Raw genomic sequence first — 144,179 nt, forward strand, 5'->3', positions numbered from 1 at the left:
AATTTTGATGCACGTATGAATGTGGTACACGATAATCCATATATGAATTTGATATTTGATGCCGCAGGAACAAAATTGGGTTATGTTATGAGTCCTAGTGATGTAAAAACTGCAGTAGATAAAGAATCACCAAACGATGCAGCTAGTAGATTGTATGATTTACTTAAAGATGCTGATGAGCTACTTTGAAACGGTTGCGAGAGTCACACTATCTTGTCTGCAGTTCTTCAACTAATGAATTTGAAGTTCGAGTATAATTTGAGTAATGCTTTCTGCAAAATAAAGGAATGATTTACACTGAGGAATTTTTGAGAGAAATTGAGATGATGCAAGAGATGTCTAAGGACTCGGAAAGAGACAGAAATCTGGTAGACCTAAAGAAAAGAAGTTTGATAAGATTTGAACATAAAAATTACAGGCAAGATCAAAATAAGGTTGGAAATTCGAGGTCCAGAGGAAAGGTAGGAAAATGGAAATCGCCTGGATTTTTTGAGGAAAAATATGATGTTTTGAAAATCATCCAGGGTTTTGATAAAATTGTTGAAGAAAAATAAATGAAGTTTGGAAAATGATGTAAAAGGAAAATAAAATAGAATTGAGAAATAAAAGAAGAATGCATTCAATCACATACTGCACAAACAATTATGCACATACATCATTCCCTAAGAAGCTGACTCTAAATGCATTGATTTTGAAAGAGCTTTAGGATCCTAATCCTGACTCTAAGTTCAGATCAGCTGTGTCCAATCATGATATGCCGATATACTCGAGCCGAGGCTCAATGTACATGGCATAAAATTCATCTTCGATTCTAGGCTTGTGTTTTCCCAACATCCTTGAGCGTCTGTCGATATACGTTGGACTATGGCCCTTGGTACGTGGCAGGGGGGCGTTAGCCCAAATAAGTGGCCTAGTTGTGAGGCTCTGTCCCGAACTATGGTTCTGGAAGAGAGCCCAACAACGTGAAAGCTGGGTAGACATACGTGGGGTGATTTTTGAAAACATGATCACATGTAGGCAAACAGAGGGCTCTAAAACCTAAAGAGATAGAGATTTTGAAATTTTTTGAAGAAGCAAGCATTGTTTTCATACAATTCCTAGATTGAGGAGTGTTGTATTTCAGACCTAAGTCTAAGTAAGCATGAATAATTCTCCTTAATTGGTCCTACCAAATCATTCCTAGTCTACATGCAATTCATGTCAGTTGGGTTCAAGTCTAGGCTCCTAGGTTCACATAATATCAGAAAATAAAAGCTGACATTCCATAGAACATGATTCAGAAAATTGAACTAAGTCAAGCACACGATTGATCAGACGAAGACAGGTCCCATCACGATCTCCAAACCTGTTATTATCGCAAAATTTTTCCCCCTCTCTTATGAGAGATAAACGATCCTGCCAGTCAAACTTGACCAAAGTTTTGAAAATTGGTTTTGAAAATTACTCGCCTCCGTTTTGAAAATTTGCGGGAAAATTCCGTGGAATGGGATCCGCCTGTCGGTACGAGGTTCAACCGTTTCTGACACCTTTACCAGGGGTAATTGAACCAAGGATCAATTATGTGCTTTAACTTGATTCCAATATCTAAATTATGCTCTATTTTTCCTAAAATGCACAAAGAATCAGGCTTGTGCTATAAAGTTTTGAAAAGATGCAAGTTTGAGAAACATGATGTTTGCTTTGGAAAATTAAAATATGCTCAAAAAATGGTTGGAAAAGTGTCTGAAAATGGAAATCCTGAGAAAATCATTGAATTTCATTGAAGATCAGAAATTGTATTGGAAAATGAATTCTCAGGAAAACTTGAATCTTGGGAAAATCGATTTTTGAGATTTGGAATTGCTTTCTTGAGAAAAATGGATTTGAGAATCTCGAGAAAGTCAGGAGGTTCATTGGAAAATGATTTTTTGAAATGGAAAACAGATTCTCAGGAAAACTTGATCCTTTGAGAAAATCGATTTATGAAAACTTGGGATTTTGAAATTTGAGAATTTTAAAACATTGAAAAATCTTGATTTAAACTTGGGAAATGCTTTGAAATGTCATTTGAAAACTTAGGATTCTGAGAAAATCTAATCCTGAGAAAGACTTAGGAAATCCTTGAGAAAATTGATTTTTTTTTAAATTGAAATTGGAAAATGAATTTGAAAATAATGCAATTTGAATGATATGAATGAATGAATATGAATTTAAAAAGGGAATTTCATTGAGGAATTGGGAAACTCTTTTAAAACTTTGAGAAATGCAGTGCATTTTTGAAGTTAGCCTAAGAGTGTAGGCTGAATGTGGCTAATATGAAGATCATAAATCTTGGTTTTCTTCGTATTCTGACTATGGCCATAAATATGAATCCCACCGAGTTTATAAACTCCATAAGAGCTTGTGCACGTGCCATTCGTGTCAACCATAGTGAATTTGAAATAAATGCACATGAATCATACATCAAATATTGAAATTTGCAGAAATTAAACTATATGCAATGCAGTCCTATTCTAAGCAGAAAATATAACTCTTATTCTAAATTATTACATTGTTTTTTACATTGAATTGAATAAAACAAAGAAATAAAATAACTAAGTCTTCTTGAATATTCCTGCAAAACTAGCAAACAAGGTTAACAAAAAAATATAGGTTTTTTCTGAATTTATCCAAAAATATGGGAAATTATCGGATATTATTCAGATATAAACCCAGAATCATATCCCCTTTGATATAAACATGATAAATAATGAATAAATTTCGAAAATAAACTTGAAAATTCGAAATTGGAGTCAAAATGACCAAAATGCCCCTGATGACCTTGAAATCAGGGTTTTCTGAAAGAATTTTCGTAAATTTTGGAATTTTGAAAATCAAATGAAATAAATCAAACACAATATGATAAAATATGATGATATGCATGAAAATTTATGGAATTAGAAATTGAAATTTCGAAATTTAGGTCAAAATGACCAAAATACCCTTGATAACAAGACTATGGCCTTGAAACCAGAGTTTTCTGAAATAAATTTTGCAGAAATGGAAAATTGAAATGCAAATGAGATTGAAATTAACCCTAATATGATTCTATATGCTTATTTATCTGAATAAAACCCTAAAATGGCGGAAATATCATAAAATATCGAATTTAACTTGATTTTCACTTGATTTTCGCTTCTGAATTTAAAGATAAACTAACATATAAAGCAAATGAACTTAGAATTGAGCCAAATTTGGCATAGACACCTAAACTAACCCTAGGAACAGAATGGAGCTTGAAAATCTAATTTTTTTTGTATGTTCTTAATATGGAAAATAGCTAAAATCCTAAAAAAATCAAAATTTTGCCTAAAATGCTGATTTTAAAGGCGATTTTGGATATCAAACTTTCATAAAAATTTCCCAAATTTTATGGGGTGATAGAGGACAGTAAGGCAAGGATTTGTGACTTTTATACTTTCTGGTTTTGACCTATTGTCGGAGTTGTACAGCTCCGAAAAGTCGGATCGGAATCCGCCGACTCTAGGATTTGGGGGAAACAGAGAGGTTTTGGGAGAAAATGTGGGACAAATAGCAGACATATGGGAAAATGGATGGAATTTTGGGAAAATGTCTCTGACAAACATATAAATTTTTTATCTGTTTACATCATTGGGATTTGGGTTACGGTCTGGAAATGGACACACTGTTATCAGAGACCCGAATCTCTGGAATTTCTGGATATTGGAATCTGTCAGACAAAAAAGAAATTTCAGTAAAATTACTGAGACAATTTCAAAAATCCCCAAATTTTCGAAAATGACTGGAAAAGGAGTTAGGAACAACTTTTGTGTTGAAAGTTTTTGCAGACAGGCTACGGGTTGAGCGAACTTAGTGCTTTAGGGTCTGTCTACACCCTGACAAAGGAAAATCAAGATTTTCCCAGGGGTCTAAGAAAAATGATTTTTGACAGAGAGTAAATCTGCTTGTACAGATCTCAAAAATTCCAGATCATGATTAGATTCCATTGTGAATCTAATGTGATTTTTAGGGAAAAATCCGGATCTCCCACGAGGGTGATTTCGGAGGTTAAAGTCTGCTAAAGCAGAAATTGAAATTTCTGGAGGGTTCGAAACCTGATTTGAGGTTTTATGTTTTTAATGGAGTTATAGAACTTGATTTGATTTGGATTTTTTGCCAAATGTCAATAACAAGCACATGCATTTATCAGAAAAAAAAACAGGATTTATGACAAAAAAATTAAACATGAAATAATCATTGGACTTCATGCCTGGATTAACACTTGTAAACTAATAAGCAAGTACTAATGAAACAAAACAAAACATCTATGAAGCATTAAAATAAATCAAATATAACGCCTATAGTATAAATTTTTTATGAAAACAAGAATAAAATCAGGAATACTCAGGGAGATATGATCTTGAGCTTAATGTTGGCTATTGGGAGAAAGGATCTGATCCATTGATTGGACGGATCTTTTCCTCTCTATAGTAAAGCATGCAAAAAGGAAAACAAACAGAAAAGAAAAAAACATGATTGGAAGGGTTGCTGCTAATAGGGATGGAGATGCTGCTATGCTGCTGGAGATATTCCAAGGTTGAGGTGGTGCCTTGGAAGAGATGGCTGCGGTGAAGATAGTGCCGCTGCTGTGCTGCCAAGGGGCGTGGCTGGAGCCGTTATGGAGATGGCGTTGAACCAACTACAATGGAGGTTAAGAGCAGCAGCTGAAAGTTGGTTGTAAGTAGGAGCTTTGATGGTTAAAGGTGATGGCAGCAACAGTGGTTGTGATGGCTGTAGCTAGAGCCAAAGGGGAACCAAGAGAGTGGAGAGAGAGAGAGAGAGAGAGAGAGAGAGAGAGGGCAGCCATGTAGCCTTTTTTTTCTTTTTTTTCCTTTTGGTTTTTTTAACTTAGGTTTTAATTGCCTTCTACCTAGGGTTTAATGAATCCATCAAGAAGGGAGAGAAGACCTTTACGTGAATGGCTGGGCAAGAGGGAAAGAAGGAAGAAAGGGAAGGGAAGAAGGAAAGAAAAGAAAGAAAAGAAAGGAAAGAAAAGGAAGAGAAGAAAGGAAAGGGGAAGGAAAAGAGAAAAGAAAAGAAAAGGGAAGAAAGGAGAGGGAAAGAAGAAGAAGGAGGATGGCCTGGAGGTTTGGGCAACCACCTTGTGGGTCCCTCCTTTCTGAAATAAAATAAATAAATAAAAATCAATAAAAAACAAACAAATAAAAAGAAACACCTTTTTTTTTAATAAAATAGAAATGTAAATGAATAGGCCATCTCAGAGCGGGTCCAAATTTCACTTTTGAAATTCATTTTGATGATTAGAGGGGTAAAATAATCTTTTCAGAAAATTTCCAGACAACACGAGCTATTTTTGGCAGTTTTTGAAACGAGCTCAGACTTTGAAGTTCAATACTCCGTTGCGAAGCAAATCCAACATAGATTTTAAAAATTTGAGTTTGAAATAAATCCAGATTGTTTTTCTCGAGAAAATATTTCCAAATTTAGAATCCTGGGGGTAAAAATATCAATTTTGGAAACCCAGGGTTTGAAATTGATTTCTTAAAGCTTTTAAAACTCGATCTAGATTGAAATTTATAAAACTGGAGTTCTGGACTTCGAAAATGAAATGAAATGTTATGAAATGCTGAGAAATGATATGAAATTATGAGAAATGACATGCAAAATGCAGACCCTGAATGTAGAATTTTGGATGTTAGACCCCGATTGGCAGTTGTACCAGTTTAAAAAGCATTAAAACTGATAAAATTTGCAAAATGGTTGAAGAAATGGTTTTCGAGCTCTATCAAGCTAGAGTGACATTGAAAATCAGGGTTTGAGCTGAATTGAACTGAAATAAGCTGGATTGAGCTGAGTTTTAGAGTTTCAGAACTCAAATGAACTAATCAGACACTGACTCAACTGACCTTTCCGACTAAATTTTCAAGAAAAGCTGTCATTTTTAGAGAAATGGTACGGAATGGTCACTAGAGTGAAGTGAATTACGAATCTGAACTGGGTTTTAGCTGGGTTAAAGGTTAGTAATACTGACATGAACTAAAATCGAAGCTCGAACACTAGCTCAATTGACTGGATTCAGCTCAATTTCAGCTGAATGAGCTGAAATAGGCTAAAATGGGCTCCTAGACACTTGGAAATGGTTTTGAACTAAAATTGGAGCACTTAAACTTCTGATGAGCTCAAGTTAGACTCTGGGAAACATGACTGACTGGGAATGACTAACTCAGAGACAATTGGCTTAGATTTGAGTGAGAAATGAGCTCATTTATGAAGAAATGATCCCATTTTGGCAGGAATTGTCAGAAATAAAAATGGTCTGTTCATTGTGAGCTCAGATGAACTTGAAATGACTGATATTTTAACTATTCTGAACTGACCAGTGGGCTTTGTTGACTCTGACTGACTGGGGTTTGGGATGACCTAATAGTAAAATAGTAATTTTCCTAATGAAAGTGGGTAAAGTGGTGATTTTCTGAAACTGACTCAGGGTTTGACTCCTACACTGACCTAATAGGGTTGGCACTGCATGAGAAGGGTTGTCTGAAATGAGTGCGGAAAATTTGGGGTGTTTACAATCCCTTGATCTCACAAATACAGAACCATGTGTTGACTGCATAAAAGCTAAGCAGTCTAACACATATAAGAAAGATATCAAATACAACAATAAAAAATTAAAAATCATGGATATAAATGTTTGCAAGCCTTTTTCTTTGCATTATATGGGTGAAAAATATTTTGTTACTTTTATATATGATTACTTATGACATATGTATCTCTACTTATTATTTGAAAAATCAGAAGTCTTTAAGGCTTTTAAAGACGTCAAGAAATAAGCAGAGAAACAAACCAGTGAAATTATTAAAGTGGTTAGGTCTGATAAATGTGACAAATATTATGGTTGTTTCATTGAGTTGAGACAAAAGGAACATCCATTAGCGTATTTTCTAAAAGATGAAGGTATTGTACCTAACATACTATGTTTGGTGGTGCTCACCAGAATGATGCAGTTGAAAAAAGAAACTATATACTTAAAAAAATTGTTCGAGGGATGTTAAAACACTCAAACCTTTTCATGACCTTGTGGGGTGAAGCTCTTAGGACAACAGTTCATATTTTGAATAAGGTTCCTACAAAGGCCTTTTTAAAGACTCCTTACGAGCTATGGACTGGTAGAAAACCTTCTTTGTCATATATGAATATAGGGATGTCCAACTAAAGCTGAATTATATAACTCATGTATCAAAGCCTTTCATCCTAGAATAACTAGTAGATTTTTTATTGGTTATCTGTAAAAATCAAAGGGTTTTATGTTTTATTGTTCATCTCATATACTATAGATAGTGGAAACAGATAAAATAAGATTTTTTTAAAGTAGTTCTACTGGGATAGATGCATCTCAAAGTTTTAAATTTGAGAAAATGCAGGATTCATGTTTCATACCTGTAACGAAAAAAGACTTAGTTTTTCTTATCATTATCCCTTTTGATAATGCTAGAAAAAATCTAATCAATCTCAAATAGAACAAGTTGTTGATAATGATATACAACAATAAGATGCAGAGGTTTATTTTGAACCACCGGTGATACCTATATGGAGGTCTACGATAACTAGAAAATCCGCCATCCATCCATACTATGTGGTGTATTTGCAAGAGCCTAATGATTTCATAGACATTGATAATGATCCCTTCTCCTTTGCACAAGTCATTGAAAGTGAAAGATTAAAACATTAGATCAATGCCACGAAAGAAAAGCTTGACTTTATGGCAAATAACCAAGTGTAAGATCTTGTACCTTAACCTGATGGAGTAAGACTTGTTAGTTGTAAGTGGGTCTGTAAGGCTAAGATAGACTTCAAAAGTCAAGTGAAGAGGTACAAGGCTAGACTCGTTGCAAAGGGTTTCAGATAGATTGAAGGCATTGATTATAATGAGACAAACATTTTTTCCTGTCTCAACTAAAGAATCGTTGAGGATAATCATAGCCCTCATAGCTCATTTTGATTTAGAGCTATATCAAATGGATGTGAAAACTATTTTCATGAATAGGGATTTGGAAGAGGAGGTATATATATAAAAACCACCCGGTTTCAGTGTAGATGACTTGAATCATTTAGTTTACAAATTAAAGAAGTCAATTTATAGACTTAAATAAGCCTTCCACCAGTGGTATAAAAAGTTCAATAAGGTAATTCACTAAAAACATTGTTAATGAGTGCATATACCTTAAGGCTAGTAAGAGTAAGTTTATAATTTTGGTTTTATATGTTGATAATATCCTTCATGCAACTAATGATTTGAGCATACTACATGAGATAAAAGATTTTTTCCCTCTCATTTTGACATAAATGACATGTGTAAGGTCGTATATGTTAGTGGAATTGAAATTCGTCATGATAGAACTAAGAGTATCTTTGGTCTCTCTCATAAATCCTATATCCTTAAAGTTCTTAAAAATATGAGATGAAAAATTATTGTCTTGGTTCGATACCCATAGTAAAATGGGATAAAATTGAGCATAAAGAAATGTCCTCAAGATGAAAATGAAAAGGCTCAGATGACAATTGTCCCATATGCTTCGGTGGTTGGGAGTTTACAGTACGTACAGATCTACACATGACTAGATATAATATTTTCCATGAGAATTCTTGGTAAATATCAGTCTAATTCAGGCATCGCACACTAGAAGACAATGAAGAAGGTCATGCGTTATTTGCAAAGAATGAAGGACTATATGTTGACCTAAAGAAAGATTGACCACCTAGAGGTCATTGGATACTTTAATGCAGACTTGGGAGGATGTCTCGATAGTAGAAAGTTTACTACTGGATACATCTTCTTACTGTCAGGTGGTGTCATCTCATGTTGAAACGAAAAATAGTTTACAATTGTTGCTAATACTATAGAGGTGAAATTCATTGATCTATACGAAACTTTATCTCAGGTCATTTAGATAAAAAACTTCATTATATGTTTTGGGATTGTAGACTCTATTGAGAGACCATTAAAGATCTTTTACGATAATGAAGTTATTGTGTGCTTCTCGAATAATAGCAATAGCTCAAACTCGTGTTGATACATAGAGTTAAAGTATTTTGTTGTTAAAGAAAGAACTGAGAATCATTTGATGCATATTGATACAATCAGTACGAAAGAAATGATTGTAGATCCCCTTACTAAAGGGCTAGTACCAAGATTATATTTTCAACATGTAAAGGGGATGAGTCTATTTGATTCCTTCTGATGTATGACAATACATTATGGTTATATGTGATCACATTTGTAAAATTAAATTGATTCTCTATGACTTTGTACATTATTGATTCTACATAAGGGATCTCTTATTCGGGTAGAGAAAATAGCATAATAACAATATTAAAGGGCCAGTAGAATGAGTTAGAGTAATCTTAAGATGCTAAAACACCGAAAATGAATTATATTGTAGTGCATGAAAATATAACATTTTATAAAGAGGTGTTCATCTCCATGACTTATATGATTCTTTCTTGTGATACCACATAGCATGTTAACCCACATGAAAAATTAAGTAGAGATAATGCTATGAACCTCAATTTTGTGTCTTTTTGTATCAATGGGTCAAGTGGGAGAATATTGGACATTTCAGATCGGGTTCAACCCTTAAGCGTGACCAGTTTGACACAAGACACTATTGAAGGCTTTAGTGAGGTATTAGTGGGGAGGGGGTTGCGTGAATATGAAGGGTTCACATTTAATATAACATGTGAAGGGTTCACATACATGAATGCCATGTATGTAACCTCCACTCACTAAGGCATGATTGCTTGATGAGAGCAACCAAGGTGTCTTCTTTTTCATTTGGGTTCAAGGTCCTGCTCACCAATGACTTGATCGTGGGCATCGATAAGTAACGCTATGCAATGCCAACGATCATTTCATCCTTGACATCTACCGGCATATATTCTTGTTTTTTACATTTCCGTTTTGGCTTCTATGAACTTCAATAGTTCAATCAAAGGAGATGGGTAAATCCATGGGTCCAACCAAAAAAAAATGTGATGCCCATTTCCCACACGCCATTTGACTCCTCGAATACTATGCAGGCCGTGAGTTAAGATCTTCACCCACATGAACTTTTAGCAACAAACTTGGGAAACCATAAAGATATCCGGAGGTACTTGCTTTGGATTAAATGGGAGAACAAACGCTCTTCGCTTCGATTCTCTATTTCATTCTTTTATTAATTCGTCAGGGACTTCCAAGAGAAACAAAGGCCGAACTGCAAGAGGTATGATTCGAACGCCAAGCATAGGAGCCACACGGAGCAGCATTGTTTTACCATATATATCCACCTTTGAAACGGGAACTATGGACTGCCGCTCAAAACTTTCTTCAAGAAAAACATCATTTTATTCGCAGCAGAATCCAGCACAAACGATCATATAAAACATATCCAGAGTTAAAAGATAACTCTCCAAATCACACAATCATGAGAAAGCATACGTCCAGAGTTGAAACATATCTATAGAATAATAAGCATCACAAGTTAAAAGTCTAAATCACACAAATCATGAGCATGCGTCCAGAGTTTGCCCTTTATTATGTTTACACTCTACGATTGGATCGATCAGTTGACGCATAAAATCAATGCTTTAATTATCTTCTTGAAAACCACAGTAAATATAGTGACGACTGCTACGAGGAACAAATGCGAATTTCCTGGCGAGTAACGCTTATCTTCATCAGCAGTCTCAGAACTTTTGAAGAGTTTTGCCACATAATCTAACCAGAAGTTTATCTTATTTATCACCTTTATCAATCCAACTCTTAGAAGGCGACGGAAATACGATTCCTTGGAAGAAACTTGATTGCTTCTAGTTGCTGTTTCATTCCCCAGGGGTAGATATCGTCCGGTTGTTGTGGAGGATTCACCGAATTGGAGAGTCCCATTTCCTGAGAAGAAAATGACCACATTGGTAAAAAGTTAAACTGCAGGATAGATTGCGCAGTTCATCAACTTCACGTGCATATAGTGATGAAAGAGCATGAAAGGGAGGTTTTATACCTTTGATAATATCATTCACTTCAAAAGCGAACAATTGGCAGCATTCCTTAAACTCAAGGCAACTCGTTACCAAACCAAAAACTTTATGAATAACTGCACCAAGTTTATCCTGCAAACAAAGATCAATGTACAATTTTAGATAGCAAGAACTCATAACCTATATCCTTTTGGTGTTTCGAAACATGAAGTGGTAAATTATATCTCACGTCAGCTGTTGTACCTTTCTGTTTTTTTTTATAACTCAAAGAAACCTCACTCGGCACGAAGACCCGGTCACAGTGGCCTAGCCTGCCATACCTACGGTTGTCGTGACAGCAGCGTAAAACTCCGAGGCTAGGACCCCTGCCCCCGGGGCTTAAGTTACACATTGGTTTGTGCAGAGGGAAGACACCCATGAGAATCGAACCTTGACTGCCTGTCTAGCAGCAAAGACCCCCACCCCACTATGCCAACCCCCTTGGGTCAATACCATTTTCTGCTTAGAAGTATAAATCTCAACTTAAAACATTTTAAGACAAGAATATGAAATATCATAGAGGATCACCCCCTAAGCTCGTGCGTTTGCTTGATCTCAACCATACCGATCCTATCTCGAAGCTCCAGAAACTTGGCACGACCAAGCGCCTTGGTCAGGATATCCGCTAGCTGTTTTTCCGTCGCCACAAACTCCACTTCTACCTTGCCATCCTCAATACATTCACGGATAAAATGATACCTCGTCTCGATATGCTTGCTCCTATCATGAAACACCGGGTTCTTGCACAAAGCAATCACGGACTTGTTGTCAATTTTAAGTGTGAATGCCTCGGGCTCCTTGCCGACCAAATTGCCAAGTAAACGAGACAACCACACCCCCTGACATGCCGCTGATGTAGCTGCAATATACTCTGCCTCACAAGAAGAAAGAGCTACCACTCTCTGTTTCTGGCTTTGCCAAGTGACAGGAGCACTACCATAGAAGAACAACACCCCCGTAGTGCTTTTCCAGTCTCCCAAATCTCCAGCCATATCACTGTCACTAAACTCGGTTAAAACAGCTCGGCTTTCTTCATTCTTTCTCCCATAAAAACATCCAAGAAAACACGTCCCCGCGATGTAACGGAGAATTCGTTTCACCGCAGCAAAATTTTCCTCGTGAGGTTCCTGCATGAATCGGCTCACATAGCCGACAGAAAAAGCCAAGTCAGGGCGAGTGTGAGTTAAGTACCGAAGGCACCCAACTATACTCCGGTACTTGGTGGCATCTACGAGTGGCGTAGCACTGGTCTTGGACAACTTGAGACGATTCTCTATAGGTACATGACATGGATTGCACCCTGCCATACCACTTTTTTCTAGTAATTTTTTCGCATAAGCAGATTGCCTTAAACCAATGCCGTCCGCACCTTGAACTACCTCAATGCCGAGGTAATAAGATAGAAGTCCCAGATCACTCATGCAAAACAAACTCTTCATCTCAAGCTTGAACTTTTCAATCCCATCCTTGTCCTCTCCCGTGATAATGAGATCGTCGACATAGACTCCCACCAACAACATTCTTTCGCCGGACCCACGCGAATATAAGCCATATTCCACTGTACTCCTTCCGAAACCCAGGGACACCAAACTCGCATCCAACTTGGTGTTCCATGCTCTTGGAGCTTGCCGCAACCCATACAACGCCTTCCGTAACCGAAGTACCTTGTGTTCCTGTCCAGCGATAATGAACCCGGGAGGTTGCGCCACATAGACTTCTTCGTTTAGTTCTCCATTGAGGAAGGCGGACTTCACGTCCATGTGATGCAAAACCCACCCCTCATGTGCTGCCATCGCAACGAAGAGCCGTACGGACTCAAGACGGGCCACGGGCGCAAAAACCTCTTCAAAATCAATGCCTTGTTTTTTAACATATCCTTTTGCAACCAACCGTGCCTTGTGCTTGACAATCGTACCCTGCTCATCTCGCTTCACCTTGAAAACCCACTTGAGACCAATTGGGCGATGTCCCGCCGGTGGATCCACCATCTCCCATGTATTGTTCTTGATGATGGAGTCCATCTCCTCCAACATCGCCTTGCGCCACCACTCTTCTTGCTCTGCTTCCGCGAAACTTGATGGTTCTTCTGCCGAAGTGAGAAGTAGCTCCTCAAGATCCTTCGGTTCCATTGGCGCTGTTGAATTATAGATATCACTAAGCTTTCGATATCTCTGTGGTTGAGCCGGATCAATGGCGGCATCGAGTTGAGAACTTGGAGATTCATGTGACACCGGAGCACTCCCCAAGCCCTGCTCAATCGAACCCGAAACCAGTGGACTTTGAAATGGACTCACGGCTTTAGTCGAACCAAGCTCAGGTGAATCTGGAGACGACATTTGCTGCTGCTGTGCCGGACTGTTCGCAACTGTTCCCGGTCCAAGCCCCGCGGCCTCTACCTCACCTCCGATACACCACACGGCTCCATTTCCTTTTTCTTCATGGAACTCAACTGACTCCCACAAACTTGTGCCATCATCCCACTGCCATTTCACGTTCTCTTCAAACAACACATCACAGCTAACAATTATTCTACCCCGACGAGGATCGAGCAAGCGATGTGCTTTGCATCCATCCTCAACACCGAGATAAACCAACTGTTGACTCCGGTCGTCGAGCTTTTTCAAATGTGAAGTCGCCACCTTCGCATGTGCCAAACAGCCGAACACTCGCAAGTGTCCCAAGTGAGGCTTCTTCCCCGTCCAAGCTTCAAATGGAGTTCTCTCCCCCATTGCCTTCGTTGGCAAACGGTTCAAAAGATAAACCGCATGCCTAACTGCTTCTCCCCAGAGCTCGCCCGGAACCTTCATGCTTTTCAACATGGATCATGCCATCCCAACCACGGTCCTGTTTTTCCGCTCGACAACGCCGTTTTGTTGTGGCGTGTAGGGCGTTGTGAGTTGTCGCCGTATACCCGCTTTCTCGCACACCTCTGCAAATGCTTTACTTAGGAACTCGCCGCCTCGATCAGACCGCAGCGTTTTGATACGTCGTCCACAACATGTTTCAACTAAGGCCTTGAACTTCACAAACTCTGTATATGCTTGGTCCTTACTTTTCAAAAAACACACATGCATCCATCTTGAATAATCATCAACGAATAACATAAAGTACTTATTACCTCCACTTGTCGATGGAGTAATTGGCCCACAGAGGTCGACATGAACCAGCTCCAGCCACTCCTTTGCTCGGTGCGGCGTCTTTTGCGGGAATGCTCTCCGCGTTTGTTTTCCCACCAAGCATCCGTGGCATAATTGGTTCGGATGCGTGATTAGTGGCACTCCTGCCACCATGTTCTTGTCAACGAGAAATTTCAAAGCCTTGAAGTTGACATGACCGAGATGACCATGCCATAGCCATGCCGGATCCTCCATCTTTGTGAGCAAGCAAACCGGACTCGCCCTTGTCAACTTAATATGGTACAGCCTGTTTGAAGACCGAGGCACCTTCATGAGCAACTGCCCCGTCGGTTTCTCCAACACCTCCAGCTTGCCTCCGTCCAGCACCACACGATAGCCGACCTCAGTCATCTGTCCAAGGCTTATGAGATTGCTACACAGCCTTGGAATATAGTAGACATCTTTGAGAGCCCACTGATCTCCATTCTTACACTCAAACAAAATTGAGCCCTTTCCCATAATCTGGACAGTAGACCCGTCACCGAATCTCACCTTACCGGTGATTGCTTCATCCAGCTCCTGGAATTTCTCCCGGTCGCCAGACATGTGGTTGCTAGCCCCGTTGTCAAGATACGATGTGCTCCGGGTGATTATGTCTTTTCCCGTTAGGTACAACTTGGGAAAAACATTGTCCTCCACCAGTAACAAGGTCTCCGGCTGCTTCTCTTCCACCTGCTCGAGCGGCGTCAACTCCTCCGACACCGCGAGCAAAAGTGCTTGCTCCATCGTATCCGTGCGGGCATGGTGTGCCTCTTCTACTTTCCTCGGCTCCTTGCACTGGTTGGCGAAATGGCCGAAATTACGACAATTAAAACACTGAATATTGCTGTAATCCCGTGAGCCACCACCTGTCACTTCCTTCCCCGTTGAGTTCCTACGCCCACCGGAGCGCCCGCCGCGCCCTCGGCCTGTGCCACGCCCACGGCCACGGCCTCTTCCTCGAGAGCTTGCCTCTGGTATCTTGCCCTTGCCGGGGCTCTCGGCACCCATCTTCTTCTGGCGCGCCTCCCACTCCGCCTGAGTGTAGAGGAGTTGCCCATCTCCGGTCGCGCCCGCCGTGGGGCGACGCGTTCGCTCCTCGAACGCCTTGAGTCGGCCCACTGGCTCCTCAAATACAAGAGTGGAAAGGTCGTAGAATTGTTCGATGCCGGCGATGACGGTAATGAAACGCTCAGGAACTGTATCGAAGAGCTTCTTCACAAGTGCAACATCATCCAGAGAACCGCCCAGGCTACTAAATTTCACCGTCATAGCTGACAGTTTTTCGGCGTACTGATCCACGGACTCGTCCTCTTTTATGCGCATACCGTCGAATTCACTCTTCAACGTCTGTAATCGCGCATCTCTAACACGATCGGCGCCGACGAACCTCGTCTTGAGGCAGTCCCAAATCTCTTTTGCCGTGGCCTTATTTGCCACCTACAACAGGAGATCTTCCGGCAAGCACTGGATAAGGTGCAACTTCGCCTTCTTGTCTTTCTTGATATCAACGGTCGCCCCGGCCGCCGGCTCGATCGCCTCCCAGACCTCCTGGTCCTCCATCATTGCCTTAACCCGGATCTTCCAGCAGGTGTAATTCGTCAAGGTGAGCTGCGGATACACATACCTAAGTGTATCCCGCTCGCTGCTGCCGCTACGAGAACCTTCTCCTCCGATGACTATGGACATTGGGTTGAATCGGGGATACTTGGGCATACAATAACCTCTCTGATACCACAAATGTTAGAAAAAAGGAAAATATACTGGTAAAAGAAAAGAAACACACTCAGTTTTTTTCTGTGTAACTTTTTATCTTTTGGATGCTATCACCTTTTATTTAGACGAAAAAAAAAACATTCACTAAAAAAAAACAACCCACGTTCCCATGCAAGGGAGTGGTGCCCAAAACTAACTCCTACAATTTCTGTAACTTACTAACAGAACCAACGTTCCCATGCACAACACGTGGAACAACCTAAACAAACTCCTCCTAAAACTACTGCAAGGATTTTGCACTACACGTGCAACTAGGAAAAACAAACTAAAATGAAAGCAAACTGATTCCTACTTTATTGCGCACGAGCATAACCAACAATCATAGAGGAGGTTTCCTCTTTATTATTGGTTCTGATCTTTTTTCGGTTTTAAAAAAAATGACTTTTTTTTTAAAGGCAAGCTGGGGTTAGGCAGACCCCTAACAATTATACAACTACACCATTGGGTTTTAAACCAGCAACGTCCCAACACAAGGTAACGTGCACTAGCTGCTTTTATCAGACAAGCGAAGCCCCCGTTAAAATGATGTCTCATATAAAAATGAGACATACGATCATCTACCACCTGTAAATTCATCAATATTTTATACATAATATCTTTTAGGTTCTTGCCCATTATCTCCATATATACCCTTTTAGCTTGCAACTATGACGTGAGAGCGAAGTGAGATACTACAAGGTTCATAAGGTCTTTGATGACAATGTCTAGGGGGGGGGGGGGGGGGACACGGGTCATGGATGCGTTCTCAAATACAAATGTATGCAACTAGCGTATACACCCTAAACCATGCCTAAAATTAAATGTGGATGATGGACTTAAAAAAAACTAACGAAGGCCTATCGTGGAAGGCGTTACACGACCTATCCTAAACAGTTAAGTTTCTAAATGAATGCAACCAGTATTAAACAGTTATATTCTAATGTAAGCAATGATAAAATCAACACAATGAACGAATATACACTAACAATGATAAAATTGTTAAGTTACGCATTGGTTTGCTCAGAGGGAGACACCCATGAGAATCAAACCTTAACTGCTTATCTTGCAGCAAAGATCCCCACCCCACTACGCCAACCCCCTTGGGGCTATGCCTTTTTCTACTTGAAAGTATAAATCTCAACTTAAACTTTTTAAGACAAGATTATGAAATATCAGATAGGAGGTTTCCTCTTTATTATTGGCTCTAATATTTTTTCGGTTTTCCAAAGGAAAAATGACGTCTTTTTAGGCAGACCCTACCAGTTATACAACTATACCATTGGGTTTTGAACCTGCAATGTCCCAACACAAGGTGACGTGCACTAGCTGCTCCTTCCGGACAAGCAAAGCCCCCGTTAAAATGATGTTTTATATAAAAATGAGCCATAGGATCGTCTAACACTTGTAAATTCATCAATATTTTATACAGAAAATCTTTTAGGTTCTTGACCATTATCTCCATATATACCCTTTAGCCTGCAACTATGATGTGATAAAGTAGTGAGATACTACAAGGTTTGTAGAGAAATTAAGATAACAAAAATATGCGGAAGCAATATAGGATCTAACAAAGGCACAATCAAATCACAACACAAGGGTTTACGTGGTTCGGTCAACACGACCTACATCCACGGGGCACAGAGAGAATAATCCACTATAATGAAAGTAGAGAGTACAATGTAGAGAGTACAACGTCCAATAGCTTGCCCAAAGCTAAAGATAATAACAACAAAGAAATCACAGGAAGAAAATGAATACAAGATTACCTCTCGGGTGCACAACCCGAGTCAAAGCCCACACCACAACCAACACCTCTCTCTGAGGATCAATGCGTGGTGACGAACCTTCTTCCTTCCTTTTCTTCTTTCTACTCTCTCTCTCTTACTTCTTCTCTCTCTGCACACAGCCACTCTACCTTTTTCCACCTAGCACAGAGCCTCTACACCCCTATTTATAGATGGCATAGTGTCTTCTAGATATGAACCTCCTAGAAGTGAGCCTTCTAGACTCATTCCAGAAACCGAAGGGGTTTTAACCCTTCAACTTCCTGCATTAATGGGAGTTAGGTGGCTATTCCACTTCCCCACATCATTAAATGAGGGGATAGGGCTAACCCTTCAACTTATTCTGCATTAATGACAAGTGGGTGGCTAATCCACTTCCCCATACCATTAATGAGGGATAGGGCTGGACCCAACAAGGTTCATAAGGTCCTTGACGACAATGCCTAAGGGGGGGACACAGGTCAAGGATGCATTCTCAAATACAAATGTCCGCAACTAGTGTATTTCTACACACTAAACTATGCCTAAAACTAAATCTGAATGATGGACTTAAAAAAACTAACAAAGGCCTATCGTGGAAGCATTACATGTCATATCCTAAACTGTTAAGTTTCTAAATGAATGCAACCAGTATTAAACAATTATATTCTAATGTATGCAAATGATAAAATCAACACAATGAATGAATATACACTAACAATGATAAAATTGTTAACTTAAGCATTGGTTTGCGCAGAGGAGATACACCCATGAGAATCGAACCTTGACTGTCTGTCTAGCAGCAAAGACCCCCACCCCACTATGCCAAACCCATTGGGGATATGCCTTGTTAAAATGTAAAATATATATATATATAATATGATTATTATTATTATTATATATTTATGTAATTTTATCTCTCTCTTTTTTTTCCTTTTTAGTTTTTTAGTGTCTAGTTCTAATAGAACTAGACAACTCTATCTAGTTAAGTTCCACTTGAAACTTAACTAGTAAGGTAACCATTGGACTAGTCCACGGTTACATTTCTAACCGTAGGACTAGTCCAACGGTTACAAGGAGAGCTCCTTAAGAGCTCTTCTTTTCTCACTTGTATATAAAGGGGTGCATCCCCTCTTGTAAAGAAACTACTTAATGCTTCTTAAGCATTTTATCATTTTTCAATAAAGATTATTTCTATTTTTTTTTTCATTATACCCTTTTTTTAAGGGTTATGTTCAAGTGTCTCTCTAGACTCTCTTGTGGATATAAGTACCTTTGTGGCAGATTCTCACTTCATTTCATAGTATCAGAGCAAGGTTAATCCTATGTAGTGAAGATTTCTTGCCTCATTTTTTGTGCCAAGATTGCAAAGGTGTTGAGGATCCTAAAGTTTTTTTTGAAGCAAGGGAAGATTCGTTGCAACAAAATATTGAGTTTGCTTTTATCTTAATCTCCCTTTTTTTCTCTCTTTGTCTTATTTTTCGTCTTTCTCTCCCTCTTTATCACCCTTGTATGAGATGGATGATCATGATAAAATCACCATCGTACACATGAGACTAAATGACACAAATTATGTAACATGGGCTTCGATAATAAAGCACCACATATGGGGGAAAGAGGCTTTGGGAAATAGTAGATGGTTCCAATTCGAAACCTAAACTAGTCCTCACAAAAATGGAAGGTGATAATGAGGTTCACCTAACCGAAGGAGAGAAAAGCAAAGCTTTGGCCAACTATGAAAAAAGTTGGAAAGAATGGCGGATAGGTGTGATCATTGCAAAATTTTTCCTATTCTCTTGTTGGTTTCTCTCTCTTCCTTCTCTTTTCCTTTTCTAACCTCTATTTTCCTCCTTTTTGAAGGGAGAAGAATAAAAGACAGAAAAGAAAGAGAGAAGAAAAAAGAAAGAAGAGAGAAGAGAGAGGAATTCTTTTGCGGGTTTTCACTTAACCTTGATTTGAAAATATTTAAAAAAAATTACTCGCCTCCGTTTTGAAAATTTGCGAGAAAAAGATGGAGAGACGGAATTCGCTCGTCGGTACGAGGTTCGACCGTTCCTGGCGCCTTTACTAGGGGTAATCGAACCAAGGATCAAATCTATGCCTTTTGCTTTGCCTAAATATTATCTAAGAATTTATTCTAAATCTAGATGCACAAAGAATCATGCTTGTGCAATGCAAGGATGTATGCTCTTTTGAAAATTGATTTAGAAATTTCCAACTATTCTAAGATGAACTTGGTAAGAGAGTGAAGAAATGACTGAATCTAACTTAGAATTTGAGATAGATCAGACAAATTCTAAGTCTTTCAAGTAATCAGAGTTGAAAGAATAAATTTTGATTTTGGGAAAGAATGATTTGAAGCTTTAAAATGAAAGGAAATGAAGTTTCAAAGTCAGAAATGGACTTTGAATCTTGAACTTGAATTTAGGAAAGGAAATGAATACTTGAGATGAAATTGAATTTAGATTTGGAAGTTTAAAATTTGGAAAGGACTGAGAAAATCAAATGGTATTTAAGAATAGAAATGGATTTAAGAGATTCAGATTAGATCCGAAAATGGGATTGAAATCTAGAATTGGAATTGGATTCCGGATCCTAAACAGAGTGGGATCCGAGATTTGGAATCCAAGATAGACTTGGGTTCTGGATCCTAAAATGGAGTGGATCTGAAGTCTGAGATCCAAAAGTGGAATTGGGTTCTGGATCCTAAGATGGATTGTGGATCTGAAGTCTGAGACCCAATGTAGAGTTGGACTCTGGATCCTAAGATGGATTTGGATCTAAAGTCTGAGATCTAATGTGAAGTTGGATTCTGGATCCTAAAGGGGAATGGATCTGAAGTCTAAGATCCAAAGTAAAATTTGGATTTTGGATCCAAAAGAGGAATGGATCTGAAGTCTGAGATCCAAAGTAAAATTTGGATTCTGGATCCTAAAGGAGAATGGATCTGAAGTCTGAGATCCAAAGTAAAATTTGGATTCTGGATCCTAAAGGGGAATTTGGAGTTAAATTCAGAAGATGAATCAAGAATCTCAAAGTTAAATTGAACTTTGATTTTGATTGGAGTTTTGAATGTAAAATGAATTTGAAATTTCAAAGTCAAATTGAACTTTGAAATCTGATTTGAATTTGAATATAAAAATGACTTTGAAATCTCAAAGTTAAATTGAACTTTGAGATTGAAAATGAATTTGAATTTGAAAATGAAAGGATGAATTGGATTTTATAAGAATAGATTGAGAAAGATATTTGCATCACTTGGAGTTTTTGGAAAAGGAATTTTAAAAATATGATGCAGTTCTATCCTAAATGATGAATGAATTTGAATTTTGAAATTGGATTTAAAAAAAAAAACTATTCCATTCTTTAAATGAATTAAAATAAGATTGAAGATATAATACATCCTTGACTATGGTCATCGAATGTATTATATAATAATCTATATTTAATATTCAGATGAAGAATAAAATATATTTTGTGCTTTTATAGAATTTAAAATGAAATTAACTCTCAATATACCTTGACTATGGCCATTGGTATAGATTTTGAATTAATTTTAAGTTAAATTCTGATAAAAGAAGAAAATATTTAAGGAAAATATGATGAATTTTGAAAACGGATCCAATGTGGATCCAGTGTTATTTTATAAAAGATAAAAATCCTAAATTTTGTCCACACCCTGACTATGGCCATTGATATGGATCATTAGCTTAGGATTAATTTACCTTTTACGAAATGGTGCACGTGTCATTCGTGTTTCACCATTGTGAGATTTTGAGAAATAAAGGCAAAAGCATGTAAAATAGGCAATTTATGATATTCACAATGCTCATTCATTCTAATCTAAGAGTTGGAAGTGTAAACTGTCATTAAAATCTAACTATTACAATTCTGGAATTGAAAATTTTCAATCTAGGAAAGAAATCAATCTTTTCTATACATTCCTGCAAGACAAGGTTAGCAAAAAAAAACGGAGTACAAAGAATCTAAGATATCATATTGAAATTGAAAGAAATATATATATGCTGATGGCAAAATATATATATAAAAAAATGTATGTGCAAAACACAATATCAACATTAAATGATAAAGGCATATAGCATTGTTATATTTGGTGAGAAAACATGTGTGTATATGCAGTGAGAAATATGTGAACTGAAGTGGCAAATGCAATGGGTGTAGTTACAAGACATGGCTGTATGTTGATTCCATGGTAACAATGTGAAATGCTATGGAGTGGACAAAATCCACAGCAGCTGCGACAGGAGATAGGCTAAGTAAACGGAGATGATACAATAGTGTAGGTGGTTTTCAGTGAAAATGATGCTGTAGTGATGTCGCTGAAAACACGGAGGGCATTGCCCACAAGGGGCCATATTACTAATGAGTGTACGGCAGTGGAAAGTAGAGATATGGCAGTGAAGGTATGGAGTAAGAAGTAGGTGTAGATAGTGTGCAGGGAACAAAGTGGTTGCACCTAGTGAAGATGTTCCGAGGAAAGTGTGGTTGTATGGTGAAAGTATTAAGGTGAGAACACTGGATAGTCAGTGAGGTGTTGCATGGTATGAATGCTGTGCTTAGTGAATGCACGAAATTGTAACAATTTCTGTGTATTGTGCAATGCAGAAGATAAGGCCACAGTGAATGGGCTGTGAGTGTTAAATACAGTGAAGTAGCAATAATCTAAGTAAGTGTTAGCAGGAGGAAAATGACCATGGGCTGTACACTAAGCCTACGGCTGCTGATGCCTTGAAGGATGATGAGAGTGGAGATGCAAAGTGCAAATGGAAGGTTGTAGTGTGTGTACAAAAGGTGATAGTGGATGGAATATACAGTTTGCAGAAAAGTAAGTGTGATGTGTAAGTGCAAGTGAAGAAGAGTATGAGAAGGAAGGTGGAGTGTTGATGTTTATGGATGGATGCACGACAGATATATGGGGATAGCATGTGGAGGTGACTATGAAGAGAGTAGGTGTTGCGCAATAGATGGACTGTATATATGTAACAATGCATTTTGCAGGTGAGGAACTGGAGCTACACGTAATGGGAGCTAGAAGTGGAAGCAATATGCTGCCGCCAGTGATGCCATAGGTGAATGTAGTGATGTTGTGGATATGCTGGAGCATGGTGTAGTGATGGTGGTGCCGAGATGATGAAAGTGCAAGGGTGTGGGTGATTAGTAAGGTTGCTAATACATAGCAGATGACAGTTTGAACGATATCATCATGATTTTATTATAATGTTAAATCTGAAGCATAAATAAAACACTAGGCTATTAACACAATGAATCCTTAAAATCATGGAATTATAAAAAATCGTGGGTAGCAATAAACTTATACAACATTTATCTATGACATATTTGTCACATACCTGATGATTTTATTGCAAAGCTTATGACAGTTATTAATACTCCATTGGATGTCCTCAGATGATGGAACAATGTGAGTTTGCAGAAATTTATTTTCTGTGGGATGCTTTCATCTGTCAGGAGTAAGCACACCAATTTTTTTTTAAGTGCAACAGATACATGAGATATGCACATTAACCTACAGACTTATGAGGACACCATTTTCATGAGCCATCAATCAGAAAATTGACGATTTCTATTTGGGCAATTCTCAACCCAAATTGTGATGCTAATTTTCCTATATCAGACCAGACTTGCAGCAAGCACTGGTATGTGCAAAATGGATAGTGGTGCCCATTGTCTTTGAAATGGCAAAACCCCTTGTGATTTCTTGATTTCGTAAACGTTCTGAAGGAGGAAAGCTGATACTTCTTAGGTGAAAAAAGGAGCTCTCTGGTTCTTCTAGCTGGCAGGGACTTCCCAATTTGGAAGAGAGGGAAAGAATAGGGAAAAGGGGGTCAATAATGGAATGGATTGATGCACAGTGGATAGGTGAAGAATGGGTCCGGGAAGAAGAAATGGGGAGGTGAAGAAGCGGTCCCGCTGGAATTCTTCTGGAGAGGAGGAGAAGGAGAAGGCGAGAGTTAGGGTTTTCAAAACCCTAACTCGACTCTTAAACGAAAATAAAGTTTTTCCTAAAAGGAGCCTCTTTAAAAGGTCTTTTTCAAAAACGGGTTTCCAAAAACCTTTTTTTTTTTTTGAAATTTCCTTCATTTATTTCAATATATATATATATATTATATTTTGGAATGAAAATCTAAGACTTTACAAGAAAACAAAGATAAAACCCTAATTTTTGTATTTTTTAAAAAAAAATATTTACAAAAGTATTTTTCTGAGAATTTCAGACCATTTCGGGGAAATTTCTTCAGAAGAATGGGTTTGGACCCAGGTTTTGAGAAAATGTTCGAGTTTTAAACCTCGAATTGAGAAATACAATTTGATGGATCCAAACGGATACCGGACGAACTTTCTGAGCTTTTCAAAAAGTTAGTTTGGAAATTTAATTTTAAACATCGGACAACGAAGCTCAGGTTTGGATCTTTTATCTGGATCCAGATCCGAAATTGAGTCAAATACACAAAATGAATTTGATTTCAGAAAACGTGAGAAATAAAATGGGATTTATATTTAAAAGTGACTCAATTACCCAAAAAATGAAATCAGGGGCAAAAATGGAATATTTAAAAGATTTTGAAAAATTTGGGGTGTTCACAATAGGGCATGCAAAAATCATGGCATGGCTAATCAATAGCGTTGACATCAAAAAATGCTCTAGTCTTGCTAAGTTTGAGCATGCCAATAAGGCTTGGGAATACCTCAAAAATATGTATTCTCTCAAAGATATTGTTCAAGAAAAAGTTATGATTATGACCTAAAGTGACAAAAACCATACGAGAGTATTACAATGAATTGTCCAAACTTTGGGAAGAATTGGCTCTTTTAGAGCAAAAATGGCATTGTCTTGAAGACATTGAGCTCTGTCAAAGGCAACTTGATATGGAGCATTTTTACCAATTTATAAACGGTTTAAGACCGAAATTCAAGTCGACTAAATTGGCTCTTCTTCATCAGAGAAAAGTTTCCTCTATTGTCGATACTATAAAGGATCTGACTATGGCTCCAAAATCAAAAGATGATTCTGTTCTAGTAGTATCTAGACCGGGTAATCATGTACGTTCGTACAAACCTCGCTTTAACTGACAAAGTGGTGACTATGACAAGAAAAAGGTTATTTGCCATCATTCTCATGAACCATCAGTGTCCCAAGCTTAAAGAACTCAGAGAAAAGAGAGTTGTGATTGCTAGATCGGAACCCAAAGATCAAGATGCACCAGTTTCTATGGCTCGGCTAATGGAGATTCTCCAACCACTCATCAAAGGAGTTTCATCTTCATATAAAGCTTTGATTGGGGCAGCTGCTTCATTTTTTTCGATCCAGGTAACTTCCCTTGACTATGGTGCTTCATTCCATATGACTCCAAATGATAGAAGTTTATCCAAATGTGTTAAAAATAAAACAAGTGTGACAAAAGTATTTACATCTGATAGAACTTCTCTAGAAATATAAGAAATAGGAAATTTTGAAAAAATCCATAAAACTGAGAAATTTTTTATCCCAGAAGTTAGATATATTCCCAAATTAAATTTAAATCTCTTATTTGTTTCTCAAATATCTGACCATGGTTGTAATATTTCATTTTTTTCTCATGGTTGTTGGGTACAGGATTGCCAGTCAGAAAAGCTGATTAGAGAAGGCCATAGAGAATGAGGACTCTATTTCATGGATTTTTTGAAAATGTCGAAGAATGTTTTTTGTTATAACATTCAGAAAATTGAGTTGGAGTTGTGGCACAAAAGACTTGGTCATCCACATATAGCCAAAATCCAACATTTTCCAAATCTAGGCAAATTTTGTAATTCTGAAAAATGTACTTGTAAAGATTGTATTCTTGGCAAAATGAAAAGATTATCATTTCAGAACCGAACTTTTGTTTCTTCAAGACCACTTGAATTAGTACACTCAGATGTTTGGGGTCCTGTACCAATAATTTCTAAAGGTGGATTTGCCTATTATGATATCTTTGTCAATGATTTTTCCAAACATACTTGGATTTATTTTCTTAATCATAAGTCTGAAGTATTTTCATACTTCCAGACATTTCATAATATAGTTAAAAATAAGTTTTAAAATTTCCATTTTTTGCACAGATTCAGTGGGAGAATTTTTGTCCACAGATTTTAAAAATTACCTTAACTTACATGACATCACACATCAAAGGTTTTGCCCATACACACCTCAATAAAATGGGCTGACAGAACGTAAACATCATCATATTATGAAAACTACTAGGACTTTATTAATAGCAAATCAAGTTCCAAAAAGATTTTTGGGCAGAAGTTGCCTTAACTGCCACCTATTTGATTAATCGAATGCCATCCTCTTCTTTGCAAAATATAACTCCAATCGAAAAACTTGTGAACCTTTCTCAAGATTACTCTAGACTGAGAGTTTGGATGCAAGTGTTTTATATTTATGGACGAAAATGATAAATTTTCTCCTCGTGCGATTCTCTATGCCTTTTTAGGATATGCAAAAAGTCAAAAAGGTTATAAGTGTTTTGACTTCAAGAATGATAGATTATACGTATCAAGAAATGTCACTTTTTTAGAAAAGTGAGCTTCTTTGATTTTGAAAAACCAAAGGAAGTTACTGAGTACTCCTTTTTGTTAGATCTGACATCAAAATCTGATGAATATGATCTTGAATATAGCTTTTATAATGATCAAGGTATTATTGATCTTGATCATAATGTTGATAATGAAGAAGTCTATAGAGACACTGTGATCATGCAAAAATTTTCCTCTCGTTCCTCTTTTCCTTCTCTTTGCCTTTCTAGCCTCTATTCCCTTTTTGAAGGAGAATAAAAGACAGAAAAAAAGAGAATGAGAAAAGAAAGAAGAGAGAGGAACTCTTTTGCAAGGTCTCATCTGACCAAAGAAATATTTTTGAAAAAACACTCACCTCCGTTTTGAAAATTTGCTGGAAAAATGGAGAGACGGGATTCGCTCGTCGGTACGAGGTTCGACCGTTCCTGGTGCCTTTACTAGGGGTAATCGAACCAAGGATCAAATTTATGTCTTTTGCTTTGCTGAAATATCATCTAAGAATTTATTCTAAGTCTAAATGCACAAAGAATCATGCATGTGCGATGCAAATGCAGAAATGTATGCTTTTGAGAAAATAATTTTAAAAAATTTTGAAATTTTTTCAAGTGATTCTGAGATGAATTTGATAATGAAGCGAAGAAATGGTTTTTGAAAGTTGAATCTAACTTATAACTTGAGATAGATCTGAAAAAGATATTTGAAGTTCTAAGTTTTGAAATAATCAAAGTTGGGAAAAAAAATTGATTTGAAAAGAATAAAGAGAAATGGAATTTAGAATTTAAGATAGAAAAAATGAAGTTTTAAAGTCAAAATGGACTTTGAATTTGAATTTTGAATCTAGATTTCGAAATAGAGATGAAATTTGAAATGGAATTGAATTCCAGATTTAAAGTTCGAAATCAGGATGGAATTTTGGATTTAAAAAAAATCCCAATAGAATTTGAAAATAGAATTGGATTTGAGAAGTCCAGATGGGATCTGAAAATGGAATTGGTTTTAAAATATGGAAATGGATTTTGATTTGAAATCTGGCGTCCAAGATGAAACTGAATCCGAAATCTGGAATCCTAAATGGAATTTTGGATCCGAAGTCTGGAATCCAAGATGGAATTGAATCCGTCTGGAATCCTAAATGGAATTTGATCCGAAGTCTGGAATCCAAAATGAAGTTGAATTCAAAATCTGGAATCCTAAATGGAATTGGATCTGAAGTCTGGAATCCAAAAATGGAGTTGAATCCGAAATCTGGAATCCTAAATAGAATTGGATCCAAAGTTTGGAATCCAAAATGGAGTTCAATCTGAAATCTAGAATCCTAAAAGGAATAGGATCTGAATTCTGGGATCCAGGATGGAGTTGAATCCGGAATCTGGAATCCTAAATGGAATTGGATCCAAAAATTTGAATCCAAGGTCAAAATTGGGTTCTAAATCTAGATTCCAAAAAGGAATTGGATTTTGAAAATCCCAATGGGGCTTTTGAAGATGGATCTGGGTTTTGAAAACCCATATCGAATTTAAAACTTAAGAAAAATCGAATTTTGAGATTCAGAATCAATCTCAAAACTTTGATTTTGAATTTGAGAATCAAGACTCAATGAAAAATAAAAGATAAACTTGATTTAAAGCTTGAGTTTTGAAATCAGAAGATGAATCAGGAATTTCAAAGTTTAAATTGAACTTTGAAATTTAATTTAAAATGCTGAATTGAATTTGAATTTGAATCCTGAAAATGAATTTGGAATTTCAAAGTTGATTTGAACTTTGAAATTTGATTTGAATTGGAAATTGAAGTTTGAATACAAAAATGAATTTGAAATCTCAAAGTCAAATTGGACTTTGAAATTGAAGTTAGAATCTGAGAATAGAATTTTGAAAATTAATTTGAGAAGTGAAGAAGATATTTGAAGAAATTATCTCAAAATCACTTGGATTTTGAAATAATATGAAAAGAATTTTGAAAATATGATGTAATTCTATCCTAAATGATGAATGAATTTAAAAGAATTTGAAATTGGGTTTTTGAAAAGCATATTTTATTCTTTAAATGAATTAAAATAGGATTAAAGATATAATACATTCCTGACTATGGTCATTGAATGTATTATATAATAATCTGTATTTAAATTCACATGAAGAATAAAATACATTTTGATGCCTTTATAGAGTTTAAAATGAAATTAACTCTCAATATATCCTGACTATGGCCATTGATATATATTTTGAGCTAATAAAGGAAGAAAATATTTGAAAATATGATGATTTTTTAAGAAGATCTAGTGTTATTCCATAAAAGATGAAAATTCTAAGTTTTGTTCACATCCTAACTATGGCCATTGATGCAAATCATCAACTTAGGATTTAATCATCTTTTATAAAATGGTGTACGTGCCATTTGTGTTCCCATTTGTGAATTTTGAAATAAAAGAGGAAAATGATATGAAAACAAGCAATTTCTAAGACATATATGCTCATACATTCTAATCTAGGGATGGAAAGGAAAATTTCTCATTGATATCTAACTATTACAATTCTTGGAATTGAAATTGAAATTACAATTTCCAAACTAGGGAAGAAAATAACATTTCTTTTTCCTTTTTTTTTTAGAGCTCATAATAAAATTTTCAAACAAACCCCATCAACCATATTTAAGGAGATCGACAGACCCATGATATACAACCCAAGCATTAGCAAACCAGTGGGATTCGACCTGGGCTTTAGTGAATCAATGATTTGTTGTTTTGGATCTCAGGAAACAAAAATTCTAATTCGAATTTCAGCAAATCAATGATTTGCTGGTTCGGATCCCAGCAAACAAAGACTCAAATCCAAACTTCAGCAAATCAATGATTTGCTTATTCGAATTCAAATCTCAGCAAACAAAGACTCTGATCCAAACTTCAGCAAATCAATAATTTTTTTGTTTGAATCCAAGCAAGCAAAGACTCTGATCCAATCTTCAGAAAATCCATGATCGGATCCAAACATTGATAAATCAGCAAATCAGTGGCTCAGTATTCAAACAGGATCCAGGTACTGGCACAACGTGCTCGCCGAAAAAATATTAACCTTTGGTTGAAAATCGGGAACCATATCAAGACTTCAAATATTCAGGCAATCGATTGAAATTTTGGAAATCAGATGATCCAATTTTGAAAGTCTGCCGACCAAGCATACATCTAATAATTAAACTGGAGATCAGACGATCAGAAATTCAGGTGTTAACTCGGTTACTAATAATCAAGTGATCGAACCAGAATCCCAACAAATGAGTTTGAAAATGAGATGATTACTAGGATCAGGCTTCAGATATCGGGCCGAAACTCAGACCATCAGCTTCCAGAATTTTGTCAATTGGCTAACCATTACTTGCTGGAGTTCCGGTGGTGGTGTTGCAACAGATTCTAAATTTTAACGGCCAATTTTTCATTTGGTCAGAATCCAACAAAATTTTGACTGATGGAAAACAGTTAGAATCTCACGAATTCCGCGGCAAAGTGATCGATCAAATTGATCCAAAGATCAGTAACTCAGGGATATCCGACCCAGACATTAGCAAGCCGGTGACATCCGATCCGGGTGTCAACAAACCGGTGGTGACCGATTCGGATATCGACAAATCAGAGATTTGCCGGCCCGGACCAGGGCGAACAACGAGATATGACCCGGGTAGCGAAATAACGGAAATATGATGTGCATATCAACCAAATGAAATGCGATCCGTTTAGCAAAAATGATCCAGATAAAAATGATTCGGATAGCAAGATGATCCAGATAAAAGAAATTTGAACTGGATAGCAAGATGATCCAGATAAAAAAATGATCCGGATAGCAAGATAATCCAGATAAAAAAAATGATCTCGATAGCAAGATGATCCAGATAAAAGAAAATTGATCTGGATAGCAAGATGACCCAGATAAAAAAATGATCAGTATAGCAAGATGATCCAGATAAAAGAAAATTGATCCGGATAGCAAGATGATCCAAATAAAAGAAAATTGATCCGGATAACAAGATGATCCAGATAAAAGAAAATTGATCTGGATAGCAAGATGATCCAGATAAAAGAAAATTGATCCGGATAGCAAGATGATCCAGATAAAAGAAAATTGATCCGGATAATAAGATGATCCAGATAAAAGAGAATTGATCCGGATAACAAGATGATCCAGATAAAAGAAAATTGATCCGGATAACAAGATGATCCGGGTAGCCAACAATAAATGAAGTATGATCCGGCTAACCAAAAACAAAAAACAAAAAAAAAACAAATGAAATACGATTCGGTGACGTTTGATTCAGATCACTCCAAATCGATGTGATCCAATCCAAACATTAGTGACTTAGCCGACTCAACTCAGGGATTACGAGCAATGGTGCGCTCACCGAAAAAAGGGACATCAATCGAAATCGCTCTGACAAGCTAACATAAATCTGGGAGTCTGATCGAAATAGTCCAGCAATATGACCATTAGCATGAATACACTGCCGAAAAACAAAGAAAAGCAGAGACCATTCCGACAGACAAAATCGATCAGAGAATTGGGCTAGATCGCAGTCGCGACAGGAAACTGACGAGAGTTCGACATCTATCCGGGAAATCGATCAAGGTAATCCAGCAACTCAGCTATTAGCACGAGTACGGTTGCCGGAAAACAAAAACTGACGGGGACAATTCTGACAGAGCAGGATCGATCCAAAATTCTGACCAAGACAATCCAGCGACACGGCTATCAGAATGAGCATGATCGCCAAAGAATCAACAGATAATCATCGGATTAAATCAAAGGAATAGGAGATAAAAAAATCAACACATCGATGATTAATTGGGCGCTACCCAACTCAGATAATCGGACGATTGCAGGATTCTGGCAGAACTCAGCGACAAACGAACGGGAAATCAGAATTTAAAAGAAAAATTAAAGTACAAATAAGCAATAAAAAATTAACAAAGAGGAGAAAATTAAAGCAAAGTAGGAAATCGAAATAAAATGGGGAAAACATGCAATCAAAAGCATTGTCGGAATGCAAGGATTCTGTTAATATCGCACAGGGAGGTGTTGAGGTTGCTATAGGCAACTCAACACCTTCAATGGTGCATTTACGGGCCCGGAATAAGAAAAACCAAAAATGAATCCGAAGAAAGAAAAAGAAAAATGAAAAGGGAAAGGAACGACACTTACCTTTCTGATGGAGCAGGGAGATTTGCCCTTCTGGCTTGCTCGTATTGCTGGAAGTGTTGATCTTCTTCGCCTGGTCAGAGGGGAGAATTTGAGAAGATGGGAATCGAAGGGAAAGGGGGGAGGTGAGAAAATGGGAAGGAGCTGCGTCCAAGGAAGATCAAAATAAGGAGCTCAATGTGGTGAGGTGAATCACATATGAAAGGCTGAGAGGTGTATGACCGAATCCTGAAGGATTCCAGAAGGGGAAAGGATGGGAATGGATTTTAATGGACCATGAAGGAGAGAGAAGGGTGCGTGAAGCAATGACGGGGTGAAGATGGATGAGGAAACGGAGGCTTGCGGCTTATGTTTTATAACAGAAGGCCGTTAAGCCTTCTTCGAATTTGGTCCTTTCAATTTTCTAAAATTTTCAGAACAAGGTTTCTTGAAAAGAAGTCTTTTCAAAGAGGTGGTTTTCACTAAAAGAATAACTTTCAAAAAGGGGTTTTCTAAACTATTTTTTTTGTATTTTTCTTTTATATTTTTATTTTTTTGCTCTTTTCTTCATTTTCTATATTTTTTTTGGTATTTTTGAAATAAAATTCCAAAACTAAGGAATTTTTTAAACTAAATTTATAAATATTTATAAAAGAAGGGTTTTATGAGAATTCGAGGTTATTTTTTGGGAAATTTCTTCAGAAAATGGGTTTGGTTCTAGGTTTTAAGGAAATATTTGAGTTTTGAACCTCGAATTGAGAAATACAACGCGATGGATCCAAATGGATACCTGATGAACTGTCTAAGCCTTTCAAAAGTTATTTTGAGAATTTTGAGAATTTGGTTTAAAAATTGGATAACGAAGCTCATATTTGGATTTTAGACACTAAATCTAGATCCAAAATCGAGTCAGATAAAGAAAATGGATTTGATTCCAGTAAATCCGAGAAATAAACTGGAATTTTGAGCGAGAAATGACTCAATTTACTCAGAAAATGGGGCCAGGGGCGAAAATAGAATATTTATAGAATTTTAAAAAATTTCGGGTGTTTACAGATGCCCCACTTTGCTACTAAGCGGGTTGAAAGCCAAGATTAGTGGCAAAGAAAACACTCCAAATTTTGAAAAGTGCCTCAGTTAGCAGATCTGAACTGGGTATGGAAGAATTTATTTGAAAAAACATAATTTTTCAGGATCAACACCTTATCCTGAATGGTTTTGGGGAGACGAAGTCCTCGAAAATGATATGACTGAATAACAGAAATGAGAAAATCGTGATGGGACTTTGAGGGAAGATCCCAAAATGATGAAAGATAAGAATTTTGATCAAGTTTCATGAGTGAGGCGAGATAAGCTTTTGGAATGACTCAGGTTTAGCCCTTAAACTGGATGAGTTGAATATACATCAAGATGAATTGAATGAGGAAAGGAATACATGAGGACCTTGATGGGACATTTTTGGAAAATGCCTTGTGAGATGAAGCTCAAGTAGAATCCTATCCCGGATGGATATACAAAGCATGGATTCCACGATGAAAAGAACCCTGATGGGACTGGAAGAAAACATCTTGTAGAAACGAGGAACCTCGTCGTAAAGAGGAACCTCGCCGGAACAAGACTCAGGTTTAACCCAAACCTGAACGGAAGATACCTCATGGCACGAGGTTCAGGCTTAACCCTTAACCTGAAGGGGATGACCAAATGGAATCCTCGAACGAAGAAACCATGATAGGACCTTCAGATTTTGAATGAACAGATCCGAAAAGGGGTTTGCGAAAGGAGGAAAATGGGGTTCCCTAAAGCTTTGGAAAAGGGATGATCTTGGGCGCCTCATTACTGAGACTAAATCAGCTTTTGAAATTGATGACCTCTCGCAGAAAATTCAGGTTTGACCCTTAACCTGAGTGGGAATGACCATACGGAATTCTCAAATAAAGAAACCGTGATGGGACAAGAAGAGATATCTCTTCTGAATGAGGCAACTCTTTTTGAAAATGTACACTAGGTCGTATCAAAAATGGATATTGAGCATTTATTTCATTTTTGGATAACTAAATTTTTTTGCTAATAAGATAAAATTGTAGTTGACTCCAACGCTTGAAAATGTGCACGTATGTGCAAAATACATTCTCTCTTTTACCTAGAGTATTTCCTCCAACGAGGTTAACTCCTCGGTCTTAAGAGTCAAATTCAAATTTTTAGCGCTGATGATTTTCTTCAAGGAAGATATCCATTTCCCCGATATGAGAAGGGAAGAAATATTCTTAATTTTATAAAAGCAAGTAGTGAAAAGATATTGATAAAAAAATTCGCATAAGAAAAGATGATCTTTTGGCAATTTCGGTAGTTTGATATCTGGGTGTTTTCCCATGATGATCTTTTTGCACTCTTTTTGAGTCATTGAGCTTTCTTGGGTTTCGGCAAGAAGCTTATTACATCATCCTTCATTTTGGAGATGTCCTGACTTTTTTCTCTTTTTCGGGGATGGGTACGTCATAAACTTCTTCATCTTGGAGATGCTCCGATCCTTTTTTTTTGTCTCAGGAATTATGCTGATGATATTGGCTCATTGGTCAAAAATCTTTTAGATGATAGCAGAAATCAAATATCTTTTAGGGTTTGTCCGTAGGCTCATCGCATCCGTCTTCATCTTAACGGTGATCTGAACTTTCCCTGGAATGATCCGTCACAAACTTTTTCATCTCGGAGATGATCCAAATCTTCTTTGGCCCGGGGGGTCTAGCTCGCATATTCGTCTTCATCTTGACGACAATTGAGAGATCCCTTTTGCAAATATTTGATTGCAGCTTAAATGACTGGGAAGATATGGGTTGGGTAGATTCTTTTTATAGCTCAGGATATTTCTGTTTCCTGATTGTCAGAAGGTTGTTTCAAAATATGCGCCATAACTATGATCAATATCAATTCGCTTCTGGCTTTTCAACATCATTGAATATTTCTGTCGCCAATCTTACCGAGGATATTTCTTACATCCTTTTGGTTGATCAACAGGGAAAAAATTTGAATTTTATCCCTTTTCACAAAAAGCAACCTCAAGGCTCATCTGGCCACATTTTTCGCAGAGTGCAACCGGTTCAGAAGAAACAACAAGGCTCTATTCCTATGCTTTCCACGTAGTCTGGAGGGAATTGCAGCAAGATGGTATGCCGACCATATCAACCCGATTGAACTGCAATACTTTGACAAAGTCATCAATCTGTTCATCGAAAGGTTCCTTTTCAATACCGAGGCTCCGCCCACCCTCAACCATCTATTCAATTTGAGACAAAATGACAATAAAAAAGCAAGAGATTTTATTCATAGGTGAAGATCCACCTGCAACAGGATGAAGGAGTCAATCTCAGAGGGAAATGCACTGTCAATCATCCTAAATAACTTCTCTCAACCTCTGAAAGGTCTGATATCCACTTCTCCATCTAAATCCTTCATCAAATTGATAGAGCGGGTTAAATGGCTCGAAATGGGGTTAGAAAATGAAACCTATGATGGCATCACCCTGACAAGAGGCAGCTCAGATACAGAAAAGAAAAACAACTCCCCTGCTAGTTCCTCCAACAACAACAAGAATAACAATGATAACATTCCAAAAGCATTCAAAGGCCCCAAGGAAAAGATCTTCAACCATGACAAGCCCCTTCAATCCAACCCTCAACATAAAGGGAAAAATCAGGAGAAATCGAAGCACAAGGACTGGAGTACTGATCGAAAGTTCACCCCACTGGACCAAAAACTCGAGACTGTTCTGGAATATTTGCTTACAAAAAGAATGATCCGTCTGCCAAAAGTCGTTGATCCCCCGACGATTATGGGAAGATTCAAAGAACAATTTTGCAAATTTCACCGAGGAGTGGGGCATGATACAGAAAATTGCTTTGTCCTGAAGCATATCATTCAGGATTACATTGACAAAGATCTTCTGGTGGAGGGCGGCGAAGAAGAATAATCAGTTGTACCAACCAAGCTTTTTTCTGAACCATACAAGAGAGTGATAAAGTGTTTTCTGCTTTCCTCCTTTATGTCAGTCGTCTTATAGAGGCATGTCAGCCGAGTCTTTCATGACCCTTGGTAAAAAAATCTGTAAATATTTTAGTCATTGTTATCAATTTTGCTTATCAATGCAATGTCAATTTTCTTCATATCTTTGATATCAAATACTTCTCTCTTTTTGCCAAAGTGGGGCATTTATTTTTGAAAATTTGTATTTTCATTGTCATTGGCTTCTATTAAGCATCAAATTTCTATTCTTTTCAGGATAAGGGACAATCCCGACATCATTCATGAGAGAAATGATATTACCTATGAGGGTTTTTCAAAATCGTGAAATTTTGAAAATTTCTGCAAAATCTCCGTCACGAATACCAAAAGTTCAATACTTTGGTTCAATCCTTTTCGAAATCAACCGTCGCGTTGATCATCCTTTTCCAAAATCGGTTTTCAAACCATTGTCTTCAAAAAAAATCAACCCTCATGTTGATCTCTCCTCAAAATCAACCTCGTGGTTGATCCTTTTCCCAAAAATGATTTTCTCATCCATTTTTCAAATGAACATTCTCCTCTCACTTTAAAGATCCCACATGCAGACATGATCAAATAAACTCTTTTCTTTTCTCAATTTTTATCAATTTTCATTCATCTTTTGTCAATCTTTATCAGTCTTATCAATTTTATTCAATTTTATCGATTTTTCATCAATTTTATTGAATCTTTTGGTCAATTCTATTCTATTCTGTTACCCTTTCAGGTTAAGGGATAAACCTGATGCCTCTTTCCCATGAGGTATTCCTTTCCTTCTTCTTTTTCCCGCTCAGGTTAAGGGATAAACCTGACCCTCGTTTCTTCGAGGAGTTCCCATTCAGGATAAGGGATAATCCTGAAACCTCTCATAGGAGCAACAATGCTACCTGTGAGAATTCTTTTCCAAAACAAATTTCCTCAAATTTTCTCCATTTTTATCAATTTTATTCTTTTCCCCCTTCAGGTTAAGGGATAAACCTGAGTTTTCCATTCAGGATAAGGGATAATCCTGAGGCCATTCATAGAAGCAACATCAGCCCTCTATAATGATCCCCGTTCATCACTGAACTGATAATGTTTCCCCCAGGAATTGATAGTCATTTTCCGTTGAATTAATAGTGTTCTCAAGGAACTGATAGTCGTTCGTCACCGAATTGATAGTGTTTCCCCCAGGAACTGATAGTCATTCTCCGTTGAATTGATAGTGTTCTCAAGGAACTGATAGTCATTCATCACCAAACTGATAGTGTTTCCCCCAGGAACTGATAGTCATTCTCCGTTGAATTGATAGTGTTCTCAAGGAACTGATAGTCGTTCGTCACCGAACTGATAGTGTTTCCCCCAGGAACTGATAGACATTTTCCGTTGAATTGATAGTGTTCTCAAGGAACTGATAGTCGTTTATCACCAAACTGATAGTCATTCTTCGTTGAATTGATAGTGTTCTCAAGGAACTGATAGTCGTTCGTCACCAAACTGATAGTGTTTCCCCCAGGAACTGATAGTGATTCTTTGTTGAATTGATAGTGTTCTCAAGGAACTGATAGTCGTTCGTCACCGAACTAATAGTGTTCCCCCCAGGAACTGATAGTCATTTTCCGTTGAATTGAAAGTGTTTTCAAGGAACTGATAGTCGTTCATCACCAAACTGATAGTGTTTCCCCCAGGAACTGATAGTCATTCTCCGTTGAATTGATAGTGTTCTCAAGGAACTGATAGTCGTTCGTCACCGAACTGATAGTGTTTCCCCCATGATCTGATAGTCATTCTCCATTGAATTGATAGTGTTCTCAAGGAACTGATAGTCGTTCGTCACCGAACTGATAGCGTTTCCCCCAGGAACTGATAGTCATTCTCTGTTGAATTGATAGTGTTCTCAAAGAACTGATAGTCGTTCATCACCGAACTGATAGCGTTTCCCCCAGGAACTGATAAACATTCTCCGTTGAATTGATAGTTTTCTCAAGGAACTGATAGTCGTTCATCACCAAACTGATAATGTTTCCCCCAGGAACTGATAGTCATTTTCCATTGAATTGATAGCGTTCTCAAGGAACTGTTATTCGTTCATCACCAAACTAATAGTGTTTCCCCCAGGAACTGATAGTCATTCTCCGTTGAATTGATAGTGTTCTCAAGGAACTGATAGTCGTTTATCACCAAACTGATAGTGTTTTTCCCAGTAACTGATAGCCATTCTCCGTTGAATTGATAGTGTTCTCAAGGAACTGATAGTCGTTTGTCACTAAACTGATAGTTTTCCCCTAGGAACTGATAGTCGCTCTTCATTGAACTGATAATGTTCTCGGTGAACTGATAATCGTTCTTAATTGAACTGATATTGTGTCCAGCAAACCCATGTTATTCTTGATTAAACCAAGATTCTTAGGTTGGATTCCTTCAGAACTAACTTCATTCTTCAAAAAATCATTTTGTAAGATAAATCCCTACTGATCCAAATTCTTTGCGGCTCTTAAGTTGAGTCCCTATTGAGCCGATGTTGTTTTTAACAAAACCCCATTTTTCATATTATTCATTCCAAATTTCAGCTCGAGGTCCTATCAAAATCTATATTGAGGGATTATTTTACAAAAGATTCTCAAAAACTTTGTCAATTTGCTAAAAATAGTTGTTGATTCGAATATTCTTACTGCATAAAAGAATCAACTCTGATTACCCCTAGTATTCTTTCCAAAAAGGTGAAGCTTTTTGGGAAAAATAGATAAAATTCGAATCTTTTCCCTGTTGATCAACCAAAAGGATGTAAGAAATATCCTCGGTATGATTGGCGACATAAATATTAATGATGTTGAAAAGCCAGAAGCGAATTGATATTGATCATAGTTATGGCGCATATTTTGAGACAACCTTCTGACAATCAGGCAGCAAAAATATCCTGAGCTATAAAATGAATCTACCCAAACCATATCTTCTCAGTCATTTAAGCTGCAATCAAATATCTGCAAAAAGGGATCTCTCAATTGTCGTCAAGATGAAGACGAATATGCGAGCTAGACCCCCGGGGCCAAAGAAGATTTGGATCATCTTCGAGATGAAAGAATTTGTGATGGATCCTTCCAAGGAAAGTTCAAATCACCGTTAAGATAAAGGCGGATGCGATGAACCTCCCGACAAACCCTAAAAGATATTTGATTTCTGCTATCATCTAAAATATTTTTGACCAATAAGCCAATATCATCAGTATAATTCCTGAGACAAAAGAAGGATCAGAGCATCTCCAAGATGAAGAAGTTTGTGACGTACCCTTCCCTGGAAAAGAGAAAAAAGTGAGAACATCTCCAAAATGAAGGATGATGTAATAAACTTCTCGCCGAAACCCAAGAAAGCTCAATGACTCAAAAAGAGTGCAAAAAGATCATCATGGGAAAACACCCAGATATCAAACTGCCAAAGTTGCCAGGAATAATCTTTTCTTATGCAAAGTTCTTTTATCAATATCTTTTCATTACTTGCTTTTATGAAATTAAGAATGTTTTTTCTCTTCTTATATTAGGGAAATAGATAGCTTCCTTGAAGAAAATCATCAGCGCTAAAATTTGAATTTGACTCTTAAAACTGAGGAGTTAACCTCATTGGAGGATATAATCTAGGTAAAAGAGGGAATGTCTTTTGCACATATGTGCACATTTTCAAGCGTTTGAGTCAACTACAATTTTTATCTTATTGGCAAAATTTTCTAGTTATCCAAAAATGAAATAAATGCTCAATATCCATTTTGATACGACCTAGTTGCCTCATTCAGGAGAGGTATCTTTTCCTGTCTCATCACGGTTTCTTCATTCAAGAATTTCGTATAGTCGTTCCCACTCAAGTTAAGGGTCAAACCTGAATTTTCTGTGAGAGGTCATCAATTTCAAAAGCTGATTTCAGTCTCAGCAATGAGGCACCCCATATCATCCCTTTTCTAAAGCTTTAGGGAACCCCATTTTCCTCCTTTCGTAAATCCCTTTTGGATCTGTTTATTCAAACTCTGAAGGTCCCATCACGATTTCTTCATTCGAGAATTTTGTATGGTCGTTCCCACTCAGGTTAAGGGTCAAATCTGAATTTTCTGCGAGAGGTCATCAATTTCAAAAGCTGATTTCAATCTCAGCAATGAGGCACCCCATATCATCTCTTTTCCAAAGCTTTAGGGAACCCCATTTTCCTCCTTTCGTAAACCTCTTTCGGATCTATTCATTTAAAATCTGAAGGTCCCATCATGGTTTCCTCATTCGAGAATTTCGTATGGTCGTTCCCACTCAGGTTAAGGGTCAAACCCGAATTTTCTATGAGAGGTCATCAATTTCAAAAGCTAATTTCAGTCTCAGCAATGAGGCATCCCATATTATCCCTTTTCCAAAGCTTTAGGGAACCCCATTTTCCTCCTTTTGCAAACCCCTTTCGGATCTGTTTATTCAAAATTCGAAGGTCCCATCACGGTTTCCTCATTCGAGCATTTCGTATGGTCGTTCCCACTCAGGTTAAGGGTCAAACCTGAATTTTCTGTGAGAGGTCATCAATTTCAAAAGTTGATTTCAGTCTTAGCAATGAGGCATCCCATATCATCCCTTTTCCAAAGCTTTAGGAAACCCCATTTTCCTCCTTTCGCAAACCCCTTTCGGATCTGTTCATTCAAAATCCGAAGGTCCCATCATGGTTTCTTCGTTCGAGGATTCCATTTGGTCGTCCCCTTCAGGTTAAGGGTTAAGCTTGAACCTCGCCCCTCGAGGTATCTTCCTTTTTCAGGTTTGGGTAAAACCCGAGCCTCGTCCCGACGAGGTTCCTTGTTTCAACGAGATGTTTTCTTCCAGTCGCATCATGGTTTTCCCCACAAAGGAATCCATGCTTTGTATATCCATCCAGGATGGGATCCTACTTGAGCTTCATCCTTCGAGGCATTCTCCAAAAATGTCCCATCAAGGTCCTCATGTATTCCTTTCCTCATTCAATTCATCTTGATGTATATTTGTCCCATCCAGGTTAAGGGCTAAACCTGAGTCATTCTAAAAGGTTGATCTTGTCTCACTCATAAGACATGGTCAAAATTTCTATCTTCGCCATTTCGGGATCTTCATCCGGAAGTCCCATCACGATTTCCTCATTTCCGTTATTCAATCATATCATTTTTGAGAATTTCGTCTTCCCAAAACCATTCAGGATAAGGTTTTAAGCCTGAGAAGCCATGTTTTTCAGAACAAATTCTTCCATACCCAGTTCAGATATGCTAACTGGGGCATTTTTCAAAATTTGGAGTGCTTTCTTTGCCACTAAGCTCAGCTTTCAACCGGCTTAGTAGCAAAGAGGGGCATCTGTGAACACCCCAAAATTTTCAAAATGTTAAAAATATTCTCTTTTTGCCCCTGACCCCATTTTATGAGAAAATTGAGTTAATTTCAATATAAATTTCAGTTATTCTTCGAATTTTCTGGAATAAGCTCCATCTTTATCCATCTGACTCGATTTTGGATCCGGATCCATTGCCAAAATCCAAATCTGAGCCTCGTTATCTAATTTTGAACCAAAATTACAAAAATACCAAAAATAGTTTTGAATGGCTCGGACAGTCCATCCGACATCCGTTTGGATTCACTGATCTATATTTCTCGATTCGAGGTTTAAAACTCAAAAAATTTCTCAAATTTTAAATCCAAACCCGGTTTCTGAAGAATTTTTCAGAGAATAGCCTTGAATTCTCGAAAAATCTTTCTTTTGTAAATATTTTGAAATTTTACAAAAACATGTAAAAAATCCTTTGTTTTCTCGTAAATTTTAGAGTTTTATTTCAAAAATACAAAAAATTCAAAATACAAAGAAAATTACAAAAACCTCTTTTAGAGAAAATTTTTGAACCTTTTTTGAAAAATCAAAGAACCCTCTTTTTGAAAATCAAGAAAATCCACAAACTGTTTTGCTCTCTGTCTCGGTTCTCTCTCTCTCCTTTGCCCAATCACAAAGCTCTCTGGCTTCACGGACCTTCTCTCTCTCTCTCTATCCCTCTCGACCAACCGATCCTCCATCGACTGCTTCCTTCAGACCTCCTCCGCCCATCGCCAAAGGCCGGTCTTCTTCCTCTCTTTCGTTCATCTCCAACGGTGTAAACACCCCAAATTTTCACTGTCATCCAGTACTTACATTTCATGTGTCATTGCATATCATTGCATGCATTTGGCATACCATTTCATTGCACAACATAGCATTGCATGTCATTACATCTCATCTTCGAGATCCAACACTCCTGTTTTCAAAATATTCAATCCAAATTTGAGTTTTAAAACTTTTCTTTCAAAAATCAATTTTAAAACCTGGGTTTTTAATCAACATTGTGTCATTTGCCAACCCCCAGGACCTTATATTTTGAAATACTTTCTTAGAAAACAATCTGGATTCATTTCAAACACAATTTCAATTGATTTCAATTCTCAGATGAGACCCATTTAGGTGGTGTCGCTTCTGGATTCCATTACTTGTCAAAAATCTTCAAAAATTTCAGAGTCCTAGTTGGATCAGGACTCTTTTTCCAGAATCCTAGTCGGATCAAAACTCTAATTTTCACTACCTTTTTACCTGTTTTTGAGAAGAACCTTTCAAAATCTTCTGTTTTGGCCAAAATGTTAGAGTCCTAGTTGGATCAGGACTCTTTTTCAAGAGTCCAGTCAGATCAGGACTCTTCTTCAGAGTTTCAATTGGATTGGGACTCTAATCTTTTATAACTATTTTTATCCATTTTCAATCAAATCTTTCAAAATCTTTCAAAATGAGTCAAAAATTTAGAGTTCTAGTTGAACCAGGACTCTGTTTGAAGAGTTTTAGTTGGATCAGGACTCTGATCCTGATTTCAATTTTGAAAGAATCTTTTAAAAATCTTTCCATCTATCAAAATTGTTATACTTTTATCAAAGAATTTTAAAATTCTTAGGTTTTATCCCAAAGTCCTGATCAAAAAAGGACTCTACCCCAGAGTCCTGATCGAAGTAGGACTCTATCCAAAATTGATTTTCTCACTTCATTTTCACTGGCTTTCAAAAACTTTGCTTAAAATTCATCATTTTCTTATCAGAAAACCAAAATTCTTAGATTTCTGATCGAATCAGAACTCTTTCTCAGGGTCCTAATTAGATCAGGACTCTGAACCAAAAACTTCAATTTCATCCTGTTTTCACTTGTTTTTCAAAATCCTCTCATTTGATTTCTCAGAAAATCCAAAAATTGGAGAGTCCTAGTTCAATTAGGACTCTGTCCCCAGAGTCTTAGTTGAATCAGAACTCTGTTTTATTTCAATATTCGTTATTGTTTTCACTGTTTTGACAAGTTCTTTCATTTGTTTTTCAGAAAATACCAAAAAATCTAGAGTTTCAGTCCGATCAGGATTCTGTCCCAGAGTTCTAATCCAGTCAGGAGTCTGTTTTTACTTTCATTTTTATTTATTTCCATTTGTTTTAAAAAATTAGGTTATTTTGCAGAGTCCAGTTGATTCAGGACTCTATTTTAGAGTTCGGTCGAGTTAGGAGTCTAACCCTGACTGTGTTTTCTGACTTATTTCATCAAATTTTGATAAAATCTTTCGAAAATTCTTTCATTTGAATTCTAAAAATCTAAAATCTCAGAGTCCTAAGAGTTCAGGACTCTAACCCGGAGTTCCAGTTCGATTAGAACTCTATTTTTAAAAATCTTGAATTTCAATTATTAATTTTAACCCCTTTTCAAAGCTGTTTTCAGTGTTTATTTCAAAATTCTTCAAAACTCGATGTGGGCCCACTCAGTTGGAACCATATCCATAGGAATTATGACCTAGTTAGAACCCTATGCCATTTCAAAAACTTAACTTTAATATTATTTTTGAAAATTCTTTTGAAAACTCCTTCAATTTTAAGTTTTAAAATCGTTTTTTTTTTAAAAACTCAAGTAGGGCCCACTCAAGGTGGTCCCATATTCGAGTAAGTCAGGGCCAGACTAGGGTTGGTCGGTATCTTGGTTAGTGTTAGAGGTTTAGAAAAGTCAAAACCATTTTGAAAACTCATTTTGAAAATTAGTTTTTAAAACTAGTGTTTTTAAATGTTTTTAAAAGTGTTTTAAAAACCCAAATGTGAAAGATGCCAAGTGGCATCACATTTGGGGGTTTTCTAGGTTTAATTAGGGGCTAATTAGGGATTAATTAGAGTCCCACCTAGGCTATAATTCTCCAAAAAATCGTTGCCTTTAGGGGATTTATTAAAAAGAGTCCTAAAAAAATGAAAAACCTCTTAATTAACCCTAATTAAGTGACTTTTTGAAAAACTATAAAAAGGGACCTAAGGGGAGCCAAAAGTGGGACTCTTTTCTCTCAAATTTTCGTGGCCTCTCTCTTCTCTCCAGCACCTCCACCTTCCTCCATTGCAGCTGCAAGCACCAAGGTAATATTTTTAATAATTTTTAGCTTTATTTAATACTTTTTCATGTTTTAAATCAATTTTAGCCATTGGTGTCATCCCCTTCATGGATTAAACCATGGATTCAACCTCAAGAACCTCAAGAACGGTTCAAGAAAGTGATCTAACTCTTTTTTGTGGTGTTTACAGGGATTCTAATCCATTAGAATCAATTTTAGCATTGTCTTTTGTATTATTAACCAATAAAACATGTGATTTACCCTTTTAATGGGTTAAATCCATGCTTTTAAAGATAAAATCAAATTCCAGCCATTGATTCCTTGATTTTATTTTATTTAATTGTTTATTCATGTTTATTTTACGTTTTTCAGCATAGAAATAATTTTTATTTGCTGTTTTATGGTTTGTTTTATTGTTTTTAATTAATTAATGCATATTTTCTCAAGTTTCTTAGTTTTCTGTGTGTTTTTAATTTAGAACAGAAAAGAGCATGCTGTTTCGGATTGAAATACTTGCTGTTTATTTCTGATTTTTTTATATGTGATGCATGCATATGTTATTAAACTACTGTAAAAAAATCAGAGATTTTGGACTTCGGAAACCCTGTCAAACAAATCAGACATCAGGTCGGGTTTTTAAAACTTTAAAATCGATGTTAAAATCAGAAGGGTGACTTGATATGATGATATTTTTCTCATCCGATATCCGATTTGAGATCCGTAAAGTGCCATGGATTCATATTGATTATATCTATCTACTGTAAAATTTTGAGATGTTTTGATCTCTGTTTGATATTTTTCCTCTGACAGAAAGTATGATTTTCAATTTAAAACTCGTTAGGGTTTACCAAAACCCAAATCAGACTTGTGTTCTTTATAAATCCCAGACCACACATCCGATTCATAATCTGTAAAAAGTGAGTATTGTTATTTTTTGGTCTACTGTTTACTGCTAAAATATCATATATTTTGGAATAGTATTGATATTTATCCCGAAATTTTTAATCTGCAGTATCTGTTTTAACTCATGTGTGGTTTGCAATATTCAAGTCCAGATTGCCGGAAGGGTTTCTCCCTAACCAGAGATGCTTTTTCCGATCTGTAAATTAGGAAATCTCTGTTTTTTTCTTAGTTTGTCTCTGTAAAATTTCATAGATTTTCATGAAAGATTGACCCCTGATTTGGGTCTAACTCTGAAACTGGTTGGTGAACTAGGTCAAAAATAGCATATTTTTAGGGTTTGATGCAATTTTTGGGTTAATTTAATGTCAAAAAAATATTTTTATAATTCTAATTCAAAATTAGAGTTATAACAAGTGCAGGTACCAAATTTGATAAATTTTGGAATCCAATTGATGGCTGAATTAAGCAAATTGCAAAACAGGGTTCCTGAAAGATCCAAAAACACTGCCAAAATCACAGTTTTTGTGATATTCTTGGATTTTCGTGCATAAGCATATATTTTTAGGGTTTAATCATGTTCATAATAATATTAGGATACTTTAGGTTAAATTTGATGTTCATTTGATTTCATTTAGTGCATAAAACCTAAGTTTTACCAAAATATTTTCTAAAAACCCTGATTTCAAGGCCATAGTCTTGCTATCAGGGGTAATTTGGTCATTTGACCTCAATTTCGAAATCCCTAACCCTAATTTTCATATTTTTAACCATGTCATATCATATTTAGTTTGATTTATCTTCATTTGAATTTCAAAACTTGCATTTTACCAAATATCTTTCTAAAAACCCTAATTTCAAGGCCAGAGTCTTGTTATTAGGGGTATTTTGGTCATTTTGACCCCAATTTCGAAATTTCATATTTTATCTTTCATATTTATTCAATCTTATTTCATATTTTATCAATTTTGATTTAAGGGAATCATGAAAAAGGCTTATATCTAGTAAAATCCAACAATTTCCAGATATTGCTGGATAAATCTAGAAAAGCCAACATATATTCACTAACCTAACTTTCTAGTTTTGCAGGTACATTGAAGATTTTAATTTCATGTATTTAAATTTCAATAGTGATGTAAACTAAACTTTGGAATAAGAATTTACATTTCCTGCTTAGCTTAGGCAGCATTGCATATAGTTTATTTTTTTTTAATAATGTTAATGTGTGATGGATGATGATTCATGCATATTCAAACTCACTATGGTCTACACGAATGGCACATACACTAGCTTTTATGAAGTTTATAAACTTGGTGGAATTCGTATTTATGGCCATAGTCAGAATATGAAGGATATCTAGATTTATGATCTTCACATTAGCCACATTCAGCCTACACTCTTAGGCTAACTTCAAAAATGCACTACATTTCTCAAAAATACAAAAAGTATTTCTCAATTCCTCAAACCCATATTCATTCATTTCATGAATTTGCCAATTCCAATTCAAATCTCAATTCAAAGAAATCATTTTCTCAAAATTTCCTAAGTCTCATTCAAAAATCGATTTTCCTAAAATATGGATTTGCCAATGATATTTCAAGTATTTCCCAAGTTCCAAATTTGATTTTCTAAGTTAGATTTTCAATTTCAAAGTTTGAATTCAAAGAAATCGAGTTTTTCAAAGTTATTTCACATTTCTCAAAATCGATTTTCACAAAATCCTTATATTTCTTCAGAAATCGATTTTCACTTTCTCAGATACAATATCTCAACCATGATTCATGATTTTCCAAGTGTTATCTTTTCCAAAATTTTCCAAATATTTTCCAATCTTTGAAGCAAACATTATGTTTTTAAATATGCATTTTCAGAAATTCATAGCACATGTCTGATTCTTTGTGCATTTAGGAATTAGAATATGGTTTAGACAAGTTGAACAAAGCAAAGCATTTGATTGATCCTTGGTTCAATTACCCCTGGTAAAGGCGCCAGGAATGGTTGAACCTCGTATCGACAGACGAGTCTCATTCTTCAGAATAATCCCGCATTTTAAAAACGGAGGCGAGTTATTTTCAAAATCTTTTTCAAAGGTCAGTTTGACTCGCAAAAAAGTAAAAATTTTGCGATGATAACAGGTTTGGCGACCGTGATGGGACCTGTCTTCGCCGGATCAATCTAATGCTCAACTTAGTTCAAATCGTCAAAATCGTATTCTATGGAATGTCAGCTTTTGATTTATGCTATCATGTGAACCTAGGAGCCTAGATTTGAACCCAGCTGACATGGAATGCATGTAGACTAGGTATGGTTTGGTAGGACCATATTGAGGAGAATTATTCATGCTCACATAGACTTAGGTCTAATACAACACTCCTCAATTTAGGAATTGTATGAAAACAATGTTTGCTTCTTCAAATTTTTCAAAATCTATCTCTTTAGGACTTAGAGCCTTCTGTTTGATTGCATGTGCTCATGTTTTTCAAAAATCACCCCACCTATATTGTCCCGGTCTTCATGTTGCTGGGCTCTCTTCCAGAACCATAGTTCGGGACAGAGCCTCACAATTGGGCCACCTATTTGGGTGAAAACCCCCCTGCCACGTACCAAGGGCCATAGTCCAACGTATATCGGCAGGTGCTCAAGGATGTTGGAAAACTTGAACCTAGAACCGGAGGAATTGATTTTATGCCACGTACATCGAGCCTTGGCTTGAGTATATAGGCATAACTAGATTGAATACAGTTGATCTGAACCTTAGAGTTAGGATTAAGGTCCTACAGCTATTTCAAAATTTATGCATCTAGAGTCAGCTTTTAGGGAATGTTGTATGTGCATACTTGTTTGTGCAGAATGTGTTATAGTCATTTCATTTTTATTTTCCATATTTTCCCAATTTTCTAAAATACTGGACGATTTCTCAAAAATCCCCAATTTATGTCCATGTACTGTCCAGGTTCTAAATCCTGGACGATTTTCAAAATACTTCATTTTCTAAAGTACTTCTTTATATTTCAATAAACCCTGGACGATTTCTCCAAATTCTCCTTATTTTCCTCAAAACTCCAGGTGATTTTCCATCCTTTCTCTCTTCTGGATCTCAAATTCCTTACTTCTTTTTATCCTGCCTGCATTTTTTTCAAAATCTCTATATTTTCTCAAGTCTTATTCCAAATTTTCCATGTTTTCCAGTCGATTCTGATGGCATTCAGTCAGCTTGATTCAGTCTTCCCTGAGGGTTAGATCTCCTACGAGGTGCGACAAAGTCTTCCCGAGCATCGAGTCCTCAACATCGGATCCTTCTTTCTCTGGTGGTACTACTCATGGTTCAAAAACTTTTCTCGTATGTTTCCGGACCACTTGGACGATTGTGGGCTAGAACTGGCGTCCGCGGTGGGAAAGCAGACAGTCAACGGCAATTTGATCCACGCACTGGCAGAGCGGTGGAATCCGAGCACTTCTACTTTCTGGTTCCCATGGGGCGAGATGACAGTGCTGATAGATGAATTTTCAGAGATTATGGGATTGCCCGAGCCAGCCGGTCAGCCTGAAGATCCATTGGAGAAACATTTTTTGATCAATGTCAAGGGACTAAACCCTAAGGACGCTTTAACTCGCATGACAGGACGTAAGTCGTGGCCCTTGATGGAAGAGAATGGAAACGAATATGTGGACCTGCTCGAAATCTACAGACAGTATGGGATATTCATAGAAGTCAGCTCATTGTCCAGGACAGCTCGAGAAAGAATTCAGCATGCAATGGTTCTGTGCACGGTGGGATTGGCTTTCTTTCCCGATGGACGGAATTATATGGATATCAGAATAGTTCAGCTTTTAAGGAGGTGGGGAAGTCGACAGACCAGCCGCCTCTCGATAGCCATGGCCGCACTCGCCTTTCTATACCGAGGGTTGACCCATTTCACACTCGGAGAGTCGATCCTAGTCGAAGAATGCACCTATGCCTTGCAGTCTTGGTTCCTCCGGCATGTGCCAGTCCGAGCCAGTTCATTCAGATACAATGGAAAAAAAGCTTTTGTCAGTTGCGCGATACCGGTTCTTGATCGACAACCTTCAGGAGGAAGAAGTCGTATGGGATTACTTTGATCGTCAGGAATCACCTCCCAGATATACCTACGCTTATGGCAAGCGGTTCAGGCTACTTAGCCCGTTCTTCTGCGCATACTATCATCCAGAGCGGTGTGTCAGGCAGTTCTCTCAGAGGCAGAAGCGCGTAGAGATTCGTCCACTAGCAGGGGCTCTGCCAGAATTCGACCTCGCATCAGATCAATGGTTCGGAGCATACCATTCTGCCAGACATGGCTGGGATTCCTTTGTCAATCTTACTATTTTTCCTGGTTCTCGTGTGTCTTCTGATTATCCGGAGTGGTGGAAAATTGTCTGTCCCCCTCCCCTCTGTCAAGTGTACTATTAAAATCATATTTTCGATAAAGTTCCTTTAATCTTCATTTCACTTTGGTTTGACGACCTCGCCTAGGTAACAAGGCATATTCTCAGTTGTTTATTTTGCAAAAAATAGCAGCACAATTGTCATAAACTCCAGCGACGACTCAATCCCTAGTAATGGGATATTATTTCAATTGTCTACCAAAATTCTCAACAAATATTCTTCTCCAACCAAATTTCCTTCAAAAGCCTAACCATCAGTTCTACCGTGCAGAGAGCATCAACAACATCTAAAAGAATACTCGTGATACTCGATGGTTCATACAAGGTCCGAAAAGAAAACCTCATCAGTTGAAGGCGTTGCATACTCAGTCACTTCAAAAGAAGAAATGGACTCACCTCGATTAGTCAGAAGTGAGGGTCAGCAAGCAGAGGATGATGTTGATCCTCAGATATATGCTATGTTCAAAGAGATGATGACCAAAATGTTGACAGAACAAGCTGAAGCTAGTACATAAAAGATCCAGGTCAACAGAGGGCAAAAGGCCGGTCAGCCAAGAAAGTTTTAAAACTATCCAAGAAACATATCCAACCTAAAGATACATCTGATGAATCAGGATCGGTAGGTGACACCGATGAAGAGTAAGAAGTTCAGCAAGCACTTCAAAGATTCCCTCATAGACAAGGGACATCCTATAAATTGAAACATCAAGCAATGGATCCAGTCCGAATACAACTGAAGGAAATGGCCAAGATGATTAAAGATTTGCAAGCTCATGACAAGGGAAAGAAGGTCTTCAGGAGCAAAGATTTTCATGATGGCATCACCTCCGTCAGGAATAATCAAGATTCAGAAAAGAAGACAAAACTCACCTTCTTCGTTGATGCCAATCGCAGTGATTGCAAAAATAACAAAGGCAATCATACAAGTCAGAAAGAGAAATCTTTAAAGCAGAGTAAAAAATTGAGTCAACAGAAAGAGAAGAAAAAGCATGACGGTTGGGGTTACGATCGCGAATTCACTCCTCTAGATCAGCCCCTCGAAGAGGTCCTTGAATACACGCTGAGCAAAGGAATGGTTAAGCTTCCAAGAATTGCTAATCCTCTGGTCACCCTAGGGAAATGGAAAGACCGCTACAAATTCCACCAAACAACGAGGCACGATATTGAACATTGTTTCGTCTTTAAGAATATCGTCCAAGATTATATCGACAAGAATTTCTTTGTTAAGGGTGAGAAAGAATACTAGTCAACTGTCTTTGCCAAGTCCCAGCAGAAATCAAGCACTCGGCAAGAGGTACAACATGATGATCGAAATCAGGACCGCAAGATGGCCCCTTTGGATCAAATATTTGAAAGTTTTTTGGAATACATGCTCGCGAAAGATACAGTAAGATCTTCGAAGGCTCATTCCACATTTTCTACTAATTCGACCAGAAATAGCAATGGACACAACAAAAGAGGGGATAGAAAAAATCATGCGGGAGGCTCAGGAAACCCAAACCTAGAGAGAAATGACCTCGCGAGTCGAAAGGATAAAATGGATAAGCGAAATGGCAACTCTTCCTCAAGTGTCCAATTAGAATTAAAATTCCAAGGAAAACCAAAGCATGATGGTTGGGGATACGATCACAATTTTACTCCCTTAGAACAACCACTGGAGCAAATTTTGGAATATATGATAGCGAAAGGGACGGTTAGACTCCCCAAGATAGCGGATCCTGCTGTGACCAAGGGAAGGCTTAAAGATCAGTTCTGCAAATTTCACCGAACAATGGGTCACGACACCGAGTACTGCTTTGTCTTTAAAAATATTGTTCAAGATGTCATTGACAAGAATCTCCTCGTTGAAGATGGAAAGAAGGACCAATCATCCTGATCATGCTTTCCCTCAATCATTCCAGAAATTGATAACATTAGTGCTTTTCCAATTTATTGTCTTGTTTTTATGGGAGGATACAATCTCGTTTGCTTTCCTTGATTTGTCACTTTCCTTCAATGCATCAATAAAGATGTCTATTTTTCCCGTAAGCTCGGTGCCACCTTTTATTCTTCTTCTCTGTAAAATGTTCTTTCATGAAGAATGATCTCTTCAGAGTCTCTCCTAAATCAATCAAAAGTCAGTTGTCTTGTCACCTTCAGAGAACGTTCTTCGAACATTAATCACTTATCCTTTTGTTCAAAATCTTCTTCCCCCATTACACTGGGGCATTATTTTGAAAATTGGCTTCAAAACTCTCTGTATGCAGGCAGGATCAAATAAATCTCTCATTTTGCATGCATGCGCATCCATTTACATCATTTTGCATTCATTTGCATTTGCATGCATTCATTCGCATTCATCTGCATTCGTCTGCATCAATTTGCATTGAATTTCCCATTCAAGATAAGGGATGAATCCTGAGACCCTGGCAAGTCATCCAAGTCATCGTCAATTGATGACCCTTCAAAACCCAGTGCTCGTACTGGTAATCCTTCAAAACCCAGTGCTCGTACTAGTAATCTTTTAAAACCCAGTGCTCGTACTGGTAATTTTTTAAAACCCAGTGCTCGTACTGGTAATATTTTAAAACCCAGTGCTCGTATTGGTAACCTTTTAAAACCCAGTGTTCGTACTGGTAATCTTCCAAAATCCAGTGCTCGTACTGGTACTCTTCTAAAATCTGATGCTCGTACTGGTACTCTTCTAAAATCTGATGCTCGTACTAGTTGAACTAGTCCCAAATGTCATCTTTATACTTATCAACTTTTCTTTCTTTTAAATGTCTTGAACTGGTCTAGAAGATTCGAGTTCCGATTCGAATCTTCTTCCAAATCCAATTCAGAATTGGTCTAGAAAGTCCAAGTCCCGACTTGAATTTTCTTATAAATCCAATTCGTATAATTTTCTTTCCTCTAGATTCTAGAACTGGTCTAGAAGAGTAGAGTTCCGATTCGAATCTTCTTCCAAATCCAATTCAGAATTGGTCTAGAAAATCCAAGTTCCGACTTGAATTTTCTTACAAATCCAATTCGTATAATTTCTTTCCTCCAGATTTTAGAATTGGTCTAGAAGAGTCGAGTTTCGATTCGAATCTTCTTCCAAATCCAATTCAGAATTGGTCTAGAAAATCCAAGTTCTGACTTGAATTTTCTTACAAATCCAATTCGTATAATTTTCTTTCCTCTAGATTTTAGAATTGGTCTAGAAGAGTCGAGTTCCGATTCGAATCTTCTTCCAAATCCAATTCAGAATTGGTCTAGAAAATCCAAGTTCCGACTTGAATTTTCTTACAAATCCAATTCGTATAATTTTCTTTCCTCTAGATTCTAGAATTGGTCTAGAAGAGTCGAGTTCCGATTCGAATCTTCTTCCAAATCCAATTCAGGATTGGTCTAGAAAATTAGAGTTCCGACTCGAATTTTCTTTCAAATCCAATTCGTCTAGCTTTCCTTTACAAGTTTGAACTTCTACTCAAACTATCCTGCGAGTTGGTCTAGAAGATCCGAGTTCCGACTCGAATTGTCTTTCAAAATCCAATTCATCTAGTTTTCCTTGAAGAGTTGAATTCCGATTCGAATCTTCCCTCAAAAACCCAGTTTAGCACCTGGTCCATTCAAAGCTCACAAGTTGGAATCATTTCTTCTTAAGCTATGATCCTTAGGTTGAATTCCTATGGAATTGATAGTTCGTAGGTCGAACCCCTGCAGAACCAATGTCGTTCTTAGGCTGAATCCCTATAGAACCCATGTCATTCTCAGTAAACCAATTCACAATTTCGACCTTCGGGTCAATCAATTTCCAATTTCCAATTTCCAATTATCAATTTCCAAATTTCCAATTTCCAATTTCCAATTTCCAATTTCCAATTTCCAATTTCCAATTTCCAATTTCCAATTTCCAATTTCCAATTTCAAATATCAAATTTCAAAATTTCAATTTCCAAAATTTGACCCTTTTGGTCATCCAATACCAATTTCAATCATTTTCTATTGCGAGAGACCCTTCTTATAGGGAGAGTTTGAGGGAGCTCGTTCTTTTCGCATGCTATCCTTTGTTCACCTAGCCCCTTTTTAGGGAGAGTTTGAAGGGACTCGTGTCTATGTGAACCGTTTGCAAAACAAAATTCTAAATTTCACACAAGGAACCCTTTTTATAGGGAGAGACTCGACGGAGACTTGCTTTCCTTGTGGCCCCATAATTTCATACTAGGCCATTTTCATCATGAAGGACCCTCTTTTCAGGGAGAGTGTGATGAACTCGTTCCTTCATGACCAATTTACCAACCTCACCAATTCCGGCCCCCTTTTCATAAGAGAAGCCTAATGTTAGGAAGTTTTGACGAAAGCTTAATTTCTCTTCGAAAATTCGTTTTGCAAACACCTCCTCTTCAGGGAAGAGAGGAGTAATTTGTAATTCCAATTTCTGAATCTTCTCCTTTGGGGAAAGGAGAAGAGAATTTCTGTCATGGATGTGTTGCGTTGCGCTTCAAATGCTCGCTTTCACAAAAGGATTTCAAGAAAAATTTTCCAATTTGTCGTCGAATATTTGTTGATTTCAAAAATCTTTATTGCACAAAACTATTACCTCAGAATACCCTCAGTATTACTTCCGAAAGGACAAAGCTTTCGTGAAAAAGGATTCAAAATTTAAAATCTTTCCATTGGCCAACCAAAAGGATGAAGAATAAATCCGTGATATGGCTAGTAAAGAAAATTCAATGTTGTTGCAAAGCCATGAGTGATTGATATTGATCACAGTCAATGGCACACTCTTCAAGATCATTCTTGAAAAATGAAGCAGTCGAAATATCCTGGGTAATACAGAAAAATCCACTCAATCTCCATATCTCCTCAATCACCCAAGCTGCAATTAAATATCTGCAAAAGGGATCTCTCAATTGTCGTCAAGATGAAGGCGAATTAAGCGAGTTGACCCCCGGGGCCAAAGAAGATTTGGATCATCTCCAAGATGACGGAGTTTGTGATGGATCCTTCCAGGGAAAGTTCAGATCACCGTCGAGATGAAGGCAAGTGTGATGAGCCTACCGACAAACCCTAAAAGATATTTAATTTCCGCTATCATCAAGAAATTCCCAACCAATGAGCCAATAATTGTCAAGATAATCCCTGAGAGAAAAGAAGAATCGGAACATCTCTGAGATGAAGGAGTTTGTGACGTACCCTTCCCAAAAAGAGAGAAAAGTCAGGACATCTCTAAAATGAAAGATGATGTAATTCCCAAAAAATCCAAGAGAGCTCCAATTCTGTCAAAAAGAGAGTGCAGAAAGATCATCATGAGAAAAGAATCCCAGGATATCAGACTGCCAAATCTACCAAGAATCTTCTTTAATTTTGTGAAATTCTTTTATCAATATTCTTTCACCAATAGTTTTCGCAATATCAAGAATATTTTCTTTCCAGTCCATATCAAGGAAATTGATAGCTTCCTTGGAAGAAATCCAATTGCAAGCAATTTGAATTCGAATCCCAATTCTACGGAGTTAAGCCCAGTTGGAGGTAACACTTCAGGTAGAAAAGAGGGAATACTTTCAAAACAATGTGCATCATTTTCAATTATTTTGAATCAACAACAATTTTCAACATTTTGACAATATTTTCTAGCTATCCTGGCATGAAGCGAGAGCTTGAGGTTCATCTTTGACGCATCCTGACACCATCCCTTTTAGGACTTGATTACAGGAGTTTTCAAGATTCCTTCCCTTCTTTGGTATAATCTGAGCGCACGGGCTCTCAGATTCGCACACTTCCCTGTGTCCCCACTGTCCCACCATAGACAGTCCAATTTCGGCTTGAGGTTAAGCCACCAATTTCAGCAAAAGGCAATTTCAAAAGCTATTTAGTCTCAGCAATGAGACGCCCAAAATCAAATCTTTTTCAAGCTTTAGGGACCCCAATTTCCTTCCTTTTGCAAAACCCCTATCGGATTCATTGTGCGGAAATCCGAAGGTTCCATCACGGTCTCTTCTTTCGAGGATTTCGTCCATTTTCTGCCCAATCAGGTTAAGGGTATAAACCTGAGCCTCCTTTGATGAGGTATTCCATTTTCTGCCCAATCAGGTTAAGGGTATAAACCTGAGCCTCCTTTGATGAGGTATTCCATTTTTCTGCCCAATCAGGTTAAGGGTATAAACCTGAGCCTCCTTTGATGAGGTATTCCATTTTCTGCCCAATCAGGTTAAGGGTATAAACCTAAGCCTCCTTTGATGAGGTATTCCATTTTTCTGCCCAATCAGGTTAAGGATATAAACCTGGGCCTCCTTTGACGAGGTATTCCATTTTCTGCCCAATCAGGTTAAGGGTATAAACCTTGGCCTCCTTTGATGAGGTATTCCATTTTCCACCCAATCAGGTTAAGGGTACAAACCTGAGCCTCCTTTGATGAGGTATTTCATTTCCCAATCAGGTCAAGGGTCAAAACCTGAGCCTCATTCTGATGAGGTATTTCATTTGTCGTCCCATCCAGGTTAAGGGCTAAGCCTGAGCCTCATTCCGATGAGGTGAATCTTCTTCTTTATTCTTTATGCTATATCTACCACCATCATTTGAACCAATTCTTTCATACCCAGTCAAATTCATCTAACTGTGGCATGTTTATAGTTTGAATTTGGTGTGTTTTTTTTTGCCACTAAGCTCGATTTACAACCGGCTTAGTAGCAAAGAGGGGCATCTGTAAACACCCCAAATTTTCACCGTCATCCAGTACTTACATTTCATGTGTCATTGCATATCATTGCATGCATTCAGCATACCATTTCATTGCACAACATAGCATTGCATGTCATTACATCTCATCTTCGAGATCCAACACTCCTGTTTTCAAAATATTCAATCCAGATTTGAGTTTTAAAACTTTTCTTTCAAAAATCAATTTTAAAACCTGGGTTTTTAATCAACATTGTGTCATTTGCCAACCCCCAGGACCTTATATTTTGAAATACTTTCTTAGAAAACAATCTGGATTCATTTCAAACACAATTTCAATTGATTTCAATTCTCAGATGAGACCCATTTAGGTGGTGTCGCTTCTGGATTCTATTACTTGTCAAAAATCTTCAAAAATTTCAGAGTCCTAGTTGGATCAGGACTCTTTTTCCAGAATCCTAGTCGGATCAAAACTCTAATTTTCACTACCTTTTTACCTGTTTTTGAGAAGAACCTTTCAAAATCTTCTGTTTTGGCCAAAATGTTAGAGTCCTAGTTGGATCAGGACTCTTTTTCAAGAGTCCAGTCGGATCAGGACTCTTCTTCAGAGTTTCAATTGGATTGAGACTCTAATCTTTTATAACTATTTTTATCCATTTTCAATCAAATCTTTCAAAATCTTTCAAAATGAGTCAAAAATTCAGAGTTCTAGTTGAACCAGGACTCTGTTTGAAGAGTTTTAGTTGGATCAGGACTCTGATCCTGATTTCAATTTTGAAAGAATCTTTTAAAAATCTTTCCATCTATCAAAATTGTTATACTTTTATCAAAGAATTTTAAAATTCTTAGGTTTTATCCCAAAGTCCTGATCAAATAAGGACTCTTCCCCAGAGTCCTGATCGAAGTAGGACTCTATCCAAAATTGATTTTCTCACTTCATTTTCACTGGCTTTCAAAAGTTTTGCTTAAAATTCATCATTTTCTTATCAGAAAACCAAAATTCTTAGATTTCTGATCGAATCAGAACTCTTTCTCAGGGTCCTAATTAGATCAGGACTCTGAACCAAAAACTTCAATTTCATCCTGTTTTCACTTGTTTTTCAAAATCCTCTTATTTGATTTCTCAGAAAATCCAAAAATTAGAGAGTCCTAGTTCAATTAGGACTCTGTTCCCAGAGTTTTAGTTGAATTAGAACTCTGTTTTATTTCAATATTCGTTATTGTTTTCACTGTTTTGACAAGTTCTTTCATTTGTTTTTCAGAAAATACCAAAAAATCTAGAGTTTCAGTCCGATCAGGACTCTGTCCCAGAGTTCTAATCCAGTCAGGAGTCTGTTTTTACTTTCATTTTTATTTATTTCCATTTGTTTTAAAAAATTAGGTCATTTTGCAGAGTCCAGTTGATTCAGGACTCTATTTTAGAGTTCGGTCGAGTTAGGAGTCTAACCCTGACTGTGTTTTCTGACTTATTTCATCAAATTTTGATAAAATCTTTCGAAAATTCTTTCATTTGAATTCTAAAAATCTAAAATCTCAGAGTCCTAAGAGTTCAGGACTCTAACCCGGAGTTCCAGTTCGATTAGAACTCTATTTTTAAAAATCTTGAATTTCAATTATTAATTTTAACACCTTTTCAAAGCTGTTTTCAGTGTTTATTTCAAAATTCTTCAAAACTCGATGTGGGCCCACTCAGTTGGAACCATATCCATAGGAATTATGACCCAGTTAGAACCCTATGCCATTTCAAAAACTTAATTTTAATATTACTTTTGAAAATTCTTTTGAAAACTCCTTCAATTTTAAGTTTTAAAATCGTTTTTTTTTTAAAAACTCAAGTAGGGCCCACTCAAGGTGGTGCCATATTCGAGTAAGTCAGGGCTAGACTAGGGTTAGTCGGTATCTTGGTTAGTGTTAGAGGTTTAGAAAAGTCAAAACCATTTTGAAAACTCATTTTGAAAATTAGTTTTTAAAACTAGTGTTTTTAAATGTTTTTAAAAGTGTTTTAAAAACCCAAATGTGAAAGATGCCAAGTGGCATCACATTTGGGGGTTTTCTAGGTTTAATTAGGGGCTAATTAGGGATTAATTAGAGTCCCACCTAGGCTATAATTCTCCAAAAAATCGTTGCCTTTAGGGGATTTATTAAAAAGAGTCCTAAAAAAATGAAAAACCTCTTAATTAACCCTAATTAAGTGACTTTTTGAAAAACTATAAAAATGGACCTAAGGGGAGCCAAAAGTGGGGCTCTTTTCTCTCAAATTTTCGTGGCCTCTTTCTCCTCTCCAGCACCTCCACCTTCTTCCATTGCAGCTGCAAGCACCAAGGTAATATTTTTAATATTTTTTAGTTTTATTTAATACTTTTTCATGTTTTAAATCAATTTTAGCCATTGGTGTCATCCCCTTCATGGATTAAACCATGGATTCAACCTCAAGAACCTCAATAACGGTTCAAGAAAGTGATCTAACTCTTTTTTGTGGTGTTTACAGGGATTCTAATCCATTAGAATCAATTTTAGCATTGTCTTTTGTATTATTAACCAATAAAACATGTGATTTACCCTTTTAATGGGTTAAATCCATGCTTTTAAAGATAAAATCAAATTCCAGCCATTGATTCCTTGATTTTATTTTATTTAATTGTTTATTCATGTTTATTTTACGTTTTTCAGCATAGAAATAATTTTTATTTGCTGTTTTATGGTTTGTTTTATTGTTTTTAATTAATTAATGCATATTTTCTCAAGTTTCTTAGTTTTCTGTGTGTTTTTAATTTAGAACAGAAAAGAGCATGCTGTTTCGGATTGAAATACTTGCTGTTTATTTCTGATTTTTTTATATGTGATGCATGCATATGTTATTGAACTACTGTAAAAAAATCAGAGATTTTGGACTTCGGAAACCCTGTCAAACAAATCAGACATCAGGTCGGATTTTTAAAACTTTAAAATCGATGTTAAAATCAGGAGGGTGACTTGATATGATGATATTTTTCGCATCCGATATCCGATTTGAGATCCGTAAAGTGCCATGGATTCATATTGATTATATCTATCTACTGTAAAATTTTGAGATTTTTTAATCTCTGTTTAATATTTTTCCTCTGACAGAAAGTCTGATTTTCAATTTAAAACTCGTTAGGGTTTACCAAAACCCTAATCAGACTTGTGTTGTTTATAAATCCCAAACCACACATCCGATTCATGATCTGTAAAAAGTGAGTATTATTATTTTTCGGTCTACTATTTACTGATAAAATATCATATATTTTGAAATAGTATTGATATTTATCCCGAAATTTTTAATCTGCAGTATCTGTTTTAACTCATGTGTGGTTTGCAATATTCAAGTCCAGATTGCCGGAAGGGTTTCTCCCTAACCAGAGATGCTTTTTCCGATCTGTAAATTAGGAAATCTCTGTTTTCTTCCTAGTTTGTCTCTGTAAAATTTCATAGATTTTCATGAAAGATTGACCCCCGATTTGGGTCTAACTCTGAAACTGGTTGGTGAACTAGGTCAAAAATAGCATATTTTTAGGGTTTGATGCAATTTTTGGGTTAATTTAATGTCAAAAAATATTTTTATAATTCTAATTCAAAATTAGGGTTATAACAAGTGCAGGTACCAAATTTGATAAATTTTGGAATCTAATTGATGGCTGAATTAAGCAAATTGCAAAACAGGGTTCCTGAAAGATCCAAAAACACTGCCAAAATCACAGTTTTTGTGATATTCTTGGATTTTCGTGCATAAGCATATATTTTTAGGGTTTAATCATGTTCATAATAATATTAGGATACTTTAGGTTAAATTTGATGTTCATTTGATTTCATTTAGTGCATAAAACCTAAGTTTTACCAAAATATTTTCTAAAAACCCTGATTTCAAGGCCATAGTCTTGCTATCAGGGGTAATTTGGTCATTTGACCTCAATTTCGAAATCCCTAACCCTAATTTTCATATTTTTAACCATGTCATATCATATTTAGTTTGATTTATCTTCATTTGAATTTCTAAACTTGCATTTTACCAAATATCTTTCTAAAAACCCTAATTTCAAGGCCAGAGTCTTGTTATTAGGGGTATTTTGGTCATTTTGACCCCAATTTCGAAATTTCATATTTTATCTTTCATATTTATTCAATCTTATTTCATATTTTATCAATTTTGATTTAAGGGAATCATGAAAAAGGCTTATATCTAGTAAAATCCAACAATTTCCAGATATTGCTGGATAAATCTAGAAAAGCCAACATATATTCACTAACCTAACTTTCTAGTTTTGCAGGTACATTGAAGATTTTAATTTCATGTATCTAAATTTCAATAGTGATGTAAACTAAACTTTGGAATAAGAATTTACATTTTCTGCTTAGCTTAGGCAGCATTGCATATAGTTTATTTTTTTTTAATAATGTTAATGTGTGATGGATGATGATTCATGCATATTCAAACTCACTATGGTCTACACGAATGGCACATACACTAGCTTTTATGAAGTTTATAAACTTGGTGGAATTCGTATTTATGGCCATAGTCAGAATATGAAGGATATCTAGATTTATGATCTTCACATTAGCCACATTCAGCCTACACTCTTAGGCTAACTTCAAAAATGCACTGCATTTCTCAAAAATACAAAAAGTATTTCTCAATTCCTCAAACCCATATTCATTCATTTCATGAATTTGCCAATTCCAATTCAAATCTCAATTCAAAGAAATCATTTTCTCAAAATTTCCTAAGTCTCATTCAAAAATCGATTTTCCTAAAATATGGATTTGCCAATGATATTTCAAGTATTTCCCAAGTTCCAAATTCGATTTTCTAAGTTAGATTTTCAATTTCAAAGTTTGAATTCAAAGAAATCGAGTTTTTCAAAGTTATTTCACATTTCTCAAAATCGATTTTCACAAAATCCTTATATTTCTTCAGAAATCGATTTTCACTTTCTCAGATACAATATCTCAACCATGATTCATGATTTTTCAAGTGTTATCTTTTCCAAAATTTTCCAAATATTTTCCAATCTTTGAAGCAAACATCATGTTTTTAAATATGCATTTTCAGAAATTCATAGCACATGCTTGATTCTTTGTGCATTTAGGAATTAGAATATGGTTTAGACAAGTTGAACAAAGCAAAGCATTTGATTGATCCTTGGTTCAATTACCCCTGGTAAAGGCGCCAGGAACGGTTGAACCTCGTACCGACAGGCGAGTCCCATTCTTCGGAATAATCCCGCATTTTAAAAACGGAGGCGAGTTATTTTCAAAATCTTTTTCAAAGGTCAGTTTGACTCGCAAAAAAGTAAAAATTTTGCGATGATAACAAACGGCCCTGCTCATCTTCCCGTCTCGGTGGCCCGATCCTCCGTTCGATCGGCATCCCTAAGCTTCCACCCTTCGATCGATGAGCACCTTCATCTCAGCCATCGATGCTCAACCGCCTGCTTCCCGATCCTTCCTCTTCCTCTATAAGAAGGAGCACAGGGGAACCCTCAAGCCATCCGTTCCCACCCTCGCACGGTTCTTCTCCTTCATACATCTCATCGCTTCGTCACCTCCACATTGCATCCAGTTTCTGCCTCCCAATCGCCTCTCCTTCTAAGGGGATCTACACCCTGTCATCGCCACCCTCTCTGATTCACACATCCATTCTCCTTGCGCCATTTCACGATCCATTTTCACCTTCATCGCCATGCTTCTCCTTCTTCCCCTCTGTTTTCTTTTCATCTCCTCTTCTGGTTCTGCCCCAATGTCTTGAAGAAGATCAAATCCCTCTATAAAAACCAGCGAGGCTACGATCGATCACATTCATTAGAATGCATCCATTCCCAAATCTAGATTTGAAAACCAATTCCATTTTCAAATCCCATCTGGACTTCTTAAATCCAATTCTATTTTCAAATTCCATTTGGATTTCTTAAATCCAAAATTCCAGCCTGATTTCGAACTTTAAATCTGGAATTCAATTCCATTTCAAATTCCATCTCCACTTCGAAATCCAGATTCAAAATTCAAATTTGAAGTCCATTTTGACTTTGAAACTTCATTTTTTTCTATCTCAGCTTCAAATTCCCCTTTCTCTTCATTCTTTTCAATTCAAGATTTATTTTCCCAACTCTAATTATTTCAAGATTTAGAACTTTAAATATTTTTTCAAATTTATCTCAAGTTCTAAGTTAGATTCAACTTTCAAAAACCATTTCTTCACTCTATTATCCAATTCATCTCAGAATCACTTGAAAAATTTCAAATTTTCAAAATACTTTCTCAAAAGCATACATTTTTGCATTGCACAAGCATGACTCTTTGTGCATTTTAGACTTGGAATAAATTCTCATATGATATTCTAGCAAAGCAAAAGGCATAAATTTGATCCTTGGTTCGATTACCCCTGGTAAAGGCGCTAGGAATGGTCGAACCTCGTACCGACGAGCGAATCTCGTCTCTCCATTTTCCCGCAAATTTTTCAAAACGGAGGCGAGTAATTTTTAAAACATTTCTTTGGTCAGATGAGACCTTGCAAAAGAGTTCCTCTCTCTTTTTTTTTTCTCATTCTCTCTTCTTTTCTATCTTTTATTCCCCTTCAAAAAGGGAGTAGAGGCTAGAAAGGCAAAAAGAAGGAAAAGAGGAACGAGAGGAAAAATTTTGCATGATCACAGACACTAGTATACAATATTTCAGACGAAGAGAGCCTAATCTTCTATGTGCACTTAAAAGATATTCTGACATTCCAACCCGAAGGTCATCCTGAGTCTCGAGGCCTCTGGAAAAATTTGCGTCATACGAATCCTTCTCACCTACATATACGGCAGTCATTGCATTAACTCACTCATATGAGGAACCATCTTCGTACTTTCAAGCCAAAAATGATATCAAATGGATAGAAGTCATGAAAGCTGAGTTAGATGCACTTGAAAAGGCTTCTACATGGACTATTCAAGACCTTCGTCTAGGCAAGAAACTTAAAGGATGTCGATGGGTTTATAAGGTTAAAACCAAAAGTGATGACACTCTTGAAAAATATAAAGCACGATTAGTGGCCAATGGTTATGCTCAAGAATATAGCATTGACTATGAAGAAACGTTTGCCCTTGTTGCACGTATGACAAAAGTTAGAACCTTAATTGCCTTAGCTTCCATCAAGAAATGGTTCATATTTCAGATCGTTGTCAAGAAAGCATTTCTAAATGAAAACCTAGTTGAAGAAATGTACATGGAAACCCCTCCAGGTCTTAGTATTCCTAAGGATAAAACTCTTCGCTTAGAAAAAGCTTCTTATGACCTTAAATAAGCACCAAAAGCTTGGTATAATAGGTTTAGTCGTGTTATGCTTGATATTGGTTTTCAATTCTATTTAACTGACATTGCTTTATTTATTAAGAATTTTGATGTAGGATTATTGTGCTTCTTCTAGATTTGGATGATATGATCATCACCGAAAGCGATAAACAGGAAGTTGAAAACATCAAAAAATTTCTTAAATCTCACTTTGAAATGACTGATTTAGGTTTATTGAGATACTTTTTAGGCATTGAAGTCGCCTATTCTCCTAAGGGATATTTATTATCTCAAACTAAATTTGCTTCTAACATTGTTTTCAGGTCTGGAATTACAGATGATAAGAAAGTAGACACTCAAGAAGTTGTCAATGTTAAAATGAAGATTAATGATGGAGAACTTCTTGAAGACCCTACTCCTGACAGACAACTTGTTGGGGTACTTTCCTATCTATCCATTACCAGACCAGACATAGCACATGTTGTTCACACAGTGATTGCCAGTTGAGGAAGCGGGAGCGGGAAGCGATACGGGAAGTGAGGTACTTTAAAATTTTAGGAAGCGGAAAGCATGGGATCACAGGAAAGTATTTAAAAGATACTTTAGACAAGACCCATAAAAGGGTATAAATAAAAAAACATAAAATAAACAACACACTTTATTCATAAGAGCAAATGCCAGTGTTATTAAAAGCGTGCCTCAAGGTGCAAAAAGTGCGCCTCGCCTCAAGGCGAGGGGCTTTGTGCCTTGAGGCGCAGGCATAAGGTGCAAAAGCTCTGAGGCGCACGCCTCATACACCTTGAGGCATACGCCTCAAGGCGAGGCATGCCTCAAGGTGAGGCGTACGCGCCTCACCTTGTTTTGGTAAATTTATATTTTTCATCCATTTTACATTGAAATTTGAGGATCTCAGTTGGAACTCGGGTCTGGCCCATGTATGGTATGAAAGTTCACAAACCATATCATATATTAATTGGACCCTTCGGGTCTGACCCGAATTCTTTTTTAACCTTTTTATTTATCATCAAACCCAAACCATTGACACCCCTAGGTGAATGGTGCTTGCCTGAATCAACTTGATTGATTAAACTTGAAAGGTAAAGTTCTTGAATTAAGTTTTGATCCTGAAGTGAACCTTGTTGGGGCATTTGCACAAGAGCTCCAAACCAAACCAATTTTTGTCCTTTTAAATCTCTTCTTTTTCTTAATTAGCCATGGAGAAGTTGCTGCTATACCTTTGACCTGAGTCATTGTCTGCAGTATAAAGCTGCACGAGTGATCTTCATCTTACCATTGAGGATAGTTTCTCATTTTCATGTCATTGCCAAATAAAATAATTAATAGAGAAGAGTTTGTCTTTCTATGTTGTTCTATTGTAAACGAGTATCTGTTTTTTAGTATATTTTAACTTTTGTTGGTTAATCTCATATATTTTTCAGTTATTTCAGTACCAAATTCAAAATGAATTCTGATTCCAATACAATTCTGCAGTTCCCACGTTCTTGACATGTGAACGCATCTTATTTTCTGAGAAGATGCTTCTTTCATGCTATATTGGTTCTCTTTTTTTCAGAAATGCCTACAAAGAGTTGGCAATGTGTACTGTGGCACCAGAATCAATCCACCAACTATGCAATGGAACATGAATCAAATTACACTCATGAGAAATAAATGACTTATTACCTTTATTTTCAAGCAATTTCTTATATTTCAAGCAGTCCACCTTCTTATGCCCCTTCTTCTTGCAGAAGAAACACTTTAGAGAAGAGCCTCCTAACTGAGATTTAGCTTTCGCCTAAAAGTTTGAACTCACCCCAGCAACTTTCTTCTGATTCTTCCTCTTGAAGAAGCTTTTCTTTGGCTCCGGCCTCTTTTTCCTTATGAGAGGCCATATGTGCACTAGGCATCTTCTCTCCCTTTAGTCTCTCATTTTCTTCAACACACTTCGACAATAGGTCATTAAAAGATCACTCATTGTTATGTGTGTTGTAAGAGATTTTAAAGGGTCCATATTCATAAAGCAACGAAGTCAAAATTAAATGGACCAAGAAAGAGTCAGAAATAACAAACTTCATGTCATTCAATTGAGATGCAATATTCTTTATTTTCAGAATGTGTTATCGGATGTGACTGTCATCGATATATTTTATAGATACCAGCTTGGATATCAATGTACTGGCCTTAACCTTATTAGAACTAACAAACTGAGCCTCAATGGCTCCCAACAATTTCTTTACTGTCCTACAGTGAGGAATAGCGCCTCAAATATTATTAACCACTCTTGATTGCAAAAGCAACATGCTAAGTCTATTTGAATGCTCTCACTTCTCAGAGGCAGCCTTATGTTCGACTGTGCTTTGCTCTATAAGAGCAGGAGGTTCGTCAGTTCTAAGGGCCAAATCGAGATTCATATATCCTAAAGTGAATAACACAATTTCTTTCCAATCTGAAAAGTTAGATCCGTCTAAAAGGGGAATCTTACTGGAACCGTCGATAAGAAAATAACCTGATACAAAAAAGAACAAAACAAAAGGACATTATTATTATTGCTTAGACAAGACTCATGTTGAAAAGGTAAAAGTGGGACCCTTTATTTTCACTTTTTTTGAGACAAGCATGGTTAAGCCATTATCGTTCCACAAGCTTGATGCCAACCATTTCAGCCATGTCAAGAAGCTTATTAGCATAGCGCTTCTGATTCAGGAATAAGACCCCCAAAGGATTTGTGGACTTTAATGCCCAAAAAATAATGCAAGAATCTGAGATCTTTCATTGCAAACTCTTGACTGGCGGTGTGGATGAACTGACTAAAAAACTGAGGATGATTGCTAGTCAGAATAATGCCATCAACATAGAGCACTACAAGAAAAACGCTAGTTAGCGACGGAACTTTGTGATGGATTTTTTTCATCGCAAAGTTGCGACGGATTAGCGAGAGAAGAGTAGTCGTCGCTAACTTGTGAAATTTTTACGAAAATAGCGATGAAAATATTTCCGTCGCTAAGTAGCGACGGATTAACGACAGAAGTTTTTGTCGCAAAACTAGTCACCATTAGCAACGGAAGTTTTCTCGACGCTGCAATGGCGTGGGTGACGAAAATATTCCATCGCTAAATGCCAATGCTACTTAGCTACAGAGTCGCGACAGAATATTTTTGTCGCCCATCCGTCGCTAAATGTCAATGTAAAACCCCCCTAGGGCACGAAATCAAATTTTTTTACTCTCATTTGCGTCTCTCTCTCTCTCTCTCTCTCTCTCTCTCTCTCCCGCACCGTGTCGGTTTCCGTCCGCTCTCCGGCAATGAACATCTCCCTCTCTCCGGTTACTGACGACCACCCCCCTCCCACTCTATGTCGACCGCCTCATCCCTCTCTCCGGCTATCGGCGACCGCACCCCTCCTGCTCTCCGTCGACTGCCCCATCCCTCTCTCCAACTACCTTGGATTTGGGCCCCTCTCTCAGTTTTCGGCGACCGTCACCACCGCCATCGCGACCCCTGAGGTAAAACCCTCTTTATCTGTGTTTTTTATTTTTGCTCGGAGAATCCGGCAGGGGGGGCGACCCCTACCTCTTTTTTTTCCGGCAGGGGGGGGCGACCCCCTGCCTCTTTTTTTTTCGGCAGGGGGTCACCCCCCTTGCCTCATTTTTTTTTCGGCAGGGGGTCGCCCCCCTTGCCTCATTTTTTATTCGGGCAGGGGGTCGCCCCCCTACTTTTCCAGCAGGGGGTCGACCCTCTGTTTTGTTTTGTTTTGTTTTTCGGGCAGGGGGGTGAGCCCTTGCCTCATTTTTTTTTTCGGCAAGGGGGTCGCCCCTCCTGGCTCATTTCTTTTTGGTAGGGGGGCGCCTGCCTGATTTTTTTTCATCAAGGGGTCGCCCCCTGCCTCATTTTTTATTTTCAGCAAGGGGGGTCGCCCCGCTACTTTTCCAGCAGGGGGTCGCCCCCCGACCTCTCTTTTTTTCGGCAGGGGGGGGGGGGGCGATCCCCTGCCTCGTTTTCTTTTTCCGGCAAGGGGTCGCCCCCCTGCCTCTTTTTTTTCGACAGGGGGTGAGTGACCCCCTGCCTTTTTTTTTCGGCAGGGGGTCACCCCCCTTGCCTCATTTTTTTATTCAGGCAGAGGGTCTCCCCCCTGCCTCTTTTTTTTCGGGCAGGTGGGCGACACCCTATCTCATTTTTTTTCCGGCAGGGGGTCGCCTCTCCTGCCTCATTTTTTTTTCGACAGGGGGGGCGACGAGCCAGAGGGCGATCGCTGGGTTCCTGAACCACGACATCACCCCGTGCCTGCTGTTTCGGGGGACGATCACTACCTCCGGAGACCTCGTGCCGCTGTCGTACATCGCTGGCCTACTGACTGGCCGGCCGAACTCGAAAATCTGTTGGGCCGATCGAAGAGGTGGTCGACGCCTGGGAGGCGTTCCGCCTCGTCGAAATCTCATTCTAATTCGATATTTATTTTAAATTTTTTCCTTTTGTCAAAGGGTGACTTCATTTTAACACAGTGTCTCTTGTAGATTTCTTAACGGATCCCGCTTGTGCCCCGCCACCCATGGTAAGTAAGTGACAAAAATAATGCAAATCGGGTAAATACCCGTGGTGAGTAAGTGATGTAAGTGCATCACATGTTATTTAATTTATTAGATGCAACACTTTATTGTTCACACACTCACTTAGTTGTTGATATCTAGGACTGCTTTGTTAGAGTTTAGAGATCATGCTGAGCATGATTTTAATGTATGAGAATAGAAGTGTTCTTATTTTTGGAGTATGGATTTCATGCTAGGCATGGTAGTAGTTAGCAGGATATTGGAGTGTGTTTACTGCAGGTACATGTTTGATATTTTTTTGATATAAATATTTTCGATGTATTGCAATGTTTGATGTGATTATATCCATGCTTGCATGTAGTTACTTTCAATTTGATTATGACTTACATGTGAAATTGTATAATGAAAGCATGCTTCAAATGAATGTATCGTGTTATGAATAGTTTGCACATGAAAATATTAAGTTATCAATGCATGCATCATAATTCTTGTGATTGTATGACATCATATATTGCATGATAAATTTGATATTTTCTTCATCATAACATTCTAATGATTCTCTTTTAACTGGTTAGGATACTATTTATAACATCATATGATAAAATAACTGCAAACCTTGAATGGATGTATCATAGGATAGTTGATAATGAGTTATCGCATGAATATATGGATGGTGTTGAAAGTTTTATTGAATTTGCAATGGCAAGTGTCAGTACAGTGGATCCTACAGGTCAGATTAGGTATCCCTGCAAAATTTGTAAGAACAATCAATTTGTAGAATCTCATGGCGTTAGACATTATCTATACAGGAAGGGTTTTGTGAGCGATTATCAGAATTGGATGTTTCATGGCGAAGAATTTAGAAACAATTTTGATGCACGGGTGAATGTGGTGCACGATAATCCATATATGGATTTGATATTTGATGTCGTAGGAACATAACTGGGTTCTACTATGGGTCCTAGTGATGTAACAACTGCAGTAGATGAAGAATCATCAAACGATGCAACTAGTAGATTTTATGATTTACTTAGAGATGCTGATGAGCCACTTTGGAACGGTTGTGAGAGTCACGCTATCTTGTCTGCAGTTCTTCAACTAATGAATTTAAAGTACGAGTATAATTTGAGTCAATCATGTTTTGACCGTTTGTGCATGATTATGAAGAGTATGTTGCCCAAAGAAGAGAAATTGTCACAAAATTTCTATCGTGCGAATGTTATGGTCAACACTCTAGGTATGGGGTATAAAAAGATAGATGCTTGTCCAAATCACTGCATATTGTATTTTAAGGATAAAAAAAGCAACATATCATGCCCGTCATGTGGGCATCATCGGTTCAAGCAAAAAACAAGAGGCAATGGTAGCACGAGATCAAAAGAAGTTTCATACAAGTCGCTCTGCTACTTTCCTATCACTCCTAGATTGCAACGATTGTATATGTCTTCAAGGACAGCTAAACACATGAGATGGTATGCAAATAAAGTTTGACATGATGAAGACAAGATCACGCATCATGTTGACGCGAAAACTTGAAAGCACTTTGATCGTACTCATCAGAACTTCGCAATGGAAGTGAGAAATGTTAGACTCGGTCTATGTACAGATGGATTTAATCCATTTGGGGGTAGATCAACTCCATACTCATGTTGGCCAGTATTTGTAACTCCATACAACCTTTCACCAACCTTGTGTATGAAGCATCCAAATCTTTTCTTGTCTCTATTGATCCCTGGTCTGAACTCATCTAGCAAAAATCTTGATGTATATTTAAGGCCATTGATTGATGAACTAAAAGTACTGTGGGATGACGACGTTACCACGTATGATGCCCACAAAAAATAAAATTTCAATATGAAGGTCGATGTTCTATGGACAATCAGTGACTTCCCTGCAAATGGTATGTTATCTGGTTTGGGCACACATGAGAGTTTGGTATGTCCGTACTGCATGGAGGATACAAAAACTTTTAGATTGACGCATGGAAGGAAGTCTTGCTGGTTTGAGTGTCATCATCGATTTCTACCCAGCGACTATCCGTTCCGACGATAAAGAAATGTGTTTCGAGCAGGCACAACTGAAATGGAAGGTTCACCCACAAGATTGTCTGGCATAGAGATTTTAAGAAGATTGTGATACTTTCCAGATATATTAACAGATGCCCATAGTCTGACGCCCTTCCTTGGATTTGGGAAGGATCACAATTGGACAAAGAAATCTATTTTTTGGGAACTACCATATTGGCTGACCCTATTGATATGACATAATTTGGATGTGATGCATGTGAAGAAAAATGTGTTTGATAATGTATTCAATACAATAATGAATGTTAAAGGGAAAACAAAGGATAATTCGAAGGCCCGTATGGATTTAAAAGTAATATGTAAAAGACCAGAATTGAAACTCAAAGAGTATAATAGCAAAGTACTGAAACCAAAGGCAAGGTACGTGCTTGGACCTGATCAAATAAAGCAGGTATGTCAATGGTTGAGACAGTTGAGATTTTCAGATGGATATGTCTCTAACATTGCTCGGGCTGTGAAGATTGGTGATGGACAATTATATGGGTTGAAGAGCCATGATTGTCATATCTTTATGCAACGATTGATACCCCTAGCATTCCATGATATGTTAGACAAACCTATATGGGGGTATTGTCTCAGTTGAGTAGATTTTTTAGAACATTGTGCCCATCAGAAGTCGTAGTATCTGATGTAAAGAATCTCGAGGACTCTATCATCACTACTGTTTATCTGCTAGAAAAGTTTTTTCTACCAGCATTTTTCGATGTTATGGAACATTTGATCATACATTTGCCATATGAACTAAGGGTTGGTGGTCCTGTGCAATATCGGTGGATGTACCTATTTGAAAGGTATATGTTTTCTTATATTTATCTCTTCAATAACAGATATTTCAAATTTGAAATATATATTTTTGACAGATGCATGTTTGACCTCAAAAAGGTTTGTAATAAAGCAATAGTAGAAGGCTCTATTTGTGAGGCGTACACTTTAGAAGAGATTTCAAATGTTTTATCTATGTACTTTAAACCTCATATTCCAACACGTTACACATGCCCGCCTCATAACGATGATGGAGAACAACTAACTGTAGTTGACAAACTGTCGATATTTCAACTACTTCGGCATGCATTTGATAGTTGTCGATCAAGACTCTTGGCAGATCGAGAGCAAGATGCAACACACATCTATATTCTTTTTAATTGCTCAGCGATCGACCCATACATCGAGTAAGTATATGTAGACGCAACACAATTATAAATCATTTTATGTTCTATACGTGCATATATGGTTCAGTAATATAAGTATTTGTGGTTTGCAGACGATTTGATTTGGAGTTGCAAAGAAAAGTTTCACATCTCACTAATGCAGAAGTACAAAAAGAATGTGAAACTAAGTTTATGCAGTGGTTGAAAGAGTTGGTAAGGACGCTCACATAAATTATGTACTTGTAAACAACACTAAGTTACTTAATTGGTCGTGATCACAATCATTTTTTATGTTTGTGTGTCAGTCCGCCATGGTGATGTTAAAGATCAAGGAATATGTGATTTACAAAATGGTCCGACCAAAGTTGTGCAATATTACAACGGGTACATCGTAAATGGTTATTGATTTCATATAAAAGATTATGGTATAAACAAATCAATGATGAATAGTGGCGTGTGTGTCAAGGGTAGCAGCTACGGTGAAAATGAACATGATTACTACAATGTTATAGAGGAAATAATGGAGTTGACTTACTTAGGCATAAATAATAGGGTAACTTTATTCAAGTGTCATTGGTTTGATCCAACTGCAACAAGAGTCTACAAAGCCTCAGGCATTATGGAGGTGAATCATAAATCAAGGTTTGGAACATATGAACCATTCATATTAGCCTCGCAAGCTCAACAAGTTTATTATACTTAATATCCGAGTACAAAAAAGTCAAATAGAAATGAATGGTAGGCAGTTTGCAAGGTGAAGTCCAAACTATACCCTGAGTATGGTCACGATGTTGCACATGATATATATGTCATATCTCCATTGGTCGATGAAACATTCATAGAAGAATGTGATCCAAACGATATACCAAGTGGATGGGCAAACAATGAAGAAGAAGAATATGAAAGTCAAACAAGTGATGAAGAAGAATTCTCAAGCTGGTGAGCAAAATTTTGTAATATAAACCTCTATTTGAATGTATTACAATACTTGATTTGAATTATTTGAATGTATTGCAATACTTGATGTGAATGATTTGAATGTATTGCAATACTTGATGTGAATGATTTTTATGTTTTGCAATGATGTGAATGATTTGCAGGTATTCCAATGATTTGAATGTATTGCAATACTTGATGTGAATGATTTGAATGTATTGCAATACTTGATGTGAATGATTTGTAGGTATTCCAATGATTTGAATGATTTGAATGTATTGCAATACATGATGTGAATGATTTGAATTATTTGAATGTATTGTAATACTTGATGTGAATGATTTGAATGCATTGTAATACTTGATGTGAATGATTTGATTTATTTGAATGTATTGCAATACTTGATGTAAATGATTTGAATGTATTGCAATATTTTATGTGAATGATTTGAATGTATTACAATGATGTGAATGATTTGCAGGTATTCCAATGATTTGAATATATTGCAATACTTGATTTGAATTATTTGAATGTATTAAAATGTATTGCATTGATGTGAATGATTTGAAACAATTTGAATGTATTGCATGACATTTTTTATTTGTTAGAATATGGTTCGTGGAGCTTACAGTGGTTGTTCATCCAGTAGTAGCCAGGCTCAGCCTTTATCTTCACGGGCTCCTTTGATAGGTATATCATTTAACTAATTGGATGCTTGATTAGTTGAAATGCGCATTCTGAGAATTTCTAACATATTTTTTTACAGATGATGTTTCGTCTGTATATGACCCACCTACACCAGTTGATCATACAAGTCAGGAGCCAATACAGGATGCAGAGTCTTCTCAGTGTGGCATAAGAAGACCCATTCGAATAGTGTATATCGATAATCAACCATAACTATTTTGATTTCACTTATTCCATATCTTATAAATATTGTATATTGATATTTATTGTATACCAATTCATATGCAACACAAGGTTTGAGCCACAAGAAGTAGTACGCGATATTAGGAATTCACTACTTCAATATCTACTAGGACTGGTCGCTCAATGGAAAGAGTATCCAAAAGAGGTGATAGACAGATCATTGTTGTTCTCATTCACGGTATACAGTTGTTTATCATAGTTAATGTGTTTCATATTTAATTTTTTGTTATAGTCATGTCTACTAACTTTCTGAAAATATATATAGGCTTTGAATCGCTTCGCGACTACGATGGAGGAACATGATGCAAAGAAGGTGTGGCAGAAGGTGGCTGCCAATCCATTTGCAGACATGCTGCACAATATGAAGACTGCAACAAAAAATGCATCTCGTAGAATAGATGATCTACTACAGTGGAAGGGCCATGACCCTATTACTGTCAGGAAAGATGATTGGGAGAGAATGTGCGACAAGTGGGCGGGGGATGCATTTCGAAACCGCTCAGCGAAAACTGCACAAAATCGAGCGAAAATGCCCGAAGCCCATCTACACACAGATGGATCTAGGACTTTTAGGAGCCATCTGAAGAAAATGGTAACTCATCAATATATATTGTCAATTTTATAAGTATTGTTGCAAACCTGTTAACTAAATCTTTTATCATTTCACTTCGCAGGAAGCATAAAAAAGAGGCATTGTGCCATACAAGGATGTGTTTGTTGAAACACAAAAGTGTAAGACCACGGGAGAGTTCGTATCAGAGAAGGCGAGAACGACAACGGTATGTATTTATTGTATTAATAATCATTATAATATACAAGTTATCATAAACATTGTAATTCTTAATTATTAATGCATACTGTAAACATTATTTTGTAGGAGGCATATGAGCAACAAATGGTAGAGCGATATGGGAATGACTTTACTCAGCATCCATCATTTGATCCTGCAACATGGGTGACTACAACAGGTAAACCTAAAAAGGGTTGTGTGTTCGAGTTTAGGAGTAATATGAACACCTCACCAGTCGTTGCTTCCTCTAGTCATGACTCACAGACTTCTCCCATCAACATCAACTCCAAGCATCTTATTTTTTCTGGTGATGATGTACGCCAGATCGTTAAGGACACAATGCATGACTACTTCCATAAAACAATTGTTGACGTTCTCCAAGATGAGTTCAACAGTTTTTTACAGAAGAGGGGAACTTCGATTGCAAGTTTCTCTCAGGTATGAAAGTTTCATGTGATATATTACATGTCGTTAGATTTCATATAACTTTGATTGCCTTAACTTAGGTGCATTGGATATAATTTATTTCAGTATATTTGGTTTATCAATATTGAACTTTTATATAATATTTCAGTATAATATTTTTGCTGCCTTTAAACACATATGAGCATGATAGAATCACATATACAGTTTTTTACTGCCTTAGAACACATATGAGCATAATAGAATCACATATGCAGTTTTTTTACTGCCTTAGAACACATATGAGCATGATAGAATCACATATACAGTTTTTTACTGCCTTTGAACACATATGAGCACGATAAAATCAAATATACAGTTTTTTGACTGCCTTAGAACATGCATGAGCATGGTAGAATCACATATACAGTTTTTTTACTGCCTTAGAAAACATATGAGCATGGTAGAATCACATATACAGTTTTTTGACTACCTTAGAGCACATATGAGTATGATAAAATCACATATACAGTTTGCCTTAGAACTAGAATCACATATACAGCTTTTTGACTGCCTTAGAGCACATATGAGCATGGTAGAATCACATATACAGTTTTTCTACTGCCTTATAGCACATATGAGCAAGATAGAATCATATATAGAGTTTTTTTACTACCTTAGAGCACATATGAGCATGATAGAATCAAAAAAACAGTTTTTTTACTGCCTTTAGAATACATATGAGCATGATTGAATCACATATAAAGTTTTTTAACTGCCTTAGAACACATATGAGCATGGTAGAATCACATATACATTTTTTTGACTGCCTTAGAGCACATATGAGCATGATAAAATCACATATACAGTTTTTTGACTGCCTTAGAGCACATATGAGCATGATAAAATCACATATACAGTTTTTTGACTGCATTAGAACACATATGAGCATGATAGGATCACATATATAGTTTTTTTTTGACTACCTTAGAGCACATATGAGCATGATATAATCACATATATAATTTTTTGCCTGCCTTAGAACACATATGATCATGATAGAATCACATATATAGTTTTTTAACTGCCTTAGAGCACATATGAGCATGATAGAATCACATATACAGTTTTTTTGACTGCCTTAGGACATATATGAGCATGATATAATCACATGTACAATTTTTTGCATGCCTTAGAACATATATGAGCATGATCGAATGACATATAAAGTTTTTTGACTGCCTTAGAGCACATATGAGCATGATAGAATCACATATAAAGTTTTTCTGACTGCCTTAGAACACATATGAGCATGATATAATCACATATATAGTTTTTTGCCTGCCTTAAAACACATATGAGCGTGATAAAATCACATATACAGTTTTTGACTGCCTTAGAGCACATATGAGCATGGTAGAATCACATATAGAGTTTTTTACTACCTTAGAACACATATGAGCATGATATAATCACATATATAGTTTTTTGTCTGCCTTAGAACACATATGAGCATGATAGAATCACATATAAAGTTTTTTGACTGCCTTAGAGCACATATGAGCATGATAGAATCACATATACAATTTTTTTGACTGCCTTACAACACATATAAGCATAATATAATCACATATACAGTTTTTTGTCTGCCTTCAAACACATATGAGCATGATAGAATCACATATAAAGTTTTTTTACTGCCTTAGAACACATATGAGCATGGTTGAATCACTTATAAAGTTTTTTTGACTGCTTTAGAACATATATGAGCATAATATAATCACATATATAGTTTTTTGTCTGCCTTAGAACATATATGAACATGATAGAATCACATGTTAAGTTTTTTGACTGCCTAAGAGCACATATGAGCATAATTGAATCACATATAAGTTTTTTTTACTACCTTAAGAACACATATGAGCATGATAAAATCACATATACAGTTTTTTTACTGCCTTAGAACATATATGAGCATGATAGAATCACATGTTAAGTTTTTTGACTGCCTAAGAGCACATATGAGCATAATTGAATCACATATAAGTTTTTTTTACTGCCTTAAGAACACATATGAGCATGATAGAATCACATATACAGTTTTTTTACTGCCTTAGAACACATATGAGCATGATTGAATCACATATAAAGTTTTTTTACTACTTTAGAACACATATGAGCATGGTAGAATCATATATACATTTTTTTTACTGCCTTAGAGCACATATGAGCAAGATTGAATCACATATAAGTTTTTTTTATTGCCTTAAGAACACATATGAGCATGATAGAATCACATATATAATTTTTTTACTATCTTGGAACACATATGAGCATGATGGAATCACATATACAGTTTTTTTACTGCCTTAGAACACATATGAGGGTAATCGAATCACATATAGAGTATAATTTATTTCAATATATTTTGTTTATCAATATTGACCTTTCTTTTGTTGTGTATGTTGTTGGCGATAATCAGCGTAGTGGAGTTGAAAGGACAGATCAAGACAATGAACAAGAAGACGCACAAAATCTTGGCGATGATTGGATTAATGTGTTGAATTTGTTCTACCTTCTTTTTGTTTCAAAAATGTAAATGTTGAATTATAAATAATTCAAACATGCGAATTTTACAGTGGATCGATTAATTATTTTAGTTTCCTTTTATATGTATTTTGATGTGTACTTTGTTTTTCATTCACAGAAACTATAAATTGTACAGTAAATATAAATTGTATTACGAGAAATTTTTTCTCAATATTTAATTTTCAAATATTTTTTTTATTTTTTTCCTTGTTTGTGACGAATTAGCGATGGATATATCCGTCACTAATTATTATTATCGTTGAAGGTATCAACGGATTAGCGACGACTATAAATTTATCGTAAAACCAAAGTCACCGTATAGTAACGACGACCTTGCGACGGGTGTTGGCATTTATTATTCCGTCGCAACTTAGCGACGGAACTGGCGACAGATATATTCCGTCGTGAATTAGCGTCGAAAAAATCGTGAGAAAAGTTATTCATCTCTAATCTGACGCTAATCCATCGCTAAGTTGTTTAGCGACGGATTAGCGACGAATTTAGGTCGTCGCTAATCCACGAGTTTCTTGTAGTGGAGTGGAACAATCATGAAGGATTTTGGGTTCAACTAAGAAGATTCTTGGCATGGAGATTTAAAGAGTTCGAAAACTAACAAGCTATATTTGAGCCAAAAGAATATATTGAGAGGATTCTTGAGCATTTTGCCATGGCAGATAACAAACATAGATGTACTCCTATTGCTGCACATTTCAAACTCTATGCTCTTTTGTCTCCTCAAACAAATGAGGAAACTGCGCATATGTCATATGTACCCTACTCTAGTGTTGTTGGCATCATTATATATGTATGCAATGGCATGCACATGTCATGACATTTCACATGTTGTTAGTGTTTTGAAAAGATACATGTCATGTCTTGGTAAAATTCACTCGCAGAAAATGAAGTGAATTCTCAAGTATTTGAAGGATACCTTTGATACTTGTTTGTAGTTTGGGAGGAGCAGTGGCAATTTGGTTGAATATGTTAATTCAGTTTATGCAGGTGATCTTGATAGAAGGTCACTTATATGTGTGCTCTTTGAAAGGTTGTGCTACAAGTTGGAAAACTCAGTCTACAGTTGTGTTATCTACTACAAAGGATGAAAGAATTTGGTTGAAAGGTCAACTAGGTGAGCTCAACTTGGGCCAAGAGAAGACTAGAGTCTATTGTGATAGCCTATTCATTTGACCTAAGACCAGTTGCATGAGAGAACAAAACACATTGATGTTAGGTACTACTTTATTTGTGATATTATTGCTCAGGGTGACATTCTTGTCAAAAAGATTAAACTATAGATAATCCAGCTAATGCATTAGCCAAGCTAGTTTCAGGTGCTAAGTTCTGGTATTCATTGAGCTGGATTGGTATTGGTCGATTATTTTGCATTGAGCCCTGTCAGATATTTGTGGAGAAGGTGGAGAAAATTTGCTATTCGTGGGGCTTTGAGTGAATTCAAGCCAAAGTGAGGATTTTTTATGTGTCTTGAATTCTGGACCTACTTCGCTCCGTGATTCATTTAGATTTGAAAGAATATTGAGATGGTAAACCTATGATAGCCTAAGTTTCTTCATCTCATGTGAACTTAATCTAATAAGAATATAATTTTTTTCAAGTTATGGGAAGTTGTCTTTTTGTCTTCTTTGGAGTCCTCCTTACGTGAGAGTATCATACTTATAGGATGGAGGTCTAATAATTAGAGTCGGACGAGTTCATGTGTGTGTGAACTATAAAAGGGAGCTTTAGGTGGGATGTGAAGGTACTTTTTTATAGAGTTTTTTTGGGGCTCTTTGTTAACAAAGGTTTACGCTTTTGTTCATCATAGTGAAACTGTGCTTTCCTTTGCCCATGAATGTAGGTAGTCGACTGAATTGTTATCCTTATTATTGTTGTGATTTATTTTCATTTTGCTCACGATTAACATGTTGCTTTTGTTAATGCTAATTGGCTGTCCAAGTTTTTGGAAACTTATGTAGACATACTTCCCAAAGCCGTTTCAAATCACAATGCTATTAAGGTATGCCCTTCTAAGCATAATTCTTACATTGCTTCTCCATTTGATTTTCTCTGCATGTGATCTAACAGGCGATAATGTGAACAGCTTATTTTGCAAAGCGGTGCTATAGAACATATGGCTGTCCTATGCTCCATTTAGTTGTTAAACTAGATCTTTTTAAAGGCAACCTTCGTCACTAGAATAAGTCAGACTTTGGACATTCATCAACGATAGCCTTCAGGACATGCCCATGATTAAGTTTTTGACATGAAAACTCCAAAAGCTAATGGTTAAATGATAGGGAACAAAATACAATGTATGGCCATGCCAAATTTTAAAAAAGTGTTAGTCATAACTCCAAATTCCTCATTCAACTAGATGAGTCAAGACATTATGAGCAGAGAGAGAGATTATGAATCAAACCACAATTTTTTTCACAACTATTCACTAAAAAAGTGGTAGATTAGGATAGTCAAGTATTTCGTCTCCTTTAGTCACTAAAGAAGAAAATGGCATACTGATAGCTTTGATTACAATAGATGAAGTAAAAATAAAGCTGTTTTTGAGATGAATGGTGATACTACCATGCATTAGTCCTAATGGTTTTTTGAGATCCTTCTATCAGACTTATTGGCATATCATGGGCTTATAATATAGACACCCCAATTTTGACCAATTTCAATCCTTTGGATTTTGCCCAAATGATTGTTTTCCTGAAACACGGATGTTTCAAGTCTAAAATGAATGGATCCATTTCAAGTGTATTTTTGGCATAGGATATTTTTAAGCTTTGCATCAAAAAGAAGAATTAAAGTAGAGATCATAACCTTTCCAACAATAAATTTTCATACTCCACTGAGCCTATTCAAATGCCATGATTCATTCTCATTCTAGGTTCCCATTTCACAGATTGGCTTGCTTTCTTTTTCTCTTCCTTGATAAAAGTGGATAAAGATACTAAATTACTGAAGATAATTCAGTCTACTAATTCACTGAAAAGTTAGTAGTGAGACAAGTATTAAACATAGATGATCCTTACGGTAAATTTTGAGAAACATATATTTGACTAGCTAGTCATTCACGTGCAAATTTATATATAGATGATATTTTCACCACAGTAGGAAAAAACTTTATAGACCTAAATGATATTCCATACCTGAATTGCCTCAGAATTTTGAAGTATGTGTAGCATACAAGATAAAGTATTATTTCGATTTGTGTCAGTTGCCACTAGTGTGCCCGGTTTTGAAATAATTGCATTCAACCTGGTCATTTTATAAATAGAGAAATGGTGAGAAGTAATACAACACATTTTTTCTATAATTCAATAAAAATCTACCACTGTTTTGGTAATGGTTTGAGGATAAATGACTGCATATTGCTAGAGAGGATCAAGGGATTGCTTAACTTACCACTTGTATGCCATCAACCAATCATATGACAACATTTTATAGTTCCCACAGCAATAGAATGCAGGCCCCACTCAAAATGCAGTCATGTGATTAACTGTCACCTAAGAGATCAGTGGCAATCCCTTGATTTCAAGTGGCATATTGCATTATCCTTTTGCTGTTGATGATTTATGAGAAAATAGTAATAATTATCATATTTCTCTTAACAAAAATGAGAGTCGTAATCCTATAAAAGAAAAAAGGTAAGGCCTATAAACAAAAAATGAATTTCGTAATCAAGATTTTTAGCTTAGGAGTCTAATTCTCCATTTTTTCTCGACTTCATTGGATTCAACTCCTACAAGTTGGACTCAAATCTAGAAGTTCTTAGAATCGTCTACTTAGAATACTAGCTATATATGTCATATAAATTATGTTTTGATGATGGAGCTCAAAACTTGAATATCTAGAAACCCGAGGCTTTGCTGGAAATTACATTTTTTGGCTACTTAGGCTATGTTTGGGAGCTGGTGTTGGAGATGAGATGAGAGGGGTGATGGGAGTGGAGAAGAAAATGGGAGATAAGGCAGGAGTTGTCATCTATATCCTGTGAGGATGCAGTTGAAAATGACCCATGTATCTTCTACATTAGGGTTCCCAAACACTAGCGTGGGGAAGTGGTATAAATTAAACCCTCTTTAAATCTCTATCTTTCTCGTCTTTGGCTCTCAATTAGAGCCTTACAAGTTTGGAAGTAAGAAAAAATCTTATAGAAAAAAAAAATTACCTATGAGAAGTTTTGTTATGAGAACTTTTCTAAATGAAAATTTTGTGCTTGATTGTGTGGCAAGAAAAAAAGGGTTGGAAAAAACTCAAGTGCTGTGTGCATGTGAGACCCTTCTTGGAGGAAGATAGAAAAAGGGGATGGATAAGAGAGAGAGAGAGAGAGAGAGAGAGAGAGAGAGAGAGAGAGAGAGAGAGAGGAAACAAGATTTCAACATAGTTGAACCCAAAGAGAACAAAAGCATAACAACAAAAACAAAGAGTGGCTCACGCAGGAGCCGCAAAACCAAAAATGTCTGGGGAAGCGGAGCAACAGCAGCAGGAAAAGTAAGATCGGGAAGATGAATACGCAGAATCACGTAAATGCCCACTAGGATTTTGTGCGCAAGAAGATTAATGTGAATCGGAGAATCCCGAAAAACAACATCGTTGTGCGCCATCCAAATGAACCACCAAGTGGTAAACAATCACGACCTCCAGATTAACCGCCACCGCTTATTGCGCCGAAGGCAGACCGGACCGAAGATGAGGTCGAGCGCAAAGGACTCCTCCATAACCAGGACCTCTGGTTGCCTCCAAGTCCTACGAAAGATCTCTACAAAAGTAGGGCAAGACCAGAAGAGGTGGAACGAGGATTCTTCAGCAGCATGACAAAGTACACAACAACTCGACAGCTGGAAGCCCCCACCACTTTAAGGTAGAGTGAGTTTGAACCTTATTATGCAAGATTAACCATGCCAGGACTCAAGATCGGGGAGAAGGGCCCTTTGCCCATAGTGCAGATTCGGGCAACCAAGGCACCCCCGAAGGAAGCAACGATCTATAAACTTTGTTGGTCAGGAAATTCCTGGTAGGAGCAATAGCCCAATGCTCCCAGTTACCAATATCGGTGGGATCATCAAAATAGACGTTGAAGATAGCTAAAGCCGACAACCATGACTTGCACAGATGGAAAAACGCTTGATGCCTCCAACGGAGGAAAATTGGAGGAAGTGATGGAGTCCCATACTTAGAGAGAAGAAAACTAGTGCAAGGATTCTCCGGTTGATGAGCAAGCCAACATTGCTTAGAGACCAGGGCAATACTCCTAAATATGGGTGCAGGAACACCTAAACCGGCCATGGAATGCGGCAAAACCATCGAACGCCAGCCTACCAGGTGCCGTTTACCCTTGAGATGACACCCAGACCAAAGGAAGCCAGCCAACAGACGCGTCAGCTGCTTTTCTACACCCACAAGCATAAAAAACATGGACATGAAGAATTCTGGAATTGTCGATAAAATATGCTTCACTAAAGTTAGGCGACCAACGAGCGAGAGATAAGAGGCTTGCCACGAAAATAATTTGTGCTTAACTTTAAGGAGCGTCGGAGCCCAGACCATAGAGGAAAGGCACTTAACTTGTAACGACAAACCCAAGTACAACATAGGCAGCTCAGATGCAACACAATTAAAAATCTTCATCCCAACAGCTAACATAGAGAGCTGAGCGTGGAACATAGAAAAGAAACACTTTTGCTCATTGAGAGAAAGGTCGAAAAGAGAGAGAAAAAGATGAAGAATAAGCTTGAATCGAAGCATCTGTTGAATACTAGCACGGCCAAAAATGATCATATCATCAACATAAATTAGAGCATGAAAATTGAATTCATGAACCGGTAAAGGATCAATGAAACTGCAGGCAGCAGCCCGCTTAAGCAGCACAATAAGACCCTTGGCGACCGCATTGAACAATAAAGGTGAAAGAGAGCAACCTTGACGCAGACCCCGCTCCAACTTGAACCGTTCTCCAAAAGTGCCATTGATATTTAGCATGGCCTGGGCATTCGAGACTAGTTCCCTAACCCAGCCAGAGAACCGACGACCAAACCCAAAGTTCGATAACATTTGAAATAAGAAGGGCCATTGCACCGAATCAAAGGCCTTATGAAAATCTAATTTAAGAACGAAAGAAGGTTGACTGTAAAGATGTAAAGAGTGCACATCCTCGGTTGCCATGATAAAAGAATGGTGCACCCTCTTATTATGGATAAAGGCGAACTAAGAGTCCGAGAAGATCTGTTGAGCCACTGATTTCATCCTATTTGCCAAAACCTTGGCAATCATATGGTAAAGAGTACTCACCACCGAGATCGGGTGAAACAGAGAGATATCCAAAGCATCGACATCTTTAGGAATAAGCAGAATAATGGCTAAATGAAAAGGGTAGGGAATTATTCAGCTAGAAGAAGCAAAAAGGAGATGCACAATGGAGAAGAACTTAGTTAAACAAGAAAGAATTGGGGTTACAATATATATATATATATATATATATAGGGATGCTCCCATCTGGTTACACTAAATATGATTACACTAAAGGACAAAAATGCTTGAGCATGAGCCTATGACTAGAATACATAAATACTCTTCTATAATAAACATATATCCATGGAAGAAGTCGGCAGAGTGGCTGCCGATCAAATGAGATGCGTTGTGGGAGAGGGGCTGCTCTAATGCAAAAGAAACACTTTTGATATGAAAAATTCTTCCGTCCCTTTAGGTGAAAGAATTTTTTCAATAAAAAAATTAAGTTTTTAGAAAAACTTTTCTTTCAAAATTTTTATCCCCTTTGAGATGGATGTAAAAGTCATAAAATTTTCTTTCTTATAACAAAAAACAAAAACAAAAATTTTCAGTCCTTTTTCTCGCTTAGGCTATAAATGGTTGGAGAATTAGAAAACAATATCAAAATCCGTTTTTGGTCATTTTTGGATTTGCTGGTGGATGAAAAGTTGCCAGAACTCCACTTTTTTAAAGGTCAGACTGAGACAGGTCTAAGTTGACTCATCAGAGTTCAGCCCGATGGCTGTGGGAGGTGAAAAGAGATAAAGGCCCTTCCTTCTTATCACCCTCCATCTTGGAGACAGGGCCTGTCAGTTGTGGGGCCCAAAGCCTGATGGAGGGCAATCAGTTTTGCATGTGATTGCACCCGGACTCCTTCCTTTTGCCTCGCCAAACTTGTTTGGTGTAAGAATCACTAACCGAGGGCAGCCCTCCCTCTCTACTTTGCAGCTATTAACCCAAGAACGCCTCCAAAAGCAGGATTATGCTATTGACAACAAATGCACATTCTGCCGTAGAGAGCACGAAACAGAGGAGCATCTTCTCTTTTCGTGCCCTATATTTGGGACAATCTAGTGAAATGTTGTAAAGATCTTCAGCAGGATACAAGTCCCTTACCAAACTGTTAAACATGAGTTGCTTAAGTGGGGATCCCAAATTTTAACAACCGTCAGGTCTCTGGCGGTTGGATTCTTGTTTTTCAAATCCTCAAATGGAAAGTTTGGTAGTGGAGGAATGCACTCACCTTTGTTACTCTTAAAGGTTTGAATCAGATCAATTCAAAATTACCGCATTCAAATGATCAGATACTCACTTTCTGCTGGTGCTGAAGCAATGCCCTCATCCAATTGCTGATGCTTGGCGTTTCCTTAGACGTCCAATGGAATAGACCACCAGATGGAATGGGTTAAGGTGCAGATCTGTAGCCTCTTTGTCAATCACTAGAGAATTGGGTTTTCAATCAGAGACCATCAAGGTTGATTCAAACATGATGGCCGGTTCTTGGAACCCACTTAAGCCTTGTTTGGATGAAGTGGCAAAAACTGAGTTTTGATAAATCTGGGTTTTGCCTAAAACTAAAGCTCTGTGGTATACTAACATTTTGGTTTTTGCCTGTTTGGCTAAATAAAAACTTGGTTTTCCAAGTTTTTTAATAGAAAAACTTAAAAAAAGAAAAGAAAAAATAGAGGCCCTACTCATCATAAAATGGTCGGGCTGACACCAACTGGCATTGGTCATCTCGGTTGATTCCAGCCTGCCCATTTTTCGGCTGGTAAATGTCTAGAAAATGGCCGGGCATGAAAATATATATATATGAAAAGGACACCTATCCATTTTTTGGCCATCTACTGGCTGGAAAATGGTTGGGCTAGCACCAGCCAGGCAGCTGGCATGGCCAATGCTGACCTGTGCTAGCCCAACTAACTTCTGGCCAGTTTATAGCGAGAAAATTCCCAGGCATCAAAGAAAACCCCAAAAAAGAGTAAAGGACACTAGCCATTTTCCTGCCATATACAGGCTGAAAAATGGCCAGAGGTGACGGTTGAAAAGAAACCCAACACACGATATTAACGTGGTTCGGTGAGGAATCACCTATGTCCACACGATAACTCATATGTGGAGTTTTCCACTATTTAAGAATGTTACACGGCTATCAACTGTTCTTAATCAAGTCTCTAGATTCTTCTTTTTACATTTGATAAGATTGTTACATTTGATAAGAGTATTATCTTCTTTTCCTTCACATTTAACTGTATTAGCTCCTCCTCTCATATTATCAAGATTATTGATAATCTTGGTCTCCGTCATATTAGCTCCACATTTGTCGATAAACTTGGTCTCCACAATATTGGCCTCACATTTGTCTTAACTGCTAATCACATTACCTCCTTTTGTGTGATTGAGATTATCAATAATCTGAATATTATCGATAATCTTGGTCTCCATCATATTAGCTTCACATTTGGCCCTATCATAACCACCTATTAGAGTCTCATTAGCATGCCCAATATCATCGCACTACAAGAAAAATGCTAATTAGCGACGGATATTTGCGACGGAAAAAATCCGTCGCAAAGTAGCGACGGATTAGCGAAAGAAAACTATTTGTCGCTAACATTTGAAATATTTGCAAACGTAGCGACAGAAATATTTCCCTCGCTAAATCCGTCGCTACTTAGCGATGAATTAGCGACAAAAATTTTTTGTCGCCAAAACACTACAAAAAAATACTAATTGGTGACGGATTTAGCGAGGGAAATTTTCCGTCGCTAATTTTCGATTTAAACCATCCCGCCTGAGGCACAAAATTTTTCCTCCCTCCTCCCCCCCCCCCCCCCCCCCCCCCGTTTGATTTAAATCGCCCTTCCTCTGACGATGCGCAGCAACCCTCCGAGCGTCCTCCTCCTCCCGCTACCTCTCCCCCGCGCCGTCCTCCTCCTCCTTCCGGCGGTGCCCCTCTCCGGTCTCCACTACCCGTCCTACCTCTCCCTCGCCTGAGGCCCTCTGAGCGTGACTGGCGTCGGCCCTCGAACCGTCCTCCTCCTCCCACTACCTCTCCTCTGCGCGCCATCCTCCTCCTCCCGGCGGTGCCCCTCGCTGGTCTCCACCGCCCGTCCTGCCTCTCCCTCGCCTGAGGCCTTTCGATCGTGATTGGCGTCGGCCCCCGGACCATCCTCCTCCTCCCGCTACCTCTCCCCCGCGTCGTCCTCTTCCTCCCGGCAGTGCCCCTCGCCGGTCTCCTCCTCCTCACGCTACCTCTCCCCCGCGCCATCCTCCTCCTCCCGGCGGTGTCCCTCGCCGGTCTCCACCGCTCGTCCTGCCGCTTCCTCGCCTGAGGCCGTCCGCCGTGATTGGCTCGCTGCGAAAGAGCATCCCGACACCGGAACCCGCCTGTGCAAAAAAAATTGTTTCCTGCTGGAGAACACGCCGGCAGAGAGCAATTTTTTTTTAATTTTTTTTAAAAATTTAACGACGGATTAGCGACGTAGATTATCCATCGCTAATTTAAAATAGCGAAGGACTCGCGATGGATCATGTCCGTCGCTAATCCGTCGCAAATTAGCAATGACAGTAGCGACGGATAAGTTCTGTCACTACTTAGCGTCGAAAAAATCGCGATGAAAGTTATTCATCGCTAATCTGACGCTAATCCGTCGCTAAACCGTTTAGCGACGAATTAGCGTCGGATTTAGGTTGTCGCTAATCCACAGGTTTCTTGTAGTGTCGTGATCCTCATGGTGAACGTAATTGCTTGGTAGAGTCCCATTGTTGACAATATCGTGCCTGTCACGATCTCTATTGTTAACCATCATCCTCAAATTGATTGTGGGTGGAGTGGAGAGACCCAGTTTGACTTGGAGATCAAGGAAATAAGTGCGCAACAAGGGCTTGGTAAAAATATTGGCAAGTTGTTTGGATGATGACACATAACGAGTGATGAGAGTTCCCAGGGAAACTTTTTTCTGAACAAAATGATAGTCAATTTCAACAAGCTTCATACAATAATGAAATGCGGGCTTGATGGTAGTCTGAAGTGCCAAAATATTGTCACAAAAGAAGATAGGGGGTAATGAAGGAAGACTCCCAAGTCACGCAGAAGAAATGTGAGCCATATAAGTTCAGCAATAGTGGATGACATCGAGCGTTCTAAACTGGATCTTACAACAGTTGGTTGTTTTTGGCACTCCAAGAAATGCAATTGTTCTAAAAAAATGTGCAAAAGCTAGAGAAAGAGCATCGGGTAATAGGACATTCGACCTAATCAACATCTAAGAAAGCATATAAGGACAAAGATGTATTGAAAATCAGTCGAATCTCATGATCAATAGTGCCATGAACAAAATGAAGAATGTTCTTAACCATCTGAAAGTGGGCATTGGTCGGGTTATGCATGAACTGACTGACAAAGTTAACATTGAAAGAGAGATCAGGATGAGTCATAGTGAGGTATTGGAGACCGCCAACTAGACTTCAGTAGAAGGTAGCATCCCAAAAAGGCAAATCACCATCCATAGTGCCAGTAGCATGGGTCACTATGGGCGTAGAGACAAGCTTGACACCAACCATTTCAACCTTGTCAAGAATCTCATAGGCATAGTGCTTCTGATTCAGGAATAATCCTCTGAAGGACCTATGAACTTTAATGCCTAAAAACTAATACACAAATCTGAGATCTTTCATTGCAAACTCTTGACTGCCAATGTGGATGAACTGACTAAGAAATTGAGGATAATTGCCAGTCAGCATAATGTCATCAACATAGAGTAGAACAATAATGATCATGAAACTGTTTTTACAAATAAATAAAGATGGATCGACAATGCTAGAGAAGAAACCAAGAGAGAGAAGAAATGTGTCAAACCAATCATATCATGCCTGAGGATCCTGCTTGAGCCCATACAAGGCTTTCTTCACTTTACAACAAAGTCTAGTCGTTGAGGGTCTTGAAATCCTGGAGGTTGTTTAAGGAACACAATTTTATTTTAATGTTCATATAAGAAGGCATTCTTGACATCCAATTGGCGAATATCCCAGTTGTAAGTGAAAGCAAGGGTGGAAACAATACACATGGTAGCATGTTTGATTACTAGAGAGAAGGTTTTCAGGAAGTCAATACCCGAGATTTGATCAAATTCCTTAGCAACAAGATAAGTTTTTAATCATTCGACAGAGCTGTCACTTTTGTGTTTGGTTTTATAAACCCATTTATATTGGATGATATGCATGCCAGGCTCTTTGGGCACAAGTTTCCATGTGTCATTGATATAAAGAGTACGCATCTCCTCATGTATAGCATCACATCACTCTTTGTGAGCAAAAGCAACCTTGAGATTCTTTGGTTCAAGAGGCATAGAGAGAACAATAAAGTATTTGGGATTGGGCTTTACTATGTTGTCCTGCTTATGAGTTACCATATGATGGATTCGAGAAGAAGAACTGGCAGAGGTGCTTTTAGCACTGTCTCTAATGACAACTGACTAGCTAACGTAGCTAGAAGAAGGATCACAAGACTAAGAACCTTCAGAAGGAACACTGACCAAGTTGTTGTGAGTAGGCTCATGTTGTATTGCCATTTCATCAGGTGGTGACTCACACATAACGTTTCTTGGATAATGTGGGTCATTAGACTCAACCAAGTTGGAGTTAGTTTGAGCGGGCCATTCTTTCAGACTTATGAGCTCACTTCCATGTTGGTTGGAATAGAAGAGGAGTCCTAGTTTATGGTAAGGGAAGATATTTTCATCAAAAACAATATGTCTTAATGTATAAACATGCTCAATAGGGGGGGGGGGGGGGGGGAGATAATGCTAGCCCTTGTGATAATCACTATAACTCAAAAAAATGCATGGTAACATTTTTGGATCAATTTTTTTATAGCATAGTCTCGGAGATATGGAAAACATTGGCACCCAAAGACTCTCAAGCTTGTATAGTTCAGTTTCTTTCTAAACACCTTCTTATAAGGAGTTTTCATAGATAAGTTGGGCGTAGGTAACCAATTTATGATCCATATTGTCATTAAGAAGCCTTCCACCCAAAATAGAGTTGAAATTTGAGCATGAAAAAGTATGGTTAACCCCAGTTTGGTGATGGACCGATGCTTTCGTTTAGCCATACCATTTTATTCTGGAGTTTTTGGGCAACTTTTATAGGGACAATCTCATTCATCTTTAAATAAGTCTTGAGTTCATTACTCCCGAACTCGCCCCCTTCATCGGTTTGAAATTTTTTTATTCATTTTTCAAACTGAGTTTGAACATATTTATGAAATTCAATAAATTTGTTGCACCGTTCATATTTATGTTTTAAAGAAAATATCCAAGAAAAACAAGAATATTCATCAATAAAGACTGTATAAAATCTGAAACTTTGATGACAAATAAAAAGGGAAAGTCCCCATAGGCCACAATGAACTTTTCCAAACATCTTCGTGCAATGGTCATCAATAGAAAGAAAAGGAAGTCCACTTATTTTACCCATTTGGCAGCTTGAATATATAGCATTTTTAACATACTTTGATGTTATTGAAATAGATTTATTTTTTCAAGAAAGTCAACAACTTGTGCATGCACATGCCCAAGTCATTGGTGGCAAACTTTCCAACTGAAATTTCTAAATCGTGAAGAAAAGAAAACTTGCTCTTTGTCATCAACCTTGTTCATTGAGTTGTCGAATCTATATAGATCTCCTACTCTACTCCCTGTCACCACTTTCCTGCCCATCCTCTTATCCTTAATCACAAAACCATCAGATGAGAATTCAAATAAATAGGGCATATCATAAGTTAATTGGCTTATAGACACTAGATTCTTTTTAATACCAGAAACGACCAAAATGTTGTTCAAGTGAAGAGAATGGTCACCATTTCCAATTTTCGTAAACTCAACATGGATGATATTTTATCTAGCACCATTTTCGACCATAATTTTTTTTGAACCATAATACTTTGAACAAGTTTCGAGGTTATCTGGATTGTTAGTAATGTGCGAGGTGACTCTTGTGTCGGGGAACCGATCTTGATCTTAGCTATCAGCAAGTTTCATTACCGCATGAGCCTGCAAAATGTCTTCAACTTGATAGGGATGATTAAAACAGTGTCAATAGTTTATAGCACTATGATTCATCTTGCCACATATTTGATACAAGACCTCTTTTTCTTTTCCTTAAATGATTTTGGCATTCAATTGATTAAAACCGAATTTGGTTTTATTTTGATTGAATCGATTGCCGCCCTATCCAGCTTGGATAAAGCCACGTCCCTTTGAGTTAAACTGTTGCTTTGTGTTAAATAAATTTTTTTGATTGGTAAATTTTTGCCCAAAAAAGGCAGAATACTCATTTACACCTTCTTCATGTATGATGTGCATGGTTTCATGCCCTTGGAGTAAGCCAACCATATCATCGTATGATGGAATGGGTGGCTTTACTATAGTTGTAATGAGCGCATCATGCTCATGACCAAGGCCATTGAGAAGCTAGAATACCATAGTTTAATCTTCCACGGGCTTGCCAATGACTGTGAGTTCATCGCAAATTTTTTTAACCTATTAACATATTAATTTATCGAGAGATTTCTTTTTTGGTATGATTGCAATTTTTGCGTCAATAAAAATTCACGTTCCTTGGAGACATGAGCAAAAGCCTTGATAAGAGTATTACATTCCTCACTGGATGATTAGTGGCCAATGATGGGACCCAACACTTTCTCGGATAGAATGCCTGTGATTCATCCTCGCAGCAACCTGTCGGATTTTTTCCAGACAATAAACTCTGGATTTGAGATGTCATCTATGGTTTGAGCTGGGATAGGAGTTTCACCATCTATAAAGTCAATCATGTATTAGCTTTCAATCAAACCAAGCAACTATGTTTTCCACAATGGGAAGTTTGAATGATTGAGTTTAATTATGACAAAAATTGCCACATTTAGGTTGAAGGGGTATGAGAATTTGGAGCATTCGATGGATGTTGACGCCATTGAAAATGATACTACAATCACTTAGGATGCAATAGGCTCTGAACCTATAAAAATAAACCCAACACACAATATTAACGTGGTTTAGTGAGGAATCACCTACGTTCGTGATACTCCACACGATAACTTATATGTGGAGTTTTCCACTATATAAGAATGTTACACGGCTATCAACTATTCTTAGTTGATTCTCTAGATTCTTCTTTTCTTGGTTACATTTGATAAAAATATTATCTTATTCTCCTTCACATCTAATCGTATTAGCTCCTCCCCTTATATTATTGAGATTATTGATAATTTGGAGATTATGATAACCTTGGTCTCCATCATATTTGCTCCACATTTGTTGCTAACCTTGGTCTCCATGGTATTGGCCTCAAATTTGTCATAACTACTAACTGTATTAGCTCTTGTGTGATTGAGATTAATGATAATCTTGATATTATCGATAATCTTGGTCTTCATCATATTAGCTTCACATTTGGCCCTATCATAACCGCCTGTTAGAGCCCCATTAGCATGCCCAATATCATCATGATATCTAGGTCAACATAACTACCTGGTAGAGTCCCATTGTTGACAATATCGTGCATGTCACCTCTTTCTTAGTCTAGTTTTGACTGCCAGTTAAAACACGGTTTTGACAGTTAGAGGTATTTTGAGATTTAGGTTAGATTTTCTATTTTGGATTGGAGTTAGATCTAAACCCAAGCAAAACTCTATAAACAAAGGTTTGAGGTTCTATTTTGAAATTAATAAAGGAATAAAATTTATGCATAGCCATTTCTCTCTCTTTCTTCTCCATCTTCTCTCTCTTCTCCTTCTCTTATCTTTGATTTATCGCTGATTCACGTGAAGGGTTGGTCATTTATCCCTATTGGAAGGCCCAAGTCTTTTCGATGTCCTGACAGTGTGGTCTTGCTCTTTGCCAATCTCGTTGGTGATGCATTCAGATCATGTGTCGGAGTTGCAGAACATGAGGGACACCTTCCCCATTTGCTATAGACCTTCAAGGTGCCCCTGGAATCTCTCCATATCCTTAGATCAGCGTTCACATATTTTTCATAGTCTCTAACCCAAAACTATACTTTACTGGGTACCTGTTTTGTCTAATTTTTCTAAACTGGTAACCCCCAACCTACGACAACCTTTCCCATAATCCATCACCTGTACTAGACCCACCTATATGTCTGTAGACCTCCCTAGAGACCCTAGACTAGGTCCTACATGTTTTGTACCTCAAACCATATCAGATTCCCCAACCGAGCCCTAACTACATTTCTTGGTTAGCTGTTTTTGTTGTTTTGACCCTTCATTATTAGGACAACCTCATTTGTGACAATGAAGAACCTCCAGCCTCTTTCATATCAAGTCAACCAGATTTAAGACCTTAGGACACATCACCCATAAGTCTTAAGATCGAGAAACAGTAGATTCGATCCTCTTGCATTTGTCAAATTAGATTTGGAGTACCCGTGAGTGGCAGATTTGGGTCTTTTGATCAATCTGTCTTCTAGTTCCAACTCGGGTTCATCCAGCATGAACCTTGACAAACCAGCAAGTACAATAGTTGGTATCAAAGAGAATTGCATCACATGTCAGAGTCTCAGCCCCTCCATATTGATAAGATTTACGAAGTTTGCCGACACGTTGAGATGCTAAGGCAATCACCGAACAAATACAAACTAAACTTTTTTACTAAGGGCAATTGTTTGAAGTGCATGCACGAAGGCCCTCAACATGTCAAGGCACAATAACAATCAAAGCTTGGCTTTCATCGGTAGATGCACAAAGGAATCAAATGACTCCATCCTTGGGAAGCATCCACTACAAACCTAGTTAGAGGAGAATGGTCAATGGTTCTTACTTGGCCACAAGGTGAGACCTAAATTGTCTTACTTTGAGGGAGAGTGCACTTATGATTGACTTGTGAGAGCAAAAGGACACTATGCCTATCATGATGTCCCCATGAACAAGAGAATGGATGAGGCGATAGCTAGGTTGAGAGAGAGAAAATTCAATTAATATGCTTGCTTCAAATGGTCCAATGGACAACTAAATTGACCTAAGTTTGTAGAAGGCTTAGTTGAGAGATTTGAATATACCACTATGACTCAAATTATGTTATCTCAAGAGGTTCAATAAGATGAGAAGAAGCTTCAAAGCATGCAACTCCCCAAGAAGCAAATGCTTAGCTCTTGGATTCTCATGAAAGACCGATTCACAAAATTGGTTGAGTTCAAGAAAGGAATACTCAAGTTGTATTAGCCCAATGCTTTTAAGGTGAAGAAAAAAAATTCTCCCTAGGCCTAAAAGAGTGAGAAAAAGGTCCCAAGACCCAAAGTGTAGCTATGGTAAACTATCATATATGATTCTCATACAAGAGATCTCTATATTTGGTGAAAAGGTTGATGAAGTCAAGCCAAACATGAGAAAATTGACAATTGCAAATGGTAGCTTCACACACATATGGGAGACAATCAAAAGACACAACTTTGGAGATATCCAAGCTCAATTTAAGAGATCTAAGCATGAAGGAAAGTATGGAAAAAGAAACTGGACATTAATTGAAGTATAATTGAGATGTCTAAGGCTTAATCGGGTGACCTATGCACCAAGGAGAGCAATCAGCTCCCTAAGACACAAACAAGATGACAAATCACTTAGGGCCAAAAAGATTGAAGTGGTTGGGAGCATAGTGACAAAAGTTAAAAATGACAAAATCTCGGGAATCAAAAACTAAGGAATTTTTGAAAATTTTCATAAATCTCACATTTTTGGCAAAATCTTGGCAATAAAAAATAAATTAAAAAATATAAAAATTAAATTTTATAAGAAAATATAAATAAACCACATTTAGAAATGAAAATCTTAGGATAAATATCTACTAAAATGGCAAATATCTCAATATTTATCAGGATTTGAAAATCTCGTGAGAAATTATCCTTTTAACTTTCAGGAAATTTCTCGCAATATTATCGCCAGATTTTTATAAATCTCGCGATATTTGTTACATAGGTTGGGAGGAACCTAAGTGGGTTAATGACTTCTTTCTGGTGGAAATTTCAGTCATATATTATGAAATTGAAGGTGTCTGGCAAGGGCCAAGTTTATATCTTTGATTTGGGTGGAGCATCCAATCAGTTGGATTGCGGTCTCTCTCACTTTGAAATTAAAGTGGTGTGGAGCGTGGTGGTTGGTTACGGTTCGAAATCAGCCCCAATTTATTTTGATATTCTTTTGATTTTAGTAGGAGTTGATGTCTCGATTGTTTGCTCTAATGAATCGGGTGTAGCAAGCCATTGAGTTTTGATATTAGTTTTTGATCCATTTATTTATAGAGTAGGGAGTATAGTCTATATGGGTCAAAATTTAGGAGTCATCCTCAACACATGTTATTCAACCCATATTATGAAAGATGCTCCTCTAGGATCTGTGCTACAAATCCAAGATGTCACTTTATGCTCATGGAAGTGGGACAATCCCAAATTATGTGGGGTCTAGTATGTTGATGCGAAACCATGCAATTGAGTATAGGGTAAAAAAGTAAAAAATACATGTCATCTTCCTTTTCAAACAAAGGATAAGGCTACAGGTCCCACAGAAAGAACAAAAAGGAAAAAAAGGTGGTTATATTAAAGGAGCTACAAAGTCAACAAGTGGAGGCCACCATGTGAAGGAGAAAATAAAGTAAAGAAGGAAGGAAACAAGGGGGGACATTCCACCCTGTTTCTCCTACCTTCTAAATTTTGACACATGGGTTAAGCCTAAGGCATGTTTCTATTTTATGTTTATTTCCTTTAGATACTTAATTTATTTAATCAGAATCCGGTTAGGATGAGATCCCCATCACACTTTTAACTGGCGAACACAAGTTGTGCCAGTAACTACATTACTGATGTGTGACTTTTTATGGCACTGCTTCTAGCACACTCCTTGCGCTAGTAAAGGATTTTACTGGTGCTATTCTTGCACCAGTAAAAACTTATTTTTTCTGTTGTGGAGATTTGGGTTAGATTTTCTATTTTAGATTGGAATTACACCCAAACCCAAGTCAAACTCTATAAATAGGTGTTTGGGGTTCTATTTTGAAATTAATGAAGGAATAACTCCATATTGCAGCTTCAACATGGTTTGTTACTTCGCATTCTCATGTTCATAGTCGTTGAAGTGTGCATGGTGCACTATTATTTTTTTTTATAATGAGGAACCCTCATTGAGAACCGGATCACATGATGGTCCAGTCTCCCTTCGAGGTAAACCCTAGGTGGAGTCACCAACGCCCAAGCCCTTACGAAGCCCACTAGTTAAAGGCAGCCGCACACATGGTGGGACTCAAATATAAAGACTCGAGTGGGTGTAAATGCATGGTGCATTCATGACATTGAAGTTTAAGCATCTATGTTCATTATTGTTTTTCAGTTTTTGTTCTTTATACTTGCTCTATCTTTCCAAAGGTTGACTACTAGTGACTTGTGATTTCTGTTCATCATAATGAATTTCTTAAAAAAAAACATGGTGTTTGGATACTTAAATATTTATGTTCATACTCTAGTTCGCATATTCTAGTGGCTTGATTCCTAGCAAATGGACCATGTTGAATGCATTAGCAGGATCAAAGTTTAAAAATGATGTCTAGGCATTTTTTATGTTTTTTTACAACTCGTCCTTACAGATGTATTCTTCATGGTCCATTACTAGGAATCAATTGTCGAATTATTTTTTTTTTCATAAAAAAAAAACACGGTGTTTGGATACTTGAATATTTATGAAAATTTTGAGATGATTTTTAAGCCTTAAAAAATCCTGCTTATGCATCACAATAAGATGATTAAAAAAAGGTCCCTTTAAAACCAAGTATGTAGATCATATTCGGATGGTCAGATTTAAGAAAAACAAAAATAAAAAAACCCATGAAAATCTCAGTTTACAAACCAAGCATTTTCAATATTTTTTGCCAAATATATTCGTGCAGATGATTTGACCATGGTCCAAATGCTTGAATGTTATAAAAATTCCAAAGCATCATTTTTCAAGCTTTAAAAAATCCTACTTATGCATTGCATATGATTCAAGAGTTGATTCTGTAAGACCCACAAAATTCCAAGTATTTCTCTTATATCCATCTTATTTATGATTCATGTTTCTAAGACCTAGAATAAGATAACCTAGAATAATTAGTTAGAAATAAATTTTAGAAAAATATAGCCTTGTATTTGAATTTTAAAAAAATATAACCTTGTATATGAATTTTAGAAAAATATAGCCTTGTATTTGAATTTTGAAAAAATATAACATTGTATATGATTTTTGAAAAAATATAACCTTGTATTTGAATTTTTGAAAAATATAACCTTCTATTTAAAATTTGAAAAAATATAACCTTCTATATGAATTTAAAAAAAATATAGCCTTGTATTTGAATTTTGGAAAAATATGACCTTATATATGAATTTTAGAAAAGTATATTTTTATATCTGAATTTTGAAAAAATATAAGCTTGTATTTGAATTTTAAAAAAAATATAACTTGTATTTGAATTTTGAAAAAATATAGCTTTGTATATGAATTTTGAAAAGGGTGACCTTGTAAATAAATTTTTTAAAGTATAGCATTGTAATTGAATTTTGAAAAATACAATATTCAATATGAAATTATCTTAATGTGAGTAAGAATATTTCAAGGAATAAAAGGTACATAGTTAAAGTAAATAGAAAGGGTAACCAAATAGTTAGAATCTAAATAAAAGAAGTAATATAAAATTAAAGTAACTAAAAAGTAATTAGAAAGTACAATTTAGGTAGAAATTACCAATTTGATTCAAACAAATACAAGCACACTAGAGGGGGGCGATTTTACCTAATGATTAGATTGGATTTTCTAAATCCAATAAAATTTATAAAATATCTATTAAATCTCCAAAATATCTTCTAAAAAACTAGAATGTCTAGCTTGATAGGTCTGCTTAATAGGGCCAAGGGTTATGCTTGGGAGAAAAGTGTTGGAGAATTGAGATGATTTAATCTCAACCATTTATTCCTTTTAATTCATCTCAACCCTCCATTTAGAAAGTAATCATTACCCTCCTCCTATAAATGCCCTATCAAATTGAGAGTTTTAAGCATCTAAGAGCTTTTCTTTCTCTTTCTTGTTTTCTTCTCTCCTTTTGCTTTTTGAGTTTTTTTCTTTCTTCACTTAAGAATAGTGAAGGTTGCCTCTTTAGAAACTTTTATCTATTCTCTTAGTGCATTGAAAGAATCCAAACAAGAAGAAGTTCAAGCCTAGGTCTCAAGTCAGGGTAAGTAAAGTTATCCTTTATGCATCTTGATATTATTCAATTTTTATTCTCTCTCGTAATCTCTATTCTCATCCATATAGGCAAGTGTTTTCATAACGCATGTAGTGTTGGGAGATGAGTTGTTATTATACTTTTTATTTTTTTTATCTCTTCTCAAGATACATGATTTTCTTTATTATGTCATATGAAAAAGAAGAATGATTTTCATGTTCTAATGATAGTTTATTTCCATGGAAAGCTTTAATTAGTAATAAGAAAAATTTTCTTTGGTATATGCATTCATGCATTTTTTATTATACAAATCATGCTTCATTCAAATTTAAAACATTTTTGGAAATCCATGTGCTAATGTCAAGAGGAAAATTATACTCTTGAAAATTCGTGTGAAAGGATATGTCTTGATCCTACTTAAATTCTTGAATTTGATTCATGTGTATATAAAAAATATATGCTCAAAATTCGTATGATGTGAAAGCCAATTTTTGAGAAATATGTGCAACCATAATCATTGGAATCATGTCCAAAGTGAAGTAATTCAAATAGTTGTGCTTCATCTAATTAAAAAAGAAAAGTTTTGAAAATCCGGATCTCTTTATACAAAAATCAGATTTTTGAATGAGTATAGGTTTTTGAACAAATAGATTCTTGGATTTGGATTTTCTCTAGCTAGATTGTTAGAATTGAATTTTCTCTAATGGAATTCTCTCTAATTGGATTTTCTCTAATTGAATTCTCTCTAATTGGATTTTCTCAAATAGATCCTCCTCAAAGTGAATTTGGATTTGAATTTTCTTAAATGGATTTTTGGATTTGGACCTATCTAAATGGATTTGGATTTGGATTTTCTCAAATGGATCTCGAATTTGGATCCTTCTAAAATGGACTTGGTTTTGGATTTTCTTAAATGATCTCAGATTTGGATCCTTTTCAAAATGGATTTGGATTTGATTTTTTCCAAATGGATCTTGGATTTGGATCCTTATCAAAATGGATTTGGATTTGGATTTGGATTTTCTCAATTGGATCTCATATTTGGATCTTTCTCAAATAGATTTGATTTTGGATCATCTCAATTAGATTTTGGATTTGGTTTAACCCAAATGGATTTGGATTTTCTTAAATAGATTTGACTCTACCTAAATGGTTTTGGATTCTCTCAATTGAATCTTGGATTTGGTTCAACTCAAATAGATTTAGATTTTCTCAAAAGAATTTGACTTTACCCAAATGGTTTTTGATCCTCTCAATTGGATCTTGGATTTGAATCAACTCAAATGAAGTTAGATTCATTCAATAGAAGCTTTGTAAATCGATATTTACTTAATGAATTTTAAGAAATTCATATTCACCCAACCACACCTTGGAAAATGTCAAAAATATTCTACCAAAGGAATCTTGTGGTAATATAAGTCCTATGAAAACCCTTAGAATGGATTCGATGTGAAACCCACCCACCTTGGGGGCGTAATGCTCAAAGAAACGAGGCTACCAAGAAGCTTGCATCCAACATTTAAGTTATCACATTTTCAATCATCATACGATTCACCAATATCATTGCCTTGAGGAGGCTAGGCATGTCTATACTTAGACCATGGCCAAATGATAAAGGGAGTTCATATATGCAAGAAGCAATCAAAACTTTATGAACTCAAGCCAAGGGCTAGGCAACAATACAGCAAAGTTGCATGAAAAAAAAAATACATACATGTGCTTATAAATGTGATGAATGTGCATTGGCTTAGACATACAACTTATGATTAAATTACATACTTGTCTATGCATTAAAACCAATTATCATGTGATAATGTATGATGAGTATAAATATAAAAAAGGGTTAGGCAAGAAAAAGTGCATATGACAAATGAAATGCATAAGTAGCACATGTTGCATATAGGCCGATGACATTGATGTTCATACTTTCATACATGATGCCTTGTTTAAATGTTGTTGCATTCAACTTAGCATGCTAATTATTGATGTATTAAGGCATGATGAACATCTGACATGTGTGTGAAATGAAATAATTGCAAAAGACAATAAGTGTTACGTTGAGAGCCGAGTGGATGCACCCCATGAGATGAAGTCTCACTACTTGTACTAACTCCCACACATTAAATCTAACATTATCGTCATCACTGCCAAGGTGCTTTTTGAAGGGGTACGTGATTTGGGATGGGCATAGACCTTGTCATGATATACTACCTTGTGGGTTGTATAAGGTTATTGAGCATTGAAACCTCATATGACATGAAAGCATGACTACTGACATACCCATAATGAAGATGGAGCCACCTACGTCGTCCATTCACATTGGTTCACCAAGAGAGGGTGGATGGTACAACCTCGAGTGACAAATATTGCATGTAGAGTTTTATAACTACAGGTTATACTCGACTTAAAAAATGAAGAGCAAGGCATCCTTAAACCTTTGTTACTCGAGGCGTGGAGGTCCAAGTCACCAAACAGAGGGTACACCTTAGATGCTACAACAGTATGGATTGCAATTCAATTTTGCTCATGAACCGATCATCTCTCAATCCTGAGGAGACCGCAGCTTGGGCAAGGGATCCGAGCAACAGAGACTATGGTAAATTCACCCCTTGCATATTAAACCTCGTAGTATCTTTCACTGTCGCGATGACCACCTCTGCGTACCCGGAGGAGTAAGACTATCGAATTGCTAACTTACTGACATAGCTAGATGCAATTTATTTTGATCATGATATTCTTATTTATGTCTCATTATTATCGTGCTATTGTTATTGTTACCAACTCATGATCATGACATTTCATATGATTCTACCATATTACATGTGGCATAATAGATATTAATGCCTTATCATAATGCATGATGTTTTAATTTTACTTACCTGCTCGAAAGAGTTGACCTTGTTTGTTATGGAGTGCAAGTAATGAAGAATAATGCAGTGCAAGAGCTCGATGCACGATGGGACCCTCAATTCAAACCTCCCTAACTAAGTTCCGATCTTGGAACCAACTTTTGCTTATCTCATTTTTATGAGATATTTTGATTAAACTTTGATGATGTATAAACTTTGATAACTTGTTCTATTTATAATGCATGGAATGGTTTTAACTTCTTATGATTATGCAACTCTGTCTTAAACTTATTTCTCATCTTTGTAACCCGCTAAAATTGTCTGACTCTTTCAAAACCCAAATTATTTTCGTTGTACTATTTCAAAAGAAAAAAATTGGGGTTAAAATTCTAAGTTTTTAAGTTAGAAATTTTGGGGCATTACAACATTGGTATCAAAGCAAAAGTTAGGAAAAATTGGTTCAAGATTCATCGACATTGGCAATTACACTGAAGTATTACTGAATTCTATGTCTTAGTAATTATTGCATTATTATAACTGCTAGAAAACTCAGTTGCATGTTATATATAGATGTCGTGGGAAGACAGACGTCAAATTATGATTGGGGCTATGTATGACCTAGCTCAAGGAGCCAATCAACTGCATCAAACCATCACTACAGTGACATATAGCATGTAATTACTGTTACAAAAAGCCCAAGTATGTAAATGATGAAAAATGGATCACACCGGACAGATATGTTTGTATCAACTTTATGAATGCATCTACTGCAGGATGAAAGGACATATCATAGATGAATGCCAACAGAAGCAAGAACATGAGAAGTGGCAGGGTAATGCTGAGATGCAAGTAGATGTGCTCTCACAAAATGACCCTATGCCATTTCCACTGATAGTGCAGGACCCAAACCTGATGTTATGGGAACCAAGGCCAGATTCGCCGATCTACACACCGGCATCCCTTGAGTACACACTCTGGGGCAATCAACAAATGTTCTGAGTCTCCACAAGCACCCATGCCCAAGAAAAGGTGCATTGAAAATCAGGTGGAATATCGCAGGCACTATTCAAGTCGTCCTTAGATGCGGTAGTATCCCATTTGTTAGGAGTTAGCAACTCCTAGTTTTTTGTAGGCACTATGTGGCCAATTACCAACAACTATTTATGTGTTTTTCTTTTCTTTCATTTGTTTTGGGTGACAGGAGGGCTAAAGGTTAAAATAAATATATGACTATTTTACGTATCATTGGTGTGAATGACTAACATTGATACACACAACTTTACCCCAACAATATGATACCAATACGAAAAGACCTAACCTCACTGAACATAGAACTTTCTTGCGTAGATGGTGTGGCAAGAAAGGTGTAACACAATTATGCACACTAACCAATCTCCCTGGGGTTGTGAAACAACAAGTAGAAGCAATAAGGATTATGGGCAATAACTTCCAACAAGTTACACACAAGTGTTCTGCAATTGTACCCTTTTCTTCAAACGAAACTTCATACAAGAGTTTCATAAATATGAATCCTCCTTTTATCAGAAAATCTAACCTGAAAGTGGCAGAACACTGGGTACGAGAGATTGAACGAATCTTCAAAGTTTTACGAGTCCCTGAAGATAGTAAGGTAGATTTTGGAACCTATCGATTAAGAGAGAATGCAAAAAGATGGTGGGCTACCATTCTAGAAGTCAAGTTTCACAATGGACCCATGCTATGGGAACAATTCGTCGAAGTATTGTATTCAGCCTATTTCTCGAAGCACGAAAGGAGCAAAAAAATGCAAGAATTGCTGAATCTTTAGTAAGGAGGAGCTACTCTCGCAGAGTACACCACCAAATTTTGAGGATTGGGACAATATTGTCCAAACCATTACAACACCGAAGAAGAGTGTACCATGAAGTTCACACGAGGGCTCAAGCAAAGCTTAAGGACAAAGGTCTTTACATATGGACCTAAAACTTTGGACGAAGCTATAGAAGTATCTACTCTCTTAAAACAAGTGTGGAACGATTCTCAGTGAACCCAGAACAATTGAAGGGTTCAACAATCATCAAGTCAAAAGAGCTGGCCTAGGAAAACATTCTTTAACAAGCAATCAGGTGGTAAAAGGTTCGTAGCACCAAACAAAAGATTAAAACAACAAGGGGGCACAAGGCCTCAACAACAACAATACCAAGGGCAAACACAACCTTGCCCTCATTGTAGGAATTATCATCCAGGGCGACCTTGTCCCCATAAAACTGCAGGATATTTGTATTGTGGCAAGCCATACCACTATATAAAGGAATGTCGAACAAAGTTATTTGATAAATGGAGAAATAGAGCAGGAACATCGCAACAACCAGCACAACGACCACCATAGCAACAACAACAGTGTCAACAATAACAAAATCCAACTAGTCAAAAAGCAGTGGTAGGATGAGTGTATGCCATCACCGTAGAACAACTAACCAAGGGAAAATTGGTGCAAGGTATGGTACTAATCGTTGGGCAAGCAACCCTTACTTTTTTCGATTGTGGTGCCACTCACTCTTTTATCTCGAAAAAAATCATGAAACAATTAGATGTACCCATCAAAACCCTAAACTACCTGTTAGAGGTATATACTCTAACTGATGAACATTTTTTATGCATCACCTATATACCAACTGTAGAGGTACTAATAGTAGGAAAGAACCTACATGCTGATGTAATCTTACTCGATATGACTGACTTCCATGTCATATTGGGCATGGACTGGTTGTTCGAGTCCCATGCACAAGTTATGTGTCAGAAAGGAAAAGTCATTTTGACAAGACCAGATTGTCCAATTGTAGAATTTAAACTGACTAGGCCCACACTAAAGGGCGGAGTTATATCATCCTTGAAAGCTCATAGGTACATTCAGAAGGGATGTACTACTTTTCTTGTTAGTATCAATCTAGTTGAGCCTAGAACTGCAACAATAGAAGAATTCGGCGTAGTAAGACAGTTTCCTCATGTATTCCCAAAAGAGCTACCTAGACTTCCACCACAATGAGAAGTGGAATTCAACATCGAGTTACTACTCAGAACAACACCGATTTTCAAACCACCATACCGAATGGCGCCAGAAGAACTCAAAGAGTTAAAAAAACAATTGCAGGAGCTTATGGATCGATGATTCATTTGACTGAGTGTATCAACTTGGAGTGCACCGGTATTATTTATAAAAAAGAAGGACGAAACTATAAGATTGTGCATTGACTACAGGATGCTCAATCAAGCTACCATAAAAAATAAATATCCATTACCCCGTATTGAGGACCTGTTTGATTAACTACAAAAGGCAAAGGTATTTTCTAAGATTGACCTTAGAACTAGGTATCATCAACTCAGGATTAAGGATAAAGATATCCCAAAAACTGCCTTTTGAATAAGGTATGGATATTATGAGTTCGTAGTAATGCCTTTCGGACTCACTAATGCTCCAGTAGCCTTCATGGATCTCGTGAACCGAGCATTCCAACCTTATGTGGATACATTTGTGATTATATTCATAGATGACATCTTAATCTACTCAAAAAGTGTGTAGCAACATCGAGAACACTTAAGGATCATACTAGGAGTCCTTAGAAAATATTAGTTGTTCGCTAAATATTTTAAGTGTGAATTTTGGCTCAAAGAAGTGATGCTTTTGGGTCACGTGATATCTGAGAATGGAATATCTGTAGATCCTACCAAGGTAGAGGTTATATTGGATTGGAAGCAGTCGAAAAACATCATTGACATTAGGAGTTTCTTTGGATTAGCAGGTTACTATCGGTGATTCATTCAAGACTTCTCTAGAATTGCCTTGCCTATGACCAAACTTCTACGCAAAGGAATCAAATTTAAATGGATGGACAAGTGTGAAGAAAATTTTTAGATCTTGAAGACAAAGCTTACGACAACTCTAGTCCTAGCTTTGCCTTCTGGTCGAGGTGGATTTATTGTATATACAGATGCCTCTGAAACCGGCTTGGGTTGTGTGCTGATGCAAAATGATAAAGTTATAGCCTATGCATCATGACAATTAAAGATTCACGAATGAAACTAAACAACCCACGATTTAGAACTTGCAGCAATGGTGTTCACACTAAAGCTTTGGCGACACTACTTGTATGAAAATAAGTTTGAAGTCTTCTTGGATCACAAGAGTCTCAAGTATCTCTTCTCTCAGAAATAGTTGAATATGAGACAACAATGATGGTTAAAATTCATAAAGGATTACGAGTTTACCTTATCCTATCACCTAGGAAATACAAATGTCGTAGCAGATGCACTTAGTCGCAAGTCTGGCAATATCATGTCCAGTCTTGTGAACAGCTGGAAGCTCATAGAAGATTTCATCACATGGAAACCATTCCTAAATGCCCATAGAATCATTTAATTGTCGAGACTAACTATACAATCGAAGATCACCATCCGAATCAAAGCAGAGTAGAAACAAGACATGCACTATAAAAAGTTAAAAGCACAAGTGCAGCAGGAAGGTACATCTTTTCATATTAAAAATGACATAAGTATTCATTTGAGAGGGCGACTCTGGGTTTTAACTAACTCAGAACTTGAAAATGATGGAAGTATTCGTATGAGAGGGTGACTCTAGGTTCCAACTAACCCAGAACTGAGGCAAGAAATTCTCGACGAAGCCTATAAGACCAAGTACACTATATATTCTTGAGGTACTAAGATGTTCAAGAATTTATAATGAAGTTATTGGTGGAACGACATGAAGCGAGATATAGCAACCTATGTCTCAAAGTGCTTGACCTATCAACAAATAAAGATCGAGCACCAAAAGCCTGGATGAACAATGCAGATAATCCAGATTTTCTAATAAAAATAAGAAACATTACCATGGACTTTGTGGTAAGTTTACCTAGGATGCGTAGAAAACACGATGTGATTTGGGTTATAGTTGACAGACTCACAAAGTTTGCTTACTTCTTACCCATCAGGATCAATCAGCCATTGGAAAGCTTGGCTGACCTACATATTAAGAAGATTGTGAGATTACACGGAGTACCACTTTCAATCATTTCAGACCATGATCCACGATTCACATCACAATTTTAGGGACAACTACAACCAGCATTGGGTACGAAACTCAAGTTCAGTACCGTGTTTCATCCACAGACTGATGGTCGATAAAAAAGAACAATTCAAACCTTAGAAGACATGCTACGAGCTTGTATACTTGATTGGAATAATGACTGGGATATGCACTTAAGTTTGGTTGAATTTGCATACAACAACACCTATCATACAAGCATTGGTATGATTACATACAAAGCTTTGTATGAAAGACTATCCAGATCACCAACTTACCGAGATGACATCCGTGATAAATCAACTGAATCACCAATAATTATGCAGCATTGCACTCAACAAGTTCAAAAAATTCAAGACAGATTGAAAGATGTCCAAGATAGGTAGAAGAGTTATGCTGACCAGCGGTGTCGAGAGCTTACCTTTGAGAAATGAGACATGGTGTTTGTGAAGGTATCTCCTACCAAGATCCCAAGACAGGCAGAAGAGTTAAGCCCAAGATACATTGGATGATTCAAATTTTAAAATGGATTGGCAAAGCATCGTATCATATAAAATTACTGCTACAATATGCCTAGATTCATAATATTTTCCACGTATCAATGTTACGAAAATACATTCATGATCTGTCCCATATCATTGAATATGAAGATGTGGAGGTACAAGAAGATTTGACTGTGTCAAAACGGCCAATTGAAATCGTTAATCACCGAGATCAAGTTCTACGATCAAAGACTATTATGTTAGTCAAGATACAATGGCATCACCATGGTATCGAAGAATATACATGAAAGTTGGAAGCTATCATAAAAGAAAAGTACCCTAACTTATTCGTATAATTTCGAGATTAGATTTCATGGACGAAATCCTTTTTAAGAGGGGCAAGATGTAAGACCCATGAAATTTTAGGTATTTCTCTTATATCTATCTTATTTATGATTCATGTTTCTAAGACCTAGAATAAGAAATTGATAAAACTAATTAAACCTAGAATAGTCTGTCAAAAATGAATTTTAGAGAAATATAGCCTTGTAATTTTAGAAAAATATAGCATTGTATTTGAATTTTGAAAAAACATAACCTTGTATATGAATTTTAGAAAAATATAGCCTTGTATTTGATTTTTTGAAAAATATAACCTTCTACTTGAATTTTGGAAAAATATAACCTTCTATATGAATTTTAAAAAAATATAGCCTTGTATTTAAATTTTAGAAAAATATAACCTTGTATATGAATTTTAAAAAAGTATATTCCTATATTTGAATTTTGGAAAAAATATAAGCTTGTATTTGAATTTTGAAAACATATAGCTTTGTATTTGAATTTCGAAAATGGTGACCTTGTAAATGAATTTTTGAAAGTATAACATTGTAATTGAATTTTGGAAAATACAAGATTCAATATGAAATTATCTTAAAGTAAGTAAGAATATTTTAAGGAATAAAAGGTACATACTTAAAGTAAATAAAAAGGGCAACTAAATAATAAAAATCTAAATAAAAGAAGTAATATAAAATTAAAGTAACTAAAAAGTAATTAGAAAGTAAAAATTAGGTAGGAATTACCAATTTGATTCAAACCAAATGCAAGCACACTAGAGGGGGGCAATTTTGCCTAATGATTAGATTGGATTTTCTAAATCTAATAAAATCTATAAAATATCTATTAAATCTCCAAAATATCTTTTAAAAAGCTAGAATGTCTAACTTGATAGGTCTTCTTAATAGGGTCAAGGGCTATGCTTGGAAGAAAAGTGTTGGACAATTCTCTTGAGATGAAGCCTCACTACTTGTACTAACTTCCACACATTAAATATGATATTATCGCCATCACTAGCAAAGTGATTTTTGAAGCGGCACGTAATTTGGTTTGAGCATAGACTTTGTCATGACATACTACCTTGCGAAGAGTTTAGGGTTATTGAGCCTTGAAACCTTGTATGATACGAGAGCATAACTACTGGCAAACCCATAATGAAGATGGAGTTGTCTACATCATCCATTCACATTGGTTCACCAAGAAAGGACAAATGGTACAACCTTGAGTGACAAATGTCGCATGTAGAGTTTTTTAACTACATGTCATACCCGACTTGAAAAATGAGGAGCAAGGCATCATCAGACCTTCGTCACTTGAGGCGTGAAGGTCTTAGTCACCAGATAGAGGGTACACCTTAGATGCTACAGCAGTAGGAATTGCAATTCAATTTTGCCCATGAAGCGATCATCTCTCAGTCCTGAGAAGACTGCGGCTTGGGCTAAGGATCCGAGCAGCAGAGACTATGGTAAATTCACCCCTTGCATATTAAACCCCGTAGTATCTCTCATTGTCGCGATTACCACCTCTGCGTACCCGAAGGAGTAAGACTATCGAAACTTAATGCTGACATTGCTAACCTACTGACATAGCTAGATGCAATTTATTTTGATCATGATATTCTTATTTATGTCTCATTATGATCTTGCTATTGTTATTGTTACCGACTCATGATCATGACATTTCATATGATTCTAGCATGTTACATCTTGCATAATAGATATTGAAGCCTTATCATAATGCATGATGTTTTAATTTTACTTACCTGCTCGAAAGAGTTGACCTCGTTTGTTATGGGGTGCAAGTAACGAAGAATAATGCAATGCAAGGTCTCGATGCACGATGAGACACTCAATCCAAACCTCCCTAACTAAGTTCCGATCTTGGAACCAACTTTTGTTTACCTCAATTTTATAAGATATTTTGATTAAACTTTGTTGATGTATAAACTTTGATAACTTGTTCTATTTATAATGCATGAAATGGTTTTAACTTCTTATGATTATGCAACTATGTCTCAAACATGATGGACCACTGGAATATGAGAACTAGAGTGTGAATTAGGCATTTTGGATAGCTTTTCTTTTTTTTATAATCCAGCAGATGCATTCAACATGATCCATTTGCCAAGAATTGACCGTTGAATCATGTCTTTCTACAAAAAAAAAACATTATTTTTAATTTCGATGCTTGAGTATTTATGTAAATTTTAAGCAATCAATTTTTCAGCCTTGAGAAATCCAAATTATGCATCACAATCAGATAATTCAAGAGCTGGTCCCTTTAAAACAAAACATGTAGATCACATTTGTATAATCAGTTTTAAGAAAAAAAAACAAAAAATCCCATCAAAATCTGTTGTTCACACTCTAGTTCTCATATTCTACTGAATATATATATATATATAGGGGCTACTAGGGGTGGCAAAACCTGACACGACCCGCCAGCCCGCCTCTTAGGCAGGTTCGGGTTTGGGAAAAATGAACCCGCTTAATAAACGGGTTGATCCGCCTAACCCGTTTATTAAACGGGTCGGGTTCGTGTTAGGGGTATGCCAACCCGCCAACCCGTCTGCCAACCTGACCCGCCAACCCGACCCGCAAACCTGAGAACCCGTTTACCGTACCCAACCCATTTATTAAATGGGTTGGCGGGTCATGTCGGGTTACCTGTTTATTAAACAGGCCGGGTTCGTGTTTGCCACAGTCTACCCGTTTAATAAAGGGGTCGGGTTTGGGTTGAAGTATGTTGACCTGCCGACCGGCCAACCCGACACGATTGCCACCCTTAGGGGCTACTGGAATATATTAATTGAAAATGTGACTAGGCACCGTTGGATTAAAAATATGATTTTTGGATGCCTGAGTATTTACAAAAGTTGCCCATCGTTTAGATTTTGACAAGAATTTCTAAGCGAGTCCTCATGTACCACGAGACAAGAAAGATACATCCAATTTATTAAAAAGATAAGGTAATTTCTTGATAGGAGCGCACCTCTAACCTGATATTTCATGGTAGATACCATCTTTAATGAAGCGGGGTTTAACGTCCTTCACGTACAACGTTAATATTGGCTTTAAAGTGTTTTTGAAATTTCTTTTTTTGTCCTTATTCATTAAAAAACACTTGATTGCCCTTCTAAAACACACATGTATCTAGTCTTGAACAAGTTATGAACTTACATCCATTGTGACAAATATCACGATATATATTTATGAAAAAATCGTGACGACAAGGTTAGAAATTACCTGAAAGTTTTGAACAGTAATTTCTCACGATATTTTCACAATATCGTGACTTTTTTTGTAAATGCATAAATATCACATTTTAAACGTGATATCTATATTTTTAATAGCTATTTATCGTGAAAAAATTGTGTGCTTTTATTTTTAAATATATTTTTTTGTATTTATTCATAAATCATTTTTAAATTTTAATATGTATATTATTGCCGATATTTTTGCCAAAAACTGAGCTTTTTTGAAAATTTTCTATTTCTCACGAGTTTTTGGCTGCCAATATTTTTGCTGCTTTAAACTTCTGACACTATGCTTACATCCACCTAGTTTCGGTTTGGATAATACTTGTCCGAATTTGGGTCAGATCCATGATAAATACATCTAGGTTTATTTGGGTCATAATATATTGGACCCAAATTAGCATATTAATTAGTATGAATTAGAATCAGGCTGACCCCCACCCATTTTTCACATGAAAACCAATAAATCCTTTTCAGTGGATCTCGTAAGATCGCATTTTTTTTTAACTTTATTTACGACATCCCAGCCGAATATGGGTCTAAAATTCAAACCAATCAACAAAAATCAAATAAATAACAGGATCTAACCCATATTTTCATAATGGATGACATATATAAATTTGGGTTAGATCTTTAATAAATATATTTGGCCGGTTTGCAGACTTCTTGTCGAACTCCAAATATGATATAGTTTTGGTTGGTTATCAATGAATTGTTTTCCTATCTTTCAGTATATATATATATATATATATATATATATATATATATATATATATATATATATATATATATATATATATATATATATATATATAGAGAGAGAGAGAGAGAGAGAGAGAGAGAGGTGCTAAATGGGTTTCCCTCAGTGTTTTTTTTCACGGTTCTAAATAAATGTGTTGGGCATGATCTATTTACAAGGAAACCACACCTGGATCACGTGTTTTCAAGCCTAAAAAATTTACAATGATTTTTGGACCGTTGTCTTTTTGAACCTTATAAGAACCTTATAAAAACCCACTCATGTGTTGGAGTCGAATACTTCAAAACTAATCCCTATATAATCAAGTACATAGATCACATCTGTACGGTCAGAATTTAAAAATAAAATGAAAAGACCTTGAAAAACTCATTTAGAAAGTATCATTGTCCACCTATCCATTATTCTGTATGTAGGGGGCAGAGAGGCCGATTTTACATTTTACAGGTGCTTTAATGAAAAAATTGACTTTCAGCGGTGGTTGCGACCACCACTAAAAATGGGTTTTCTGCCCCCACATCGCCACTAATAGACATATATCGATGTCGGGTGCGCACTCGACTGCACGTCCAATGTTTCGCCTTTTGATATTACTTTTGTTCCAGCAAATTTGTTGGTTTGAACCAATCGTGGCCTCCTTTTTCCTTTCTGCCCAATGTTCCCAAAAAAAACTTTATGCTAACATGTTTGGCTGGTACATATTGTAAAATGACTTTTTTGTTTTATTTTAAAATTCTGACAGTATAGATGTGATCTATGTACTTGATTATATAGGGATTAAGCTCTTTGAAGTGTTTAATTCCACACATTGGTGGGTTTTTATAAAAAGTTCAAAAAATTAACCGTCCAAAATATTTATAAATTTTTTATATTCTAAATAATATTTTTTTATCGAAAGCACATGACGCAGGTGCGGATTCCCTTTATGGGGTTGGAAGCATGAAAAAAACAACGAAAAAGCCCCAAAACCCATTTAATATATTTATTGTAACCCGTGTGTTTGAAAATATGTTGGGGCCAATGAATCGCCGATTGATTTGTCGCAACATTGTGCTAACGAAGCAGGTTATATGTTCCCCTGCCGAACAAGGCAGTTAGCTACATCTCATGATCGGGGGTCCCAAAGAGCACCACGTATGTAAGCATGTGCGTCTCGTATCCCCATGTTTGTCAACATTAATTAGCGTTGGAGTTTGATGCGATTGCAAAGACTTAAGTACCCTCTCCTCCATTGGTGCAAAAAAAAAATGACGGCTCTTGAAAATGAGTGGTTGTAAAGACTTAAGTGCCCCGAAGATGATTATTTAAGACTCAGTCTCTGCACTGCAGGATTATCCGAAAAAGAAATCTCCCCTGGAGGAGGCCATGAACATCAACCCTCTTACTCTCTCTCTCTCCCTTCTATTTCTGCTTCTGTGCACATCCATTAGAAGATCATACATTGCTCCATCAAGCACCGACTGACTTGCACATTGACTATTGTGGAGCCTGATTCAAAGTTTTTACCCTTACAGGAGGAGGATTTGGGGGCTCATCCCAGCGTGGGTAGCATCATTCAACTCTCACTCTCTCTCTCTCCCTTCTATTTCTGCTTCTGTGCACATCCATTAGAAGATCATACATTGCTCCATCAAGCACCGACTGACCTGCACATTTACTGTTGTGGAGCCTGATTCAAAGTTTTTACCCTTACAGGAGGAGGGTCTGGGGGCTCCTCCCAGCGTGGGTAACATCATTCAACTTGAAGAGTTGTGGAGTCTAATTTAGAGTTTTTACCCTTACAGAAAGGGGGGTCTGAGAGCTCCTCCAGTGTGGGTAGCATCATTCAACTTGAAGAGTTATGGAGTCTGATTCAGAGCTTTTACCCTTACAGAAGGGGGGTCTGAGGGCTCCTCCCAGCGTGTTCATGGCCTTTTGCCCTTACAGAAGAGGGGATTTACATTTCGTAGAACACCCGTCACCGGAACGAGATGAACACCCGTCACCGGAATGACGGCTCCGCTGAGACCTCCTCGCTAGGGAGAGGAAGACGACATGGTGGAGCTTCTACTGGCCATCCTCAGCGCGACTGCACCGACTGGGTTGTTGTCGAGGAGGAGGGCGAGAACGATGACTCTTAGCTTGGGCAATCTTTCTTTTGATGATTATAGTTGTAATGTATCGTTGAAGTTAAAATGGGGAATGAAATGACAATAGAAATTGCTGAAAATTTACAAAAATAAACTAGACTCAATAACGAAGACACTATTTTTTACGGATTTGGAATATGACCTCCGGTTAGGAAGATATGGCTCTGACAAGTACAAATCGCTAATTTGCGGAAGACACCACAAATCGCTATAGCGATTTGCGGAAGACACTACAAATCGCTATAGCGATTTGTGAATCGCTATAGCGATTTGCGGAAGACACTACAAATCGCTATAGCGATTTGTGAATCGGTATAGCGATTTATGAATCGCTATAGCGATTTGCGAAAGACACTACAAATCGCTATAGCGATTTGCGGAAGACACTACAAATCGCTATAGCAATTTGCGAATCGCTATAGCGATTTGCGGAAGACACTACAAATCGCTATAGCGATTTACGGAAGACACTACAAATCGCTATAGCGTTTCGCGATTTATGGAATATGACCTCCGGTTAGGGAGATATGGCTCTGACAAGTTGGTCCTAATTTGCGGAAGACACTACAAATCGCTATAGCGATTTGCGGAAGACACTACAAATCGCTATAGCGATTTGTGAATCGCTATAGCGATTTGCGGAAGACACTTACAAATCGCTATAGCGATTTGTGAATCTCTATAGCGATTTGTGAATCGCTATAGCGATTTGTGAATCGCTATAGCGATTTGCGGAAGACACTACAAATCGTTATAGCGATTTGTGAATCGCTATAGCGATTTATGAATCGCTATAGCGATTTGCGAAAGACACTACAAATCGCTATAGCGATTTGCGGAAGACACTACAAATCGCTATAGCAATTTGCGAATCGCTATAGCGATTTGCGGAAGACACTACAAATCGCTATAGCGATTTACGGAAGACACTACAAATCGCTATAGCGTTTCGCGATTTATGGAATATGACCTCCGGTTAGGGAGATATGGCTCTGACAAGTTGGTCCTAATTTGCGGAAGACACTACAAATCGCTATAGCGATTTGCGGAAGACACTACAAATCGCTATAGCGATTTGTGAATCGCTATAGCGATTTGCGGAAGACACTTACAAATCGCTATAGCGATTTGTGAATCTCTATAGCGATTTGTGAATCACTATAGCGATTTGTGAATCGCTATAGCGATTTGTGAATCGCTATAGCGATTTGCGGAAGACACTACAAATCGTTATAGCGATTTGTGAATCGCTATAGCGATTTGCGGAAGACACTACAAATCGCTATAGCGATTTACGGAAGACACTACAAATCGTTATAGCGTTTCGCGATTTACGGAAGACACTACAAATATTACAAATTGCTGTAGGAAAGCCCGATAATACTACAAATCATTGTTGAAAGGCCAAAAAAAAATTTGGTCCGGAGGGCGCTGCCCCCCGAGCTCCCCGCCCGCTGACCGCGCAGCGGGATCCGCGCCGGGGGGGAGCCCCCGGACTCCCCTCCTGTAAGGGCAAAAACTCTAAATCAGGCACATAAGTAGAGAGAGAAGGGAGAGAGAGTGAGAGGGTTGGTGTTCATGGCCTTCTCCAGGAGGAACCCTTTACCTCCCTTGATTTCTTCTCTACAGAGAGAGAGGGTTTTACAGTGTTTTACGAAGAAGGAAGAAGAAGAAGATGACGATGGAGCAATGTAGGATCGTCTGTTGGATGTGCATAGAAGTAGAGAGAGAAGAGAGAGAGAGTGAGAGGGTTGATGTTCATGGCCTTCTTCAGGAAGAACTCTTTGTTTCCCTTGATTTCTTCTCTAGAGAGAGAAAGGGTTTTACAGTGTTTTACGGAGAAAGAAGAAGAACACATGTTTGTCCTTTTTTTGAACAGAAAAAGAAGAAGACTTTGAAGAGTCAACATCATCATCGACTTTCTGGATAGAGGACATGTTTGTCCTTTTTTTGAACTATTTGTTTTTTCTTTGTTGAATGAACAGCATTTTTGTCATTTTCTCAAACCATCACTTTATGAGAAGAATAACAATAAAGGGTACTTAAGTCTTTGCAACAACACCAGAGTCCGATGCAAAGTTATGTCAACATACACAGGAATACGAGCCCCATGTGCTTGTATACGTGGTGCTCATTCAAAGCCCCGAACACAGGCGTGGGATTCAGTGAATCAAGTGAATCAAGGGAATCATCGGGGGCGAACATACACAACCCTCTTTCTCTTGTGCTAAACGGATAGATGTGTGTTCCATAAATTGCTACTGTGAAAAGCCGAAAGATAGTCGGAATCGATAATATCTTGGCTAGAAAGAGAACCTCGGGTTCCGCTTCAATTTCTGAGTCTTGCGAGTTGCGAAATTTCAATCTCTCTTAAAACTTTTATGCATGCTACAGTAAACAACAAACATCTATATCCAAAAAGCATCCAGTATAACTAATCATCCGAAAAGATCAATCGACAGCATAAATGTTGGGAAATGTTTCAAGGCATATGGAAAAACAGTATAAGCTGAGGGCGTTATGGCAAGTAAAGCGTAAAGCTACAGAAAGAGAAGCTAACTTACTCTTCAGTAAATGTACAAACTGCCTCTTTTGCTTCTTCAGGGTTGGGAACCTCATAAAAAACTGATTCTGCAAAAGAAACATTGGAGGCCGATGCCATTTTTTTTTTCTGAAGACTATCGGATTCAGGAAAGCAAATGGAGAGGCGGGTACCAGAGAGAGCAATGCTGCTTTATAATGGATGAGACCGGTGATGAATGGAGAATTTCTCTTAGTTTGACGACCAAGTCAACAATTTTTGTTTTTCTTTTTTTATGACGAAAGAACCAGATGGGACACTTTAACCGATAGGTCAGTCGTCTAGTCCGCTCTACCAATAAGTGTTCTGACCCAAACATAGAACCCCACCTCCCTGCATAAGCGCTTCGTTTTCCGTGTGTTTTTTACCACGATACAAAAACATGCCTTGGTTCTAAAATTATTCCAAGTGCATCATCTTTCCCATCCGGTGGGTCAGTCTCTACTGAAATTAGGCTCTGTTTGGGAGAAGGGTAGCGGAGGAGTTGTGAGAGCGTAGGAGACGGTTACATGACGTGGCAGCATCCACACGTATTTGGAGGGCGTTTGTGAGAGGAAAATGGAGGGAAGTGTAATTGTTTATTGAAAGTTAACCAACTCCAAATACAAAAAAAAATTCAAGTTTCAACTGCTCTAAGAAAGAGGAGGTATTTGCAACTCGTTGAATCACAAGGATTTGGGTCGCTTCCTAAATTTGTGATAGTTCAAATTTTTTACCCCATTTTACTTCAGTAAATCTTATGTTTACCTATTTACCCTATTATTAACTGCAATAATGATAGAGTTAAGAAGCTAACAACTAGCAGTGAGCAATGGGCCAGCTCGACCTGACACGACCCTGTCTGGTCCACTAATAGATCCAGCCAGCTGGTCAAAGTCATGCCCCTAAATTGATGGGTGGGGCCAACAGCCCGGTTCAGGCCGGTCCGTTGAGAAAACCTCAGCCCATGACCCACTTGTTATGCCCGTTCTTTTAAATTGGGGTCGGTCGTATTATTTTATATATAATATACATATTATATTATATATAAAATATATATTTTGTATTATATATACACAATATATATGTGTATTATGTATGTGTATATACATAATATATTTGTATATAGATATATTATATAAAATATATACACATAAGGGACGAGCTGAGCTGCAGTCCAGCCCACATCCGGTCCATTGCGGGCTCAGCCCATGGACTGCCAGACCATTGCCCACCTCTACTTACAACTATAATCACTTAAAACTAGGGATGGCAGTGGACCGGGGGAAAGCGGGGCCCTGCCTCACCCCGTTTGGACCGGGGATGAAGGGTATGAAACGGGTATGGAGGCGGGGACGAAGGTTAAAATCCATCCCCGTTCGGGGATGGACGTACCCTTTTCCCCGCCCTGCCACATCCCCGTTTGAACTGGGGATGGAGGACATGAAACGGGGATGAAGGCGGGGGTGGAGGTTAAATTCCATCCCCGCCTGGGATGGAAACCTTGTCCCCCACCCCGCCCCGCCCCACCGTTCGATTTACGGACTATAAGCAGCTGCTAGGTCAAAACCCACAAAAAAGCCACGATCAACAATTACATATGAACCGACGTAAACCCATCGTTCGATTTACGAGAAAACTACCAATGTACAAGCTACTCTTATGAAACTATGTAAGAAAAAAAAATTATTGATATCGTATTCTTATGGAGCCCATGCTTCAAAAAAAATAAATTCAGTAATAAAAACCGCCTTCTAAAAAGCAAAATTTATTGATATCGTATTCTTATATATGGAGCCCATGGTTTTAACTTCTATAACGACTGGTTGAAATGGTCCAAGTTCACACAGCGTGGCAACGATCGAGCCCCCAATCCAATCTTCCGCAAGGGACAACATATTGATTGCGCTAATAATTCTAATGTGATATATTGGCCAAATTACTATTCCATGTTTTTTCCTTTTTGGACTATAAGCAGCGGAGTTAACCCATCGTTTGATTTACGAGAAAACTACCAATGTACAAGCTACTCTTATAAAACTATGCTATCGAAGTAGGATTCAGGAAAATTAAGTAATTAACTAATACATAAAATTAAAAAATATCAAGTCTCAAAATTAACCCACATAGTAATTATTTATAAGAAAATAGCAAAACCCTAATCACTAGGATGAATTTTAGATTAAACCCACAAGAGAGACCGGTGATGAATGGAGAACTTTTCGTAGTTGACGACCAAGTCTTTTTTTTTTTTTCGAAAGAAGATATCATTCATAACATATCGAAAAACCGTGTCCTCCTGATGTGAAAGAGAAATTCACGATAAGGAAGCCATAAGAACAGTTCATTGCTGGAAAGCCAACTCCGAAGGCTTTCTAAGCAAAACAACATCCCATGTTCCCGTGGAGAAAGTCCCACACCTTACCATGTTTTGCTCTAGCAAGTAAATAAACTAGAGGGTACAAGTGTCTAAGCTTGAGATCTTCGAGCCAAACCTCTTGCCAAAACAAGGTATTGTTGCCACATCTCACTTTTACGTACCCTAATCGCCTCATTAAAAGGTTTCAATACTGAGATGAAGCCCTTAATTTCAAATACCATTGCCATCTATGATTTGCTGACCAAGAAAGAGAGACACCTTGTTGCAAACCCCGATTAGGATTGAAATATTCTTCCTTTTCTCCGTTAATGGCGAACAATATCCATTCTATCCATTTTCTTCATTTATCGCCACAACCCAACAAGAATCCCAAGTCAAGGGAATCAAAAGCTTTCTCTAAATCAATTTTTAAAATGAAAGACCTCATACTTCTAAGCTTTATCAAATGGATGGTCTCATGTGCAATGATACATGCATCATGAAGCCTTCTTCTAGGAATAAATGCACTTTGGGACGCCCATATAAGCCGCCCAATAATTTTGGAGATAATCTTGAATAGGGAACCCTCAAATGAAATAGGTCTAAACTTACCTATTTTGTCATATTGTTGTTCGTTTGGTATAAGTATAATTAAAGATTTACCCAAAGCCTTGGGGATTTTTGTATTTATATGAAATTTCGTCATCACTTGAAACAATTCTCCTTTTAGAGTATCCCACATGTGCTTGTAAAATTCAATGGGAAATCCATCCACGCCCAGTTCTTTTCCATTAGGGAGTGAGTAAGTGGTTGATTTGATCTTCCTTCATGGAAAAGGCACAATAACGACCCTCTCTTTCTGATTCATTTAAAGTATTAAAAGCCAAATGGGATAAATCGTAATCAGCTGTAATAACATTGGCAAACCGTACATTGAAGTACTCAGTGACATGGTAAAATGTGAGAACCCTCCCTTCTTACACCATCAATTACCAAGGATGCAATATCGTTTATCCTTCTTCTCATGGAAGCACATTGGTGGAAATAGTGAGAGTTTATTCTTTGGACTTTAGCCAATGAGCTTTGGCTCTTTGCTTCTACCTTATGCATTTATGAATTCACCATTCGCCAATACAATTGACAATATTTTGCCTTTCCACTTTGAGACATGTTGGCCAAAACCATATCTAGGGTTGCCTCTTCAAGTGATTGTAGACAAAGTAATTGTGCTTCCCAATCATCTAGCTCCTTAAATTTTGCAACAATTGATGCTAGGGGAAGAATAAGAAGTGTCATGTGTCTGATTGCTCTAGACACATCCATCAGGGCCGTCACAAAGTAAGTCATGATTGTCACCATCTGATTTGTATGTATGATCATCGGATGTTCTCTCCTTTTTGTGTTTCTCTCATCATCATGGCCGCGTCCATTGGTGTTATTAGCATCCATACCAGCTAACATAGGTCAACTTATAAGCACGAGGTTTGACTAGCTATGTGGACTCTACTATAACTCTAAGCTACTAAACCGAAATTGGATGGTACAAATCTTTTTTTATGAGAAATTATAATTCTGATAATCATCAATCATTCTTAATAATCCTTTTGATAACCTGAATCAGATATCAATTGCAACAACCCATATCAGGGCCTCTTGCGCCCAAGTTCGTAGACATTAGTTCCCAGAGGAAAAATACAAAAATAACCTTGAAACCAAGTCAATTTTTTTTTCATAATATAAGGTATAACAAGGTCTCGAAATCATCATTAAAACATTCATCCAGTATCACATGACAAACCATCCATACTCATTATCAGAAAAGTTCAAATAAAAGAAATGCATAAATAAAATGAAGTACTCCACAGTACTTCAGGTCACCGGTAGCTGAGTCTGAGTCTCCGAATCACATCCTTCTCGCAACAGTCCTTCCTGATCCTACAGTTGTAACCAAGTGGGGGTGAGTCTAAAACTTAGTAAGTTATCATTTATACACATAAGACATGACTGTTACAACTGTAGTGTGTTTTAAGCTTACTCTTAGTTTAGTTTTCTAACTAAGCACACATGTTGTTGCACATTTTATTCTCCCTTTCTACCTTTTTCCTTACCTTTCTTGAAATCATTCTCATCCCTAGAGTAGATGTTCTCAATGCCATACTCTACATAAATCGGCTATTCTAAAAATAGACTCCTGGAGTGTAGCAACCCATGTCTCTATGATTGTTGGCCAGACATATGACCCATCCATAAACAATATAGTCCAAACCGATAACATTTCTTATAGGTTGCAAGCGAGAGAGCCCAATATGTTCATCGATAGCGAGCCGAAGAGATTGAGAAGCTACACTTACTCCGAAGGTGTCCTAAGAGCTATACATGTCCTCAAGGTTTGTAATTCATGTTGCTTCCTACATATGTCTAATAGGAAATGTTTTTAACCCTTAAGAGTTACCAAGAAATTCTTCAAAATTTTATAGCACAAACGAGATACACACACCTCTAACAAAGCCCTAGACCATGTTCTTCCTAGTAGAGTTCTTTATCATTTTCTGTGTTGTTACCTTAGGTGAGTTATTCATTTTTTTTTCTTTTTTCTTTCCCAGTGTCAGTATATTATATAGTTTGAATGTATGTTTATTAACCAATGTTCGACATGTAATCACATATACATGCGCTAGTTCTAGGGATAACAATCCATCACAGAAACACATTATCAATTAATCGTGCCACGATACTTACACTACTCCTCCCAAAGTATAAGCACAACATTCTCAGAATAAATCATTTTTCTGAGAACCATAAAACTCTACTTTCTTTTCTCAAAGCCTAGCATTCATTTTCACTTTTCACAATTTATTACATGTATCCAACCATTATCCTCATTTTCACAGCAAGCACAAACATGATACAAGTTATCTCATTTGTTAACATTTACATGATATGATCAAATACTAAAAATAAACATATAATATGTACCACAATCCTCATGCATCTTATTAAAAGTGTCAGAAATATAGATTCCTAAGCATGCAATTCAGTCAATCTGTTCATATACATAAAATAGTCAGCATATTTATAAAATACATGGAATCACATAATAAGATGCATTTATGAACAAACTTGTATCTTATTTATCTAGGAAGTTATTTGCAAATGTTCACTTACCTCAAATTGCTCAAATCTCAAACTAAGGAGCAACCTTAGTCCTCTTGCAAATCTTGATATGAAATGAACGAAAGTCCCAACAATTAATATCATTAAAGTTTTTGCTTACATAAAACTATAAAAACACCCTGAAGCCTCTTTGCCAACCTCTGATTTCAAACTCTCAGAGTTTGCCATTTTGTCCTATGCCAATGGACCCTCTCAAAAAGAGAAGTTTAGGGGTCCAAAAATCACCCAAATCTGATATCAGGGTGAAGAGTTTTGCCCAATTTATCTATTGGGCATAATAAGGGCAAAATAGTCTTCTCCTCTCTCAATGGGTCTAGATCCAAACATCAAGACTCACAAGGAATCCAACCGACCCTCTTAATTTGATTCTTGATTTTTCATATCAGATCCAACCTAGATCTGAATCTTATATACATACCCATATCAGGTATATATACAATTTATTTACACTCTTTAACCAACTGGACCAGGTTGGCCTAATGGTAAGGGGTAGTTCCCTTCTCATAAGAGGTCGGATGTTCAAATTCTAGCCCTACCCTCTTATACATTTTTCCTTCTAATGCAACTGAATTCATTGAACCTAGCACAAACCCAGCTTGGTATGGGTTTAGTCCCAAACAGAACCTTCTTGGTTCAGTTCCTAATTCCCCAACTCGGATCCAGATCTAATCTAATATGGATCCCCAAACTAGCCAAAGATCCAGTCTTTGTTTTATATACTGGATCCAAATCTGATATGACTGATCTGAATCCGGTTCATTCTAGGTTTGGTACAAAATGAAACCAAGCTTATTTGAAAGTGACCCTTACCGAGTTGGTCTGGGTATGGACCCACCTGACCTGGTCTGGGTTGCACCTAGACCGAAGTCTCAGCCAACTCAGTCTGACCAAAACTCAGACCGAGTTATTTCAAAGATCCTTAAACTGAAACAAAGCCATGCTCTGTCTCGCCCTATTCGCTGACCAGACTTGGTCTGGGTTACACCCAGATCAAGACAAAGAGCTCAATTCTCTATCTTGTCCCTCTCTTGAGACCAGACGCGATCTAGGTGAACCCAAATCGAGTTGGTCTGCTAGCAGACCGAGATAGTGATCCAAAAGCTCTTTGTCTTGCCTCTCTTGACCCAACTCGGTCTTGGCAATCCCAGACTGAGTCGGTCTGTTGACAAGCTGAGATAAAGAGTTTTAACTCGCTATCTCGTTCCTTATCCAACTCATCTCAGTTTGGGCATGCCCAAACCGAGCTGATTCTAATTATGGTTGAGACAACCTATATTAGACCTGACTCGATCTAGTAAAATCTAGACCGAGATGATCAATATTACAGACCGAGAGAGAGAGAGCACAACTCTCTGTCTTGCCTTGTTTAGGTGACTTGGCTCAGTCTGGGTGAAGCCCAAACTGAGTTGGTCTGTTCCATAAGCCGAGACAGAGAGACTGAGTTGGTCTGTTCCACAAGCCCAGACAGAGAGACTGAGCTGTCATTCTCGCCCGAATGTGACCAAACTCTGTCTAGGAGACCCAGACCGAGTTGGCTCGATTGGATCCATGACAAAGAGCCCAACAACTCTCTTTCTTGCTCGTAATCTTGATCGGACTCTGTTTGGGTGATCTCAGACCGAGTCTGTCTTTTTCTCCCCCTAAAGGCACTGACAACCCTATGTGGTTGTTGACCCTTCCTTTGTGTTGATCGGCACTGGCATACCTCATGGTTGCTAGTGTCGTCATCTCCCTTCTAACTTAAATGAAAAAAAATGCAGAAGGGGAAAGGGGGTTTACCTCTCGTCGGATGGTGCTTGACCGGACCACGACCTCCCTCTTACTCGATCTCTCCTCCTTCTTTGTGCATTCTCTCCCTTCTTCACTCTTTCTCTCTATCCACTCTCTCAATCACTGTAAATAGGGGATTGAGAGAGGGGACCCATGGGCTTATATAGGCCAATAGGTAATCGGGGTTTCAGCCACTTTACCTCCTCTCATTAACGAGGGGTCCTTCCCTCTTCTTCACTAATCCATGCGTGGGAGAGAGGAAATACTCTCCCCCCCCCCCCACCCCACCCCGTATTAATGGGGGCCCTTTCCTCTCCCCACCTTCCTCTCAACGTGAGGTGGGGAAGGGACTCCCCTCCTTGACCCAACTAAGTCAGGTGGGCTGAAGCTAGGTTGAGTATTACAACAACACTATGGAGGAGAAAAGATGCCCAACATGGGTTATCATCCCACATCCCCAGATAATAAAAAAATTAAAATATCTCAAAAAAAAGTAAAAATAAAAAAATAAAATAAATTTAATTTAAAAAAAACAAGAAAATTCAAAAGATTGTTCTCTCTTGGGGTCCAAGCAATCCTCTTCGTTGCAAGATTAAGGAAACTTTTGTAAAACTCCCCGATTTGGTTGTCTCCAACCTATCTAATGATGTCTTTTTCTCGAAAGCATGTGGGGACAAGTCAAAGGAATCTAAACCTAAGTATGGAACCGAGTAAAAAAATATCACATAGTTAACTAAATTTAATTCTTTCTTCGAAAAGTAGGAAAATCCTTTTCCATTAGATGAAAGGAGGCCTTTAGCAACTTAGCATGCAAACAATTATGGGATAGGGATACATCACCATTATGCAAAGCATGTGATTGAGTGATCATTTAAGGTCAGAATTTTGTTCTCAAATGAATCCATCACGATGGTGTCCATCCTTTGGGGAAATGGTACCCGAACTGAGAAGGCCCAAATGTGGTCAAGAAAGTTCTTCCCAAGAACTCGTATTGACTCCTCAATGCTGAAAGGGTTGAGCTCTTAGATCCGGTCAATACATCATATCTAAAAAAAATATTATCCTTGATCTTGTTTTTTATGAAAATAAACCTTCCCATAAGTGTATCTATGAGTGTATCTATGCTCATGAAAGTCTATCACATAAGAGATTCAATTCTTAGGATAAGCTAAAGTAGTGATATATTGACACTACAAGAAAATTGTTAATTAGCGACGGAAATTAGCGACGGATTTTTTCCGTCGCTACTTAGCGACAGATTAGCTAGAGATAGAATCTGTCGCTAATTCGTGACGGATTAGCGAGGAAACAAATTTTATCGCTAATCTGTCCCTACTTAGCGACGGATTAGCGACTAAATTTTTTGTCGCTACTTTTTATTACAAGAACACCATTTTAGCGATGGATTTAGAGAGGGAACTCTGTCGTCGCTAATTAGCGACGGCGTAGCGACAGAATATATTCCGTCGCGTTTTTTGTATTTTGATTTAGCGACGGAAACATTCCGTCGCTAAATGTCGCGTAAATCCCTAATCCCATCCCTCTTTCTCTTTTTCCTGTTTCGCTGTATTGCTTCCGCCCGCCGCCCTCTTCCTCCCGCCGCCCGTCGGCTCTCGCCACCGTCCGGCCGCCGCCGCCTCACCGACGATCCTCGCTGCCGACCTCCCTTCTTGGCTAGCGGCTGCGCCAGGGACCCCGAGCATCGGCGACCCGCCGCCGACCTCTTCCTCCTCCCTGCTGTTCCTCCCTGTGGCTGCTGCCGGGAGGTGTTGTCTCCCCTTCGGTCGCCGGCGACTCGCAACCGGCGTCCTTAGCCGCCGACGACCGACGATCCTCCCTGCAGCCACCTCTTCGCCTCCGCTCTGAGTTACGGCGACCCAGTGGCCCCCGAGCTTCGCTCCAGGTCTCCCCCTCTCTGCTGTCGACTGCGCCGGCCACCGGCGACCTCGCCAGCCGCCGCTCCCCATGCTTTTCGACAGGGGGGGTCGACCCCCTGCCGGAAAGGCATGGGGGGTCGACCCCCTGCGTTTTCGACAGGGGTGGTCGACCCCCTGCCGGAAAGGCATGGGGGGTCGACCCCCTGCCGAAAAGGCAGGGGGTTTAACCCCCTGCCGTAAAGGCACGGCAGGGGGTCAACCCCCCATGCCGGAACTGCCTTTCCGGCAGGGGGTTTAACCCCCTTCCTTGCCGGAACTGCCTTTCCGGCAGGGGGTTTAACCCCCTTCCTTGCCGGAAAGGCAGGGGGTTTAACCCCCTGCCGTGCTTTCAAACTAACAAATTGAAAACAAACTAACAAATTGAAAACAAATTGTTGTATTTGAAAATCATGTCGATAAAAGTAGAACTATTCTTAAATTTTTGTGGAAATCAAAATCCACTACTGAACTATGATAAATCAAGCTACTGATTTGCAATTTGTCAAACTGCTGTGAAAAGATTGAATCAAACTACTGGAAATTATAATAAATATGCTGTCATAAAATCAACTGCTAAAAAGAATGTCTAACTGCTGATATATATATAAAAAATTGACTATTTGCTGATAAAAATTTACTATTCCTTTGCTAAGTAGTTCAGATTAGAAATTGTCTATGACTTTATGTTAGTCGACTGGTTCAACATGTTATAGCTGGTTTGTTAAATTAGCATCTTCTAGTTAGATTTGGCTTAACATATATACTATTTTTCTTTTCTCTTCTTTCAATTAGTTAGAGTTGTTTTAATTTGTTTTAATTTTTTTAGTTAGTGTTTCATCTTGTTTCATGATTTGTTAGTTTGTTACTTAATTTGTTTTGTTTTTGTGCAGATTTTTCAACGGAACCAACTCGTGCTCGGCCACCTGTGGTAAGTAAATGACAAAAACAATGCAAATCGGGTAAATACCCGTGGTGAGTAAGTGATGCAAACGTATCACATGTTATTTAATTTATTGAATGCAGCACTTTATTGTTCACACACTCACTTAGTTGTTGATATCTAGGACTGCTTTGTTGGAGTTCGGAGATCATGTTGAGCATGATTTTAATGTAGAAATATGGAAGTGTTCTTATTTTTGGAGTACGGAGTCCATGCTAAGCATGGTAGTAGTTAGTGAGATATTGAAGTGTGTTTGCTGCAGGTACATGTTTGCCATTTTTTTGATATGAATGATTATGATGTATTGCAATGTTTGATGTAATTGTATCCATGCTTGCATGTAGTTACTTTCAATTTGATTTTGACTTCTATGTGAAATTTTATAATAAAAGCATGCTTCAAATGATTGTATCGTGTCATTAATAGTTTGCACATGAAAATATTAAGTTATCAATGCATGCATCAAAATTCTTGTTATTGTTTGACATAGTATATTGCATGATAAATTTGATATTTTCTTCATCGTAGCATTCTGATTGTTTTTTTCTTAATTCGTTAGGATACTATTCGTAACATCATACGACAGAATGACTGCAAACCGTGAATGGATGTACCGTAGGATAGTGAACAATGAGTTATCGCATGAATATATGGATGGTGTCGATAGTTTTATTGAATTTGCAATGGCGAGTGTCAGTACGGTAGATCCCACAGGTCGGATTAGGTGTCCCTGCAAGATTTGTAAGAATAATCGATTTGTAGAACCTCATGGCGTTAGACATCACCTATACAGGAAGGGTTTTGTGAGTGATTATCAGAACTGGACGTTTCATGGAGAAGAATTTAGAAACGATTTTGATGCACGGGTGAATGTGGTGCACGATAATCCATATACGAATTTGATATTTGATGCTGCAGGAACAGCTCGGGGGCCAGCTATGAGTTCTAGTGATGTAAGAACTACCGTAGATGAAGAATCACCAAACGATGCAGCTAGTAGATTTTATGATTTACTTAAAGATGCTGATGAGCCACTTTGGAATGGTTGTGAGAGTCACACTATCTTGTCTGCAGTTCTTCAACTAATGAATTTGAAGTCCGAGTATAATTTGAGTCAATCATGTTTTGACCGTTTGTGCATGATTGTAAAGAGTATGTTGCCTAAAGATGAGAAATTACCACAAAATTTCTACCGTGCGAAAGTTATGGTCAACGCTCTAGGTATGGGTTACAAAAAGATTGATGTTTGTCCAAATCACTGCATGTTGTATTTCAAGGAGCAGGAAAACGACATATCATGCCCGTCATGTGGGCATCCTCGGTTCAAGCCAAAGACAAGAGGCAATGGTAGCACGAGATCAAAGGAAGTTTCATACAAGTCGCTCCGCTACTTTCCTATCACTCCTAGATTGCAGCGATTGTATATGTCTTTAAAGACAGCTAAACACATGAGATGGCATGCAAATAAAGTTCGACACGATGAAAACAAGATCACGCATCCTGTTGACGCTGAAGCTTGGAAGCACTTTGATCGTACTCATCAGAACTTAGCAATGGAAGTGCGAAATGTTAGACTCGGTCTATGTACAGATGGATTTAATCCATTTGGGGGTAGATCAACTCCATACTCATGCTGGCCAGTATTTGTAACTCCATACAACCTTCCACCAAGCTTGTGTATGAAACGTCCAAATCTTTTCTTGTCTCTGTTGATCCCTGGTCCGACATCACCTGGCCAAAATCTTGATGTATATCTAAGGCCATTGATTGATGAATTAAAAGTACTGTGGGATGACGGTGTTACCACGTATGATGCCCACAAAAAACAAAATTTCAACATGAAGGCCGTTGTTCTATGGACAATCAGTGACTTCCCTGCATATGGTATGTTATCTGGTTGGAGCACACATGGGAGGTTGGCTTGTCCGTACTGCATGGAGGATTCCAAAGCTTTTAGATTGAGGCATGGAAGGAAGCCTTGCTGGTTTGATTGCCATCGTCGATTTCTACCCAGCGATCATCCGTTCCGACGTCAAAAGAATGCATTTACAGCAGGCACAACTGAAACGGAAGGTCCATCCTCAAGATTGTCTGGCATAGAGATTTTAAGAAGATTGTGATACTTTCCAGATGTATTAACAGATGCCCGCAGTCCTACACCCTTCCGTGGATTTGGGAAGGAACACAATTGGACGAAAAAATCTATTTTTTGGGAACTACCGTATTGGCCGACCCTATTGATACGACATAATTTGGATGTGATGCATGTAGAGAAAAATGTGTTTGATAATGTGTTCAATACAGTAATGAATATTAAAGGAAAAATGAAGGATAATCCGAAGGCCCGTATGGATTTAAAATTAATATGTAAAAGACCAGAATTGGAACTCAAAGAGTATAATGGCAAAGTACTGAAACCAAAGGCGAAGTACGTGCTCGGACCTGATCAAATAAAACATGTATGTCAATGGTTGAGACAACTGAGATTTCCAGATGGATATGTCTCTAACATTGCTCGGGCTGTGAAGATTGACGATGGACAGTTATATGGGTTGAAGAGCCATGATTGTCATATCTTTATACCCCGAGTATGATCAGTTACAGGAAGATGAGTTAGCTGAAGACAGTGATTACTATCAATCAGATGATGTCTGTGACTTCGCTTATGGTCACGATGTTGCACATGATATGCATGTCATATCTCCATTGGCTGATGAAACATTCATAGAGGAATGTGATCCAAATGATGTACCAAGTGGATGGGCAAACAATGAAGAAGAAGAAGAAGAAGAAGAAGAAAGTTAAACTAGTGACGAGGAAGAATTCTCAAGCTAGTGAGCAAAATCTTATACTACAAACCTCTATTTAAATGCATTGTAATACTTGATGTGAGTTGTATTGCAATACTTGGTGTGAATGATTAAAAATTTTATTTGAATGTATTGTAATACTTGATACGAATTATTCGAATGCATTATAATACTTGATGTGAATGATTTCAATTATCTGAATGTATTATAATTTATGCAATTAACGAATGATTTGAATTAGTGCAATACTTGATGTCAATGATTTGAATTATTTGAATGCATTGCAATGCTTGATGTGAATGACTTGAATGCATTGTAATACTTGATGTGAATTATTTGAATGTATTGTATGACATATGTTATTTGTTAGAATATGGTTCGTGGAGGTTATAGTGGTTGCTCATCCAGTAGTAGCCAGGCTCAACCTTCATCTTCACGGGCTCCTGTGATAGGTATATCATATAACTAATTAGATGCTTGATTAGTTCAAATGCACATTCTGAGAATTTCTAATGTATTTTTTTATAGATGATGTTGCGCCTGTACACGACCCACCTACACCAGTTGATCGCACAAGTCAACAACCAACACAGGAAACAGGGTCTTCTCAGGCTGGCACAAGAAGACTCATTCGAATAGTGTATATCGATAATCGACCGTAAGTATTTTGTTTTCAATTATTGCATATCTTTTAAATATTTTATATTGATATTTACTGTGTAACAATTCATGTGCAGCACGAGGTTTGAGCCAGAAGTAGTACGAGAGATTAGGAATTCACTTCTTCAACATCTACCAGGACCAGTTGCTCAATGGAAAGAGTACCCAAAGGAGGTGTTAGACAGATTGTGGTCCTCATTCATGGTATACAGTTGTTCCTCATAGTTAATGTGTTTCATATTTAATTTATTTAAGCAATGTCTACTAACTTTCTGAAAATATTTGTAGGCTTCGAATCGCTTTGCAACTACGGTGGAAGAAAATGATGCAAGGAAGGTGTGGCAGAAGGTGGCTGCCAATCGATTTGCAGACATGCTGCACACTATGAAGACTGCAGCAAAAAAAGCATCTGGCGTAGTAGATGATCCATTACTGTGGAAGGGCCATGGTCCTATTACTATCAGGAGAGATTACTGGGATGAAATGTGCGATAAGTGGGCGGGAGATGCATTTAAAAATCGCTCTGCGAAGGCTTCACAAAATCGATCGAAGATGCCCGAAGCCCATCTACACACAGGTGGATCTAAGACATTTGGGAGCCACCTAAAGAAAATGGTAACTCATCAATATATAATATTAATTTTATAAGTATTGTTGCAAACTTGTGTACTAAATCTTTTGTCATTTAACTTCGCAGGAAGCAGAAAAAGGAGGCAGTGTACCATATAAGGATGTGTTTGTAGAAACACATAAACGGAAGACCACGGGAGTCTTCGTATCAGAGAAGGCGAGAACGACAATGGTATGTATTAATTCTATTAATAATCATTGCAATATATATGCAAGTTATCATAATGTTATCATTAATTATTAATGAATACTTTAAACATTATTTTGTAGGAGGCATATGAGCAACAGATGGTAGAGCGATATGGCGAAGACGCTACTCAGCATCCATCATTTGATCCTACAGCATGGGTGACTGCAGCAGGTGAACCCAAAAAAGGTCGCGTGTTCGGGTTTGGGAGTAATATGAACACTTCACCAGTTATTAGTTCTTCCAGTTACGGCTCACCGACTTCTTGCGCCGACATAAGCTCCAAGCAGCCGACTATTCTTTCCGGTGATGATGTACACGAGATCATTAATGAATCACTTAATAACTACTTCCAATACACCGTCGCCCCCTTTCTCCGAAATGAGATCAAGGCCGCTGTTCAGGATAGGGGATCTTCGATTTCAGGTCCCTCTCAGGTATAATCACATATATAGTTTTTTTGACTGTCTTAAAGCACATCTGAGCATGGTAGAATCACATATAGAGTTTTTCTAGATGCCTTAGAACACATATGAACATGCTATAATCACATATTCAATTTTTTTACTGCCTTAGCACACATATGAGCATGATAGAATCACATATAAAGTTGCTTTGCCTGCCTTAGAGCACATATGAGCATGCTATATTCACATATTCAATTTTTTTACTGCCTTAGCACACATACGAGCATGATCGAATCACATATATAGTTTTTTGCCTGCCTTAAAGCACATCTGAGCATGGTAGAATCACATATAGAGTTTTTTTATATGCCTTAGAACACATATGAACATGCTATAATCACATATTCAATTTTTTGACTGCCTTAGCACACATATGAGCATGATAGAATCACATATATATATATTTAACTTTTTGTCTGCCTTAGAGCACATATATATGAGCATAATAGAATCACATATAAAGTTTTTTTGACTGCATTAAAACACATATGAGCATGCTATAATCACATATTCAGTTTTTTGATTGCCTAAGAACACATATGAGTATATTATAATCACATATTCTGGTTTTTGACTGCCTTAGCACACATATGAGCATGCTATAATAACATATAGAGTTTTTTAACTGCCTTAGAATACATATGAACATGTTATATATCATTTATGATAGAATCACATATAATTTTTTTGGCTTTGCCTGCCTTAGAGCACATATGAGCATGCTATATTCACATATTCAATTTTTTTACTGCCTTAGCACACATACGAGCATGATCGAATCACATATATAGTTTTTTGCCTGCCTTAAAGCACATCTGAGCATGGTAGAATCACATATAGAGTTTTTTTAGATGCCTTAGAACACATATGAACATGCTATAATCACATATTCAATTTTTTGACTGTCTTAGCACACATATGAGCATGCTAGAATCACATATAGAGTTTTTTTATTGCCTTAGATCACACATGAGCACATGATAGAATCACATATAATGTGTAATTTATTTTATTATATTTTTTTTATCAATACTGACTATTCTTTTCTTGTGTAGGCTGCTAGCGATAATCAGGATAGTGGAGCTGAAGGAACAGATAAAGACAATGAACAAGAAGACGCACAAAATCTTGGCGATGATTAGAGGACTGTGTTGAAGAAGTTCTATTTTTTTTATTTTTCCTAAATGTAATTGTTGAATTGTAAATAATTAAACTTCTTAATTTTAAGGTGGAACGATTAATTATTGTAGATACTTGTTATATGAATTTTTTTGTGTGGTTTGTTTTTTATTTACAGGAAATATAAATTGTACATGAAATAGAAATTATACAGGAAATATAAATTTTTAAATAAATTTTTTTTGATTTTTTTTCGTGTTTGCGACGGATGATTCCGTCGCTATTCATATTAATCTAGAGACGGAATAGCGACGGAATTAAATCCGTCGCCAAGCCGTGGTCGTCGTTTAGTACCGGCGGATTGGCGACGGAATATAGCGCTCGTTATTCCGTCGCAATTAGCGACGGACCTGGCGACGGAATAATTCCGTCGCCAGTTAGCGTCGAAATATTCGCGACGTAAGCATATTGTCGCCTCATTGTCGCTAATCCGTCGCTAACCATGTTAGCGACGGATTAGCGACGGAATGTGGTCGTCGCTAATCTACTGCTTTGTTGTAGTGTGAGGCCATGGTAATTTAATCCAATAATTATAGCCGATGAGTCTATAATGATAAATTATAAGGGTATAAAGTTATTCTCAGTGCATAAGTCTAGATTCTTTGAAAACTCACCTAGGCAACCAACTCTTCAGGAAAAGAGTTAGGTGATGAATACCTTCAATACTAATTTGCTTCATATATTGACCCCCTGAGAGGCCTTTTCTTTTATCTCAATAAGGAAAAACATTGAAAAAACATGCAAAAAATATAAAAAAAGAAAAAAAAACACACAAATGGACAAAGCATTTAGACTAACACCTATTATGAGTCTATGGCATTGTGAAAGGCTCTAGTCATGAGATTATCTTAGTGGTAGAGGTTGGAGTAGAAAAATGTGTGCTAGGAGAAAGCAAATACTTAACTCTAAACCTATGGCAAGGTGATAGGCTCTGATCATGGCTTTTGGAGTCAAAGGTTAGATAGATAGTGACATCCTTCCTACATTGAGTAGACATAAGATCTATGATTTCTAGTCTCAGGTCAAAGGATGATGTGAACACCCCAATTTTTTTAAAATTTTATAAATACTCTTTTTACCCCTGGCTCCCGTTTTCTGAGTAAATTGAGTCATTTTCACTCAGAATTCCGGTTCATTTCTCAAATTTACTGAAATCAAATTCATTTTCTATCTCTGACTCAATTTTGGATCCGAATCCAGTGTTCAGAATTCAAATTTGAGCCTCGTTATCCAATTTTTAAATCAAATTTATAAAAATACCAAAAATAATTTTTGAAAGGCTGGGACAGTCCATCCAGTCTCCGCTGATCCATTTTCCTTCACCATCCGTTCTCCACCTATTTGTTCCTTGCACACCATCCATCAAAGTCATCTACATCCATTTTTTTTACTGCATCAACCATCTATATCAGCTTTCTGCCTCGCCTCTGCAATCCACCTGCTCTCACTATCCCCTTTCGATCCACCAATCTTCAACCCCTTCGTCTGAGAATCTGTCATTTACCCTCCTTTTCATCTCGACCTTCTTCCTTTATCGGAAAGGGAAGTCTGAAGAAAGAAGAAGAAAAATTCTTGCTCGCTGCAGTAGACCACCCGGTGAGTCTCCCCTTTTTCGTTTAATCTTCTATTTTTTTTTTAACTTTATGCACTATGGGTGATGTCGGATTGCTTATGACAATCGTGACCCACCTTGTGCAACAACGAACGGAATGAATAATTTCGACATTTGCGCATCCTCTTGGTTTTCAATTTTTAATACCCTTTACGAATCATTACATTATTGTCTATATTTTCATTTTATATGCTTCAGTATATAGTTCTTTCCCTTCTTGCATCTATATAGTTTCATTGGCTACTTTCAATTTCATTTTAGTTTAGAAATGACTTCTGCAATGACATCCGATCTGTTCAGGTTCGCCTAGCAAATGTTTTCAAAGGACCTCATGTTCTTCCTGTAATTTGGTCATATTTCCTCATTGAGGGCTGAATCACTGTGTCTTTAGCAATTTTGATTCATATCATACTTTGTTTCAATTCTCCCTCGTCTCGAATTTTCTCTGATGATTGGATTGTGTTTTGATCGTCATTTGATTTTCGGATTTTCTATCTTTATTTCGTGATTACCCAGTTCTGTTTAATTTCTCACTTTAATTATCGTTATCATCACTCTGTTTTGTTGCAATCTTGTTTGAAAGCATCGTCTCTGTTTCATTTTCTGCATTCATCTACATCTTGTGACCTCGTTCCATCATATGGACATCATCGCATAACCCCTTTTTCCATTAGAATGATCTGCATTTGGTCTGCTCTATTTTTTTTAACATATATGGTATATCATAAAAACATCCGTGCTTTTACCATTCTGTATGTTGCGACCCCATCATCGTCCTGTGTATCACTACCCCGATGCATGTTTAGTTTTTTCTTGACTTTCGCTTTTATCTTTGATTTCCTGTTTTATTGATTTTCGATTTTTCGCTTTATATTTTGATAGTCTTTCAAAGATGATTGTCTATTCGTATTTAGATTCCCTGTAGTCATTTACTATTTGCATTTGATTTCTCGTTTCGCAACGGAACAATAGAGTGTTTTGTTTTTCTTTTATGGCATCTCATCTGGTTGCAACAGAACAATAGAGTGCACATGGAGGAAAGCCAATATCACACCCTCATTGCTAAAGCTGCGCTTCGAGGACTTTTTATGTGTTTTAAATTCAAATGGCCTGACCTGAATGTTCCTTTCTTATCCTCTTTGTATTTGCATTGAGTGACATCTGGTCAGTTCTCATTGTAATACTTCCAATCTGAAATGAAATGCATTAGTATTTTTCTTTCAAAAAAAAAAAAGAAGCAAAAACCTTGAGAATTATGGAAGAATATATATTGTGATTTTCCTACAAAGCAGATCAGTTGATTTGAAGGGTGTCGAGTAGAGAAGCTACTTGGTGTGGGTATTTAAAGAAGTTTTGCAAGATGTACTTAGTTTTTTTTGTGCACGGTTGACCATCTTCTTCTTAACTATATTTTAACTATATCTTCCTATGTGATGTCATGCCATAAGAACAAAGGTCATCTATAATAAAGTGCACCAAGTGAAGTGATCACCTAACACAACTACCTCACTGATACATTGCCTATTGGTGAAACCGTAGACCGTGTATTGATGTGCCCAATAATCCAATAAGCTTACTGACCAGCATTCCTACATCATAAACTACTAGGCTATGCTGAACCAGATCATGATCCAGGTATGGTCTGAAGTTTGGCCAGAATGAGACCCCATCTGAATCTAACTGGAGTTGGCAATATTTGTGGGCTTTGGGTTGCCAACTCGTTATATTTGAACATCTCAGTGACTAAATTAAGCATAGTCAAGGCTCTGGAAAGTACTTAAATTTTTGGTGTGCAGTCAGGTTAAAAATAATTGGTCATGATTTCGTGTAAGTGGTGGTATCCGGACCTCGTTTTAACCGATCTCATTTTCCATCAAAGAAAGGACTGTCAAATAAATGGAAATGACTTGAGCAGTTGTAGAAAAGTTTGACAGTCACGATAAGAGGCAAAATTTGTGCATTTTGGCTATTGATTAGGGGTGTCAATGGGCCAGGTTTGGTCCGGACTCCAGTGGAACCAGACCCAGACCTGATTTGAGATGCTGGTATCGGGTCTAGACCTGGGTCAATTTGATTCACCGTAAGAGAAATCATACCCGGATCCTAAAAGGATTACGTGAGCCAGACACAGACCATACTCGGTAAAATAATATGTTTTTATCTTTTTTAATTGAAAATTTGTGGATCTTAGTCGGAACTCGGGTTGGGCCCAGGTCTGCTATGAAATTTCACAAACCATTCCTGTATCTATATATTAATTGGATCCTTTGGGTCCAACCCACATTATATTCGGACTTTCTTATTTATCACCAAACCCTGTCCCTATAGGGTCTGGTATGGGTCGGGTCAGAGTCAAACCCGGCCGATTGACACCCTAAATAATGATGCAGTTATACATATACAGTTCTGGTATGGGTCTGATTAACCCCCACCTTGCTAATGAAAAAAATGAAAAGAATATACGTATCCGATCAATATTCAGAGGTCATTTTTTAGGCAGGGCGCTACATGCTTAGCATGCAGATCCACTGCGCCTGATGGCCATCCATCTAAACATTTCTTGAGATGAACACCACACCCATCTCGAGAAATGCCAAGATGGGTGGATGTCAAGCATCTCACTGCATGCCCATCATTGAGTGTCACTGCATACAGTGAAGTCCTACAATTTACTCCCTTGTTGTGTCTCTTTGCATAATATCTTTTAATAGAAAGGTTCAGAAAATGTGTGTCCCATGTCCTTTTAAGCCGATCCATGTGACGTAGCTCAATGACTTTAGTTATATTGGATAGTTAAAATTTGAAATGTCACAAATATTCTCTTTTGTTAATCATGGACCACAGGTTTAGTTATACTCGAGTTAGGGCCAGGAGGGTTTAAGGATTACAGTTGAGTCTAAATCTGAATCATCGGCATGCTCACTTGGCATCCAAGACATATAGTCCTTAGTTTCTCATCAAACAGTCATGTACTGACTATTACATATAGGCTGTATAGTTGCAAAAGAAAAACTGTCGCCCAATGTGCTAGAAGGCATGACCTTGATATAACGTAACCAAACATGATTTTAAGCACTAATGCAACAAAAGAGGACAACCTATATAATCTAACCTTGGTAGCCAAAAGTCCCTACTAGGACAGTAATCAATATGCACCTCCTTTGCTTACTGTTGATCATAATTCGTAGCCTTTAGGGCATTAGCTTAATGATTTGCAGCTGGGGCTACGTCTACGTAATCATCATCACCATCATCTTCCTTTTGATGATTAAGAGGCAGACAGATCTCTTCAAGAATGATAGACTCATAATATTTCTGCACAGTCGACATATTGCAGAAACTTACCTAAAAGAGTGATGAAAGGAAAATAGAACAAGAGAAAGGAGGTGAAGATTTTTCGTAGGTAATCAGGGAGATCTAATTATCAACGAATGGGCTCCCTCATTTCCATATTTATGATAAGGGTGGCCACTGTGACCAGCATATTGATAAAACGTAAAGAGGGGCCTTTTGGGTTACAAACAAGGTGTAAAGACAAGTGAAAAGGAGGGTACAAGATGAATTGGCAATTGGTGCTCCACAAAAGAGTGCTTGTGTGGTTCTGTGGGGTGAGCTCATGCAGGGTGTAGGCAGGCCACAATCAGCACGTGGAAACAACAGTGTGTTAGCATGTTTACCTCCAAGGGCACGTGCCATTGTGCCACATGGGATTGTTGTATTTTCCTTAGGACGATCCTGACCCTCTAGGAAAATGTGAATTACAAAGGAATACCTTCTTCAAAATGGCTGTAAGTCTAAGTTCTTCAAGAAGTTGGGGGTAACTCAACGGGGACTACAAAGGGACAGGCAACACTTAGATATCTGTAAAGGGACCTCCTTATATCTTAATCCCTTTGGATGCAAACTTGTTTAAGTTAAAACTTTAACTTCTGGTCTTCAAATGCCAATTGGAAAAATATTTTTTGTGGCCAGGGAAGGGTACATGTGAAGTTTTACATCCAGATATTGAAACAAGGTCACATTTTGATTCATAATGAGAAAATCAAGACCATAGCAGTGTTTTTTATTGAAAAAGATACCGTGAGTCTTCAAATTAGATGCTTATGTGTTCATCGTTACCCATGTGTTCTTTCTATCGATAGACAATGATTGGCCTATAATCCGAAATACTCGGACCAACAACTTGAATATCTGAGAATATTGTGACAATTAAGCATACTTTCTCATTTTAGTAGTGATCATTATAAAATCCAAAGTCAAGCATTTCCATCATGAAAGAAATTCTATTAACAGAGGCAGAATTAAGCACGAGATAGGAAGGTGGGTGACAAATCGCTCAGAGAAAACAGAAACAGTAGGAAAAGAAGCCAACTAAATAATACAGCAGAAATAAGTCTGTACCTGCTGTGGCAGTAGGAGGATGGAAAAACTTGACTTTACAAATGTTGGGGTTTTGGCTCAAAACTATCTAGTTTTTTCTACCCATCGCCATATATTTACCCAAGTCAGTGGGTGTTCATTTATTCCTATAAGTTTAGTTCTGCATTGAAGATTGTGAAAACTTCAGTTGACTTTATTTAGTGGAGAATTGCATTTATGGGCTTAATATCAATTTGAACTTTGAACTTTGAACTTGGACTTAGACCTTGGATCAAGTGTTAAAGTTGAGCCCAGGACCAAAGGGTACAAAGTTTTCAAGTGGGTCTTGCCCATAAAGGACTTAATCCTAAGTAGGACAATTATGGCTTAAAAGATAGCGCATATAATGTGTGTCTTCAAGCGCACTTAGTTCAAGCTCAATTGCCTTGCCCACTTAGTGAAATATTTTTCAACAATTTTCAAGTGGATCTCAAAATGAAAACTATGAATTTTGAAAACCAGAAGTTCAGTAAGTTGTTCCAATTTGATGGTAAAAATTTCAAAAAGTAGCAACACAAAGTTTTTATTTTCCTCACAATTGTAAACATGGTGTGCTTGCTCGCTGAGGAATGACCAGAAGAATGAGAGAACAAGACCATCACTAAGAAACAAAATAGATGAAAGTGAAAGAAAGATAACTCCGTGTGTCGCAGTCACATACTGGATGCACTCTCAAACGTCATGTTCAACCTCTACTCGAAAGTCGGTATGGCAAAGAAGTTGTGGCGTGCTCTTGAAAGCAAATACAAGATGAAAAATGTTGTCCTGAAGAATAAGAGAAGGAGACCGTTGTTGAGAATCGAAAGAAACAAAAGTTGAAGGAGGATGACTTCATGTTGCTTTTATGGGCAAGGGATTGGACTTGGTGGACTTAGATATTGGATCTGGTGCTTAAGTCAAGCCTAGGACTAAAGGGTATGAAGTTGCCAAGTGGGTCTTGCCCGTAAAGGACTTGATCCTAAAGTGGGAAAACTATCGCTTGAAAGATAGCATGTATAATGTGTGCCTTCGAGCGCACCTAGTTCAAGCTCAGTTGCCTTACCCATTGAGTGAAATATTCTTCAACAATTTTCAAGTGGATCTGCAAAATGAAAAATGTAAATCTTGAAAATAAGGAGTTTCTCAAGTTGTCCCAATTTGATGGTTCAAAATTTAAAAGGTAGCAACATAAGGTTTTCATTTTTCTCACAATTATAAACATGGTATATGTGCTCATAAAAGAATATCCAAAAGAACGGGAGAATGAGACCATTGTTAAGAATCAAGAGACGAAAGTGAAAGGAGAATGACTTTGTGTGTCACGGCTACATATTGAATGCACTCTCAAACACCCTATTCGAACTCTACTCAAAAGTCGGTATGACAAAGGGGTTGTGGCATACTCTTGAAAGAAAATACAAGATAAAAGATGTTGTTCAGAAGAATAGGAGAATAAGAAGTGAAAGAAGGATGACTTCATGTGTCATAGGCCACATACTAAATGCACTCTCAAAGAACCTGTTCGACCTCTGCTCAAAAGTTGGTATGGCAAATGAGTTAGGACTTATTCCTAAATATAAAATTAGGCATGTTAGAAAATGTGATGTTTATATTCAAGCAAAGTTAGAAAAAAATTTATTTTTCAAGTGTTGAAAAAAAAAATCTAAATTACTCAGTTTAATACATAGTGATGTGTATGATTTGAAAAATACTCTAACTCATAGGGATAACAACTAGTTTATAACTTTTATTGATGATTTTTCAAAATATACTTATGTCTACCTCATGAAAACAAACTGAATCTTTTAAAAAATTTAAGATTTTCAAAGCAGAGACTGAAAAGTATCATAATTGCAAAATAAAGCCTATTAGATCTGATAAAGGTGGTGAAAATCTTTCAAATAAATTCATCAAATTTGTGAAAATCATGAGATATATAGACAAAATATTGGTTCATATACTCATCAACATAATAGTCTAGTGAAATATAAGAATAGGACACTGGCATGTATGGTTAACGTGATGTTTATAAGATCCTAGATATAATATAATTAATGAGGTGATGCTCTGCTTTGTTCATGTCATATCTTAAAATAGAGTTTCATATTTTGATTCAAACAATAAACCTTATGTATTTTGAAAATATAGAAAACCGAATTTAAGATATTTAAAGGTTTAGGATTACATAACTTATAAAGTTTACTGAACCAAAATTAATCAAATTTGGTCAAAAAAAAACCCAAACATGTTTTTTCATTAGATATTCTCAAAATAACAAAACCTATAGATTCATGATATTGAAACCAACATGATTTTAGAATTTATCCAAGCCGAATTTAAAGAAAATTTAACTTTAAAATTACTTAAAGCTCCAAAAGACGTTAAAAATCAATGAAGAAAAAAAAAATTGTAAGCCTGATAATCTTGAATTAGCTTATACAAGTTCTATTAGTTTAACTTGGATCAATTAACTTTGATAAGAATCCTTATTATTGTAGGATTACATATGGCCATCAATAGTTCAGGTTTGTAACATGAATTTCTGGATATGGGCATAAAAATGTTGATATGAGTATTATTCATGTTCATCTGACCCAACGTTGCTTTTTTGTCAGATATAATCCAACCCCATTGTTTTTGTTTTATATATATTTTTAGTAAAAGTAAGTTTTCTGAAATTATGCCTATCGAGGTTTGGGATTTCATTTTCTTGGCCTGGCAAAACCTCAGCCCAAACCCACCCGAATCTGACAAATTTATTTTTTTGGGAGGGTTTGGGAATTACCCTGATAGGCCAGATACCCGACCCGTTGGCAGACCTATGATTACATAGCATGAGACATATATTTTTATTAGTTTGACCTTTATGGGGATATTAATCCCTTTCTTAAAATAGGAAAAAATGGTTTGCCTAATGTTCAAATTAAAAAAGTTATGCCCTTTAAGAAGGTAATCAACATTTGTTTTTATCTTTTCTTGGTCTTATGGGGCCTGTAAACAACTCATTGTTAGTAAGTACCAACAGTTTTCTATATATAATTGTTTAGCTGATAGGACAAACAATATCGACATCCGACTAAGAGCGATAAGGAGAAAAGTTGAATAAAGAATTAGAATAAACAAAAGAGAAGAAAAAGAAAAATAGTAATAAACAATGCGTTTAATGTGTTTTCTTCGACCAGTACAAAAACTCTCATGTCAATTTTTTTATTTCAAGGTATGGGCTTTCTGGAAAGTAGTGCTGTAGTTGATCTTCCCACTGACTGTCATGAACAATATTATAACCTGCAAGGAAGCTGTTCATACCTGACATGCAAGCGTTCTGCAGTCCACGTGCACTATAAAATAATGCATTATCAATTTCCAAAGATGTTCAATCTATGATGATGACTCGGATGCTTTTGCTATTCTTATCACAGGCTCTTGTGAAGGAAACTTTTGAGCGTGTTAAGTATTATGATCTTGTAGGCAATTGCTTCAGTTGCCTTCTTTTCATTTTCCTTTTTAACCATTACTTAGCATTTCCCTCTTGCATAATATGCTTTGTCTTGTTAACATCACGTACTAAGATTGTATTTTGCAAAATGGAAATGCATAGGTTAGATAATTACATCCACACTGCTACATTTTTCATTATCACCATTAATTCCCTTTTCTTTTGTGCAAGCATCATTTGTTTTGTTAACTCTCCGTTTTCAGCTTGTGTGAAAACTAAATTTCGCTTTCTCAATCCCAATGTTGTCAGTATCCTCTCGGACCTTGAATCGATTTTCAAATCAATCGTTTTAAATCGACAACTTTTCACCATAGAAAGACATGTGTCAAAAATATTAAAAAAAAATCATTTTAACTATTTTTAAGATTTATTTGAAAAATAGCCGGTTCAGGTCTGATTCGTATCGGTCTTCTACTGATACAATAAGATTAGGCAACAACACTGACTACATTGCTCAATCCTACAAATCTTCAGTTGCGTTGTTACAAGAAGCCAATGTGACTCAAATCAAAGTTTCTCCCCGGAGAAGTCGGATGGAGAGGGAGACTCCTCCCAGTAACCACCGGCCTCTTACGGAGGGAGTAGAACGTCATGATGCATCCCACAGTCCGTCCGGCATCTCATTCCTGGACTAGCATTGTGGATGGTACTATGGCCGCAGGTTAGTCACCGAGGGCGGCAATGATGAAACACGGGGAGATTATGCAATTGGAAATCTTTACCGATCGTCACAATGAAATGCTGATTCCTTTCAAGTGGACGATGTTGGCCGGATTTTCAGGTGGCAATCCTCGAAAAGCATATTTGTGGAAGTTTGCCTCTCCCACCAACTTTTTTGAGTTAAATCGCGGGTTGTTTCTGATTTGTTTGAATTCAATGGAGGAAATGGCGAAGGTCTTGCACGGCGGCCTTTGGAAGGTGGCAGGTAAAAGTTTAGTTGCACATTAATGGTTTCCAGGAATGGATATGAAGTTTCAAGCTTCCAACGATGTTTCGCTTTGAATTCAGCTATACGATTTGTTCATCGAATGTTGGACAAAAGATGTGTTTGAGGGTGTTGTGTCCTACCTTTAGGGACACCTACTTGAAGTAGACAGTCTCATGAAGGCCATGGAACGTTGTGTGTTGCTCAAATATGCGTGTCTGTGCCTAATAGTCACTTAGAGATCGCCACTTTGAATTGGAGGACCTTCACTTGGGAGATTATCTACGAACAGAAGATTAAATACTGTTCCGACTTGTGGCTCGATGAACCACTTAGGGATCTCATGCCCGGTTCGTCGGGAATCTGTCTCGGTCAAAACTTATCCTCCCCCGAAGGATGAGTGGATCCAAGTGAAATTGCACCGACGGAGCAAGCCGAGCCTAGGTCGGGTTCAACACACAACCCACTCCAATCGATTTGCGGTGCTGAACAATGAGGTGCCTTTCAATGGCCACGCAGAGACCGATGATATGAGGAATAACTCTGTTGGTACATAGTTGAATGGGACCCCTGAGGGCTCCGACTTGTCGCAGGGACAGTCCATGGTAATCGAACATCCTCAGCCGGAGCCAGAAGATCCTTCAGGCAAGAAGGCACAAAACTCAACAATCCAGCCATAGACCCTTAAAGCGAATGGTGGTGATGACGAATCCATACCGGTGATCGTAGAGAACAGTCGACTGTGTCGGCCACCACCACCGGCAGGCAGAAACTCCGGCGGAGAACCCATCCCGCCTGATTAAGCCGATATTAGCGGATATAACTGCTCCCCACTTCAACAGGGTCCAGTGGTGGCCCACGCAGTTCACCCTCATAGGTGCAGCGCCACATCAGCCTCAACTGACTGCCCAACTGTAAAGAAGAAGCCAGCTCAGTCGTCCCCCCAGGCCATGTCATCCCATACAATCCTTTGAGGGACACAGACTTCCCTCAGATTTTCAGTTCTCTGCACATGAACCAGTCAACAAAGAAAACATTTCGATTGGAGCTCGAGGTTCCAAAACGCATCATCACTACAAGGCATGAGCATTTGATGATACCCGGCATCCCTTACGCCAAACGGGCTCCAATCAGCCCTCCGTCAGATCTGAACGCCTGCAGTGTCGTCGTGGACTTGCCTCCGCTTTGTCGAGAATGATGAAAGAGCCTGTTGCAGGTGAGGTTCCTGGTCTCTCTGTTATTGATACGTCGAACCTTCATCGACCGGCAGAAGTTGCTTTGTGGACTTCCAACTATGTCACCAATGGTCTCCCTGATTAAAGTAGTTGGAATATCATAGGACTCAGGCGTGCGTGGGCCCGACGTCATATCGCAAACACGTTCAATCGTCACCAACCTGATTTATCAATCTTCTGGAAACCAAAATTAAATGGCATTCGTCATGAATCTATCAACTATGAAATAGTGGGTAATTTTGCAGCATGCCCTTCTAGTTGTATTTTGTGTTTTGGGCAACTCTGTCGGATCCAAGTAGACATACTATGGTGTTCCAATCAAGTGTTGACAGTTCTGGTAGACGATGGATCTGATGTGATTGTTGTGTCTGGGGTCTATGACTCTATGGTAGTAATCTTTTCCTTGATCGGTGCTGCCTGTGGCAAACCCTGAACCAACATAATATTTACTCTCCCTGGTTGGTCATGGGTGACTGGAATGTCACTTGTGCTCTCTCTGAACGTTTGGGATCTTCCTCTCATCATCTGGGCACGGAAGATTTCAACCAGTTTATTAGCGGGGCTGACCTTATAGAACTAGATGATCCTACTTGTAAGTATACATGGCATAATTAGCAACTCGGGGTTGGGTTCTCTCCCTCTTTACAAGGAGGTGGTGAATCAGGCATGGTCCATTCGTATACAAGGTTGTCCGATGTATGTGAACAAACTTGCTGATGTGCATTGTCACCTCAAAGAATGGAGAAAACAGACCATTGGTGACATTCAAGTGCATAAGGAGCGCATCCATGCAGAGATTTCGAATTTACAGGACCAAGTGGAGGTGGGAAACCTTGCTGCCATTGGAAAAAAAAAATCTACCTTACAAGATGAATTGTCAGATCTACTATGTCTGGAAGAGGCCATTTGGTGCCAAAAATCTGTCTCGATGGTTAAGTGAGGGAGACAAAAATACTCAGTTCTTCCATCTCTTAACAAACAGAAATATGCAAAGAAAACAGATCCAGTGGCTTCAAAGGAGGGCGGATCAAGTGTGTCTGATAAAGCGGGTATTTTTAGTGAAGCTATAGATTTCTTCACTAAACTGTTTGCTAAAACTGACATCCTCCCCAGTGAGTTAGATGGTCCAGTTGATCCCAGAAGAAAATTTGTCTCAACTATCCCCAATTACAGATGAGGAGGTCACCGACCTGATGGCTTTCCATGTTTTCTCACCTCCTTCTGGTATATCATTTATAAGGATGTTTGTCTGGCCATTCAGGATTTTTTCGGCAAAGGAAAACTCTTTAGGAGCATCAATGTCACTCACATTATTTTAATTTAGAAAGAAGAGGGGGGCTCATTCTCTCTCTTAAGTTCAGGAGCATTAGCTTGTGTAATGTTCTTTATAAGATTATTACCAAGATCATGGTCAACGGAATGTCTCCTAAAGGGACTTTTTGAAGGAGAACGACACTATGAAATTTGCCATATATAGATGCATCCTTTACATTTTTTTTTCTTCATTGACATGAGGAAGGTCAACCATTATATTTTTCTGCTTTAACAATTTTAGGCTTTAATAAATTATATAACCAAATCTTAAATGCCAAAGATTTGATTCATTTAAAGTTTCAACTTTCATGGCATATCCACTTCACATGGAGACATAGTCAAAGAAAAGACTTTCTTCATGGGCATTTTCACTTTCGCTATTATTTGTTGACTTTTTTTGTCAACTATAGTACATTGATCATTATTAAAATGAATCGAATATCCTATGTGCATGAGTTGACCAACATTTAATAAATTTTGAGTTAAACCAGGAACATAAGAGACATCATGGATAAGTTTAGTGTGACTTGATTTAATTTTGCAACTATGACTCTCTTTCCTTTAATATTTTAAAATTTATGATCTTCCATCTTTACTTTAGAAGTGACAGTTACATCAAG

At 37.4% G+C, this 144,179-nt stretch overlaps 1 protein-coding gene across 1 annotated transcript; it reads right to left on the reverse strand.

Moving 5' to 3' along the window:
• Window positions 1-10,491: 10,491 nt before the first annotated feature.
• LOC149831205 (uncharacterized) lies at window positions 10,492-114,616 on the reverse strand. The gene is made up of 4 exons (XM_090013739.1): window positions 114,492-114,616; window positions 79,672-79,780; window positions 11,043-11,151; window positions 10,492-10,930 (listed from the first exon to the last, which is right to left on the reverse strand). Exons 1-4 carry the CDS (start codon window positions 114,587-114,589, stop codon window positions 10,605-10,607), a joined length of 642 nt encoding a protein of 213 aa, XP_089869865.1. The 5' UTR covers window positions 114,590-114,616; the 3' UTR covers window positions 10,492-10,604.
• Window positions 114,617-144,179: the final 29,563 nt, after the last annotated feature.

The sequence above is a fragment of the Nuphar pumila genome, chromosome 7, assembly GCF_984573655.1.
Source record: "Nuphar pumila chromosome 7, dmNupPumi1.hap1.1, whole genome shotgun sequence".
NCBI classification, from domain to species: Eukaryota; Viridiplantae; Streptophyta; class Magnoliopsida; order Nymphaeales; family Nymphaeaceae; genus Nuphar; species Nuphar pumila.

Bases quoted from the DNA above. Each gene is read 5' to 3' on its own strand.
- LOC149831205 (XM_090013739.1), bottom strand. From the start codon at position 114,589: ATGGCATCGGCCTCCAATGTTTCTTTTGCAGAATCAGTTTTTTATGAG. The intron at 79,781-114,491 runs GTAAGTTAGCTT...TAAAATGACCAG, and splicing joins GTTTGTACATTTACTGAAGA to GTTGAATGCAATTATTTCAA. The intron at 10,931-11,042 runs GTATAAAACCTC...TTTTCTTCTCAG, and splicing joins AGTGAATGATATTATCAAAG to GAAATGGGACTCTCCAATTC.